At 38.4% G+C, this 128,810-nt stretch overlaps 1 protein-coding gene across 1 annotated transcript; it reads left to right on the top strand.

Moving 5' to 3' along the window:
* Window positions 1-26,860: 26,860 nt before the first annotated feature.
* Window positions 26,861-127,047, top strand: dchs1a (dachsous cadherin-related 1a). The gene is made up of 21 exons (XM_039671121.2): window positions 26,861-27,200; window positions 39,550-41,358; window positions 102,258-102,446; window positions 103,062-103,293; window positions 104,085-104,321; window positions 104,711-105,736; window positions 106,402-106,589; window positions 107,641-107,737; window positions 109,088-109,245; window positions 112,072-112,921; window positions 115,951-116,190; window positions 117,189-117,314; window positions 117,474-117,683; window positions 118,621-119,487; window positions 119,819-119,932; window positions 120,025-120,236; window positions 120,554-120,705; window positions 120,956-121,086; window positions 121,391-121,677; window positions 122,039-122,177; window positions 122,626-127,047. Exons 2-21 carry the CDS (start codon window positions 39,571-39,573, stop codon window positions 125,214-125,216), a joined length of 9,834 nt encoding a protein of 3,277 aa, XP_039527055.2. The 5' UTR covers window positions 26,861-27,200; window positions 39,550-39,570; the 3' UTR covers window positions 125,217-127,047.
* Window positions 127,048-128,810: the final 1,763 nt, after the last annotated feature.

Here is a 128,810-nt window from a genome sequence, read left to right as displayed (position 1 = left end):
CTTTGGCCCACAATGATAAAGATAGCTGACACTCCTGTTGTGTAGCAAAGATGATATCTGTTAGTGGTTGACAGAGAATAGAATTATCGTGGTCACGTTTTTTTTTTTTCCCCCCATGAGTCTGGATCTGAAAATTCTTGTGGTATAATTAAGTATGAAGCCTCAGTTTTTTTTTGTTTTTGTTTTTTATATAGTAGAAAACAGGCCTGATATACAGTATTTTACTTTGTGGTCTGCAAGATATTTTAATGTTTTTGAGAGAAAATGTAAAAATGCAATTCATTCCTGTGATGGTAAAGCTGAATTTTTAGCATCAGTGCTCAAGTCTTAAGTGTCACATGATCCTTCTAGTTATTATCAATTGTTTTTGTGTATATATAAAAAAACAAAAAAGAAAAGAAATATTTTTGTAACATACATATTTTCACTGTCACTTTTGACTTTCATAATTTTTTTGCCACATAAGGTAAGTTAAAATTAAAATATCCAAAAACCACCTGCACAGTGTTACATATTTTTTCAATTGTGTAATTGCATAATCCTAAATGTTTCCAAAAAATTGTAAATTCAGAGATATTCACATTTTTTAAAAGTATTCACCCTGTTCACTTGTCGCCTATCAATGACGTAGTATCCACGTTTTCACTGGATTCCGCTTGTATTACCATAGTAACCATGGCGACAAACGTGGGCATCAGAGCTTTTTTTTACAGTCTATGAGTCAGAGACTATTTGTGTAGTGCATAAGATCAGAGACTATTTGATAATGTCAAGCAGCATGCTGCTGCTGTTTGTTTCAAACATTATGGAGCATGGCAAGCTACGGAGCTCGGAGCCTGGGTATGTTTCTCAATAGGGGATTCACGCTACTTAGTGCTTCCGGATTCTGTGATCTTTGTGCACTGCCACTTCCGTTGAATCACCGATCTCGCTTGCAAACTGATGAAGGACTACACTAAGTTTATTTATAGGCTATGGCATCCCTGGTAATTAGTCTGATTCACTAAAGTGCCTGCTGCAAACAAACGTGCTACCTTGTTTTATTTTAAAGTTTTAATCCACTTCTTCCTTATACTCAATTCAGTCGGGAATCCATGAAAACGTAAGTAGGGTTGGTGGTGTTGGTTAGATTTACAAAGTGGAACAGAGCAGTGACATAAATAACATTCGTCTCAGGCATTGTTGAACTGCGTTGGAAGTGGACATGCACAAAGTTGACAAATCCCGCCCATGAAACCTGGAAGTGTGATAATCCCCTATAAAGCACAGGTGAATTATGTATTTGATATTACGATGTTGAACGCATTCTCATCCCAACGCGTCACATTTGACAATGCGTATACATCCAACGCACATGCCACCCTTTAGCGTCCATATGACACGCTTTGGTTTAGGTCTGGGGTAGGCTTAGACTACTAGGAGGCGCCTTCTGGCCCATATCTGTGTCTCATGACGCTAAAGGGTGCCATATGCGTTGGATGTGTACTCATTGTCAAAAGAGTCAGTATATGACGCCTTGGGATGAAAACGGACTGTAACGAATATGCTATTCTCCGCTGAAGTTGTTCAAAGCAATGATGCTGATTTTTAGAAGGCAAACAGCGATGGCAAACAGGGACATGGTTTGTGTAACATAAACAACACATTATTAGCTGTTTGGTAATGTAAGCAAAAGTTAATCATGTTAATTGTCGTTATGTGTCTGACGTAAAGAGCAATACCATTGTGCCGCTTTTACTAACGTAAAGTTGACCGAGAGGATCAGGAGTTGGTGTGACTGTCCAACGCATTCTCATCCTTTAACGTCATGTAGACCGCTATATGACAAAACGGCGCTATACTACGCACATGGCACCCGTTATCGTTAATATAACACGTGCTGTGAGGGCTAAGTTTAGGTGTGGGGTAGGGTGTGCGTGTCATATTCACGCTAAAGGATTTATAACGTCAAATATTAACGATAAAGGGTGCCATGTGCGTAGTATAGCGCCGTTTTTGCATATAGCGTTCTATATGACGTTAAAGGATGAGAACGAGCTGGACTGTCGAGTGAATGCGGGGCTATTTTGCAATTCATGGGTCCGCATATACTTTTTTTTTTTTTTTTCCTGGAGAATGTTCTTTCATGGGTCACCCAGCCATTTGTCCCACCCAGAATCAAACCTTTTTGTTTGTAGTCTTGATCTTAAACCATTATACTATCAGGGCCCCATGATCTAAGACTATCAGTACATTTGTACTTTCCAAGAGCGCAGATAAAGTATGGTTTAATTACCACTCTTACAACATAAAACCTAAGACCGTCTTCATCCGCTGTGAGCTACCCTAATCCACCCTCTTAGCCTGATTCTGGCTGCCCTCTGCCTTGACTCTGCTGAATGAGACCCGATGGAGAGGTGAATGAAAGATCCTAAAGGGGGTGATGTGGAGTGGACATTTGATAGGCCCATATCCTCTTTGCAATCCCAGCACACTGAACAAATTAAGGGTCCTGTTTAGCCAGATCCCGGAGCTGTGCTTTAGACTAGACTCTTTATCTAATAACTAGTGATTCAGGAACTGTTGTCATGGCAGACATTTAGCAGCAGCTGTAAAACCACATTATAAAAAGCTTTAAGTACTTTAACCCAAGAAGAGTGGCATTCAAATGTAAATTTTAGCAGTGGATTGCCAAATAGCTAGGCTATTGGATTCGTAAGTGAAAATAGTTGAAGAGTTATATTTACATTTATATCGTCAATCTTGGACATGTTTTTTTTTTTTTTTTTTTTGAAAATAGGTGGATTGCTTTATTTTATTTAGTTACAATGTTACAGAATTGTAAAAAACGTACTTAAAAAAATACCATCCATGGTTCTCTTTCACCGTACTTTGCTCTTCCCTAATGTATAAATGAGTTTAAAAAACAAACATTATCATAACATTGCGACGGACATTTAACTTGAAAAATATTTTGTTTTCTACAGCACTTAAAGATCTTCAAAGTAACTTTTAATATTATCACTATGATTATAATAGGAGCAAACTGATGATGCTACCATGAACGCAAAAGGTAAAAAGGAGCTCCTTCTCCTCCTGTCTAGTTGGTTAGTCATGCATGTCTTACGTGATGCTTGAATTTCAGTCAGATTGAGTTATGGGTCATACTTTCATTGTGATTGGTTCAGGGACTAATCAGTGACCAGGCAGAAACATAATATCTTATTGGTTTAAACCAAAAACCATTGCAATGGTCACAGGGTCTGAATGGGGTTAATTTAGACGCTTACTGTGCCTACAAACTGGGAGTTAAAGATGCACATTATGTGTTTTTGTCAGTAGTATTTTATAAATATTAATAAATGAAATAAGTGATGCATATTATTGTTTGCTCGATTATTAGATTATATTTATGCTGCATCTAAAACAACTGAAGAGTCATTTAAAAGTCTGTCAGCAGACCTTTTTCCAGAATTATTTTAAATTCATTATTTTTATTATAATTATCTCACAATTCGGAGAATTACTCGCAATAAAAAAAATGTGTGTGTGTGTATATATATATATATATATTTCCTGGAGGAAATTATCTTCCATGGCTATCTTTTCTTTTCTTCCTTTTCTTTAGTTTTTCTTCCAAAAACTAAAATAATTGATAATGAAACGGTTAAGAAACCAGAATTGCTCAAATCTTTTTTTTTTCTTTTATGAATCCCTGTTATCGTTCTATTAATTCAGATTCTTTTCTTTGTATTGCTTTCATTAGGCCCTGTGATTGGCATTTGGTCAAGCACACGTTGATCTTCCTGTTCCATACCACTGACTCTTTGAACTTTCACTCTTAAGTCATCCTTTCACTCCTCCTCTTTTTATTTAATTTCCATCTCTTCCTCCAAAACCCTCCGTCGCACCTCTTCCAGCAGATTTGCAGTGGAAATGAGCTTCACAGGCTGTTGACCTTGTAGACCCACCACCTAAGGTCCGGACCAGCAGAGCTTGCAGAGTGACCCTCCGCTGTAAATCTTTTTACTCTCATTTTTTTTTTTTTAACATTAATCTCATGAACATGCACAAGGAGAGAAGGATGTGCAATTTTGTCCAGGATTAGGAGTTTGGGATTTTGTGGCTGGTTTAGTTTAACTATCAGTTTATTTTCCATCCTGAACGAAAGTCTCATTTGATTCACTTACAAGGAAGTAGAGTATCGATGGTCCATGCAGCCAGCGGTGAAAAGGATTTGAAGATGCTGGAAGTCATAAAACGTTCAAATTAAACAGAACTGTTAAATTGAGAGTCTCATTCCCTGGGCATCGTTCATTTTTTTTTCCATCAGAACCATTTAGAACAGATTGTCCTTGTAAATAAATACCACTTTAATGAAACTCAATCTTCTCCTGACCTCAATGTGTCCTTTGTTCCCCAAAACCATTTCATCCAGCCAGAACACTGGTGTTTAATTGTTAACTTGGAACAACTACATTTGTAGTCACATTAGCAAATATTACATATGCCTTTTCTGTCGATAAATAGAAAAATATCACTGCATGACCTTCTGGCTCTGTCCTTTTGTCTTATACTTGCTTTCGTTCTGCTGACAATTTCTTTTTTATAATCTTTATGTTTTCTGTTGCTAATTATATAAGCTTGTGATTCTTTTGTGGCCTTGTTACTGTATGTAGAGCTAATGCAGTCATCGAGATCAGAGTTTTATCCGTTTGTGAAAAAAAAAAAAGGTGGCGGAAAGTTCGGGGGATGATGTCTCGGCTTCTTAGAAACAGCATGAGATCTTATGACGTACATCAGCATGACACATTCACTTCAGCAGGGTGGAAGAAAGGTTGAAATATCATACTGGAAGTGAAACTCTGAGACTAGACTAACAGTTCTGGACTCGAGCTGTTTATTCAATCCAGCGCTAATTGTGTTGGCAAGAAAAAAAAGAATCCTTCACGAAATCCTAAACGCCTTCCTATATGAATCTAAATTTTCCCCATTTTAAACTCATTTTCCTCAGTTTATAGTGTCTATGTAACAGATGGTGATTTGCTATTATTGTCTTACCCTCTACAGTCAGTGTCTTGGATGCCCACACACCTTTCTTGCGATGAGTGATCTCATATCTTCCACAGTAAATACTCAAGCTGTGAGTAATTCTGCCAAGCATCATTATGTCTCGCTCCTGGCCGTTGTGCCTCATTAGAACCTGTTACCAGAGCATTCAGGCCTCCCAAAGGGCCCTGGAGGTGTTTTCTTAAGCCCTACACCAGAGGAAACCGTGTGGCCTGCGCAGCCTTTTCCGGCCTGTAAACGCTGCATTTATTTTCGATGCTCTCTTCCAGAAATATCTCCTCTCTAAAACAAGATGCCACGCGCCGAAAGACTGCCAAGCTCGAACCATGATTCTACCATAAGGTGTAGAGAAAGAACGAATAAAAGAAAAGGAAGTTCAAATTAAAAAGAGTTTATGTTTAGGCCAATTCACTCCACATCGACAGACTGTAACGGGTTTTGTTGGATCAGTGTGCGTTACCCCATTTGGCGTCTGTCAGAGCTTGTTTTCGCCGATTGAACATGTTGAATCGGATTTAGAGTCTGAGAACTGACATGTTGTAATCTGGTGAGAGTTTTGGGAGCAGGAACAGAGAACAGGTTTTTATTAGGAACGGCAGAAAGGACTGTTTTACTGAAATATCCTGACTGTTTCCTGCTTTCCTTATTCAGGGATGTCACAACACTTTCATCTGAATCTTCCCAAACTAATGACACTGAGCTGATTCATTTAGTGAATCAAAACGAATGACTCTTATGAACCGGTTCTTTTTAGGGAATCAAAAACTCTAACTCTTAAAATGGGCTGTCTTCGCAGTTTCATCAATTTGGCTCTATTTATTGATTGTAAGTGTTGTTTCTTGTCGGATACCATCCGAAAATAAATCACACCATGCCTAAGATGTATGTGCAAATGGTAGCTCTGGTAAGTCAAAAACACATGAGAAGAAGTGTTAGGATAAACAACATCAGCAATCACAGACATTTGCATTCGGACAGGATTAGATTTCTCAGAGGCCCGGGTGTTTGCCGAAAAACAGTAAGTCATTTGCTCTCTAATTTTTCCAGAGGTTGTGTGAGAAAATCACAGACTTGGCAGATGTGAGCCTATTTTTACAAAAACTGCTTCTACGGGGCCATAACGTAAGATACAAGGTAATGGAGCCTTTTATACATTGTCGTGTTTCTTTAGAAATAAACAATAGACAAATGGAGTCTTTAAACGCCTCGGGTGTAAAGTTATTCGCTGTCAAAGTGATGCCAAAATGAATGGGAGTCAATGGAATGCTAACAGCAGGTGAAGGCTTATTAGCCAATGGCGGCCCCCACGGAGACTTTTCAGGCTGTTGGATTACCCTCTTGCTTTAGACGCAGTCCTGGGTCAACATGTTTTGTTGATCCTGGAACAACAATCCTGTCCGAAAATGTAATCCTAACACTATCCTTAAAGTAGTAGTTCACTTTAAAAAAAAAAAAACTTTTGCTGATAATTTACTCACCCCCATGTCATCCAAGATGTCCATGTCTTTCTTTCTTCATTCGAAAAGAAATTAAGGTTTTTGATGAAAACATTCCAGGATTTTCTCCACATAATGGACATATAATGGAACCAAACAGTTCAAGGTCCAAATGAGAGTTTCAGTGCAGCTTCACAGGGCTTTAAACGACACCAGGCGATAAATAAGGGTCTTATCTAGGACCCTTCGAGTCATATCTCGAAAAAAGATTTGTTCATTTTGATGAATGAGTTTGAACAGGAGAGTCACGAACGCTCATCACAGAACAGAGCAAGGTGAGCATTTGTGCTTAGAAAACGTAAACTTTTTTATTTGTTTTTTAAATGGCCGATCATTTCACTAGATAAAACCCTTATTCATCGTCTGGTGTCGTTTAAAGCCCTGTGAAGCTGCACTGAAACTCTCATTTGGACCTTGAACCGTTTGGTTCCCATTGAAGTCCATTATATGGAGAAAATACTGGAATGTTTTCATCAAAAACCTTCATTTCTTTTTGACTGAAGAAAGAAAGACATGGACATATTGGATGACATGGGGGTGAGTAAATTATCAGCAAAAGTTTTTTTTTAAAGTGAACTTTAATTTATCCCTGACATCAGAGGGAAATAATAGGTGCTTCATTGACGAAGAAGCACCTAACCCTGTTTGTAAACCTAAAATTGACATAAACTGTAAAAAGAAATCTGATTGGTTGATTGGAATGTTGATCCAGGAACATGCTGCACTTGGTGAAATAAGACTCTGCAGTTTTGTTGTTAAACACTTGGTTCTTTTTAGAAGGCAGTGTTCCTTGTAAACGGAAGTGACACCACAGAAGCAGAGTTGTCCCGATCACAGTGTACAGTACCACATGTTTTCCAGTGACGTTGTTTTGCCTCCGCTGTGTGCAGCTGGGGTCCTGTCATGATAACACAGCAGCCAAATCTGCAAAAGGGATCAAAGATGAGTTTCCTCCTAACAAACAGCCCAACACATTGCAATTACAACATCTGGCGTCAGCTTGGTACAGATGTCAGGCCATGCCCACACCGCTAAAACCATCAGGATGCGGTCCAGATGTGAAGAGGTCCATCTCACGTAAGTTACAGATGTTGCTGTTTCTCAGACCACCATAAGGCAAACTGTGCTTTTGTCTGAAGTACTTTTTAAATTTAGATTGTTTTGCTACACCCAGTTTGCATGTGAAGCTGTGGGAGAGGCTACAAACAGCAACAACTGAGAATGTGATTCAATTGGAATCAAGATTGTTTAGCAAAACAACATTGAGAATCTGCAATTTTTACATCAGCTTTGTTTTGCTAGGTCCGCATTTGATCAGGCTGAAGTATGAGTGAGCAACAACATATAATGCTAAATGTTAGCATCAATTAAGTGATTGATGTGATTCAATTCCATTTTCAATCTGATTTGACATTGACTCATTTAAAGCTACACTGTGTAACTCTTTTAGTTTATTCTTAGCTAAAAACACTTAGTTCTTTCAAAAATATATGTGCTCATTAATGTAGTATATTTAATTCGTTCAAGTAATAAAGTATTCTCGTGAGTGTATAATATGCCATTGAAAATACATACGAGTAAGGGGTTCTAATGTCGGTCGCCATGTTGCCCCTCCATCTTGAAAGTACCCTGTACATTAGCCAAAGAGGGACATACCCGTTAATTCAAGCTTCGCCTTTCGCGTTTCTGTTTGAGTTAACACTCATGGACAAGGTCCAACTGGAAGCCATGTTAATCTTGGACTACATTGGCCATCGTAGGAGTTAAAACGAAATCGGAATTGAGAGGAACAGAAACTAATATTCACTGGATGGTCATATCCCAGACAGCAAACTGACATTGACTCAACGTGGAAACGACGTCTCTCATGACATCGAAACAACGTTGATCTGGCATTGATTTGCTCATCGAATTAACGTTGAACCAACGTCAGACGCGGCATTCTTCAAAGCTAAATGAAAATCGAAAATTGGTTTGCTTTCATAACGTTGAAACAACGTTGATTTCAAGTTGATTTTCCGTTAGTTTTGAAAGAATGACGTTGGTTCAACGTTAATTCGATGAGCAAAACATTGTCAGATCAACGTTGTTTCGATGTCATGTTTCCACGTTGATTCAATGTCAGTTTGCTATCTGGGATACCTTTTCACCGCTAGATGGGGGTAAAAATCTCACAGTGTAGCTTTAACAAAATGTAGTAGTAATATCAACAATGATGCTACCATTGAAAGTGTTGTTGTCAAAACTTAGGACAATGGTGTTTGTAGTGCCATTCTCCCCCAGTTGACCTGCGGGAACCAGATTCCCAAATTTCATCTGCCTTCTGTTTCACTTTCACTCTATTCAACTTTGCTAAGCACTTCCCATGCGAGACTAGACATATTTTTAAATTGGATTAATGCAGATGGGAAGTCTCACAGGTGCAAGTGGGAATCTAATGAAGTGCAGGTGCAAATGAAATCATGCCAATATTCTCCTAGGATGTCTCAATCAGTCCACAAGTTACTGTCAATTCCTGAAATTGCTGAGTCTCAAAGGACATAAAAAGTAGCCAAATCAGTGTTCCTTGTGTTGGCTATTACTGAGGTGACTTCCTGTTTCAAATATATCTGATTGTGGTTATGCAACTTTCCTGCTGTACTGTGCTAATTTATCTTTTTCAAATATCATGCATGTTAGATGAGACATGAGTAGACGAACACCTGTGGACTCATTTAAATTCACACTGTCCGATGTGTGGGAAATCTGGTCTTAAGTTCTCAAGATGTTTAAAAAAACACTAAATAAAAGCTCTTATCAAAGAGTCCTGAAAACAATGTATCACTGTTTCCACAAAAATATTAAGTATAGCGCAATTGTTTTCCACCTTAATAATAAGAAAAATAATAAGAAATGTTTCTTGAGCATATTAAGAGTGATTTCTTAAGCATTGTTTTGTGTTATTATTTGTAAAATGTGTACAACCAATTTGTCCTTCAGCATTAGCCTACTATATATTTTTCATTTGTACCAAAATTACCTTCCAACATGTGTAAATAATTCTACAGGCTATAATTAATGTAATAGGATTAGATTGTGTTCATTGAGAACTAAGTGTTGAGATCGGGATGAGTGGAGACATGATGAGATGCGTTACACCTCATTGAAGGGTTTGTACCTTAATGTGCTGTTCATGAGTGATGTTTGCACCAGATCCGGTCCAGGCTGATCCCGCTCTTCCGTTTCTGTAAGATCCCTGTAGGGATTGGAAAAACACTTTGGTGGATATTACACCATGTTATTCTTTCTCTCTGCAGTCCCTCCAACCTCTTTCTGTCTTTGGGCCTTTAGAATAATAACCCAAGTGTCTGGGTCAGGACTGGAGGATGAACAGCACAACTCAATCTCTGAACAATCTCTCATTAGTATTAGTATTAGTATTAGTATTAGTATTAGTATTAGTAGTAGTAGTAGCAGTAGCAGTAGCAGTAGCAGTAGTTTTAATTTGTTTACATTATTCAATATTTAGCTCCACAGCTGTGATGGAGCCGATTTTTTATGCTATAATTAGTTATGTTATGTTATGTTTTATATGCTATGTTATATGCTATGCTAAATGCTGTTATGTTGTTATGTAATGTTGTTATGCAGTGTTATGTTATGTTACATGCTAAGCTATATGTTATGCTATGCTATATGCTAAGCTACAGTATATGTTATGGTATAGCCTAATAATGCCAAAGTAAGTTATATTAATGTGTCAAATGTTTTTGGATGTAAGTGGATCAACTATTAGTGAACTTTTTACAAATCTTGTGTCACATATTATTGTGTAACATATTATTCTAGGCTAAATGCTGAACTGTTTCCTGGTTGATTAATGGCTATGTGAATATTGTGCATCACTATGACTTTCATAATAGACTGTGCATTACTAAATATTTTTGTTTATCATTTATAGTTTTATTAATGTCAAATATTCAAATGCTCCCCATTTATTCAAATAAGAAAAAACTCAGATTACTCAGAATACCATTTTCTTTTTTAGAAGTTATATTTGTATGACCCTAGTATTTTGTTGATGCTTTCTACATTCTGAAATATTATGCAACTTAGAAAAAATAGCACACCTTACTCCAGTCTCCACTAAATATTTTTTTCTCTTCCTCTAGAATTCCTTTCTGAAATGTACGTTGTTTGGAGAAAGGCAGTCATTCCCTCAGTTGTCATCATCATCATCATCATCGATGGTCATTACCTGCGCCTATATTCCCTTCTTCCATGTTCGCCTTCTGTAAGTAATCATTAGGAACATGGTTCATGTGGTGATTGCTCCACGTTTAAGCTTCAGGTATGGCTGAGCTCCAGTCTGGGATTCATTGTCTTGATAGGTCTGGGTCCACAGAGCCTACGCATGACAGATTGCAAGTCCGCGACGAGTTGAAGATGAAGTTAACTTGTAAACGATGCCTTTCTCAGCTGTGTTGATTGATGTTGTTGTGCTGACACGGATGAATTACTTTTAGTGGAGATGTTGCCAAAGATCTCGATTGTAATGCTATTACATTATCTTTTAATTCTTAAGGGGTATTTAGAAATTTTACTTGGTGGAGTGCAGAATTATCCTGCGCATGTTGTATCGATTAGTGTCAACAGGATTTAAGCCATTGAGGATATGTGTAATTTATCCCAACCCATTTGATTTTATCATTAAACCGAACCCCACACTATCAGAAAAGACGATGACATGGGAAAAGTTCGGCGCAAAGTGGAAAATTAGCGTTCGACCTTAGATTACCATCCCAAAAAACCCATCTAATCATTTCAAAATGGATGAAGTTAAAATGTTAAGCTTAAGCAAGAACCAACTCTTCCTTTCAAGTGGCTTTCGCTTGATCTATCCTTCTTATTCATAATAGATAACTATCCAAACCGTGCATGGATAATCTCTTGGTGTGGCAGATAACCAAACGTCCCTCGCAGACCCCTGATACACGTCTGTGATCTTTGGCCCATTTGATCTCCTTCATGAGCGAAACCCTTCATTTGTTTACGGCTTGGCCCGCCAGATATGATGCTTTTCCAAAGCAGTGAGTCATGGCTCCCGTCTCCTCATGTTTTGCAGCACTGTCCAAAACCCTGAAAGACTGTGGAGGGAAAATAGACATCCTGACATCAATGGTCCAAAGATTCTCTGATTCGTGTCCACGTCTACATCGGCATCTCCTTTCAAATCATCCCATGTTTACAGGACCGTAGGTAAACCTCTGATGGATGACACAGGATATGTATTTTTAGGATCGGCCTGGTCAGCAGACCTAATTGACTGCTACTGATTATAGTATTTATGTAAACCAACTCGCCCTCAGCCGTAATGCAGTCTAAGTGCGCCGCTCATAAAAACATCTGTGCATGACTAATGTTGTTACGTGACCTGACTGAGTGGACTTCCCATGGGCTGTCTATTAGATTTACTTCAACCCCACCCTGGATTCAGATCCAACAACTACAACTAACAGGGTTGTTTGGTTCTGAAGGTGCAGCCCAGTGCTTTTCCTCACAAAACCATAATATACATCAATTAAAATGTATGGGAATTCTGACAAATTTGATAAGATTTATGGTTATGTTGAAAGCATTGAAAGGAGCAACCAATGTTATTGTCTTTCTCACATACACTACATACATACTAACAAACCAGCTCGTCTTCCAATCAACATCTTTGAACATGAAGGTATGGTCATCCAAAAAAAAAAAAAAAAAAAAATCCCATTAATATCCATAGACTTTATGGAATGGGATTGTTTGAACACCAGAGATAAAGATTGCATGTACTTGCTAATACTATTGTGCAAGTATTTCCCTTTGCTTACAATGTTTGGCTGGATGTTAAATCCAAAATTGGATTTAAGTAAAAGACATAAAAGCTTTCGCTGTGATTTATTGGGATACTGTATGTGGCTCTGGTTCTACAGGGGGTTAGAAGAACACAATAACAAATATATGATCCATGGACTGCTACAGGAGTGATTTCCTCCGCTCTCCTCCATTGCTGAGGTAATGCTAACGGCATGATGTGGCTAACAGTGAGATCACTGGCACAGCAGATCACAACGCTTTTTGACCAGTTCAAATGAAGCCTTGAATCTGGTATTGTAATCTACTGAGCTACATACTGTTGTCTCTTCTCATTTATTAATCCTAATTATGTGAATGGAGAAAAAAAAATCACAGTTGTCTAAATGGATGTTGAAATAGTAGCACCACTAGGCGAACCACTTCTGGAATATCTGTTCAATCCGTAAATCCATCCATCTTTCCTCAAGCCTCACTATTTACAACAGCTTATATTTAAAGGAGCTGTATGTAAGACATTTATTTCAAATAATCGTAAAATGGCCTTTATATGTCACTAGACATTAAGAAATCATGTTCATTTCAAATACTTGTGTCACTGACAACAGTAGTCCAGTCAGGATATTGTCATTTAAAAAGTGAAGTTGCAGCCCTCAAATGATGTTGATGTTGTCATGTTGTGTTTTGGTCTGATGCGCCACCATCTACCGATCTACCAATCACAAAGTCAGTAGTGTTGCAGCATCTGGGTTGCCAGCTCTGCTCTGCAGCTACAAACATGTCGGACAAAAAATTTTTGGATCCTGCAGCCTATCTGGCAACCTCAAGTCAGGGGGGAGGGCTTACACCACTCTACAGTAATTTGAAAGTGATTGCAGTACCAGTTTTGGCCACAATCTTACATACAGCTCCTTTAAATTATAGTATTATTGTGTAAAAAAAAAAATCATATGGGTATTGTCATTCTAAACAAAGTCACTAGCGTTTACATACCATGAATTAGAGTAAGCAATTACTTGGGCAACCTCTCTTATCGAATTCAATCAAATTGCCTTTATTTTGATTCTATTTCTTTAAACCGCCATTTGGACACTTTTCTCATTTTAATATGTATTAGGCTGTTTTGTTGCTGGTATTTTTTATTTGCCTGCTTCAAATGAAAATGTTCTACCCAATCTCCCTTATTTTGTTGCACATAATTACAATCAAATGTACGTAGTTCCGTACACAAAATTATGCAATATTTTATTCGTCATGGAAACCTGCGGTGTCTTCCGGCATCTAAACAAATGCATTTATACCAAAAAAACAAAACAAAAATAAAGTTGTACACATGGATACCAAACGGTTTATTGTTCCAGATAAGAACGGCACTTTTGGATTAAGGAATAGATTAGGTTTAATTTCAGGAAGTCCTCCAGCCACTCTCAGCACCCCACTCACATCTGTCTCCTCACCTTCCTCTCAGGGAGTCAGCCAAAAACACATCACTCAGTCAGATCCCCGCAGACCTACCAACACATGCAAGTGACCCAGGACAGCCATGAGTGCCGGAGCATCCGTCTGGGATACTGCTACGCAGAGGTCGTTGTCTCGTTTTGTATATTCAAATTTATCTTGTAAGTAGCAAAATGAGGATGTTAGTCATACATGCTGCTGTTTGTTTTTCTTTCGGTTAATTTATGTCTGGATGCCCAAAAAAACAACAAGAAACAGGCCTTGTATGTGTTTATGCCTGGATGCACTTGTGTAGGAGACTCGGAGTGGAAGGTCTGATCATAACTAGTGTAACACTTTATTTTTTTTACATATATTTTGGGAAGCCTAGTTGCCACCCCTCATTCAGCTCTCCTTTGCCACCCCAAATATAAAATCTTGGACGTGGCGTACTGCTGATTACAGAAGCATAATTTGGGGTATCAGGATGATTTGTGCTAAATTTGTAGACTCTTCCATTTTATTTCATATTTCATTGAAGATGACCATTTCCAAGTAGTTAATTAACTCAAATAACTATCCTGTACCCTTTTTGGCCAATTTTAAAATCAATTTGCCGTCATAGCCTAAAGCACTATGACTCGAGTGGAACGATGTTGTTGAGTATGTTAATGTTCTGTAACGTTTGCGCAGGAAAATCGAATCACCCGTTTCAGCAAGAGCAAATGTGTCGTATTAAAATAAATTGCAAAACTTAAAAGCACTGGGGATGCAGACGTTGTTGTGGAACATGTTTAATGCCACATTGTGGTTTGTTGCATTAGTGGAAGGAGGTTTTGTGTTGCAGTTTGCTCTGTCAATCAGAAGACTGTTGGCAATAATGATGGAAAAATGTATTTTGGATAAAGATTGGAAGTTGATTATTCTTCTTTTTGCCAGCTATTCCGAAGAGGCATCGTTGCTCATGAATTCTTACCTTTGAGAGCTGATTTACATTTCCTGCGAGGCTTTTCATACGTTCTCTGAAAAGGTTCAATTCACATGCCAGTCAGTGTATATTACGGCACTCATGCAATAGTACTTACATTGTATTTACTTTGTCTCTTCCTGCTTGCTCTGAGCATGATGTGTTTAGAGAAGTTTTGAGCGTGTTTTCTTTTTCTCCTTTTCACCGTCCTGTTTATTTAACACTGAATTCCCTTTTCATTCATTAATCTTTTCTTTGCTGGAATAATCACACCTTTAAAAGTCTCGAAACATGACGGAAGTCAACATCTGTAATTCTCTGTTAGTCTCTAGTAGAAAAGAAAAACATTTCTAAATGAAGTGGGGTTCAACAGGGTTAAAGTTTTTTGTATGTTTTTCCTCCCAAAACACACACACACACACACACACACACACACACACAGAGAAAAACAGACACCAATATCAAAATGGAGGTTACATTTCATTTACTTATTTATTTATTTGTTTGGTTTGTTGGTTGCGTATTTGTTTGTTTATTTATAATAAAATGTAACATTTAAATACAGTACTATAACTATTATTTAGATTTTTACTTAAAATGTATGTATTTAAATATCATATATTAATAACATGTTATGTTTTTTATTTTCCCCTGAAACTCTAAAAAGAAACAAATATATAATATCAAAATTGTGATAACATTTTAGGTATTTATTTATTCGTTTGTTTGGTTGTGTATTTGTTTCTTTATTTCACAATAAAATATCAAATTATTTCATTTTCTCTTGAAACTCTAAAAAGAAACAGACACCATTTTCAAAATTCTGGTTACATTTTTATTTATTTTTTAACAAAATACTTTATTTAAATAAAGTAAATATTAAATATATTATTTATAATATAGAATTATAAATAATACATTTTATTTTTATAGTATAATATTTTATTTGATCATGATTGAATTTATTTAAAACACTAAAAAAGTGTATATATATATATATATACACACACACAGTATACACATACAGTGTATATACACATATATTATGTATATATATATATATATATATATATATTTTAAATGTTGCAAATATGTGTATATGTAAATCAGATTTAAAAAAAAATGTTTTTCAAGGGGGATGTTTTTAGTCCTGTTGTACCCTACATTCAAAGAAGTGCTCTGTGAGCTTCCAGTTTTATTATCGTCACATGAAAGCATGTCCTCCAAACATTCAAGCTTTAACTCTTATCCCTGTTTATGTTCACACATACATTTTATGCAACACTTTACTAAGTTTCCCCATAAAATCGCTTTGAAACCCGAACTTGTGAATTAAAGGTGTAAAGGTACAAACGAACGTGTTGCTCACACCGAACGCCACGGCCCCATGTGGAGAGCAGTGGCAGTTAGTCAGAATCAATCGACAGATGCTGAGCAGAGCATGGGCTTGTTAATCGTTCCCTTCCGTCCCACCATTCCTCTACTGTTAGTCTCACCCTGAGAAGTGTTGGCATCTGTAGCTCGTATGAAGTAGGCTACTACAAAGAGGCAGAATAAGCTTTCCTCAGTTTAATAGCCTCCCCCTCGAAGGAGTAAAGTGTTTCTGTCCCTCTGTTTATGCTCTATGAATCCGGTGACGATTCTATTGTGGAGGTTGGTGATGATTTATGTTGTGAGTGGGATTATGTTGTCTGTCAGGATGTGGTGGAGGAGGACAGGGGGCATCTGCAGTTTAATGCTTGTACTTTTGTTGTAAGGAACATCAAAGCAGGACGTGATCTTTAAAGTGAGCTATTAACATCATGACCGTTTACCGTCAGTAAATCTATGGAAAAGCTGTGATATTTGGTTTGGTCTGTTTGTCCTGTTGCTGAGTGTCAATAGGAAGAAATAAAAACAGATACTTATACATCTCAAAAACTTTTTTTTTTTTTTTGGATTATGAGCTCTAACAGTTTTCATCTAATTCTTCCATTATTAGATTGTTTGAGCTCTTCAATCCACATTAATATTATAGCTCTACGTTCTGACTGTATATAAACGGTAGTGATTTATTTTCTTAATATTTATATTTAATTCATAACAGCATTGTGATAAGAATGACCAAGAAAATAACTCTCACATGAGCCGGTTCTTTATAGTTAATCAAAAATTAGGCTGGGTCCGAATGCTTAAAAATGCTGCCTTCAGGTGACTCATTGCAAGGTAGGAAGGCATCAAGGAATGTCCGAATCCAAACTTACTTCACTTCCTCTCTCCTAAGATACCTTCATCTGATTGATTTTTGAAGGCAGCATAGATGTATCCTTCACTGTCTTTGGTGTCCCATAATCCTGTTCTTTCCTTTCTGTGACAGTTGAGCTACAAAAATAAAGATGGTGCCTGAAAGTTGCGATTGTTGGTCAGGTTGTGTGTATGTTTTTGACCAACGTTTTCCACTTCTGGTGTCATTTCTAACGAGAAATCACTAGTGTAGTAATTAAATATTTGTTTAGTTCTCGCTAAAGCCCTCTCTATTTTGCTTTAGATCATTAAACCGTTACACTGTCTCAGAAGTCTGTCCGAAATCAGTTTCATGAGCTGCCTTCGTGCGCAAACGCTGCCTTCAGAGTCATAAGGCAGTGAGGCAACAAGTCTAAGTTTCTAGACGCAGCCACTGACATCAAGGCTGTAATTTGATTGGTTATCAAGGCACACATGGTCCCAGTTAGTCGTTAAGCTTTTTCAGCCCGTTCTCATCCCAAGACGTCATCTAACTGACGCTTTTGACCATACGTCAACATTCGCACCTTTAACGTCAGTTAGATGACGCTATCTAACCCTAATCCTACCCCAGACCTAAAGACACTCATAACAATACCAATAATAAGACCATCTCTGCCAGTTTATTCCAATTCCTGAATAAAATGTAAGAACCAGTTAGAAACCAGTTCTTAGTGTTTTGTTTATGGAATTCTGGAAAAGAAAGAAGGCTCATGATCAGATCTGTGATATCAGCCAGTAAGGACTTCTAGATCCTCAATACAAAGCAAAGACATGTGGACAATATTTTCACAGCATTCTCATGGTCGTTGTTTACAATTCAAGAGTAAAATAAAACACAGAACTCTTCACGGTAGGCTATTAACTTGGCCAAGTTAGTTCATCATAATGATGGCATTGTTCATGTGGTAATCAAGAGCATATAGTTGCACCGAATCAACCCAGCCATCTGGATGATGTATCTTGCAGATTCTGAAACACTCCTTTTGCCTTGTCAGATATTGTGAGGTTTGTTTGTCCAGCCAACTGAACACTAGAGAAGACAATGACTGAAATGGTAGGGTGGGATTATATGAGCCAATAGTGGGAAAGATCAGTCGAAGTCCTTCCATGATCATCCAACATGGATAACAGGCATCCATTTGTAATGCCAATTCTGCAATCCATTTAGGCACAAACAGATGGAAGTCTTGTAGAAATCCTAACCCAGAGAGAGAAATGTCTAGAATACAAATTAAGTGAGAGGCACAAAATAGAAACAAATGCACTTTAATCAACATCTTGTCTCCATTTAGTTTCTTAGATTGTTTTAGAACCAGTGTAATTTACCTGACACTCGTAAACTGTTAATGGGGATTTAATTACATTGGTTACTTTATATCATGATATTTCACCATATTACCACAGTTTTTACTGTACTGCTGATCAAGAGGCTTCTTTTAAAAATAATAAATTAAAGTTGGCATGATTTCTTCCCTATTTATTCCAAGTGAAACAGATTCTCGAATATTCAAGGCGGGACTTGATTTGGTCCATGTGGAATTGATTGGATCGTTGGATGGTTGTGGTTTGTTATTGGTCCATCTCATGTGAATAACAGTAATAGGTCATCAGAGAAGAGAAGTTGCAGAGAAAAGGGAGTGGAAGTTATTTTGACTAAATATCACAAAGGCACAAATAAAATCAATCAATAAAGTGTACCCAGATAAATTATAATATTTTAATATTTCATAAAAATAGAGAAAAAGAATGGTCAATTTTGATTTCATGGTGACTTTAATTAATTCATAATAATTCATGCAACTTGAAAAGTTACACATTTATTTGTATAGAGAATGTAGAAATGCTCTTAAGGTTTTTGTTGTTGTTTGTTATACCTTGTGCATTAATCTTAACAAATCAAGCCTTATTGTAAAGTGTTATCAATGTCATATACTTTTTTATGGAAAGAAAAACATACAGGAAAAAGTATTTTTGTAATAAATTGATAACAGCAGGCTACAGTGTTTGTTTATTTGTTCTGCATTAACCTACTGTATATCTTAACAAAATAAGGAAGGGCCATTTGATTCATATACTCGATAAGCCTCACGCTTTGAAGTGATGCAAAGCCCTCGTGGGTTTGTAAAAATGGCGATCTCTACATCTTCATCCAAACGTAACTGAACCCTAGCCTGGCCCTCGCCGAGGAAACAATAATTCTCTCCTGTTTCAACAGCCCAAGATAACTAAGAATAAAATAATGAAGTTAGTTGTTTTTCTGGAATAAGTAGAAGGGGCCGAGATCAGGCCTAAGGACAGTAGGAATATTTTCTTCAGGTCTGAGAAACCAGTGAAGACAAAATATGTCGTATGCCATTTGTTACATGACTTTGATTATCCTTCATGTTTGCTGGAACATTTTTGGTTTGGCAGGCTTTTGGTTCACTCTTCTCATAGGGTTAGCAAAACATTTAGCCCTTGATTAAAGTGGGCAAACTAATCTCATGTTAGGCCAGGACATTTTAAAGCACTTCTGCACCATGTGCATTGAAAACAAGCAGTGTTACCCTGTTCTTTGCTTACTTTAATCCTGCTACAAATCAAATCCATACCTAAATATTACACGCAACACTCGCAAAATGATGTCAAATTATCAGGCCTTCAGGTCAGAATGGAGGATTTGCTTTAATCATGAACTGCATCTGGAAATAACAGTATTCAAGTGCAATATTCAGGCTTTTAAGCCACCCCACCCTTTTTTTATCCCATAGTCTTTGTCTATTCATGATTACTTGTCATTTGTCATTCATTATATGTATTTACCCCGGTAATGGCTTTTAGAAAATACGGCGGCTCAATTTTAGTGCCTCAATTTTTAGAGCCAAAGTAAAGCAACACTAAACAGGGAGTCTGTAAAAGTGTTCTCGTCTAAAGACGGAGAACAAAAAGATGACACGAGGGCTGGTATATGCTTCCCCTTGATTTGAGCCAGCTGTGAACCCATGTGCCGTTTGGGGTCTGGCTAAGGTTTTGTCCCCTGCTTAAATGTACTTTGTCAACACATGCAGACACACACACATACTCCATTACTTGGTAATTTGGTTGTAAATATACATTTGAATGGCTGTTGTTTACACTTAAAAATGGAATCTACCATTTATGTTCAATCAGTGGATGAATGCAGTACACTGTTTAGACCCATTTTAAGACTAATGTAAAGATAAAAGGGCAGGTGTTGCCTTTTTTATCTACCCAGGCCACCATACTGTTGTTTAAATATGTGTTTCCTGGTTTTAGTATGTAGAAATAATGGACCCAAGCTCAAATTTCCTCATCATAAATAATGTTTAGGTAGGCTACAAACTGCAGCTGGCTGTTTTTTTTTTTTTTTTTTTTTGGTCTTTGTTACTAAAATGGTATGCTTTATGTTTCGACAGTAGCATTGGGGCTATATGTCACACTTGGCTATTTCAGTAATGTTTTGAGTTAGATATAATTTGATACTAATTTATATTTCTTAATAATATTAATAATAGTTATATTTCAGTTGTGAGTTAAAAGTCCAGCTACACATGTTTTGTATTGTTTTGCAGTGTTTTGCTTTGCTTTGTTTTGTTCTCCTTTGCATTGTTTTGTTTTTTTGTTTTGATATGATTTGCTTTTTGTTTTGTTGCATTTTGTTTTGCTTTGTGTATTGTTTAGTTTTTTGCTTTCTATTTTGTTTTGTTTTGCTTTGCTTTATTTTGTTTAGTTTAGTTTTGCTTTGTGTTTGTTTTGCATTTTGTTTTGCATTGCAGTTTTTTGTGTTGCATTTTGTTTTGCTCTGCATATAGTTTTGTTTTTTGCTTTCCATTTTGTTTTGTTTTGCTTTACTTTATTTTTGTTTAGTTTTGCTTTGTTTTTGCTTTGCATTTTGTTTTGCTTTGCATGTTGCAGTTTGTTTTGCTTTGCGTATTGTTTAGTTTTTTGCTTTCCATTTTGTTTTGTTTTGCTTTGCTTTATTTTGTTTAGTTTTGCTTTGTTTGTTTTTTGCATTTTGTTTTGCTTTGCAGTTTTTTTTTTGCTCTGCTTTGTTTGACCTAGACTTGTTTTGCTTTGCTTTGCTAAATTTTAGTACATTTTTGTTATAGTAACCGTAATTTTTTTGTTACATTTTTGTACAAACTTCAATTTTATATTTTATATTATAATATTAGTAAAGTTATCACATCTATTTTGAATATAATGATTTACATATATTTTCATTTATTTATTTTATGTGTTACCCACATGTGATGTTTCATAAATTATTTTCTGATTCATATTTGTTTTACCTATTTACATTTAGCTGAAAAGCACATGATGAAATTGTGACAGTATGCCCCGCTATTTAAGGTTTAACATCTATTTGCGGTTGAATGCAATACGTGCTTGGCAGGACTTTGGTGCGTTCCATTATCGCATAGTTAGAAAAGAATGAAATATAAACCAAGATCAAGCCTGTCTGGATCACACTGTATCTATTACATCAATTAAGCTACAGTATTTTGACAGAGTTGTAAATCACTGCAGAGAGACCTGTTGAGATTGCCAGGGATGTGTCTCTCTGATATGACGGGGATTGTGTAAACAGACAGAAGAGCCGTCAAATAAGGGCCTCAAACAGCATGTAAGGACCATTTTCTCTAAGGTAATATTAAAAAGAATAAAACTGAACTGTTTGTTAAAAAGTCTGATATGTTTAAACATTTCTCCATTACCTTTTCTGTACATGTTCACAAGTGACATCTAAATCTACCTCTTGTGTTTTCACAGCAAGATGGGAAGGTTTCAGGCACTCTCTCATGAAAAGTCGCCTCAAACACACCCGCCAGTGCTGTGGACTGCAGGGATACTGGCCAAGAGAAGAGAAAAACAGTCAGTAAAGGGAGCCAGTTTGAATGAGGTAAGTGACAGTTTGGTGTTATGTGAAGGAACTCGACTAGCAGGTGCTTTGGAGGCCTTTTTTAAACAGACATTTGAACTTTTTGTGATTTGTAAAAAAAACAACAAAAAAACATCCCAAGCCAAGAACAGCGAGATAACAAGACTCAAATAATTGACCAAATGTATTAGCGAAATGACTTTTCATGTTGCCTTGTAATAAATCTCTCAGCATATCATCACAAATCAATAGGCCAGACCACCGATCACAACTTACCCTTGCAAAAGCGCACCAGCATAATTCAGACCACTGTCACTGAAATAGCCATGGAGCAATTTCAAATCTGTGATTGTGTGATGTGGCCAAAGGACTGACCACAAAGCACTGCGGCAGATCCTTCAAAACATTACCTGGCTTTTCCACTCGAGTGGTTTATAAGCTAAAACGGGCAATATCCCTCAGTTAACAAACAATTTTGCTTTGCATGTCTCGATGTTTGGGTGATAAAAGCATGAGATGTGAACATTCGAAATAAGCAACAGAGTTTGTTTGGATTCCTTACTGAAAAAAAAAAACAAGATGGCAATGGAAAAATGTTGTTGACAACCAGTAAGAAATGTAAATCAGCCAATATAAACACATTTAAACAGATAGCAAAGAATTCTTGCTGAATATGAATTGGTTTTATACATTTGATAAGGAATTAGCTTATATTTATGTGTTTGTGGAAGGGCATTTAAATGTTTTTTTCCAGGAATGACTGTGACATTGCAATGTGTTCAAAGCATCTTAACTGTGGTTTACACAAAAGCTTCGAGACAGTTGTGCAGATTCACGAGAGCCCGGCCGTCTCCACTACTTCTCTGACATGTTGGCTACATATGCTCCCCTGATAGATCATCCTAATCAGTGTTAGCATTGTGCAGACCGTAAACATTTCCAACGTAAGATTAATCTTTCAGTGTGTGTTTTGTATCTTGCTGTAGTTTGCTGGCGGCAACGTTAGACTGACGAATCTTTTCGGTTTTTCATAGTATCCTGTTTACGACGGTTCAGCTTTGAAATTAAAATTGGTGTGACAATCTATCTAAAAAATCTATATTAAGTCTATATTATTTATTTATTTTTCCTGTCAGCAGAGGGCCTGGATTGAATTCTTCTGATTAAAGCGCTTTGTGCAGTGCTTGTGGGGATTTATTTTGTGATTATTAGGCCAACAACTAAGACTTTTATTACCTCAAATTACTTCAGAGGGACTGTGTTTGCAATTGACTTACAGTAAATTTGCTTAGGATAAATGTCTGCTAAATTATATGTTTTAATTTCCACTTCATTTTATTCGGTCAAATCAAAGACGTTGTACTGAAAGTACTTTTCTCTGCACCCATTACCCTCCCTTCTTTCATGCATCAAACTGACATGTAATAAACATTGTAAACATGACCTCATTGTGCAAAGTGTAGTGTGCGAACTGCCATTAAAGTCATAATCTGAATCATACAGAGTAAAAGAATGACCCCGCCCCGCCTCGGTTTTAACATATTTACCCGCAAACAAATAAATACAACAGAATGACAGTTTTGAACTCAACAGGAAATGACTGTGGTCGCTCAGACATCATGAATCAACTACATGCTGAAAATGAGCGTATATGGGTTTGCTTGGTCTTGTTTGCCTGATGGGTTCCGCACCACCCAGATACAAATGTTCTGGTTTCTCTGCAGATCCCAATAACATTTAGTCATCTTGTAAACATTTAATTGAGAGTTTACCAAATTGTGGGCATAGGTTCGTTAGCTCGGATACATTCGTTCGTAGCTGTTTTGGAGGCCATTTTTAAACTGTGTTGACGTCAATTTGTAGGCTATCTTGGAAAGCTATTTTGTTGCTTTCGGAGTTTAAAATGAGTTTTGAGCTTACCAGTTTTTAATTTATAGGAATAATATGGTCTGTGGTTAACATTACTTGAAGGGATAAATGACACCTATTTATACAGCAAATGTGAATTTTGAAACGGTTTATGGTTTAATAATGTAAATGCTAACAGGGACTACAGGATGCATTTACATGCTTGACCAAGTTAAAAACAATATAGGATCAAAAAGTTGTGACATTATATGTTTTACATGTTTTTTTAATGTTATACAAGACTCAACTCACTTCAGTTTTATGTAATTTAAGTTGATGACTTAAAAATCCAAGTTGATTGTACTTAAAAATTTAATGCAGCAACTTTTTTTTAACAGTATACCAACTTTTTCTATTTTTGAAAAACTACTTTTATTGAGTGAGATTTCATTAATTTGATCAAAAGTGACTGGAAAAACTTTTGTAATGTTACAAAATATTTATATTTCAAATAAATGCTTTTGAACTTTCTATTTAACATGTTATTGTACCATGTTACAACTGTACACTATAAAAAATATTGTTGGTTTAACTTAAAAAAAAAAAACATTTGAAGTTCATTGAAATGGAAAAATTGAGTTAATACAATGAAGGAGATTGATTTAATCACCAGAAACTCAAAATATTATGATATCTGAACCACATAAATAATTTAAGTTGATTTGATAAAAGAAAAAATTATTTTTTTTACAGTGCATGTTTTCACAAAAAATATTAAGCAGCACAACTGTTCTCAACATTGGAATGATTTATGTGACACTGAAGACTTGTCATCAAAGGAATAATGACATTTTCAAATATATTAAATTGTAATAATATTTAACAATTTAACTATTTTTGATCAAATAAATGCAGCCTTGATGAGCATAAGAGTCTGACCCCAAACTGTTGAATGATTGTGTAAGCTGTAGAATAAAACAGTAAAGTTGAAGTAATGTAAACCACAGACTTATTTTATTATCCTAAGCTTTATAAAACTACAAACTGAACAGCTCTATACGATAATAGTTCCATCACCACTAAGTAAACATATTGTTATGGAGTATAAAATGTACAAAAGTTTCTGACCTTGTCTCCTGTCCCCATAATAGTCAGATGTCTCTCAGCCATGTGCTACCGAAAGAAGAGCATCTGTATCTTTATTTTCTTTCCCATCAGCACACATGAAAATTTGCAGGTTTTTTGGACTCGGGGGTGTATGAGACAGATTTTTCTTCATTTTTCAGCCTAACTGACTGCCAAGCCTGTCTTCTCCCTGAACTCCTTTCATATAAATAAACTATATAGTATATTTTTCAGGAAAACTTCATCTCCTGTCTAATGTATTTTTGTATCTAGATTTTGGCATGGCTTTGTGATCCCATGGGCTCTTAAACGTTATCACTTGATATACCATGTAGACTGCAGTACATATCGCTTCTGAGCATTCAAGTCATTGTCAAGGTTTATTTGTACTCTTTTAGTAATGGAGAAATATGAAATATTAATTGATTCCATTCCAAACTATTTATGTAGGCTATACATTCATGGTTTAAATAAAAACATGAAACACTGCACCATTATTTCTTTAAGAGGCTTTGCACAAATTCACAACCAATGTTTGTTGCATGTGCTTTTGTGTTATTTATTCTTGAAGGACTTACAATAGAATGAGTTCACTTACTTAAAAAAAAAAAAAAATTGAGTAAACCCGTTGCCTTAAAATTAAATAAATAAATGTAATGCTTAATTGAAAAAATTATGGTACGTGAACTTTACTTTTTTTCAAACTTTTTTTTACCACATTACATTTTTTTTTAAGTATGACGTTTATTTACTTAACAATTTTAAGCCAACGGATTTCCAATGGAAGTTAAGTCAACTGATCACTTTTTACAGTAATATATGGAGCACAAAATTTGTCAATTTATGGTTTAAATAAGATGAATGTAACTTTCCATGATTTATTTTCTTAGTACATACTGAATGAGAAATCATCCTGCAGTGAGGTTTGCTACAGGAGGCTAAAATATATTTCTGATGGATGTATTGACAAAAATATTTGTAAAGGTGTTTTGCACCAATGAAACTATTGAGTAGGTTCTGTGCAGTGAAAGTGCAAGGTCTTTAGGAGTACTCTGCCAGTATCTCTGTCAAAGGGATTGTACTTTTTGTTGTCTCATAGGATTGATTAAGGTCAGAAAGTGATTCAAGGTCATGGCTCCAGCTCTGCAGCAGATGAAAGTAAACGTCCTCCAGGGCGTTCAGCATGCTTCTCTTAGACAACCACCAGATGGGAGGAAGTTACATGACCTGACTGTTGTCTTGGCCTTTCGCTCGCTCGCTCTCACCCAGACCACATTGCAATTTGCAAACCTGTTTGACAGATATATCAAGATTACTTTTTTACACATTTTTTCTATTTTGAATGTGTGTGTTTATTTTTGTCATGACTGTGTATTATATAATATGGATTGAAGAAGGTCACAGAAGGTGAGCTAAAATATCGTCACTGGTAATATTTCTGAACAAATAAACAGTACTAAAAAGTTAAATTAAAAGTTTGTCAGGTAGGAGATAGATAGATAGATAGATAGATAGATAGATAGATAGATAGATAGATAGATAGATAGATAGATAGATAGATAGATAGATAGATGGATAGATGGATAGATGGATAGATAGATAGATAGATAGATAGATAGATAGATAGATAGATAGATAGATAGATAGATGGATAGATAGATAGATAGATAGATAGATAGATAGATAGATAGATAGATAGATAGATAGATAGATAGATAGATAGATAGATAGATAGATAGATAGATAGATAGATAGATAGATAGATAGATAGATAGATTCAATTCCTTCTGAAAAAGACTGGTGGCACCAAAGTCTGAGCAAATCACGTCACATTGTTTTGGCTCGCTGTCGCCCCCGTTTGGTGAGGTCACGCTATTACCACGCTCTTGCACGTGCTTCATGAATATTCACGCAGGAGTGGGACGGCTGGTGTCGAGTTTCACTCCAGGAGGTTGAGAGCGTGTGTTGGAAGTGTGGATTCTGGAGTTGGATGCTGTTGTCGAGGCTGACGGACTGATTTCATCCTGTTTGCTGCGCTCAGTTCGGAGGACAGAGCCTTTTTGAACTGGTGCAGCGTAGGCTATTCTGAGCTTGACAACAACAGGGGAAATACAAAAAAACTGGAAATATACTAGTGGAAGTTATTGTGGCACGCGAAAGTTAACTTGTGGGAAGATGGATATAATCTAAAACGGATTTTTTTTTTTAAACGACATTTATTTTTTGGGTGGTTTTCCTGCAGTTGAACGTTGAAACAGACTGGATCTCTCTCATTGAAAAGCACGAACAGATGAATGTAAGTGTTTCATCGACATTTAAATTGAATTTAAATCACACAATTAAGCGACAAAACTACAACGCTATCATCTTGGTCAACGCGCGCGCTTATGGCAAGCGGTTTTAACATTTATTCCTGAAAATTGACTACTACCTATAGGCCTATCTTGATGTTACAAATACTTATATTTTGTCTTTTAGTAAATAGCCCAATAAGCCAATAGTTACCCAATCTATCTAATAAGACACTTATTAATTTGGATACTATTTGGACAATACTTGCTACTTATTAACTTTGACAGTTCCATAACTATTCCAGTTGTACTGTCACAAATAGCAGTTTTAAATAAAGCCATTGAAGAAAAAAAAAAACCCTAAAAATTGGAAAAAACCCTAGTGTACGATAGTGTATAAGAATAGGCATAGATAACGAATTGATAGGCTAACTAAAGAACAAGTCCTCATGATTAGTTACTAGAAATAGGAACGGTCCAGTCAACAATTTGAATATATTATCGGTACAAAAATTTCAAGATTTTATGTGCAATTGGACTACTTACTATTTATTAAATTAAAAGTTACCTAAAGATAGGTATTAATGAGTTTTAAGGAATACATGTTAACACAGCCTGCCATAGTCGCTTGCAGTGTATACTTTTTGGACTAGAATGGAAGCATAATGTCAAATTCTGTCGCTGTGCTTGTTGGGTACCGGTCATATTAACAAAGATTTTTGAATTTCTCATTGCAATAGACATTGAAATCAGGCTTATTGAAGTTGTAGTAAGTTTAGTCCATGGCCATGCATTTAGTTTTACTGCAGTGTTTCATGTGCAATCCAAAGCTTTGGGGAGATCTTTGAGATGTCAAGGAAGAAGTTGTAATTCAGACTTTGTTTGTGTACATTGCATTTGTTGTGCTTAATATCTTCAGGTCAGTTGTTTGCATCTAGTTTAGATTTATGATGGTTATGGTGATTGTACATGTTGTATTGTATGGTTATCGTAAATGTGATTGTCATTGTAATCTTTCTGAAGTGGAAGTGCATGCATTGTTTTTGTTTCTTGTAGATGGGGTAAAAAATGGAGGTTAGAAAAAAAAAAATTCTTGGAATGAATCAGACCTTCACCATACTGCTAATTTAATCAATGCATTAAAATGACTGTCTGTCACAATGCAGCTGATATTAATATCAATACTAAGTTAAGAGAGCTATTATATTTCTTAACCATGAATCACAATAGACAGTAGAAGTTGGTTAGTTAAGAGGTTTTCTGTGGTTCACTGCTGCAGTTTGACCACTGAGCTACAGTTATTTGTATATTCTGCACTGCTGTTTTTAATCTAGCCTTGTATTGGTGTAACCCATGTGCAGGCCGCAAAATCCTCCCAAACGTTTATTTTCACTGAGGGGGTGATTTGTGTATTGCATAACTTTAGTTCTTTGCGTTTGAGAATGAATTAGAGAACACAAAAAATGCCAGAGGAGCAGCTGTGGCAGCCTGTGAAAACCTTGAGAGGTGAGCTTTATAAATCTCGCCTCCAGTCTATAGAAAACGGAAGGTTACTTATCAAACTAAAGAATTATCCCTACAAAATGAATGTATCAGATTTCAAATTCAACAAATAAAAGTGTTGCATCCACTATATCACATGCAAAATTTCCAATTAGATTACAGTTTTAATGTATTATTAATGTCATCCACAGCCTGACCTTTCTTGGCCCGTGCATCTCAGATTATTTTTTTGGCAATGTGTTGGACCTCAGAGGAAATCAGTTGAAGAATAACAGGGGCAGATGTCCAGTGGTCATTTATTTAACTTGGTTGACATGGCAGAGCATATAGATTTTCTCTCCTTGCAAGACATTCCTCTTAAATAGGTTGATCAGTGGAATTCTTTTGTTAGCCGTAGAGAAGTGCTGTGCTTTTGTGTTGGCGACTGGCTGGGGTTCATCTAGACCGCATTCCAAATCTCCCTCTGAGGATGAGAATAATTAATATTCATCAAGATAATAAGGTTGTTTTCACTCATTCAGCTCAGTTGACTTCCATTTCTCTGGTTCGTTGGTTGCCAGTGCAATACTGCAGATATAAAGCTACTGTTTCCACCTCTCTCGTTGAATTTTGAGGCTATTAGATTATAACGACCCGCCCATCACCGTCCGTTTGCTAAACTCCACATGTTCGCACTCACGGTTTTGGGATCTATCCATAAGATTAGTCAGTTACACCCCAAGTTAATTCATCACATAAGTTAATCCAAGTCGCACACAAGTTAATTCATGTTTCAGTTTGTTCAGGTGAAGTCATGAGCGTGAAAATGAATCGTGTTCCTCACACAAATAAGCAGACTGCATCAGGTCGTTTATAATGGTGTTTAAATCAGAACAACATGTTTGATTCAACAGCCACAGTGAAACATTGAGAATCTAATAAATCAAAGATACAACTAGAAGGCGACTGCGCTAGACAGGAAGTGTAGTTGAATCTGGAGCAAGCCGGACTGAGGAAAGGTTTAGAGCTTGAACCGTTTTTTATTAGTTTCTAGACTAAGCGAAATGTATAAAGTTTGCTAAGAAAATAGCAGCAGAATTGAAGTCTGACCCTCAGACAGAGCAGAACCAGATCGAATGCTGAAGGGCTTTCAAGGCATTCCAGGGATTATGTCACCAGACTCTCATCCCAATGGACGATCTGTTAATTTCTCAGCTCCGTCCCTGACCTCGGACTGTCTCGGGTGAGCTGAGATCCATGCGGATGTTGTGGGGGAAAAAAGCGGGGTCGTTGTGCAGTCACACACAACTTTACATCACTCTTGATCTCATCCTTTTGGCTCAGGAAAGGATTCTCTGATGATCAGACAGTTCCAGTACCTCTGCTGTGGTGTAGTTAAACTCATCCTTACAGGTCTCTGGTGGAGCTCTAAAACCGTAAGCAGTTGCAGCATCTGGTCTCCAGAGTGGTGTGCAGAGATTGAATGCCAGAGGGCTCTTGCCCCTCGTCTGCATTTCTCATTAGGTTCTGAAGGGTGGTGTGTCTATACACATGTCCTATAAAGCCATGTAGGGTCAGTTTGTGACCTTCTTGTATTTACTGAAAAATGTCTTTGTGCCCTGTTGCTGGTTGTTTTTAAGGGGACTGCCACTGTAGTAAGTGTATAGTTTATGACAACTGTAGTATGATTATGAACAGCTGTGGCTGGGATTTTTCATAGCTATACAGTCCATGTTTGTTGCCCTTAGCATGCCTAATAATTATGGCATGAAGACATTCATTGAAACACAGAGATGGGAGATCATGCTACGCACACACACAAGCATTCAAGAGTACATCAACTTATCAACGCTGCCCTTCAATTTTTATTTAAGTGATAGTTCACCCTAAAATGAAAATTATGTCAGTCATTTACTCATTATTTTAAGTAGGGATGCACCGATATGAACATTTTGGCCGATACCGATAACCGATAATTCTTTGAAAGCCGATAACCGATATATCGGCCGATAAATCAAATTTTTCCAAGTTTTATATAATTTTTGAAAGCCTGATTGCAAAAACAAAAGTCTCACAATTAAAATCTGTTCCCCAACACAATTATAATGTTCTCATTATAATTTCATGTAGCCGATCCGATATTTTGCACTTGACTTTATTTTCCTTTTTGAATTCAATCATATTTCAAGCAATTAAGATCAATCATGTTGAACAGTCCGCACCTTAAGTGTCTCAGGTGTCAAGTGTTGAAGGAAATAATTCATTATTTATCAGCTTTAATATATCAGTCAAATTTTGTTATCGGGCCGATAACAATAACATAAAAATGAGCAAATATCGGCCGATACCGATATAGTGGCCGATATATCGTGCACCCCTAATTTTTAAGTCATCATTTATTCACCCTGGTGTTGTTCTAATGCCTTATTCCTTGACTTTTTCGGACCACAAAAGGTGAATAAAAAAAGATGTCTTGTTCGCTCTGGTCCATAAAATGGCAGTGAATAGTGACCAGCATGAATCAAGCTTTTTAAAAATATGCGAAATGTTTAATCCCATGCGAAATGTGCCATACATTCCAAGTGTTCTGAGGGTATACGAGAGGGTTTGGAGAAAAACAAATGGAAATTGTATGTATTATTTAAAGGTACATTGTGCAAGTATCTGCGTTTTCGCAGAACTACGCCCCCTCTGGCGACAAGCGAAACTGCAACCAGAGGTGTGCACACTCATAGACCACACGCACACGCACCCTTGCACGAGCTGTTCATAACCAAAGGAGCATCAGCCGCACAAATCTTTTGTTACGGTCATAATGTCTTCAGACGTAATAAAGTTATAAATCTGTAACTCATTGTAAATATATGAAACGAAAGGCATTTGAGTAAATTACATACTTATGTGTGTGTGAGGGAGGAAACGGGGGTAGTAGAAAACTTCGGTTTTTGTTGCCATATCTTCATGTTGAACTGTTTTATGTGTTTACTGTATCCACTTATGATTGCAATACAATGGAATCATGTTCATAAACAATATACAATAAGTTATTACTTTGTATAGGATCCTGTTTGAGCCCTAGAGCAGACCGGAGATCTCTCCGTTTGTTGAAAGACGTCCCGATGTTGACTCTCGTCTTATTCCGACGCCTGGCACTAGACATAAGTTGTATTTTCTTTGTCTTACGTGGAGTTTGCTTTGGGGTTTGGAAAGAACTACTAGCCTTTCTCTTTGAATTCTTCTTCTACTTTTGTCGAAAGTTGACTAAAGTTTTGTCGCACGAGTTGTCTTCTCTGATACGGAGAATGGTGGCGAATACACAAACCTGCCAGACATAGCCAGGTGAGCGTGAACTCGCATGACGTCATGCCCATTCTCAAATTCGAGCCCGAATCCCTCTTATTTATTTTACTGTACAGGATTATAGAAGCGATCGCAGTGATCAGAGAAGGCCTCATTCAGCCCATCAGGCAATTGTTTAAGCATGTATAGGTTCGAAAAATGGGTATTTTCAACTTGAAATGTTGCATAATGCACCTTTAACGAAAAATCCTGACCTTGGCCGTTGGTCTTCTGTTCATGGTTATGCAACGTGTGCGTTCGTGAGAATCCACTAGAGCCGCAGTTCACTACTCCTTGCCCAGAAAAAGCACACATGTTGTGAGAAATCAAGACTAATAAATAACCTACATGACATGAAATGCAAGTATCCGTGTACTTTTTTTTTTACTCCATTTGTCTGATGACAGTCTGTTCAGGATAACAGTTGACAGGCAATAACTTTGTTACGACAAACACAAAGAATGTGGGTACATGGACTGTATTTCTTGTCGTGTGTTTGATAATCTTGATTTCTCACAACTTGTGTGCTTTTTTGGGAGCATAGCCGTGCACAAAAGACCAATGGCCAAGATCAGGAATTTCATTAAATAATACATTACATTTCTTTAATATACAAAAAGTGACTTTTTCCATCAAACTATCGTATACCCTCAGAACACTTGGAATATGGCACGTGTCTAAAGGGATCATTCTGCGATACTTTTACGTCTTTTTTTAAAAGCTTGATGCTGGTCGCTCTTCTGCCATTGTATGAATGATGCGTGAGCGATACATTTTTTAAAAAATTTCCATTGTGTGGTCCATAAAGGAAAGAAGGGCATATGCCAATAGAACAACACCAGGATGAATAAATGGTGTTGTACTTTCTAGAGCCAAGTCAAATACATGTTTTCTGTAATGATTCAAAGTCAAATCAACAGAATTACAAAGATATACAACCCAACTTCTAATAGGCTGTCTCTCATTATTTGATATGACTTCATATGATTGTCTAATTAATTCAGCTTTTTTTCTTGTTGAAAATTCACTTCCACCATGAAATATATCAGGTTTCGAAAGTAAAATGGTTTGTGAATGTTGTTTCGTGTTGATTTATGTGGAATTCTGCAGATTAGCCTCAGAAATCAGTGCAAAAAAAATCTGATGACAATGTATTTTGTAGCTGTCTTTCCAAGAGACAAAGACTTAGCTTAAGATGGTACATAAACATAAAATGGATAACTGTCAAAATAGCATTTGTAATAGGCGTAACTTGAATCTCCTGAGGGACAGAGGAAGACAAAATATTGCGGCTATGCCTTGTACGTCTCAACCTGATATGGATTTGTTTGACTGTGGGTACAACAACTCAAATATATATATGGTTCTCCATATGGCAACAGGCATACCGGACACTATACTCTTTGAAATGATCCGCAAATGGGATGGTACAGTCTGTGTTCAGTTAAAACTACACACAGCGAATTTCATAAACTCTGTACTGAACTCATCCGCTTGCTGCAGCCAGATGTTTCCAATTTTGCACCGTAACCGAAGCTGTATCAGCTGGTGTCATGTTCAAAGGACCCAGCAGCACGTGTGGTTCTTTGTTTTCTTCAGCGCACAGACCTCTTCCACAAACATTTCCACAAACACACTCAGCAGGTTGGAGAGTGTGGGAAAAAGATGGTCCCCTGAAGCCAGAACATCCTAAATGCTGGCCAAACCATGGCTGATAGGGCCTTGTTTTTTTTTCCCCATGGCACAAATGTATCTGATATAGATTAACCGTCGCACGTCTCTGAGGCCTGCAGGTGGTTTTCTTCTTTCCCACCAGCTTCTGTGGTGCACATCTACCGTGGCTTATGTTGGACTACTGTACTGAGAACATGGGATCAGCTCAACCATTGAGTAAAGGTAAAGGGATGGTGGAGCAAAATGCAGTTTCCCACATTTTGTGAATCTGTGGTGGGTGGATCCTGGTCCCTCTAGGGTCTGAAAACTTTGTACTTTTGTTTTAAAGGCAAAAATGTTGTACAAATTTAAATTAATCAATCTGGTGCAGTTTGGTACCCATATTCAGTGTGCAAATTGAATTTGTACCTGAACTATAAAGGAGTCTCAAACCTCTTTTTAGTTGTGATATTGTATCAAGCTACATAGGAATAATAAGGAATACCTTATTATCATTATTATGACAGTGATAGCCATATATTGTAAAACAAATGCACTGAAAAACTTTTGTCCAAATTTCAACACTTGAAAGAGTTAAACACGTGAGTTTTTAATTCTGCCGTCAAAAGTCAAGCTTTTATTTTGGCATAAAACAAATTTACAAACGCGTCTTATTACAAATGTGAAAATAATGCGTAACTGGTGCCTGCTGTGTTTCCAAATGCACGCTAAACTCACAGATAGAGTTCACTGCATTCATTCACTGTGAACTGAGATGCTGCCGAGCTGATCACGTGAGGAAAGTGCTCACTTCTTTGTATATATCTAGTTTGTATCTTTTAGAGTCTGGAATAGAGGATTGTGTAATCCTGTACCAGAAATCCTTTCAATAAACTTCTCTTTGCGCAGCACAAACTGACAGTCTTTTGAAAAGGACACAAAGCCTTATCGCACTTTCGATTTTTTTAAGTTTAAACGCAATGGCGGCCGCCACAAATAAATCAATGTATGGGATACACTGAAATGCATTTAATGAATCCCATCCGCATTTTCAAAGTACTTCGATTGTTTGATTTGCCTTAATGATTCTGGTTCCATTACAGCTATATTCACGATTCGAATAGTATTTGCAAGGAATAGATATTTTCACACAAATTTATTAAAAAAGTAAACTTTTTGGGAAAAAAACTACTTTGTTTTAGAATTGGAGTGTACTGGTGCTGCTGTATGATTTTCGCTTCAGCAAAGAATCAACTCAATAGACTTACTAGTTTTTGAATCAGACTACACAGGTTGCACTATTTGTATTTTATTTACTAAAAGATTCATTCATTCAGTAGTCGGTTCCTGCAATGTAAAAAATATTGTTGGTTTAACTTAAAAAATTAAGTAACCCGGTTGCCTTAAAATTTTAAGTTGATTGAACTGGAAAAAGTGAGTTAATACAATGAAGGAGATTGATTTAATCATCAGAAACTTAAAATAATAAGTTATCTGAACCAAATAAGTTGATTTGACAAAAGAAAAAAAATCTTGAAAATATTATTTTTTTTACAGTGTGAATTATTATTATCATTGTTTTATAAGGATCCGGTTCTGAATAAGAATCGGTCTTTGGTTCCCAACCCTTATAGGCGCAGTGTGTGCGTGGGTGGTGTTTGCAGATCTTTAAGATACTCCATTATTGTGGATAAGTGCTTCAACATGAGGCTTCTCTTGCCAAGTTTCACTGGATCTGAGTGATTTGCCCAAACACCCAGAAGTTCTATTGGAATTGATCACGATTGGCCAGGTTGGTTGTTTTCTTTGATTTCTTTTGGTTATCTTGTAAAGCAATAAAATATTAGGAAAATAATCCTAGTGTGACAGCATGTTTGCTTGAGATCAAATGATAGTCAACGTGAAGTTCATTTGGCCCAGCACTAAACATGTTTTAAAATGGAAATATTTGAGTTGCCCAATGTTGAGATTGATGGTGTTTCCTTTTTAGGTCTTTTTGGCTTTCAGGGCCTTTTCTCACTCATCATTTACACCGAAGGGGCCGATCTATTGTCTTTACCTCATTCGCCCTCTCAATCTAACCAAAATGTACTTCAGAAAAAACATAATTCTTTAAAGCCGTGTTTGCAGTTATTACAGTCTTCCAGCGTGAGTGTTGTTTGAGGTGTCGTGAGCAACGTGGACGTCTTCCACTGGTTGGGAAAACGTTTTTGGACATCGAGTGATAGATGATCAGTGTTGGTCTGGCCAGCTGTGGTTGTTTTCATCCCCAGTGTCTTGGCCAAAGTGGTTTCAGCTTTTAACAGAGCAGCTTCTTTAGGGTTGTTTAACTCCAGTTTTCTGCTCTGTCAGATCTTTGGAACTGTTGTGTGGAATGAAAGTTCTGGCTAATGGAGGAAGGCTGCAACACTTGGTCAGAAATATTAGTGGTCTAGATACCCACAAACCTGCTATCTTCTCTTCTTTGGAATGGAAAAAGGACAAAACTGCCCTGAGGAGCTTGGAATCAGCAGGTGTGAACAACTTGAAGACCATTATTAAATGTTATTGTGGGCATTCTGTAAATTAGATTAGGGCACACTTGTTTTCACTTCATCTGTGTCAGATTGTGTCAAGGGATAGACTTTGCCTTTCACACAAAGTGTTTTCATTTTTCTTTAAATGGGCCATTTTCTATAATTAAACCATGAGCCCTTTATTATATAAAGTGGTCTGGGTTAAACATATGACCCAGAGCACTGGAAAGATGCCCAAAGATGGAAAGTCAGAAACAGTGATGTAACACCTCTAACATGCTATTTAAAAAGTAGCAAAATATTAAGATATACTTTATGACCAACATCTTGAATGGTTTTATCTGTATGCACCTTACTATGATTAATGAATAATTTTATTGATAATGTTTTAGTCAACCTTTATATTAAGGAGAGAGAAATGTTATTGAATTGAGAGGCATTAAATGCAAGATTAAGAAACTTATCTTGGACAAAATATCGTTTGCTGTGGTACATGTCCAGCCCTTTGGAGGTCTGCTCCAGCCGTTAGTAAAAGTGGCAGTGCCCGTTAAACACATCTGTGTAACTTGCTTTCAGCCTTTGACAATGTTTTGGACATCGCCTCAATGTCTGGAGAACAAATCATATTTTCGTCCACAGTCAAATTTTTAATTTTGAAAAAGTGAATATGTACAGTGTGTTTAAAATATACTCTGTCATCTAGGCCTAATAAATAAAATTCACATATTAAACAAAATTAAATAGAATTCACATATTATGTATACATAGGCTATACTTTACATACACACATACACACACACACGTTGAGTTTTTATGTAATATGTGCCTGGATATTTCATAGAGATTTTTATACTGTACAAACTGTATATAACCCTAAACCTATCCATCATAGCCAACTTTCTGCATTTTTAGCTTTTCTAAATAAATCACTTGATGATTATAAGCTCTTTTTCTCATGGGGACCAAAAAAATGTCCCCACAAGGACAGGGATTTCGGATATTGCCATCTTTGTGGGGATATTTTGTCCCCATAACGTAGGGTTTACCCAGACCATACACATACACACAAAGACTTAGGGTCGTTGTATTTAGAGGTTTGGTGCACATAATCTACGTTGGAGGTATTGTGTGTATGTGTGTGTGAGTGTGTGTGTGTGTGCTTGCCTGTACTTTCTTAAACATATGAGAGTGTTCCTGCTCGTGTGTGTGTGTGTTTCTCAGTCCCTGTGATGCTGACAGACTGAAATTAGCTTTGGATTCCCATATGCACAGGGCAGGCTTCCAGCAGACCCCAATTACAATGCAGCAAAGCCAGAGAGGGTGCAGGGCAGACTGTGTGGAGCCCTCCTGGTCTGCTCCGTCGCTCAGGCACACACACACACACTGTCACTACCACAGACTTGAGAGACTACCGCAATGAGGCGCACAGCACGCACTGATCTGACTCACACACACTGGCGCTTACACGCACTTTTATGTGGACACCTGCATCATCAGACTCATTCACACACATTTTAGATTAACCACATGTGCAGCTGTGTGCAAGATTCAACACCACCAGTTATTCTGAAGTTAATCAAGTTAAACCTACACACACATTGAGACATACTTGCCTACTTAAAACAAATTCCCTGTGGGGTAGAGAGTGAAAATATAATAAATAATTAGCATTAGAATTTTGCAGAAGGGAAAAAATATATAGCTGGAGTCCACCACCGGAGGGAGCCTCTCTGATTCCTACTGTATGACAGAGCAAACTATTTCCTGTGAATCTGTTTTTATTTACTTTATGAAAATGTGAAATTCTGTGGTTTATAGTAAATAATTTTATTGTGAAGTTAGTTTTCTTTTGCAGTGATTGAGAATGACATGATTATTTCCCTTTGCCTGACATTGAATTTTGTGGCTTTTGGTAGTGCAGATTGTGACAGGCTCATCTTAAAACTGCTCATGTTCTCATTTTGTCATCATGCCTCTCTCTCTCTCTCTCTCTCTCTCTCTCTCTCTCTCTCTCTCTCTCTCTCTCTCTCTCTCTCTCTCAATATATATGTATGTGTGTGTGTGCGTGTGTGTGTGTGTGTGTGTATAAATATATTTGTTTAAATCTAAAAGGCACGGGTAACCTCTGTCTAGCTTGCTTTTGTAAATAAAGCGGGTCAATGTGATCTGTTGATTCAAGAGATTTAGTTAAAGGTAGTCAAATATGGGCTTCAGTTGTACCTTTGGATGTGAATACAAATTTCCTGTAGTACTTTTATTCCACAAATGGAACCAGAAAACCACTCAGTTCATTATTCCTTGGATAATAAGCTCTCTCATAACTTTCTAAATTCCATCTCCTTTTTGCTGTGCAGATCCTTATTACTTGAAAAGCTGGCCTAGATGAGTCAAGTTCCTCTAACAAGCATACATATTTAAGCTGTGTCTTACAGAATTTGTATAATTCATTTGAACCCAGAAAGATTCTACTCCAGGAATCATCTATAAAAGATTTTGTATCATAATTTCATCAATAAGGTCGTCATAGTATGCAGGTCCACAAGCTACAATTTTATGGATGAGGAATTGCTAATTTAAAAAGGAGCTGGAGGAACACTCAGAGGAGACCTTTGTGGTTTTAATATATTAGAATTGGCCCACCAGCATTTTTCTAGCTTCATTTTGTGCATTAGTGTTGGCATTAATACACGACAGGGTTAAAACGGAGTTGGCTTTAAAGGGTACTCTTGGCTCTCTTTTGCATCAATGTGGGTTGCAGTTGTATAGTTTTACTAAAAAAGGGGGGACTCATGTTAGCCACAGTTTCTATTTTAAGCTCCTGTCCATCACTGCACTGATATTTTGCTGTAGGAGAACATTCCTTAAGTTTACACCTCAAAAGAAATGAGAGTTGATGTATTGAGTATTTCAATGAGGGCTTCAAGCTTGGAGCTCTCTAAAATACATGGCAAAATTTACTAAAATAATCAAACAGGATGGAATATTAACAAAATTCAAAGGATCTGTTCATCGAAAGAAACAAACTGACTAAAACAATAAGACTTTGAATTTCTTTTTATTTTAGTACAGGCTAGAGAAGCTTCTCGCATAAGCTGTTGCAATAACGTCTTGACTTATTAGCTGACAGTAAAATGCAGGAACAATGTGTGCGCATGGTGTGCTGCTGTATTATTTAAAGAGAACCCATGCAACATGTGGAAAGCCACTTAAGCATTCTTGTCATTGCTGTAACCGAGCCTGCTTGTGTAATCCATCTTTCTGTAATGCTTGCTTCTTCTTTTTTTTTGATAATGTTGGACTGTTTTCTCTTAGTTCACTTATGTTTGTGTCTCTAACTGATGTCCTTTTCCATTTGTCCTGTCAGGTTTTTTAAGAACAAATTTCAATGAAGAGAGAAGGAAGGACAATTATGGATCCATTGCATCAAAACAGGACTTTGAAGTGGTGGATATTGGTGATTATCTATGTGGCACAACACCTCATGACCATCCAGTCATCTATGGCACCAGGAACATTGCAGCTCCAACTAGATGAGGAACAGCCTGCAGGAACTGTAGTAGGTGACATCAGTGCTGGCCTCCCACCTGACATGATTGCAACCCACTATTTCATCTCAGATCATCAGGGTACAGGTGTCGGCACCGATCTGGATATCGACGAGAGTACAGGGATCATAAAAACAGCAAAGGTCTTGGACCGAGAAGTACGGGACCGTTACAGCTTCATAGCAGTCACCATGACTGGTATAACAGTAGAAGTAACCATCTTAGTCAATGACATCAATGATCACGCACCAGTGTTCCCTAGAAAAAGAGCCACGTTTAAAATCCCAGAGCAGACAACCATAGGCACCAAGTTTCCTCTTGATCCGGCTGTGGATGCAGATGAGGACCAGCTCACTACGCAAGGTTACATCATAACGGATGGAAATGTAGGACAAGCTTTTCTTCTTGAAACCAAACGAGGATCAAACAAAGTCCTTTACTTGGATTTGGTGGTCAATGCGGTTTTGGACAGAGAGACAAGATCTTCGTATACTCTACTCTTGGAAGCATTTGATGGTGGTTCACCCAAGAGGACAGGACAGATGATCCTGGACGTGACTGTGCAGGACATCAACGACAACGCCCCAGTCTTCAACCAGAGTCGTTACCATGCGATGATCTCCGAGAACCTTCAACCTGGGAACAATGTACTGCAGGTGTTTGCTTCAGATGCTGATGAAGGTGACAATGGTTTGGTTCTCTATGACATCAACAGAAGACAGAGTGATCCTGATCGCTACTTTGTCATTGACTCACGAACTGGAGTTATCACTGTAAACAAGCCTTTGGATTTTGAGATGAGAAGAGTTCATGAGCTCGTGATACAGGCTCGGGACAATGCCAGTCAACCGGAGATCACCAACGCCTTTGTGACCATCCAGGTGCGAGACTACAACGACAACCAGCCCACCATGACCATCATCTTCCTCAGTGAGGATGGTTCGCCACACATCTCTGAAGGAGCACAGCCGGGCCAGTATGTGGCTAGGATTTCAGTCACGGACCCTGATTATGGAGAATATGCCAATGTGAATGTATCTTTGGAGGGGGGTGATGGAAAGTTTGCTTTGACCACCAAGGACAGCATAATTTATCTCATCTGCGTGGATAAGATACTTGATCGTGAGGAGCAAGACCACTATGAACTCCGAGTCATGGCCACAGATTCTGGCACCCCTCCGTTACGGGCAGAGTCTTCATTTACCATTCAGGTCTTGGATGTTAATGACAACCCACCCTTGTTTGACCAGCAGGAATACACCCAGGTTATTCCAGAGGTGGCCTTTCCAGGAAGTTTTGTTGTACAGGTTACAGCACGGGACAAAGACCAGGGACCCAACGGGGATGTTCAGTACCGCATCCTACAGACTGAAGGAACTCATTCAGATTGGTTCAGTGTTGACGCAATTACTGGTATTGTCACCACCCTGACCCAGCTAGATTATGAAACTGACCCTATACCGAGTGTAACTGTTGTTGCCACTGACAGGGGTCGACCGCCACTGTCTTCTACAGCTGTGGTCAAAGTGATCCTACAGGATATTAATGATAACGAACCTGTGTTTGGCAGCAAGTTCTACAATGCATCCATCAAGGAGAATGCCGCTGCAGGGACCTGTTTCATGGAGGTAGGACTATAATTTATTTGTCTTCAAATGCTGAATTTGTATTATACTGATTAATATGCAACATTTTGGGGTATTTTAAAGAATGACCTGTGTGAAAACCCCACTGTGGAATGACTTGTGTATATTGAAGACATATTGCTAGATTGCGCTTTTAAAGTGTGTAAAATAAGTTAATGGAAACAGTCGTTTTAGGAAATTGACTTGGAAACCAGCATTATGAATTGTAAGATATTGAAGAGTGAGCTTAAGTAAGCTTTGTTTGGTTTGGACTACTTCAGTAGGGAGTTACTCTCCTTGGCCTTTGGGAGATTGTTTTTTACTAGCTGTTCTTACACTATCTCAGTGGGGTTTCTGTATTGTGTAAGGTGGTTCAGATAAGTGCACATTTAAAGGCAAAAGACTTCTGGTTCTGGTATTTACAAAGAACCGGTCCTAACTTTCCATGTGAAAATGACATTGGATAAAGTGCGAGCCGGGGTCAGTTGAGGTTTGGACTTTGGTCTCTTCTGGCCAAGAATTCTTAGTCCCTGTTGTCTGCTTACTATAAAAGGCACATTCTGCGTTTTATCAATGTCTGTACAGGGACTTCAAAGTGTTTTTCTAATAAGTTTCTCCACAGGCAAATACAAAGCTCGTAATACATTTCCTAGTAAATCAAAACGTGTAATTTCACATGGTCACATATCAAGTGAAGGCACATTAATGCTTTCTCTGTGGTGGATTTGTGCTGGCGGGGGTTGAGACACACTCCAGCGAGCTGACAGAGGGCCCAGCAGACGGGAACTTGGCCCTGGGGTTTCTCCGGAGAGAGGGAGGATCGTGCCTGGGAGAGATTTTGGGACTGACTGACTGCTTTCTGCTACAGAGTTAGAATAGGAGCTGCATAGGGTCAAGTGGGAGGTCCGGGAGTAAAATTAGAAGTTTATAGTGGTATTACTTAAGTTCGGAATTAGGAATCGGATCAGCAGCACTCAGGTCTACAAATCAAGTGCGAATCAAATCTGATTGTGGCTCCTGTCTTGCTGTCAGTTTCCATCCTCATTCAGTGAGTGCTAATGGTTCACAGACAGTTGCGAGTTTTCAATGTAAGAACAATATAAGGAGTTCTATCCTTACAACCATCAAAGCAAACTTGCCAAGTACGAGGTCCAATCCAACTGTCTCTCAGTCTGTGGCACAAACGACTGCTGTAGATGGGAGCTGGCATGCCACTCAAGAGCAGTTGGGAGTTTGATGATGCACAGACTGCAGAAATCACTGCCAAATCCACATCCAAGCATCACAGCACGGCACTTGATGAGTTGCTTTTTTCCCTTCATCAGAGATCCCTGTGCGCAGAGTTCCCACCGCCTCCCTTTTTCTGAATCAAAGCTTCTGTCCAAATGCCATTACAATGGGTCTATTGTGATCATTCATTTACCATCTAAACTGGGCTTGATTTCATTTTTTCCAGTGTATCCCTCTGCAGAGCTTGATTAGTTTAATTTGTACTGGCACTGGCGGTTTACTACATTTAAAATTTTTGTCACTTTGCTTTTGGTTTTGGCTTTGGCTTTTGCTTTTGTCACACTGCCGTTGGGCTGAGGAATAATTAAATTGGTTTTATTTCTCTTTTGGTGGAATTTCCACTCTTTGTAGTGTGAAAAATCTAGCTACTCTCTCCAGTTTTGTTTTAACCGCAAAGATAACATGCAAAAGACTTGTGGCATTGGATTCAAGGGTGTCTAAAATTATGAGACGTTACTGAATTCTTAAAATTACCATAACCCTGCTTTCAATTATTACTCTATTATTTATAAGGCATAAAACTAAGTTGATAAGCAGTGTTGGGTTGGGTTATAATTTTAATAAATGTTTTTTATCAAGTCAGTTTTAGTTAAATTTATTTCATTTTATTTTAAATGAGTCTCCTCAAGTTACGTTTCACCAGTTTTCATGATATCATTGTTAGTTTTGTAGTTGTATACTTTTAGAATGTTTAGTATTTATTTTAGTTTCAGAATTTTATTGTTGCCAAAGTTAATGTGCTAACTGGTATCATTCAAAAATGTTTACATTTTAAATTTCTCAGCACTTTCTATTGTTATTTGTATCTAGTAGCATTTTCATGTTTAATGAAAGGACATTATAATTTTTTTTCCCATAATATATTGTGTATCCAAAACTAAAATTATTTGTGTTGCTTGCCATTTAGAAAATGTTCTTATGTTTTGAGCTGCACTAATTACTACAAACAAAGTTTACAAACTTTTTTCAGCAGTCAGGTTTTTTTATTAATACCTAAATATTGCTTCCAGCTGGTATCCTTCCAAATCCCAAATCTTGGTAACTATCCATCCATCCCTGCTATTGTGTGAAATTGTGAACCCTCTAAAACGTTTGGAAAGTTTGGAGCTGTAATGGAGGACCCAGATGAAAGGCTTCTCTTTGGTACATGCGTAAGAATGGCTTGAACTCAGCTGCTGTTTTGTCTCCTGCAAGGACACTTCACTTTTTAGGCTATTCACAACACACTCCAACTGCGGTCTTGGATATGTTCACCACCGGGATGACGACAGTTTTTCACTCTGTGTGAGGCAGCTGCATAATTGGTACATCTAGTCAAGTCTCCTTTTTCTTTATGATTTGAATTGAGAGAGCTGTGAAAAAGATGGAGTGTGGTTGCTCCGCTGGTCTCCACTGCACAATAAGGCAGGAAAGGCCTTTGTCCCATTCAGATTCATTGAACGGCTTGAACAATCATCTGTTAGCATAGTCTTGTTAGCGCTGCATTCTAAAGCCATTTGTCTCTTTTTTCATTGAAACACTCATCTTGTTGCTCTATTTTTCTTTGATTTATATAATGGGCTCAAGCAAACAGTACTGTTCTCATGCACAAGTAGGGCTAGGAGATATATTGAATATTTATTTAAATTATATAAGCAGTGATTTTGCAGGTGTTATAAAATTAAACAACATTATGATTAGAATTATTTGATTACACTTCTTCTTTGGCCATGCACTTTTTGTAAAAGAGGCTAAAAAAGTATTGATTTGATTTTTGATTTTTTCATTTGATTTGATTTTTATTTTATTTTTTGATTGATTTGATTTTTGATTTCTCAGTCAGATCTAGTCATCTAAAAAGGTGTAATAACAAGGGTTAACTTGACTTTTAAGTCAATACTCTTCCTAGTGATGTTCCGATACCCTTTTTCCCTTCCCAATACCGATTCCGATACCTGGACTCAGGGTATCGGCCGATACCGAGTACTGATCCGATACCTGGGTGTGTACAGTATCTATAGAATTGATCTCCGATTTGCAGCGTTACGCAAAGCTAGCGTGCATATCTAGATATTGAATTTTTATTGGGATCGGCGGCATCCGAAACAACTCTATTTCTTCCTTTATCATGGGGAGCTGTGTGCCTCCACAGCTTCTTATCTGATCTAACTTTACAGTTCATTAAGAGGGTGTCAGTACAACCACACCACCCCAATCCTTCTTAGAGAGATCTGTCAACACTGAAGGCTCTTTAAGAACTTGAGAGTCTGAATATTTGAGCCAAACCAAAATATTTTGGCATTTGCCCGTTTCAGAGCTCTGACGACAACTTGTGCGTCTATCAGTTTTCCCTTTACCCTCAAAGACGTTTCCTGTCTCAGTCGTTTCTTGGCAAGTCTCTGCTGGAAGTGAACTCCAAGTCCTGCAGTGTCCTTGAAAAGACATCACTGATATTGTTCCATTTATCTTCCACAGTCTTTGATTGCCCCCGTGCTTTAAAAAATACACTCGCAGGGCTTTCTTTGTTCAAGGGCAGCGCTATATCTCTCTGCTTCATTGGCAAGGTGTATTCGTGTTCGGGACAGTTTGGGGCAAATTACTCATATCATAGCATCAGACAACTGCACCCCAGCTGTGCCTTTCTTTTTTCCTACATCTTTAGACATTAAATCACCTAACTTGTTGAAATGTCAGAGGCAGAAAGAGGTTTCCGAATACAGACAGCATCTGCCCCAACCCAAACCCCCATACCTGATTATTTTACACAACAATTAGCGGATTAATTTGTCATATTGTCTTTAGTCACTCTAAATGAATACTTATTACTCAATACATGTATTGGAGGAAATATGATTTAAAGTTGTTGAATGCTATAAATATTTTATATATATTTTTAAAACATATTTTTTTAAATGTAATCTATTTTTTGTTGTAGCCTAGAGCAAATTTACATTGACGTTACTGCTGCTTTACTCACTGGCTCGGTTTTTCTTCTTTGAATGCGAGACTCAAAACATCAACAAGCGAAGCTCAGCAGGCCTTTGCATGGACCTGGTTCCTGGTCTGAGGAGGAGTGGATGTCTGCATGCCTCATTAAGCTGCATACACACTACCATATGGCATTTTTCTCTTGATCAGATGTCCAGTTTTTTTGTTTCAGAATATGCCTCAGATGCTGCCTTTTTCCACTAGTCTCCAAAAGCCATTCTCCACTTTTCAAATGACTTGGTCACACTGCTTCAGTGCACACAAAAGGCGATCATTTCTCTTGTCTGGTTTGATGCCAGACAACTTTGCATAGTTTGTGCTCTTTTTTGAAATGGCCTTCAATAAGAGAATCTTAGCAACCGATAAAATTTCTTTGGATTCTGAAGCAGAAACTGAGTAGGAAATGCCAGGGGAGCTCAACACGACCACTTTTGGTTATAGAAGTTTATTATTGATGGAGTCGTTTTGTTAAGAATAAAGAAATTCATGTTGAATTGACACATTTGAATGCCGTTTATTTGCTTAAATGCGATAACGATGAAACACACCGGTCAACTAGTTATGAACTAATATATATATATTTTTTTCTGGAATTAGTTTTTACATTTTTTTTTAATCTAATGTTTTGCTTTCTGTATTATGCTTTTTTGATTTAATATTTGTTGGATTGTTTATATTCTCATGTTTTTTTGTTTTGATATTTATTGTGTGTATATAATGCTGAAAGTTTGCACATAGCTAAAATGCAGGTTACACAAGTCATTTTTTAAACAATTACAAGTAGCCTCCAAATATTTGCAAGTTTTGTAGATGCTTTTTCGTAAACTGAAAAAATGGCCCATCGAACAGTTCCAAGTGCTCTTCTTCATGTTGTTGAATGTCGCTTTGCTAATATTAACTTTTGAGCTCCCTGTTTAGTTGTTTGCATTTGTTTATAGTCATACGTTGCAATCAGTGTAACCAGCTAAGCAAATACAAGAAGAGGGATAGCCAATGTGACAGTTTTGGTGGCAAACTTCTGTCCTCTCCCCTGCAGGAGCTCTATCGCTCTGGGCCAAGCCTCCGCTGTTTTTAGTTCTCCTCCGCGCTTCTCTTTCCTGGCGCTAACTGCCGTGCCCCTGCTACCCCGGCTCTGTGGTTTAGCACTGTATTTACACAGAGCAGCCAAATTGCAGGAAACGAGATGTACTACTTAATGTGTTTGCAAATATAATACTTCCTCGAGCACTTTGTTTGAGGCCAAGCGGGCGCACTGAAGCGAATATAAACATGGACGCACATCTGGACATTTTGTGGGTGTCCAGGTCAGAGTTGCTCCACTTGAGGCAACTGCCTATGTTTTTATAGCACGCAGAGCCCATCAATTCAAATCCAATGCATCTGTCCAACTGTAGCAGGGGGGGAAATGTGTGACTTACTAGAGTGTGAAGGAAAGTGCTCAAGTGCACTGCTTAACAGTGACAAATTTAGGATGTGTGTCTGTGGTAAGACAACAGTAAGAAAGAAGGAGAAGACAGACTTGTGGACTATGTGGTGGTTTTGGTATTAGCGATTTTTAAATAATACGTCTTTCATTGTTTTGTGGTTTGTTCTGTGTTTTCATTATATTTGGATTCATTGTCAAGCTTTAGTAGTCAGGGTAGACGACATATTTTGTTTGACACGAATGAAAATGAGGCTCTGAGGGATAGGAAGTACCATTCAAATCTTGTACTGTCTTATGGTTCTTTTTACCGTCTGTTTTTTTTTTTTTTCAACCTATATGTTTTTAATCCATGGGAATTTTCAATGTTTGTCAATGTTATCAAAATGGACGGTACCCAATATTACAGTTACGGATGCAGAATATATTGGCACCATATTGGTTGGTAGACAGTATTAGTGTATTTTCTTTTTAATCTTCCAGTTTTAGTTGATATTGTTAAATTATCTTTACCATTAATTAACACAAATTTAGTTCATCTCTAAAAATGAATATTTTAAAGAAATTTTAATGTAATATTGAGCAAATATCTAAATAAATACATTTTTTATAAGCTCTGTACAATTGTAATGTTGTGATGCCTAAACTTCTTATTAGTTCTCAGCCATAACATGAAAATAATTATCGGTCTGTTCATAATGGTCCGAATTTTACAGCCAATTGAACGAACTATATTTCTGTCCCAATTAAAGTTAAACATGTTGTCTACCCAGAGACTAAGGTCTACTGAGTACCACTAAACCTGTTGCCAGTGTGATTTACAGTTGTTTTTCCTCTCATATCTGATTTTTCTTGAAGCCTATGGCTGCTTAGGGACAGGATTTTACAAAGGTTTTTGGGGTACAAAGCTCACATCTGGAACCATGGTAGTGCTCTTTGGGTGGTGAGTGTCCATCCTGGTTATATTAGATGGTCTAGTGAGCAGGTGAGCAGCACCTCTAAAGATCACCGCCAAGTTTCTGTGAAAATAGTGATGGATGAGAGACAGAGAGATAGAAAAGAGGGAAAGGGAAATGCAAGCATCATCTCTATAGGGACAGTGGTGTCTGAGCATTTGGAGGGAAGCCTCAAACCAGCAGCTGGAGTTGGAGTTTACCAATAATATCTCTTCCTTTGTTAAACTGTTTGGCATATTTATGTTGTTTTCTCACAAGAACAATCTTTTTTTTTTAATCATTATTTATATGTTCATATTTTTGTCTTGTTTTCCTTCAAAATATCTTGTATTAAACAATGTAAATTTACTCTAAGAAAGAATTGTTAATGATGGATAATACTTTTTTTTTGGAAGCATGTTTCCACCTCTAAATAAAATAAAAAATAAATAAATGAAACCGTTAAATGCTACTCATAATTTTGACTTTTTTTTCTTATTCTATCTCACCAAAAATAGAAAAAAAGATCTTCATTCTGAAGCGGAAACAGGCTTTCTTACATTTTAGGCACATCTTGTTGCACTGTAATTTTATGGAAGTGCCCCCTCGTAATTCATCTTGTCTTTTTATATATATTCCGGCCTAAACATCATAACCGCTGAACAAATTGTCTCCATATTCAGAGCATCGCTGCTTTAAAGAATGCATCCCTTATGTCTGCCAGCAACCTCAGGCCCCTGATTAAACTCTGCCAGTTGCAATAACGAGAATGCAATAATGCTACCAAGCAGGCGGCGCTTGGGAACTGAACCAAAGTCGGATGTTCCTGGTTCTCATCTCATAGGATTACTTGGAGTTTAGTGAGTTGAGTAATTGTTAATGTAAAGGTGAAAGAACATCATTTTGTTAGCTTTTGCTTCATTTATGAGTTAAGGTTGACGTTGTATAACTCTGAGAATAAGTGTTTGTAAATGTGTTGCTTGGGCGAAGCACATCTGTAAATCTCAGCTGCAATGAAAAAGGTTTATTAGGGCCGATATACACACTCAAGATGTCCTGCGTCAGAACAGGAGGAAGGAGACGGGAAATTTGACATTTCAGTATTTTACCCTTGATTTCTTTATGTATTGTACAGGTTTTGCACTCACAGCTCAAATTTCTTTTTGATTATATTAATAAAAATTTGCTGCTCCAGAAACCAAGTGGCTATTGTCCTTGGATTTTTATGGGATAGCAGAAGTAAATCCACAAAGACCACATATAATTGTGCTGTAAATCAAATGCATAATAGTTTCACACTAAATCAGAAGTGAAAAAAAAAATCATAATGTTGTGTTATAAATCATCATTAGAAGATATCTTAAGGGTCTCTTTGTAAGTGATTTGTATAATCGTAAGGGGTATAAAAGTGGGAGGAAGCATCATAATCACTGCCCTAGATTCCTCAGTAGATTGACTCAAATGCACCTGTGGGAGTCCACTAGGAATCCAGGAGAGAACTGGATTTATGCAAGGAAAGAACCACCTCAGATAGTCCGCAAGCTTGCGAATAAACTAGCGTCGAGCTTAGTGATCTTAGCCGCTCAGGTTTTTCTCTCTCGAAAGCGATGATGCATCCGCCCTCCCTCACAGCTCATAAATACAAGGGGAATTAAACCGTCCCCCCTTGTGGTGGAAGGTTCTTTAGGACTTTTCACCGATCGAATGGAAAACCATTGACCTTCTGCTCATGAGATTTTACTAGGTGTTTGAGTAACTGTTTTCCCTCTTCCCTTTCTCGATCAGGGCAGTGTAGTCAGCCTCAGAGGACTTCATGGTGCATTGCCCAGAAATGTGGTCTTCAACGACAGCACCTTCATCTTCCTTGAAGCCTCCTCGGCTCCATTAAAGGAAGCTGGAGTCGGTAGCCAAGAGCGCAGAGGACTTGTCAATGATTCTGTAAAACAGGCGCAGTGTTGCTGAGAGGGTAGCAGGGGTTGGATCGTATGTTTCCAGCTCTGAAACAGGTCAGAGTCCATTGGGGCTTTATGATGGAGTGCTGGAGAGTAGATGAACTGTCTAATGCAGTGCTTTTAAAACTTTTCCGCATGTGATCAAATCAGAACTAGTGTTCAACCAATATGCATTTTTTTGAATAACTCATATCTAGAGAGCAGGGTGGCCAATGGCCAGTACATGAGATGGCAAACTATTTAATTGAATTGAGTGGTTTAGTCCAAAGTTTTGAAGAGACAACATCGCTTTATATGATGAACAGATTTAATTTAGGTTTTTATTCACATAAAACCTAAACATTCATCAACACACATCAGATATGGTAAATGGAAGCTCAATCATGCCTGCTTGACGTGCGAGGACTAATGAGGTTTATTCTTGTGTTATGCAGCACGTTTGAGCTTCAGCAAGAACCAATGATGTTCATTCTCGGGTTACGCAGCACATTTGAGGTTCAGAAGGGACCAATGAGGTTCATTCCTGTTACGTAGCACATTTGACCTTCAGGAAGAACCAATGAGGTTCATTCTCGTGTTACGCAGCACCTTTGAGCTTCAGCAAGAACCAAGGTAGTTGTGTAGATCGTCAGTGGAGCGACAGAAATATCTCAGATTTCATCAAAAATATCTTCATTTGTGTTTCGAAGATGAACAAAAGTTTTACAGGTTTGGAATGACATGAGGCTGAGTAATTGATGTCAATTGTTTAATTTTTGGTTGAACTAACCCTTTAAAATTGCATATCATTTTGAAATGAGAAATGTCATGTGTTACATCAGGTGCCCCACTGGAATCCAAAGACTAAAATCTTCGGTGCACTGTCATATTCTGAAGCTTTTTCTTATTTGTTGATGTTGATTATATGATCAACCCTCAACTCTTTCATTGAAATGTATTTCTCACATCAGAGGTGTGAGGTATCCCACACAAAATGGTTAATGCATAGCTAATGAACTTTGTACATGGCACAGATTTGCAAATGTCTCTAATCAAAAACATTAATGCTGTCAGAATACTGTTGTTGTCTGACTCAGGGATGGAAATGCGGATTTACTGGGTTCTGATGCAACAGCGATTCTTCTTTCTGTTTGAAGTCTGGTTCAAGTGTAAACCTGTCTGCTTTATCAAAGCCTTCCTTTTCTGTTTGAGAAGTGCTTCTGACATTTTTAGCACTATCCTCATGTTTTTAAGTCAAGACATGATCACCTCATCTCCTGGATGACATCCAGAATCTCTCAACATGAAATAAAAACAGACCTTATTTACTTTCTTTATACACATTTCTGGTGTTTTTGCTTGGAATTCTTTATTTAAATGAAAAAAAAAAAATCAAAATTTATAAAAAAAAGCAATAATAACCATTTTTTTTTTCATTGACATTGGTTAAAGTGAAACCAAAGCCAAATAGATTTTTAGACTTTTTTTTAAAGGGATAGTTCACCCCTCATGTTGTTCCAAACCTGTATGAATTTCTTACTTCTGCTAAACACAAAAGAGGATATTTTGATGAATGTCAGTTGACTTCCAGCTATTTTTTGTTCCATATTATTGAAGTCGATGGGGTCTATCAACTGTTTGGTTACCCCTATTCTTCAAAATATCTTCTTTTTTGTTTAGCAGAAGAAAGAAATTCATGCAGGTTTGAAACAACTTGAGGGTGAGTATAAAACAGAATTTTCATTTACTAACTTTTACTAATACAATTTTACATTTTAAAGTTATATCTCAAAGTTAGTTAATGCACAATTAACAAACATGAATGATCAATGTATAAGTATTCATATTTTAATGTTTAATATGAAAGTACAGTATGTTTTCATGGTTACTGTTTTTACATTTTTTTTGTAGAAGCACTATTTTATGTTTGTATGGTGTTGTTTTTTTTCTTCAGTATCCATTTAAAAAAAAAAACTATTGGTTGATTAATGATGAATCCGTTTTGGGGCCATATTAATCCAGCAAGGGCCAGCCTTATTGTTATCAGTAAAATCCAAACTCACTCTACCACTAATTTTTCTTGTTTAATGTCTTGCTTCATTCTGAAATGTCACATTATGAATGGCGTTTCATGTTGACTTTCAATATTTCAGATGCATTCAGTGTTGTGACTGTGCGGTAACATGCGCTGCTTATAACTGTATTACAGTAAACACACCAGTGCAGTATAACTCGAAAGCTTTTGCAGTTCGGCTGTGTTTTCTATAAGTCAGTGTGGCATAAATCTGTACTGGTGTCACTGTCTATCAACTCTAACACTGCTTACCGCAATCTATGCTTACACAAATGTGATTATTTATGACCTCGTTCTCTGGCTTTCTCTCTCCTAGCTTTCCGAGTTCAGTATCCTGGAGGATCCATTACAGAGGCATTTATTTCTCATTTATTCTTTATCCAAGTATCATCCATAAACTCCATGCATGCTTCCTTTCATTGCTGAGAAGGAAAATATGAACCTTAGGTTGCAATTCAAATATCCAGATCATTTGAGTGATATTAGAAAAGGTTTGTTATAGTTGCTGATTTGCACGCACATAAATGGTCAAGTATACAGATTTTAAAAAAATGACGTTTCGACCTTTATTCCACTCTTAATTGAAGCTCTGTCACCACGTCTTCTCAGAGAACCACATTTAGCACGCCTGGAGGAAAAATGACCATTGGCGGCTGTGCTGAAAAGGTTTATGATTGAGTGAGAGGTGCCGCTGCGGGAGGTTTGAATCTGAGCCTAATGACGTGGGTTAAAAGAGAAGCTCATGGGTGTTTTTGCTGGTGTCTCACGATGGATTTTAACACAAGTAAAGGCTTTATATATAACCATTAATCTGTGTTTTCCACCGATGAATGAACTACAGCTATTCATCATGTGAAGAGGCACACGAGCACATGACGTACCTTGGCACCGGTGGTTCATGGAGTGGCCGCTGAAGGCAAAGAGAACAAAGAGAATGGATTTCCGAAAATGTGAGAGAACAGAACAAATAGCAGGAAGAATGGAGATTGACAAACAGTCACAAAAAAAGTCTCCAAAAAGACAAGATCAATACTGATTGATGGAGCCACAGATAGAAAATAAGGTAGAGGTACTTCTCACTGTGATGATTTGGGCTGCAATATTGGTTGCCATGACAATGAGAACAGACTTTTTGTCTGTGTCTTCTGCCAACCAATTTATTCCTATAGAGGTTTTTCTTTTTTATCTTTGCTTTTTTGAGAGTTTTGCCACTTGCTTGCTTCTTTACTGGAACCCGTTCACTGTTTTCTATGCGTTTTTCACGCAGAAATCAGGATTCATCTCTACCATTCAAAAGTTTGTGAAAGAAGATTCTGATTTCTGAAGATTTACGTGACACTGAAGACTGGTGTAATGATGTTGAGAATACAACTTTGCCATCACTTAAATTACATTTAAAAATAGAAAATGGTTATTTTATATCATAATGTTAGTTCACAATATTACTTTTTTTTCCAATATTTTTGATCAAATAAATGCAGACCCACTGAGTGTGAATGATAGGGACTTAATTCTTAGTTTGTGTGTGCCATTTCTTGTTCCCATTCAGGGAACTTCGAGCTGCGTGTAAACGCCGTGGGAACGCCTCTGCGTGACGAGTCATGAAGCACGTATGAAATCTGTCCAATGGCGAGACGGAACGTCATAGGCGGGGTGACGTATCGACCAGGAAACTATAAAGCATCCCCGAAACACAAGCGCAACAGCTTCTGAGTCTTCACAAGCGCTCTATGTATGAATTTTGTCTGTCTGTCTAATATTGTATATTTATATATATTGATATGGCGAGCAAACAACAGCAGAAAGTGTGTTCATCCCTGCCCTCGCTTCATCACGGGTGGGGATACACACGATCTGTGTGTTGTTTGTTTGGGAGTGCAGCATGCTCAGTCGGCTCTCGAGGGGGCCGGCTGTGCACTGCGAGTGTCTGCCCATGAAGACACTTCGCTCCCGCCGGGCACTCTTCGAGGAGAGTGGTTCGGTGCGCGCTCCCCGCGGCTCGGGTCCCGCTGCTGCCGAGGCACAGCGAAGGCTTGCGTCGTGGGGATCGCAGATGGATCTATCAGCGGGGATTGAGACGGGCCCCGCCCTTTCTCTGCCCTTACCTGGTAGATCCAGTGCCTCAGTTCTCGCTGCGGGAGTCCGCGTTGCGGTTTTTCCTGCCCGGGCTGAGGCGCCATCACTTCAATTATCCAGTTCTGAGGAGCTGGATGTTGAAAGTGTGGATGCAGAGTCTATGGACTCAGTGGAGAGCGAGGGAAGCTCGTTTGCCATCCCAGTCTCCCGCGAATGTAGTAAAAATAAGGGAAAAAAAAAAAAAAAATGGAGGTTTTTGACTCGGGCTGTGGAAAAATTAACCATTGAATGGCCAGTTGAGAAACAAGAGTCGAGAGAGTAAAATGGATGAGAGATTTTTAATATCACACTCACTACCTCCATGCCGGTGTTTGCCCTTCTTCCCCGATCTACACACCGAGGTGTGTAGATCGTGGAACAAACCAGTGTCAGCTAGAATTTTTTGACACACCAGACCTATATACTATGTATGCTAATATTGCTGGGTCTAGGAGATATGAGTGAGGGGGAGGTCGTCGGCACTGACGTGATTAATGAGATACTGCGTCAGGCGGCAGATATTTCTCTCCGTGCCACCAAGGAGACGGCCAGATCAGTCGGCCGCTCTATGGCAGCCCTGGTGGCCACGGAGAGGCATCTGTGGCTAAATCTGGCTAATATGAAGGAGAAAGATAAAGCGTTTCTCCTGGATGCGCCGCTGTCGTCCGGAAAAAAACAGGCAGCGGCGCTCCAGAAATGTCTCCCCCTCCGTACTCATCCTTCGGGGGCTGCTGGGCGAGAGCAGCCCCGCCCGTCGAGAGAGCGTCGCGGGCTCCTCCCCAGCAAAACTGGGCTGAGACGCGGCGTTCTCAGGCGAGGTCTTCCCGGGATAGAACCGATCTGAGGACGGTTATTGTCGCCAGGAAGGCTTCGTCGAAGAAGTCCTGACGCCACTGGTGTCAGGCTACTGAGGGTGGTCCCCACCGTGAGACAGAGGTGTTCGCCGCTGAATCCGGCGCCCGCTCTCTCTCGGTGCCCTCAGGGGTTCGTTCTGCCAACCCTGCCTGTAATGGGGGGTGCAGACGGTCCCAGCGAGCGATTTCCCGAGGGACGCTCGTTTGCTCCGAGGAGCGATACAGAACGGTCGTTAAACCCTGCCTGTGCGCGGTCACAGGGCGCTGTTTCTGTTTTTAAAAACTACTCCAGAGGCCAGTCTCGAGAGACTGGTACCCTTAGTAGAATTTCTGGTAGAATGGGGAAGTCTTCCAAATATATCTCGTTGGGTCCTGCAGACTATCGAACGCGGGTACGCGATCCAGTTCAGGTCGCGTCCACCTCGTTTCCGGGGGGTTTTGCCCACAGTGGTGACCCCCGAGCAGGCTCTGGTTATGGAACAAGAAGTGAAAGCTCTGCTACTGAAGGGGGCGATAGAACGAGTTCTTCCTCCCGACAGAGAGCTGGGGTATTACAGCCGGTACTTCATTGTTCCAAAGAAGGATGGGCGGCTGCGTCCGATTTTAGACCTGCGCCTCTTAAATCGGTCAGTAGGGAAGCTCAAGTTCTAAATGCTGACTCTCAAGCAGATCGTGTCACAGATCAGGTCCGAGGACTGGTTTCGTCACGATAGACCTAAAAAAAGACGCGTACTTCCATATCTCCATCCTTCCGCAACATCGGAAGTTCCTGAGGTTCGCTTTTTGGGGCGAAGCGTACCAATATCGGGTCCTTCCATTCGGCCTAGCGTTATCTCCTCGAACCTTCACGAAATGCATGGACGCGGCCTTGGCCCGCTGCGTCTCCAGGGCATTCGCATTTTAAATTACATCGACGATTGGTTGATTCTGGCTCAATCGGAGCATCAGGCGATTTGGCATCGAGATGCCGTCCTCGCCCACATCAGAAGGTTGGGGTTGAGACTCAACGCTAAGAAGAGTGTGCTTTCGCCAGTTCAGCGGACCACTTTTCTAGGCGTGGTATGGGATTCGACGACGATGCAGGCACGTCTGTCGCCGGCTTGTATAGCCTCGATTATCTCGACTGTCAAGCAAGTGAAGCTAGGCCAGTCACTCACTGTAAAGGAATTCCAGAGAATTCTGGGTCTGATGGCAGCAGCATCCAACGTGTTACCGTGCGGCCTGCTGTACATGAGACCACTACAGTGGTGGCTCAAGACCAAGGGGTTCTCCCCGAGGGGAAAGCCGCTCCGCAAGATCAAGGTCACGCGACGTGGTCTCCGTGCCCTGGCTATGTGGAAAGAACCTTGGTTCCTGTCCCTGGGACCTGCGCTGGGAGCCCCGTGTCGCCGGGTAACGGTGACGACGGATGCCTCTCTCACGGGCTGGGGAGCGATCATGAGTGGTCGCTCGGCCCGCGGGTTGTGGCAAGACCATCATCTCCGATGGCATATAAATTGTCTAGAGATGATGGCGGTGTTTCAGGCTCTGAAACACTTTCTCCCAGACCTCAGAGATCATCATGTTCTTGTCCGGTCAGACAACATGTCTGTGGTCTCTTACATAAACCACCAGGGGGGTCTGCAGGGACCCGTTCTGCTGAACCTGCCTGTGAGGGTGGGCGCAGACGGTCCTAGCGAGTGGTTTCCCGAGGGAAGCTCGTTTGCTCCGAGGAGCGATACAGAACAGTCGTTAAACCCTGCCTGTGCGCGGTCACAGGGCACTGTTTCTGTCTCTATAATTACTCCAGAGGCCAGTCTCGAGAGACTGGTACCCTTAGTGGAATTTCTGGCAGAATGAGGAAGTCTTCCAAATATATCTCGATGGGTCCTGCAGACTATCGAACGCGGGTACGCGATCCAGTTCAGGTCACGTCCGCCTCGTTTTCGGGGGATTTTGCCTACAGTGGTATCCCCCGAGCAGGCTCTGGTCATGGAACAAGAGGTGAAAGCTCTGTTACTGAAGGGGGCGATAGAACGAGCTCTTCCCCCCGACAGAGAGTTGGGGTATTACAGCCGTTACTTCATTGTTCCAAAGAAGCTAACGATATACGCCTCCCTCACGGGCTGGGGGCGATCATGAGTGGTCGCTCAGCCCGGGGTCTGTGGACTTTCTCCCAGACCTGAGGGGTCACCATGTTCTTGTCCGGTCAGACAGCACATCGGGGGTCTTTTTATAGACCATCAAGGGGGTCTGCGCTCATGTCCATTATTCAGGCTAGCGCCAGATCCTTCTGTGGGCCCAGGGGAAGCTTCTTCTTTGGCGATTTTATATCCCAGGATATTTAAATCGGGGAGCAGACATCCTGTCGAGGCAGGGGCCGAGGCCCGGGGAGTGGAGACTCCACCCCGAGGTGGTGGAGCTCCTATGGAGTCATTTCGGTCATACCGAGGTAGGCCTATTTGAATCCAGGGACTGAGACACTGCATGCTGTGGTTTCTCTGTATCCACCAGCCCCTTTGGGGTTGGATGCGATGGTACAGGAGTGGCCGAGGTCACCCCTGTACGCATTTCCCCCGATTGCTCTGCTCCCAGGAGTTCTGGAGAGGGTTCACCGAGTCGGGGTCTTTCTACTGTTAGTAGCCCCGCGTTGGCCGGCCCGAGTATGGATGCGGGTCGATACTTCACCCCCGCCCAGATCTATGGAGGTTGTGGCTTGGCCTCTGAGGGGGCCCAGCTCATAGAATCGGGTCTCTCGACTGAGGTCGTGGAGACCATCCTCCAATCCAGAGCTCCGTCCACGAGGAGATTATATGCCTTGAGGTGGCAATGTTTCACCTCTTGGTGGGGAGAACACCAGTTGGACCCAGTTAACTGCCCGGTGTGGCGGTGCTGGAATTCCTTTGGAGCATTTCTCCACAGGGTTATCCCACTCCACACTAAAGGTGTATGTGGTGGCCTATCTGCTTACCACGTCCCTTTGAGTGGAGCTTTTCACGGGAGATACCCATTGGTAATTCTTTTTCTTCGTGGTATTGTGAGGTCAGACCAAGAGAAACTAATCTGCTCTGCCCTCTGAGGGCTCTAGATGCTTATGTCCACAGAGCTGCCCTGTGGAGAAAGCCTGAACAGTTATCTGTTTGTTTTGGACCTCCGAAGAAAGGTTGTCCCGCATCTGAGCAGAGGTTGAGTAAGTGAGTGGTCGAGGCCATCTCATTTGCATATGAGTCCGCCGGTCAGCCTTCTCCTTTGGCTGTCTGGGCTCACTCAACCAGGGGTATGGTAGCTCCGCTCCAGGGGCGCAGGTGCTTTCGTCTAAATATGTGCCTGATTTCATACAACGGACACCTGCTCGCATGGCGGCGTTGGTATTAGCGTTCCCACGGCGTTTACACGCAGCTCGAAGTTCCCTGAATGGGAACGTCTCTGGTTACGTATGTAACCCTAGTTCCCTGAAGGGAACGAGACGCTGCGTGTCTATGCCATACTCCCAGCATGCCCGTGAGCGCTTGCTTCAGTCCTATCAGAAGCTGTTGCGCTTGTGTTTCGGGGATGCTTTATAGTTTCCTGGTCGATACGTCACCCCGCCTATGACGTTCCGTCTCGCCATTGGACAGATTTCATACGTGCTTCATGACTCGTCACGCAGAGGCGTTCCCACGGCGTTTACACGCAGCGTCTCGTTCCCTTCAGGGAACTAGGGTTACATACGTAACCAGAGACGTTTTGTTTCTTAGTTTTGCATCATTGTGGCTACTATCACTTATTAGTTAAAGGAGTAGTTCACTTTAAAAAAAAAAACTTTTGCTGATAATTTACTCACCCCCATATCATCCAAGATGTCGACATCTTTCTTTCTTCAGTCGAAAAGAAATGAAGGTTTTTGATGAAAACATTCCAGGATTTTCTCCATATAATGGACTTCAATGGGAACCAAATGGTTCAAGGTCCAAATAAGAGTTTCAGTGCAGCTGCAAAGGGCTGTAAACAACACCAGACGATGAATAACTTAATAAGACAAAGAAACTTTTTAATTTATTTTTTAAATGACCGATCGTTTCGCTTGATAAGGCCTTTATTCATCGTCTGGTGTCGTTTAAAGCCCTTTGAAGCTGCACTAAAACTCTCATTTGGACCTTGAACCGTTTGGTTCCCATTGAAGTCCATTACGTATATGGAGAAAATCCTGGAATGTTTTAATCAAAAACCTTAATTTGTTTTCGACTGAAGAAAGAATGACATAATAATTTATCAGTAAAAGTTTTTTTTTTTTTGAAGTGAACTACTCCTTTAAGAATCTATAGCATCTCATTTTGTGGAGTGTATCATTGTGTCTAATTCAGTGCACTCATCAAAGGTTGCTTAGCTATTATTGGATTATGTTTTTAAGTGAGTGAGTTTATTCTACAGAAAATCAATGAGCTGTTTAAGAGCACATTCATTTGTTGAGTTTGCTGGAGGTTTGTCTGAAGGAAAGCCTGCTGCGTATGGAGAGCCCCGTGTGTTTATCTAGTATGTGTGATGTATGCCTGGCCGACAGTGGCAGCACCAGGGCATGGGTCACTGAGAGCCAAACTCAAAGGACACACCGGCAGACTCATCCTCCCCCTCTCTTCCTCCTCTGCTTCTTTCTCCTCTTTGTTTCTGGTTTGTGTACATACGAGGCGACTTCCTTGTCTCGGCGGATCTGTCTCCCCGGGGTCCTGATAAGGGATCTGGGTGGTCTGATGAGGTGCCAGGGTGATTAGATTAAATTTATTATCCGTTTTCCGCCAGACATGGAAGAAACGAGACACTATTGGAGCAGACAACACTTGTATGTTTGAAAGAGACTAATCTCACACCTAAATAATGTAGTCTCTCGTATTCGTGTCCACTGATGAGACACTGCCAGCTGTAGAGTTGGGTCAAAGTTTCATATGATTTTTTATTTATTTTGAAATATGTTGATACGTTTTACCTGATGGTTACACCACATTACACTTTGAGTCATTCAATTGCAAAAAAAATTGCTATCTAGAAGATTTTTTTATTTATTTGACATGTCAGTAATATCATATATCATATCACCGTAAAAAAATATTGTTGGTTTAACTTAAAAAATGAAGTAACCTGGTTGTTTACTTCACCTATATATATACATTTTTTTTTTACAGTGTACATGCTTCTTGTTGGAAGATTCAATATACCAAATTCAATATTGACTTTTTAGCTAGACCTTTGTTTTCCACCATAGCTTGCTTTGAGTTATGCTTTTTCCTTGCTGCAAAATCTGCAGGATTTGGCCTGTACTTTGGGTTCATAAATGAACATTGTCAAAAGATTGGCCAAAACACACAACCGGTGAGGACGTTTTGGCATGATAAACACTTGACTAGAGTGTCAATCAAGGTAGCTATAGAGTTGGCGACCATTAGAAACACCTCACAATCCATCCTTTAATTAGCTCTCTGATTTTCTCCCTGGAGAGAAACCAGTGAAGCTTAAGTGATTTGATTTTACGTCACCTTTTGTTAGTCAAGGACTTGAATTCGGGCCTGAGACTCTGACTGTATTCCTTAGTAAAGTTGAGCTCTACGGTCCAATAAAGACAGAGAGAAATCCCCAAAACAATCCATCCGACATCATCTCATGGACATTTCTTTTTGCACTGGACATTTAGAAGTAGAAAAGATACTTGCACAGATCATCAGACAGATCTGTTTTAATATGTTCAGAGAAAGTGTTGTTGAAATCAGAGATGTTCTTATATATGTATAGCACTTGGTAGCATAAATTACAAGCTACCTTTGATGCAGGCAAATCATTGTTGTTTTTTTGGGGTTTTTTTTTTGTTTTTTTTGCCTGACATGCAAGTAAAATGCAGACTTTTGATTAATAACCATTGTATGAGCAGACGTTTTTTTTCTGATAATTTTCTGAAGAGCGTTAAAGTCAAACTTTCCCTCTAACGTCCACTGATTAGCTCATTCTTTCTTACTTTAAGATGCCTTTATTTCATTTACAGAAGTTGCCTCTTTGTTTCTTGCAAGCAGGTGCTTTGAAGTGAATACTATTGGTGAACTAAATGCTATTTGAGACATAATAATAAATGCAGTCCTAGAAGCTTTTAAGAAAATGTCACATTCTTTTTCCACTGTACTGTACGTGTATGCTCCCTGTTGAGTTCATTAGTCTCGGAGGCTTTAGTCGTGAGACTAGCACAGTTTTAATGATCACTTCTTACTCTGCTTTCGCCGTCGGTGCTTTGATATGACTTGCGGTGGTGGTAGCGCCTATCGTTTTTCCATATCACAGTCCATCGCTGGCTCAAATAATAGAGCTCATTAATTTCAACTGGTAGCTTAGATTCTGTAATGCTGGAGACACCAGGGTTTGGTGTGGTCTTTGAGAAAAGCTTGGGTGGTGACGGTATTATCGAAGTTACGTCAGAGGATCAACAATGGAAAGAATTGCGTTCTCTCTGTTGTAAGTATTAGTGGCTACTCTTCATCTTCAAAGGACAAGCATTCGTAAAGGATGTTAGCACTTTTAATGGGGCATGTTAAATAACAGAGTAACTATACTATATCAATAATTTTTAATTATTTTTATGAATCTTATAAATATAGAGGATGTGTCAGATTTGACATAGATTTGCAAAAGATTAAAGTATTGAAATTATGAATCTTTATAATTGCACTAATTTAGTATAACATTTATTTTATACTTATTTTTTTGCTCAATACTTTATTTTTGTTTTGCAAAACTTTATTCTTTAGCAAATCTATGTGGCATGCTTTTGACTCCATGTAGGAAAGACCAAGGCTTGCTGTTACATAGGTTGTCAAGTCTATTAGAGAAAACGTTCAGTGACACTGATGATGTGTTATCTGGTGGGTCCGTGTATTCGGGTTCAAATAAATATGGCTGGGCAAAAAAATGCAAGTCTTCCTCTATCAAAATCCTTAGACATGTTTGCGAAGATTGTTTTGTTTACAGCCTGCGTCTCGGGCGCACTGATAATACGTCAGCAGCGTCTTACGTCATCACTGAACGCAGATTGACAACAGAACTGACAAGAGAATACAATGCTGAAAAAAGTTGTAGTTTTTGTTATTTTTGGACCAAAGTGTATTTTCGATGCTTCAAAACATTCTAACTAACCCACTGATGTCACATGGACTACTTTGATGATGTCCTTATTTCCTTTTTGGACAAGGACGGTATACCGTACATATATTTTCAATGGAGAGACAGAAAACTCTTGGACTAAATCTAAAATATCTTAAACTGTGTTCCGAAGATGAACGGGGTGGGAACGACATGAGGGTGAGTCATTAATGACATAATTTTCATTTTCGGGTGAACTAACCCTTTAACTGGAGTAAAACGTGTGACAACTAGCCCCAGTCTCTTCCTATATGTCTGTTGCATTTATTTTTCACGTGTTTGATTCGAGATGAAGAGAACAATCAGCAAGTGTTTTTTTAAAAACATAATTCATTCATTCAAATGAATTCAGTCAAATCTAAACCCCTTCTCTTTAGCTCCACTTTTAAAGGTTGAGAGTCTGTTTGGGCATGGTATCCATGGATACTATTTTGATGAGGAGCAAACAACTACATTTCAATTGTTTGCATTGGTCTTTCCTCATGTATATAAGCTCAGTGTTAATCTGCTAATTGAATGCAAGTGAGCATCGGAGAAGACTGTTCTTGAATTATTTACCATGGCTGTGTAGATGAATCAGTGGTAAATCCTTATTTAGAGGTTGTCAGATACATTATCAATGGAATCACATACATTTCTTATTTACTACTATTATTATTTTTTTATGTTTATATATGTTAAAGGTACACTACCTTTCAAAAGTTTGGGTTTGATATCAGTGTCACATGATCCTTCAGAAATCATTCTGATATGTTGATATGTGGATCAAGAAACATCTTTAGTGAATAGAAAGTTTAAAGAATTTATTTTAAATATTTTTTTTGTAACCATATAAATGTCTTTTCTTTTTTTAATGCTCTTTGCTAAACAGTTAAAAAATGAAAAATCCAGAACTTTTGAAGGGTAGTGTAAATTGTGTGAATATGTCTCTCGAGCTTAGATTTTAGATTTCTGCCGATTGGACTTTTTTTTTACTTCCAATGCTCCTTGTTGATCCTCTCAAGTATGACCTTTCACCCTGTTGCAAACAATGAGAACTTTAAATCCTGAGCTGTATGTTACGTGTACATGATCCTTTAAACACACAATACTAAATCTAAGACTTCATTGGCACAAAGAGTGTGCTGTGACAAATCCACTTCTCATACAAAAAGTTGATTTGACCTGCAAATGGCTGAAATGTACTACCTCAAATTTTGTCAAAACATATAATTTCACAAACTATGACATGCGCAACTATGAAATCATTTGAAGTGAGGTAAATCTCTTGTTTAGACCTTTATATTTGAAGCGCTAACACCAGGTTGCCTCTGTCTCCCAGGCGAATGGATGTGAGACAGCCATATTGTGATGGTAAACATCCCGTCTGAAAGCAGAGAGACCCCCAACTGGGGTCATACACATAACCGCATTGTACGTGAATTGACTCCTCATGTTGGATTAGCTGGTTAAATACAGTGATCCTTTCCCTCAGACGCACAATCGTGACATTTAACGCATTTGAATGTGCGTCTCAAAAAAGGCCACCACGGTCCTTTCAGTATCCGCCAGCTCAGTTTCTCCGCACCATTCACTGCGACGATCACAACGGCTTGCTTGGCAACCCTGAAAGCTTACACATAAAATGCCACATGCAGAAGTATCGAGACATCCCTCGTTTGGTGAATGCACACCATTGTGGAGCATAGACGTCGAGAAAGACCGACAGAAAAGTCATCAGTGCATGCAGTGCGGCAGAACTCGGTGTAATGTATTTACTCAGCTACAGCTGCCAAGATAGTTTGGCAAGGAAAATAAATACTTGCTAAAATGTACTGGGATCCAGAAACCATTTTTTTTTCATTTTCTAGAGACTGAATCCCAACTCACAAGATCAGGATAAAGAGGAGCGAGAGAGCTTGAAAGTTGCAAAAACTGAAGAAAATGGGGGGGGGGGGGTATGGGGTCTGATAGCAACTGAAATAAAAATAGACTCTGGATGGAGATGGTGTCTTGATGAGGGCCGCCCGCTAACCTCTCAGGCGCCACACTCCCCGACTCAGACGGGCCCCAGGAGCGGGAGGGGACAGACCACAAAACCATCTGGTTGCTGAGGCTGTTGTATTTCTCCACTTGGGGGTCTACAACTACTGAAGAGGGGTATTTTGCTTGCGTTACACCCAATAGATAACACTACACTCCTAAAAATAAAGATTCTATGGTTCCATGAAGATTTGTTTGCATCCATAGAACCCTGCCAGGGTTTTTATAGTGGAAAAAAAAATGGTTATTTTAAAATCTTTTTCATGAAAAGTTCTTTGAGGAACCCAAAATGCTGTTTTTTTGGCAGTGATGCTATAAAAGAACCTTGGGTTCCTAGTTTATTTGTTCTTAGTGTGAAGAACATTTTAATAAATGGTGGAAAAAGATTCTTCCACCCATGGATGTAAAAGCATCTTCATGGAACCATAGGTAGCAATAAAGAAACTTTATGTTTTAGGGCGTAGTGTCATATACTAGTGGCATATACTACTTGTGTAAATGGCTAAGATAGCAGCAGAGCAGAAAGTCTTCCTAACCCAGGGTCAAAGAGACGTCACAGAGAAACGTTCCAACATTTGATTAAAGAGTCTCTACCCAGCAGGCTGTGAATGGATAAAATGAGTCAGACTGATACTCATGGCTCTTTTAAAGCAGGCAAAAAAATAATAATAGCATCAGTTTCCGTACTGAGGGGCCTGTTCCACCTGACACAACCCAGCGGGATGCGGTGACCCTTCAGCTGATGACTTCATCACTTACAACATTGCTTTTTGGTTTTTCTCATAGGAAACAGCTGAAGGAAAGCATCATTTGATTTGCATTAAGGAAAATTTCATATTAGATAAGCTTTCAATCAGAAAAGAAAGGTTTTTGTGTATGAGAAAAGAGTCTTTCACTTCGATTTGAGTGGCTTGAGTCTCTTGTTTACTCCATTAGGGCATGCCAGGTAGCATTAGAGAATGTTAGCAGTAATAACGTCAATGTAGCAGGGAAATGCAACAGAACTGTATATGCTTCCTCATATGGAATGCATTTAAAGGAAAAATATTTTCATAACAGTTGGAAATTTTAGATTTTAAGTGGATTAAGGAGGCTGTTTGCCGTTTTTCTCTCCTCTTTTCCAAGGGACATCTGGATCCCTTTAGCTCTTTATGGACAATATGTCATTTCTCTCCGTATGTCATCTTGACGCTGCTTTTTTGATTGTCTGTATGTGTTTAAAGAAGGACTGCTTTTTTTTCCTGAAAGGAAGAAGTATAAACTGGAGAAATGTTTAATTTTTAAAACACGCTATGCAACAAAATGATTGAACATGGAACTTATATATTTAAATAAAAAATACATAAAGGCCAATTGGCACGTTTCCATTACAAATTTGCGCAAAACTTTTGCGCTTTTTTCTAAATGTCCATAAAAAACTATTGCGAAATGACGGCATTTCCATTAGCCGATGTTATGTGGCTAAAATGGCATTTTTTCCTATTGCGATCAGTCATTCCCAAAATCATGGCAATGGACATTGGTAGGTTTATATATATATCCCAGCTACTGCACTAGACATTATTATTATTATTATTATTAATGAAAGGAGATGAGGTGTGTTATTCACGCATCAATGGCAGGGAAAGACACATATATGGCACATATAGACCTTATATAGCCCCGCCCCTTTTCAAGCGCTTCTCTGGTGAAAAAGGTCTATAGCCTAAGAATTTTCTGGCTGTTTCTCCCTCATTTCTGTTCCGAGGTCTTGGATTGTTGCAATTCTTTGAGGTTTAGAATCCAGTAGCGTATTCCTGTAATTATTGTTTCTTTTTTTATGAATTTAATAAAGAACTGTCTCGTATTCTGTCCAAACGGTCAGTGTACTTTTGTGTCCATTAGATTTCTTCTTAAGTTAAGCATATTTTGTGCAGACCTATGAACAGTTGGATCTCATTACGTAGATAATGGTATAGATTGTCTGCCTTTCTGTGTCTGTGTTCTTTGATTTGCTGTGGTGTTTTTCCTCTGTGGGTCGTTTGATTAATGTGGATAGTTTTGGTTGTTTCAGATACTCCAAAAAGCACTTCATTTTACTTTATAACCCCTGGCCAGTATCCTCTCTTACACTGTTGGTCTAGTTCTGGAATATCTGTCACCATCTTCATTCTTCTGCTACCTCTCTTATTGACTTCTCCAACTCAAACAGTGAACTGTTTTCACCGTCTTTCTGCTTTCTCCTTAACACCTTCCTAAAAATCCTCTCAAGCCGCAGGTTGGTAGTCCGTTTCATCATTGCAAATTTTTGAATGAGCTTTACGAATATTTAGCATGCTATTCCAGTCAAGAATCTGCTGTAAAGGCTGCCACAATGTGATTCCCTGGAAGCCGGTCTGAGTTTGTGGACTAGACGTGGCTCCACCAAAATGGGGGTTTTGTTTGCCTACTGTAAATATTTCATTACTAAAGCGAGCCCTCGATTCTGATTCGGGACACCATTCATTTTGATATTTGAGAGTTGAGGGTACCATCTCTTGAAGGAAATCAGGGGGCCGATGACTTTATCTCCTGGCAGAAGTTAAGACCCTCTCATCTGGTAGCAATCGTTCTATGAGCCCGCTTCAGCCAACCACAGTCCAATTCATCAGAAACTGTCATCTGCCCGTGGAATAGTGAAAAAAGCCAATGGAAGGGGGCAGGACGTTGAGTGTAAGCGTGGGGAGAAATAGATGATCTTTTAAAATGGAAAAACACCAACTCAGCTTTGCCATTTGCATGTAATTGCTTTAGGATGAAGCAGATGCAGGTCTGGATTTGTAAATGCAGTGTGTTTATTTTAAGACGAACTCGACCTCTTTAATGCGACATGCAACCTCTGGTCAGCAGTAACTGTCTGCTCATTATTCTTAAGAAAACAATGGATTGTGAGGGTAATGAGTCTAATTTAGTTCTGCACCGAGCGTTGAGTTGATTGGGTCGGTCTTTTCATGTTGGACAGGCTGTCACCATGCTCTGTTTGCTTAGAGTAGAATTAAATTGCCCACGGATTGCAGCGGCTCCTGAGAAAACAGTGTGAATAGGTGCAAGCCTTGATGAATGGCATACAGAAGATCAAAGATGGGATCCTTATTTAGAGATCCTGGTCAGTATTGCTCTTTAGCACTACTTTGGGATTTTTGTTTTTGATCTACATGTGTCTCTAAGCCATAATCACTAAAATATAGACTATAATTTATAATGCCAAAGCCAATAATGGATGATAATAAACTTTCATATGTTAATTTAATATTATTTTTATATTGTTTAATTCATATATGAATTAATATTAAGAATCAATAAAAAGTAATAGTCCGTTATAATAACAATAATGTATTAAAATTAATTATTAGTGTTTTTTTAATATGATCTTTTAACTAGATTATGGCAAATGTAATATAAATAGAGGGGGAAGGAGTATTTGTATTATTGACCAGCAACTGATATGGCATTAATATCATGTATCCGTGAAATATTACTTTATACTTTAAGTCCCTAAAATTATTATTATTTTTTAAATTTGAATTACCTCTGTGGTCATCTAATGCTCATTTAATCTTCAAAAACACTCATTTATTTTTAAATATTAAGATTATTACCATTATCAGTTAATATTAATCAAAATAAATATAAAACTGAATATCAAATCTCAAAATGAGTATCATTTAAGGAATGATAAATGAATATATGAGATTTTAATTTCATCCATTTATTAGATATTATTATCAGCCTTTTGTTAGCTTCCAGAATGTTTAAATAGAAGCCGATTGTCTGTGAATCTTAAATGTGGATGTTTTAAAAGATATAACGTTTTATAGAACCAATCTTACGCTAGCTTGAAAATAAAACACAATAACTGACATCAAAGCGATGCATTAGCATTGACATTCCAATGGAGCCAAACCGGAGGAAGAAAGTTCACCATCTTATAGTTTGAATTTATCTGGGTCAAAACTAATGCCACAAAGGATTGTGGAAGTTTAAAATGGACTGTATCTATCTAAAAGATATGAGCCAATCATATCCGCTTAGCCCGAAAGACCTAAAGCACCAGGATCCCAAGTAATATTAACGGGTCTTGTGTGAAGATAAAACGCCCATCTCTGAACTTAATATCTGTCTGAGACGCTCACAAATACATCCGATGTGAGCCATTCGAAAGTTTCTCATCAAGGAGAACGGGGGAAGTTTAGTGCAGTCCTGCCCCTGGGGTTTGTGGGATACTGGACGTCTGCTCTTAGTTGTGCACTTGGGAGGAAATTAAGAGTCTCTTCGCAAAGCCGCCCAAAATGAGTTGGGCAAAGCGAGCATGCAAGGGCTCTCCTCGCCGAAGCTCTGAGAGTCAATAGGCCAGAGATGGTCCTCTGAGATTAGTTAGAGAGTATAGAGCCATGTCAGAACTCAGCTGCCTGGCATGGAAACTAGAGATGGTGCACAGATTTCCCCTTCCTTATTAAATATCTCCTGGGAAAAGCCAGGCAGTGCCAGAGGTTAAGATCCTTCGCTAAAGGCCTTGACCTCCAAGTGACAGACATCATGTGAGATGGCACCAATGTGGACCACAAAAATATCCCTCTGGTTTATAATATCTGTGTGCTCCCACAATCCTCCGTGGAGTGAAACTTTGCTTTTCCTATACTAGCCAGGGTGATACTCAACCCTCCAAGAACTTTCCAGAGCGTAGAGCGTCAAGAAGGCCACTTTCACCCAGCTTTGAGCGGTTCTGCTGTCATGAGTAATTAAGGATGAAGGAGGTGCAAAATTCTTCCATGGAAGCAGTGCACTTCCTTTAGACAGGGGTCAGGTTTTTCAGTGGTGAGTGCACATGTCCGTACTTTCTCTAAAGCAAAACAATCAAACGTTTCATGTTACAGTGTAGAGTTATGTGCCATTCAAAATAGAATTGAGAATTCCAATTGAATTGAATTTAGGCTCCTGTGTGTGTGTGTGTTTGATCAAGACAGATCTTATGTCTTTAAGTTATGTCATCTTTTCTTACATATTGTGATGTAAAACAGAGTGTAATGGATTATCCAAAATATGTAGGATGTGGACAATGTTTTTAAAAATTACGAGGTCAAAGAAATTTTTAAAGGAGAACTCCGGCGCAAAATGAACCTTTGGTCTAAATAAAACATCGGTACCTAGTCGACCGTTCTCTGAGATTTGTTTTCATGATAATCTAATGTAAAGAGTTTTATCTCTAAAAACTGTTTAGCGTATTTGCTAGTACTGGGGGAATTTACTAAGTAAAAATAAATCGCTAGTTAATACCACTAACAAGCCTCAAAATATCCCCACACTAACACAGTAACATAATGAGGGTCCCTACATGCAAAAGAAGCATTGAGAACTGTGAGTGTACAGACCATTTAATAAGAAGATATTTTATAAAGACAGTCCACTTTGTGTATACAGGCAGGAGCCATCTTTGGAAATTAGTCTCGACAAGTCGAACCATGAAGCCGTTCATACAGTTCCGAAGTTCGCTGAACTTCGTACAGTTCAGCTCACTTGGCACGTCGTTCGTGGTTTGACTAGTCGAGACTATTTTCCAAATATGGCTCCACGAAGTGGACTGTCTTTATAAAATATCTTCTTATTAAATGGCCTGTACTCTTACAAAGTTCTCAATGCTTCCTTTTGCATGTAGGGACCCTCATTATGTTACTGTGTTAGTGTGGGGCTATTTTGAGGCTTGTTAGTGGTATAAACTAGCGATTTATTTTTACTTATAAAATGCCCCCATTACTAGCGTTATATGCTAAATTGTTTTTAGAGATAAAACTCTTTACATTCGATTATCATGAAAACAAATCTCAGAGAACGGTCGACTAGGAACCAATGTGTTATTAGACCAAAGGTTCATTTTGCGCCGGAGTTTTCCTTTAAAATATGAAACACAAACATGAGTGAATCTTTCACGAGGGAATTTTAATTTCATGCAGACTGTGTGTTTTGGTGATTGCCAGTGCATTGCCAGGATGTTGCTAAGTGGTTTCTTGGGATTTTGTGAGGTTGCTATAGGCATTTATAGTATGTTTTTTTGTGACTAGTAGTTTTTCAAATAAGAAAGAATAAAAGCACTAAGAAATATTCTTTATGATTTGTTGTTATTGTTATTGTTTTTGTCACCCATACAATGTCAGCGGGGTCCGGTGTTGTCTTGTAGCCCTCGGACATTCAGTAAATGGACAAAAAAATACAGTTGGAACATTCTACAAAACATCTTCTTTTGTGTTCCACAGAAGAAAGCAAGATATGGAACGACATGGTCAGTTATAACAGCATGGCCTATCCCTCTAACTAGATAACACCTCAACAACATACTTTACTTGTCAACCTCAAGAGTGTTGACCTCTTTTTCATTTTGTTTGTTCAGGGGAAAGGTTAGCATAACTCTCTGCGATAGCACGGAAACACAGTCTGAGCGTCCGAAGGCTTTTCGAGGCCAGCTGTCCTGACTTTTACTCCCACAGCAGGCATGTGTTTTCCCCTCAGCTCAGATTTTTAATATGAGTCTCATCACGCAGTTCTTGGCCTGCTCATGAAGTTGTGTCTGGTCGTCTGAGCTCAGCCTGGTGTGCTATTATGTAGTTCAGATCATTTGCCACACCCAAACAAAGGCACACACATGCCGTAGCCGATATGACCACACACGGTGACACATTTGGTCGGCTTCACACATCCCGAGACACATACACACACACACACCTCAGTCACACCTTTGCTAAGCCGCTTATAAATGAGTGTGTTAACAAGCGTGCAAACATATCAGTCAACAGCTTGAGTGTATAGATTGAATGGGAATTGTTTGAATTTTCTTTGCATTTCAGGCCTAACAAAGAGAGATTGTTGTTGGGTTTCAAACTCTTGGGTCTCTGGGTCTTGAGAACCGTGGTGCCCTCCCGTTCTTAGTCTTCATTCATCTACGGTGTCATTCACTTCCCAACCCCCACATCCTGAATCACACTTCTTGAGCTTGTTTATGAAATGCTAGGAGAGCACGAATCCCAGAGGATTGAAATGGAGAGGAGGGATGTCTGCGAACCACAACTATCATCCCACAGGTTCAAATTGTGGTCTGGCGGGGGTAGCGGATGAACGGCCATATAAGCGGCGAATGTCAGAGTGAGTTAGTCCAGTTGCCTGTTGTGGTCTGACTAGACCGGGGAACAATATTTTTCTAAGATTGTCCGACAGGTTCAGTTGGTCTGTTAGCTTCCTCACATTCCTATAAATCGTGTCCAAATCCAGCGATATGCTGGAGGCTCTCCGCAGGGCTTGGATTCTGCTGATTTTAATCTTTTCACTTTCACTGCTTGGCAGTCGCGTCCGTCTTCCTCAAACACTTCGGTTGAGAGCCACACACAAGGCTTCCCATGACCCAGACTGAACTTTGGATGACAAAATCGAAATATTATTAAACGTTTGTGTTCAAAATTAAAATCAAGCACATTTTTTGCCATCAAGATACTTTTGCAAATTCTTCAAATTTCTCTCAGCTTGTTTACAAATTATTCAGTTGTAACTGGTATCTTCAGGAGACACCAGTCTGATAAAGTGTGTGTGGGGGAGGTTTTTCAGTGCAGCCATTGCAATAACCTCCAGCGTTATCTAGAAGTCTTTTGACTTTATTCGTTTTAGTTCAATGTAGTTGTCCTCACAAATCTTAATTCACTTTGTCAAGGCGTCACCTTTTTACCCTGCACACCATTATTTGTTGGTACTTGCTACGGTGAGCGCATCACTCTTACTGATACTCGTGTTAAATATAATTATTTAAATATTACATTTACATCTCACAATGAGAAGAATGATAACTCAAATTATGCTGCTTTTAATTTGGTCCGGTTATCAAACTTAACGCTTTTGCAATTGCACAGCAACTTGCAAAAAACATATTTTGCACCCATATAGAAACACCCTTGTAACCACCTGGAATAATTTGCAAAACAATATGATAAAATCCCATTCAGAACACCTTAGTGACTACATAGCAACTTATTCAATCAATCTGGGTGTTTTTAGCAACCACTAATCTTAACTACTTGCATTCCCTTTAGTAAATGTAACAGTCTTTTTGTTATTTGAACTCAAATAAGTTTTGAATGAAATACCTTCTGTAGATGTCTGCAGATACATAAATAAGATCATCAATATTCCCAGTAGCAATAATTAGATTTCCCCAAATAACAGACTGATGCAATTTCTCAGCTCACTGATTTGGGCCTTGTTTGCTCCCAAACAAAATCCTTTGAGTTTCACGTGTTGACTGCCAAACCCTGCTATTCTTTTGCTTTGTTAATAAATCACAGAATCTGATTCATCTACTCGCCCAAGTCAAACCTAATTTTGCGGACTTTGGAAAGAAGCACCTGGCCTTGAATGCCACGACACTTGTTGAGAAACACAAATTATTCAGTTCCTGGAATGAATTGTGCGGTTGTGCCTGCCAGTTAGCATTGTTGTTAGCTTGGCAGTCACGCAATCAGACCCAGCTGCCTGCATATTCTGGTCCAGATTGGCGGATCCGTCGAGCCCTTTGCACGAAGTTGGGAGGGCATCACACCGTAGAGGCAGCTTTAGCGGGGATGCTAAAAACAAGCAAGATTTCCATCAATGCCTTGCATGCCTTGTTTCAGTGCATTGCTCTAATCTGGAGCTGTTATGTGAATCAGTGATCAAATAACTGAAAGTTATTTATTATCCTTGTTCTGTTTGGTGATTTTTAGCCAAATGCTAACATGTTTAAATGTAGAATCTCCTATAAGGTAATTGTGTTGATTGGAAATGTTATTTCTTTTGCAAAAGTGAAGTAATATAGTATTCATCCAGTCTGAGTGATACAACATAGTGACTCAGTGTTTTACCTAACGTCTTCTCCCAAAAAAGTGGGCTGTGCTCCAAAAGTTATCTTCTGTTTCCACAGCCTTTGTAAATAGAGTCGCGTTAGCCAAAAAAAAAAAAAAAAAATTGGGACCTTCATGATGACTGGTTCCTTGTTTCAAAAGTAGTAGACATTGATTGAAGCATCATTTTCATTGGCAGATTTCAGCGTTCCATCATTTTTAATCAATTCATTCAATGTATGATATTGACTGTGCAGATGAGTTATTTCCTAGTAGACAAAATGTCCCGGCTGACCTCTGCACAATCCTCAAATAAAAAATAACAAGAGTGGTTTGTGTGACTAATTCTGGAGCTCTTTTTCTTTCACAACCCAAAAAGTATTTGGACTCTAAAGCCACACTTAAAACTGCATGAATGCCTTTTCAATACAAGTAGTATAATATTAAATATACAAAATATGCATTTTGCGTAATCCAGTGAGATTCGGGCATTGTTAAGTAGAGCTGCACGATTTGTGGGGGGAAAATAAATAGATAATTGTGAAATCCTTGACCTTGTGAAATTCCTTGTGAAATAACAGCTAAATCATACTAAGCAATGTTTCTTTAAAATATAAAAATGCAGAACATTCTCTGAATATACAGTTTAAATTATACATAAAGAATACAGTATAAAAATGATTGTCTATGCAAAGTCCCCATTAAACATGAAAATCCAATGTGTGTTTGCTTTAAATGCTGCAATGTGTTAATTTGTTTTAAAAAAAAAAAATATTACTAGTAAAATATTACAGAAAATAATAAATATTGAATTGATTTTTATTTGGATTAGTCGTGTAGCCCTATTGTTAATTGTGGCTTAAGTGCCCAGCGTGTTTTGTGGCCACTGTATTTCCTCTCCAGTGCTCTCTCATTCTGTCCAAATCTCATTTATTCTCTCATTTTGAAGACTGCATTGTTGTGTGTCTGCATCTCCTGGGCCGCCAGCCCACCGGGCTAATTCAGACAGCCCCCTGTAACCGTGAGAACACTTTTAGCGTGCTATGGGATTAGCCTTTGAGCACTACGTGGGCTAATTGATGAAAATGACCCCGGTGCGGAGAGCAGAGCCATTGTCTCCGCTGTCACAAAGTCTCAAGCCATCAACGGAAAGCCTAACAGGATTTCTGCACACACGCCATCCATCCCTAATTTGTTGGCCCGGGAAACTGTCAAAGTCCACTGGAAGCGAGCTCGGAAGCGGGCTGTTTGTTCTGGTTTTTCTGTGGTAGATTAATCAGCCGCTGCCAACCCCGAAAAGCTAAGTGTAAATGTAATGAAAGGAAAGTTGACTTATGTGATTGAAAACAAATGGGACTTGTGATTTGGACTGGTGCTGTTACTTCTATATGGTCTCTTTGAGCCTTTGATTTAGTAATGTCATGATTATTTAACAACCCCCAAGGTTTCTGATCACACCAATTATTCACACCGATACAATGGCTTCTCTGATGTTGTTTTATTAATTAAAAGAGCTGATTTGCCAGCCAGACTTTTTGACGTATTTGCAATATGGATGATGTTTTTCAGATCTTGCTCTCTCTGTTCTTTCATTTACTCTCTTGCTCTCCCACTCAACACTACCACACACACACTTTCTAGAGCTCTACGTGTGAGAATGGAGCCCTAAAGAGTTCTTCTGACCTGAGAATAATGGCTTGCTTGGTTTCCAGAGTGTTGCATTCATCTCGGTGGAATGCTGTAACCATAGATTACCTGACAATTAAACCCACTCATCTCACCACAAACCCTGCAGTAAGAGCAACTAAATATGCAAGGCTGTCAGGTAAGGCGTTGATAAACAACATTAGTACAGAAATAGCTCGCAATGTTACCCAACACATGCTATTAGATGATTCCAAAACAGTTTACATATATGAGGATGTTTATAGGCTGGATTAGCTTTGTGTGTTGTATTTTATTTTATTAATAGTTCAGCTTGGGTGTGTTAAATTGGTCAAAAGTTACAGTAAAGACAATATTTATGTCACAAAATACTTGTATTTCAAATAAATTCATAAAATTGTCATGGCTTACACAAAAATATTAACTAACATATAATAATAACTAATTTAAACATTAAAATGAGTATATTAAAATAATTTTCTGAAGGATCATGTGACACTGAGGACTGGAGTAATGATCCTGAAAATTCAGCTTCGTTATCACAGGAATAAATTACATTTTATTCAAATAGAAAACATATTGAAGAAATATTGGTGTTTTTACTTTATTTTTTAAAATGATTTTAGTATCATTCAAATTATGTGATTATAAAGCCATGCCTGCACTAAATATAAATGATTTAATGTATATTAAATGCTTTCATTTTTTGTTTTAGATGATCAATTTGGTAATAATGTTGATATAGTTGATACTATTTTATTGTGATTTAATCTCGTCAATTAACTGGTGTACCACATAATTATTATTTTTTTTTAATTGAAAGCCTAAATTTACTTCTATAGGGGCTGTGCAAATATGGGTTTGAATTTTATGGTTATTCTGAAAATATTTCTGAAAATTGTGATAAATGGACTTTGCTGTGGTGATTTATGGGGTTAAATTACTCCGTTTACATGTCCATCAAGATGATATCCTTTCTCTAAGAGGAATTCTGGGAATCTGCGTTGTTCATTGAAGTAATTGCAAAAAAGTTGCTTTTGTGTGTGTGTTCATCATCATGGTTCACTAGTTTGGGCAGACCTGCCTGTTTCCTCTGCATGACAACCCATCGCCCTGGCAACTGTTGACAGATTACCACAGCAACTCGCTGCTGATGTCACAAAACCTGCAGGCATTCACATTTATACCTTTTTACATTTATCTTGTATCACTTTATCATGTTGCGTCTGGTAAGGACACTTTGTTACTCTAGTTCTTTGTTCCTTTTGGACTTATGTTTGAGACACACTTAAGTTTATTTAAAAACACCAGACTGATTGGATTAAATTTCCCCTGCCTCCTCCTACTGGCTGATGTAACACAGTTGTGAGTCGCCTCAAACCGACACTAGGCTACATTACATCCAAAGATTTCCCATGAGTCCCATAAACACACAAGAAACTACCACAGATGGGAGACACTTGAGCAGACTCTTGTTCAACCAGTTGAATGAACTTTTCTAACTTCATATTTAGACATATAGGCGGCATATACTGTAGATACTTGTGACATGAAACCATTTTGTAGTACTTTACCTTCTGAGGGTCAGATTCTGATGTTTATCTTTATTTGACATTTATTTTGACAAGTGTATCCCCATTTTCAGAGCAAGTTGTTCAACAGACCTGTAGTTTGATACTTGGACTTAATCTCCCTTGTTTTTTTTATATTTCTAAATGACTTCAAATCAAGGTCTTTCCTCAGGCATTTTAATTAGTTCTTCTAAGATAATCCTCCCATTTGAGATTATAATTGCATAAAGCGCTTTCACGCTTCCAGAATGTGTTGCGGTTATAGGGTTTCATTGCTGTTTCTCAGAACACAGATTAATGACATTTCAAAATGGTTACTAAACATTTCAGGAATGAATATTGTATTGTTTGGGGTAAGCTTCTCTTTGGCATTGGTAGTGTAAAAATAAAGAGGCCTTACACAGCTAATGTAGGGTTTGATGCATTCAGGATATCAGCATTCGGGAGGTAAAATGAGTTCCTAACCTAATAAAGAGTGTGCATTCTTATATGTAACCATTGAAAGAAAATTTTTTGAAGTTTTTTGTTGCCGTTGTTCTGACAAAAGCTATTATGGCCATTATAAATGATTTTAGGATCAGATACATACTTTGTTGTTGCACATTGTAATGCATTCATTTTCGACAGTTTGTAAAAACAAACAAACCAACGTGTTGACAGAAAGCCATTTACAATGGAAGTCTTTGTGGCGATTGAACATTTGCCTCCTAGACTTCATTTGCAACCACGTAACTGTCAACACATTATTTTGTTAGTTTTTTTTTCCAAACTGAGAGACAGTTTGAAAAATTGGCTGATAGAGCTTAACTCAAATATAACTTTGAGCATTCATAAAGAATCAATCCAAACAAAAGTCATGGGTCGGATTGGTTCAAAATGGGGGTCCAAGTGATATAGTTTGGGCAATTTTCCATAACTTCACAGCGCTCTGCTAAAAGAGTCAACAATAAGCAAATGAGTGGGTCTTGGTTGTCTGTGCGTGTGTGAGGAGGACAGAGAAATGAAGGAAAATACAGACATTGTAGAGTGGATCAAAAGAATTTGGTGTAATGCTACAGTACATATCTGCCTTTTCTGAAGGCCATTTCCCAGGGTTTTGAGAAAGACAGAGGAGTTTCTGTTCTCTTAAACAGTCCCTTGTGTACTTTAGCTTGAGAGTTGGCTTCAAAGGGCCTTGCTTTAACATTCAGTTCAAATGCAAATGTATATGAATTGATGCACGCCAGTGTACTGTAGGTGTAAGTTAGCACCAAAGAGCCAGTGTTTTCTTGGAAAAAAGTTTTTGACTTGCATGTTATTAAAAGCCATCCCTTGGAGAGGTTGCATGAGGTCAATATTTGTATGCCTTTAGATGCTGGTTACTTTAAATTCTGAAGATTTTTGTTCAGGGCCAGCCAGCAAATCCATTCTATATGTAACATCTGGAGAATCAATGAAGCCAAAGACATCTGGAGCCCCTCTTCCTGTACACGGCCATCAAGGATACTGAAGTTCAAAGACTGGTCAGTCAGCTGTAATTATAACCTAATTCGGTCTTTACAGTATAGGAGATCTATGGTGTAATTTTCGGCATCGCCACCAAAGTTTTATGACTGTGGTTTCACGCGTGATCACACTTTGGATTGACCATTCTTAAATTTAACTTCTGAAATTACTTTTTTTCTACTGTTTCCCTTAACTGTTATACTCAGCCTCATGTCATTCCAAACCTGTTGGACATTCTTCTGTAGAACACAAAATATACACTATCTTTCACAAGTTTGGGGTTGGTAAGATTTTTATATATATTTATATATATATATATTTTCGTATCTTATTTTCTATTAAGTCTATTATGCTTCACCAAGGTTGTATTTATTAAGTTGGCTTGAGAAAGTTAGTTAAACTTAGTTATTCTTTGTCTGAGTCAAATATTTCTGACTCCTCCTAGATCTTTAACTCTACAACCTCCAAACTTGGCTTTTGGCATTTTTTCTAACTGATCCGACTTTTTGATCCGGCGGTTTTCCTAAAAATTTAAATCTAATATTTCTTTGTGTGTCTGTCATTCCGTCCGTCCGTTGCAAACTCTACTTCAAACTATTTCAAAGTGAAAACCAAAGCTTTAAACTTTCTGGTCAGGCTTTCTCAAGCCAACTTCAAAGTTTTCTCTCTTTTGTCAGTTTTTTTTAATCTAGTTTGATCTAAAATACAGCAAACACGGTAATATTGTGAAGTATTATTATTACAACTTAAAATAGGTTAATTGTTTGAATTTGAACATATTTTTAAAGGAATTTATTCATGCGATGGCAAAGCTGAATTTTCAGTATCATTACTCCAGTCTTCAGTGTCACATGATCCTTCAGAAATGATTCTAATTTGCTTATTTGCTGCTCCAGACACTTTTGAGAATTCTTTAATGTACTGTACAGAAAGGTCAAAGGAACATTCAGGGTTGTTACTGCTTGTCGTGGATGCATGTGTACCGCAGATGCAACTTTGCTATTTAGTTACTTTAAAGCTGAATCTTTTATTCAGAGTTCATGAAACTGTCCCTTTTACTCCACCAAGCTTCAGTTACCTCCCATTTCACCTACAGGATCTTTGGGAGTACAGACAAACAGTGTCTTAAGTACACTTGGGACCATATTTCCATTCACGTTGACCTTATTTTACATGTGGATTATTTACAATGCAAGACTCCCTGAACCCAGAGTGAACCCAATCTTGGATCACCGTGTTCATGGAGTTGTCCCAAGTCTTTATGAAAGGCATATGCTTGCATAGGCCTTAATACGAAATGTAGCATACATCTTCATTCTGCACGTCACTGATTACAGTTAAGTGAACATTATTCACATTCCTGTTAGAAAGGTTGCAAGAGGTCGTGTTGTCTTCGAAGGGGAAGTTGTTTAGAGAATATACTTGGCTTGATAGTTCAGGAAAGGTTACGCTGGGTTTACCGTGGTTTTGTTTGTGAAGATCACCTCATGCACTTTCAATAGCTTGAGTACATACCATACAGATTTAGAAACGTGTAGGAGCTGATGTAAATACTCATTTATCATTTCTAAGGACTCCTTAATATCTAATTTGTACCACATTCAGGTTATAGGCAGTCATGTTTCAGGTTTAAGGGTTTCCATAAATTGTGGTTAGTTCATATTCCTGAGATGTTATGACGTGTTTTGCATCATACTGTATGTATTAGGTTTGTTTCCCAGTAGATATATCTCACCTGTCAGAATATATCTACACAGGCTTTTATTAGTGTACCTGCAACTCTTTTTCGTTTGTCACCGATACACCCTTGCCAAATCTCTTGTTGGTTTTCACTGACCGCTGTACCCAGTGCTCTCTGCCAATTTTTGATTTCATCTGCTTCTAAAAAGCCCGTTTAATAGGGAGTTTGATCTTGAATAACACCGCGTTGCTTTAGAAAACAAGAAAAAAGCATATCAAGATTGCACGAGACAGATTGCCAAAGCCATGAAGGAATGATGATTATATAAATGTTTACAGGTGAGAGGATTTTTTGTCAAAGGTTAGTTTTAACTGACAAATTCTGTATATATTTTAGATTTCTCAATGCAGCAAAAATATAAATAAAAATGTCTAAAATATTTTCTTCGGCTGTCATTTACTGTTTATTTGAACAATTTTAATCAAATGACGAAGTGCTATTATATTATATTATATTATATTATATTATATTATATTATATTATATTATATTATATTATATTATATTATATTATATTATATTATATTATTATTTTTATTTTGTTTTTAAATAAGCACAATAGTAAATGTAGACAATGGTCAAAGAACTGCAATGAATATAATTCATAGATATTGTGGTAGACTTGAATTTGCATTTTGTTCAACATCATTTTAGGATGTGTCAATTAAAAAATATGAAATGAAAATTTCCCAATATGATGCATATTTTTTAATATTATTATTTTTTACAGTTAAATGTACAATGCACAACAGATTTTAGTGCAGTGTATTGTATGTAAATGGAGTCTAGTCTTACATAAGTGTGTTACCGCTAACTAACAATGTTTTTCTCTGAATATCTGGTATAGGCAGTTTCAAAGACAAGAAAATAGTATTATGTTAGTATTTAAAAAAACAAACAATTATTGAACATGGATCAAAAAAAGTGGATAAACTGTACTGTTTTCTATGGGGAAAGTGGTTAACTCTGCACTTGTGGATATTGTGCAGTCCAAGGAATTATTTTTTTGGCCATTGCGTACAAAAGATTTGTTTGAGGACTGCCTGCACAGTTGCATATGTCCTGCCTCCTTAAATGTGTAGTTAAACGTGAGATATAGGCTGTCAGAAATAGTCTCTGTAAGCAGAAATAAATCAGGACAAGTGCTTTTTTTTCCGTGACTTTGTCAAGAAAAGGCGAAGGAACAGAACTAAAGTGATTTCCCTACCATGGCGGTTTCTATTCACATTATGTTGCGTTCCTCGGATAGACCTCTTTTTGGATGCATCTGTGAATGGACAAAAGTGTGGTGTCAGCTGTGTTCATGATTGATGAGGGGAAAAAAATGTAAGAAACATTCCATCCACACCACCCAGAAAATCTTTTCATGTTTGCATCATGTTGGAAAACCATCTTGAGCAAGAACTGTATATTCAGTTTAAAAAATAAGGCAACTCGGATTTGAGCTGTAAGAAGTCCTGATGTTGTTATTCCGCTTTGAATACATGTTACACACACTGTTAAAAGTACAGCAGATGCATTCAAACAGTACTTTCACACTTCTACTGGCTCTAATTAGGCCTTTATGTCTTCAAAAACAAAGAGCTAGCTCTCGGGCACAGATTATTAATGGGATACAAAGCTTATTGCAATTGCAGATCGTCAAGTGCTGAATTTATTTCAAATTCAAATGTAACTATGTCTTTATGCCATTATGAAAAATAAAACCTCACTGTAGCTTATGAAGCAGCCTAGTTGGATTTTAAATAGTGTGTGCGGTTTTGAAGTTAAGATTAGCAGTGAAGGCTCAAAAGTTTGGACTTATGTCAGCTCAACCCATCTTTAATGCAACCAGACCGCTGAGATGACAGCTGTGGCCCTCCGTTCTGTCTTAATGTATAATAAAAGTTGAGCCTCAACTCTTTAGCTCCTCATAGCCTTTATCTGGTGGTGTCGGGCTGCCTGTGTAGGCCTTCGCCATGTAGGCTACAAGAAATGAGACATAATCCTCTTGGTTAGTCATTGATTGGAGCCTGTTTCCCTCTCCATTCCCTTAACACACTTTCTGATATTTTTTCCACCTAAAGAACTCTGGCTATCATGTGAGACCTGAATCTTCAACCCATCAAATGAGCTTAGGTTTTACTGGTGAGGCAAAGTCCGCTAGATCCCATGATCCATTATAAATTCACCTCTCCTTTCGTTTTCTTCATCTCTCCCCCCTCCCCCTTTTCTCTCTCTCTCTCTTTCACTCAAAAGTACAATTCAGTTCAGCTTTTCTCTTTAACACAACCCCTGTCCTGAGCGCTCCTTCTGTTTTACAGCATGCATGTTCAAATCCCTCATTAGCCCCAATACTGCTTTTCATATGGATAAGGACCTTAATTCCACTTGTTTGTGTTTTAGGAACTTTTTACAATCATTTCTTATAGATGCAGAATAATTGAACATTCTAACACACTTTGCATCTTGTTGAAAGAAAGAATTTAAAAAGACAAAACTTTTTGGAATATGCTTCCAGAGAGCATTTTAGGGATTTTGACATTTCCTTCCTAACCTCTGACCCCCTCCAGTGTCGTTCCAAATAACTGAATTCGGAATAGCACCTCGTGTGGCGACCCCTTCCCTCTGTGATTTGACTCGAATTTACTTATCTCCCGGATATGATGTCAATAGGCTATTGCTTGGAAATATCTTGTAGTTATAAGTCTAGCAGTATGATTTATCATAAACAAAATAATGTTCCTTAGCGCATGCTGCTATACGTCATTCATCTCTAATCATTCTTTTTGCTCCTCTGATGGTTTTCAGATTTCTCTTTCTGCAAATTGTATAGTTGGATGGTATATAGCGACATGAGACGCACCTAAAATACTATCAGAACACTCCATTATTCGCAAAAGATGGATAAAAAAGCGCACCAGAAACAAAAACCTTGAAATATGATATATGACCCCGCAATAATATTATCACAGTATTCGGCGAAATGTGGTGGGTCAGTTTTACTTTACAAATTACAGACATGGCCGATCCCCAGGATTAAGATCGCAGACAATCGCCGCAATTATTACAAATGACTAGAGGTCATCAGGTAATCTCATGTGAATAGGGCTTTTGACATAATTTAAAGGGATAGTTCATCCAGAAATTAATTTTTTTTTTTTTTGTCTAAACATCTTCTTTACTGCTCTACTAGACTGAGAGCGGGTAAATTCAACGCAACTTTTCATATTTGGGTGAACTATCCCTTTAAGGCATCATCAGAAGCAATCAACTTTCTTTTGACATATCTAAAACAGAATTGCATGTTTTTCCTGAGAAAAAAGTCCCAGAATGCACTGTGGCGAGATCAGTCAAGAGAAGTATTGACATTTAAAAAAAAAAAAAAAAAAACGCTTTATATTCAGTTTTAAAACATTTCAACACAAATTAGTTCAATCTAGTTGAAAATGTAGTTTTACCCACTTTGTGTTATTTATTTTAATGTTTATTTTCTCCGCACATGCATGGCTCACAAGGTTTTGGAACTGAATCATACGTTTAATTTAAGAAGCAAGCTATTTATGCTATTGTTATTCGCAACATGTTATTTTAGTAAAAAAATAAATAATTATGCTTCATGTCTTATTAAACACAGACCTGGACCTCCCAGGTTCACTGATCTGCCATGTTTTTATAGGTAGTGGTTAGTGACCTATGATGATTATCGCTGCTAAAGTTGCAATTAAATGCAGCGTAATGCGTACAGTAGTCTTCATAAATGGTTCTTACTCTCGTTTTTGGAAAATGCAATGCTGTAGATTTGCAATTTCTGCTAAATTATTAAAGTGAACCTCAACCTAATATTGGCTCCATGTAATTTAGGGTCACATACTTGCGTTTTAATGTGGTTTAGTGCCTGTAACTAGTGGCTTTTCTCTGCCCCATCAGCAGATTTCCCCAGTAAGCCGGAAAAATAGAAAAAACATAATATTATTTCCCTAAAGTGTGGCAAAGCTTCTGTAGATTTCAGTCCAAAACTTTCATCTTCCCATAAGAACTATAATGTCTGCAATGCCAAGTGGAAGTTACTTGGAACCTTTCTTCCTTTATTGCTTCATATTTTAGAGTTTGTCTACTGTTTGTTGAAATTTTACTGTAAAAAAAAAAGAAATATATATATATATATATATATATTTCATCCTTCATCTTTTTTTTTTCTCATCTGTCTCTGCTTGTTGACGGTTTGGATCAGTAAACCTTTGAATATTGCAATAGCAAGGCTACATCCGGGATGAGGAAGCATATTGACAGTTTTATACTGAGAGGTCTGCTTTGGAAAGAGGCTTGTGAAGCTGCCCCTACAAAGCCAGAGCAAAACACACGCAATTGCGGACGCCTTTCATGTTACAGGTGCTTTAGAAATCTAGCTTGTTTACCGCTACTGATATGAAGACCATATGTGGCCTCACGTGGATGTCCATATAGAGGTGTATTACAGACGGCATAAATCTTCCTGTCTTGAGACCACGTTCTCTGTTATGCACATTCATGCTTGTGCTAGAAGTCTTAAAATGCAATTCACAGTATTGCGTAACCTGAGAACAGATGGATGGATGTCAGGATGAAAGGGAAAGAGGAAGCAAAAAGGATGATCTTGTAGGAATGTGGTCTTAGCTGAACCTACTGACCCCTCTACATTGGAAAAATAAAGCAAATAAATTCATTTGAAAATTGCATTTAATTTATTTTGAAATATATGATTTTTTATGCGAAAAATTCTTTAATAAAAAATGTATTCTTTTTTAAATAAAATGTATTCCATTTTAGAAAAATCCATTTTTACATATTCCTGTGGTTAGAAATAAGATTTAAATAAGTAGAATGGAGATGCGTGTCCTTATCCTTACCCTTAAGGACTGTTCACTGAAAGGTTCTTTGGGGAACAAAATATGGTTCTCTTATGACTTTACTGACCACCCTTTAGATCCTTTGTATGGAAAAGCTGAAGTTAAATCTCTACCGGTTGACACACACACATTTTCAGACCACTCAATCCAGCATACACACATGTTCAAAAGCTCGCTGACAGCCGGCTCGCAGCTCTCCAGGGACTTGACCTGTAACTTGACTCAGTGGCCTATTCCACTTCTGTTTAATTGAGTCGAGATCCAATAATGACAACATGTCCATGAGGTTTATGCTGACTAAGACCACAATAAATACCTTGTGTTTGCTTCAAAGAAGCTTTATAATGCTGAATCACAAGAAATCCTTGTCTCACATCATAAAGACAACAGGAAATGTAATTTAACTTGCATAATGAGACAAATAATCAGTGATGATGAGTAAAGTTATAAAGACTTATTTATTGGGATTTGATTGGATTTGGATATATAGGCTACGACATTGTTGGTGGAAAATGGTTATTCACTCTTAGAAGAAATGGTTCTATTTAGAACCATAAATGGTTCCATCCCCCGCTTCATATATGGAACTCCAAAATGGTTCTATATAGAACCATTTTTTTTTTTGGTAAAAGGTTCTATTGGCCGAGTATGGAACCCCAGGGTTCTATATAGAACCCAGAGGAACCCTTTTTTAAGAGTGTATAGAACCTTTTAGGGGTTCCAGATACGTAGTGCTGATAGAACCTTTTAAGGCTCTATATAGAACCTTTTCTTCTAAGAGTGTTGGTTAATAATATATTTCGGTATATATTTTTTTATTAAGCCTACCCACATTCAAGTGTTGATTAAAAAGAATACATGAAGTTAGAATATTCATACAACAAAATATTTTGAATATGAATACTTTGTGAAAGTAATAAAAAATGCTGGCAGTAACTGGCAACAAAAAAATGTTGGTGGGAAAAGAGTCAATTAATTCAATTGGTTATTGAGGTTGTGTGTACATGCAGGTGTGTGTTGTGCATGTTTATTTTCCTTGTACATGTAGTGCTTGAGTGTTTTGTGACGGATATGGTCATAAAGACAAATTGCTCAGCCTGCCATGGGTCACTACGTGCACACTGTCAACATTGAAAATCAAACACACGCGTCCTGACTTGACTTTTATGGTCATCTCTTTCATATGCCTAATCTGCTGCATTTAATATTTTCCTGGAGATAACAATATATGCCCTGACATTAAAAGGTCCAGATGTCTTAACTCAAAACTGTCACTTGCCTGAAGTCATTTGAGTGACGAATCACTCATAACAATAGAACAGGCTGTGACAGAGACTTTGATTTATGAGAAACACAAGGCTCATTGAAAAAGAAATGCTTTTAGACTGAAAAAAGCCACTTCAGAAAAATGGCACAGCAACAGTTGAATCTCATCCCAGCCTGGAATGGGGTTGTGTGGTTCAGACAATCCTCAAGGATTCTGAATTCGTTCTGATGGTTCCACCATAGGATTAGGCTTTAAACAGCACTGTTTCATATTAAGGCTGAAAAATTGTAATTTTGCTCGCTGAAAACTTTCCTTTGCGGGCATCTCCTTTAATAATGAAGATCATTTGCTTTATTTTTGAGGCATTAGATATAACATACAGCTAATTACAGAGGCAGATGGAAATAACAAGGTTGTGAAAATAGCATTTTAGTTTTAAAAAATTGAAATTTGATCAAATAAATCATTATATTACCATGGTTTTGCTTGCTGTATTTCTTGGAAGAACATTTGATTTGGAAAAAGAAATCATAAAATGGGTAGTGTAACCCAGTACAAATCCTATTATAACTTCTTCCAAATCAAATATATTTTATATTGCATAGTTAATATATATTTATTATTTATGTAATATATATTTATAATATATATATATATATTATATTATTTTAGTAAAAAACTTGTGTTTTAAATTGTAATAATATCTTACAATATTACTGTGTGTGTGTGTGTGTGTGTGTGTGTTTGTGTGTTACCTTAATTAGTTTAAACTGATTTAGACAATGTAGGTATATACGCCCACATGTGGTACATGCTTGGGTCACACATAAAAGACAGAATGGATAGTGTTGAGGTGAAAGGTCACAGGGGGGCAGGTGGCCGTTTAGTTGACCTTTGATCCCAGACCTCACATGGCAGTCACACCCACTGACTGATCAGATTAGAGGGAATATACCCCGCTTATGCATGTGTGAAAATCAGCCACGAGGAGGGAATATAAAACATAACTGTGAGCACTTAGCCTTAGCAGTGTGGCAGCTGAATAGTTTTATATCGTTAAATGGGTTCATTATTCATTTCCCTGACATGCCTTATCTGTTAAAAAGTAATAAATGGTCAAAAACACTGTCACGTAATATGTATGTCTTTTTAAAAGTATTAGATGAGATTGTGGTTTGTGTGGGTTAGGGTTATGTGATAATAGTTATGATTAGCAAATAGCAAAAAACTTCTTAAGCGAACGCGGTCACCTTGATATTCATGAGCCAACCTGATAACTCACAGATCGTTCCTATTCTTCCATCTGCACGTATAACCAGAACATTTTTAGTGACGTATATCTCTCTATCTTGGAAATGCGTGATATCACAATCCCCACTTGTGTCCGACACATTCTCTGGACATGTGCGATCAGATAAATGTTATATCATTCGATCTGTGATTAATTAGGTTTGACTGTGTGGACGCCCTGGTGTGCCTGAGTTTGTTTATCATAGGGAATTTGTTATCGCCCCTTGTATATACCATTAGGCAACCTAATAAATGATGCAGAGAGCACAGACTTCTTATTAAATAAACTTATGCTGAAGGTTTGGTACATCTCTCACTGAGAAAGCAGTGTTAAAGCGTACAGCGTGTGACGTTCCTCGAAAACACACAGCAGAAAACTCTAGGCTGTAGGTAAGCTTATGTTTGTAACATGAATCCATGAAAGTAAGTGTCAAAAGTTTCCTCTGAGAAGGAAATGAATCAAGAAACGGGATATTTAAGCATAACTTGAATTTTTTTTTTACATAAATTTAAAGAAATTGCAAAAGTGTTTATATCAGTAGTGAAACAAACTACTTTTATTAAAGCTGACAGAAAGTATAATAGTATATTCATTCAGTCAGTCATTAATTCGTTCATTTTTGTGAACCTCAAAACAATGAAAAGATTTTTTTTCTCGTTTAATTGTTTTTGCAGGTAAATAAATAATCTTGAGACATCTCCTGGATATTGCAGACACAGACCCATAATAACGGTCATATCCTTTTACAGTTGAACTCAAAAGTATTTATTGCCATCGTGTACTCACGGGTGACCCTCGGGTTAAGTGCATTTGGCTTCGTTTTTGAAAGACTAGCAGGCAGTTTGTATGTACAAATTCTATATCCACCAGAATCATGAATCAGAATCAGATCTGTTTATTTGAGTATAAGTAGGCCTATACATCAGATGTTGGTCGATCCTTAGGATCCTCATCAGTATCAATGGAAGAAAAGCATGCACGTTACTGTATGTCATCTATATACAGACAGAAAACATAAGACTGTGCTACAGAGGAAAAAAAAGTGTAAAAAATATGTTAGTGATACTTTTTCATATTTAGAAAATCCCCCTGGAGTGATAACGTGATGGAATGGGAGGATGCTGAAGATTTAAGGATGTTTTATGTAGATCTGGACCAGGATGGGAGATATGATTATTTTTTAAAATGCCTCAAGATGTGCATCATCTCAGTGTCTCAACTATAACTGTGGGGGTGAATTAAGTGATGTAGAGAATTCGATGGGCTTGTCTAGTTGATTTATGGTGAAGTGCATGCAAAAGCTAATAGCATTTTCCACCAGTTTGCTCTGTGCACAAAATAAGATGTCTGAAAGCAGGGTTCAAATGGTCAAAATCAACAGTATTAGTTTAGTATCAATATTTGTAGCTAACTAAAATAATCCTGATCATCTCGAAACTGGCTGAAAGTGAATGATCAGATAGGGCTTTTGAATTTAAATATATATTTTTTTTAAATATTCTGTTATATCTGTGTATTATGTCTGTGTATTATTAAGTTTTTTGGATCAATGTTTTTTTTTTTTTTGGATCCCAACATTGATGAAAAAATTGATGAAGTCTTTAGTGTTCCTCAGGTGAAAGGTCGTCCAGTTTAAAAGAAGTTATAATTATTATTAGTTAATAAAAATAAATTTTTGCTTTAACTATCTTTATAAGAAAGACCTTTCTTCATACTATGAGTGAAATCCCCCATGACAAAAATCCCCATAACATAGAAAACCATTTCCGGGTTTCAGGGATTTCCTGCATTGCTTTTGTATTTATCTAAGGTAAGATACAGTATATATACCCCCAATATAAACACAAGTGTAAAGCTTGCAGGAAGAGTGAAAGGTTGCGCAAAAGATGTTTAAATATTTCAGATCTGGAGCGCAGTGGCTGGAAATAGCAGGTATATCTGGGCACCAGCTGTTGTTTCGTAAGAAAACACACTGCATTTCTTTTTTGTTTTCTCACCGAGGAGGCTGTTTTTATCTGCCTGAAGGCTTATTAAAGCAAGGTTTATTAATTTCATCACACCACTAAACATTTAGTTTTCCTCACCAGTAATGTAATGTCGACGTCCTCAACCAACAAGTGCACCTCAACATCACATGACACATACTTAACCAAACATAAGATTGTTTGTTTGCTCTGCTGGTCTAGGTGGTCTCCAGGCCTTGCAGACTGGTATTTAGCTGGTTGGTCAGATCGTCTCCCAGCATAACCATCAGCTGGCGATTGTCCTCGACCAGAACTGAACCTGGGCCAGAACTGAGAGAACATCTAAGACCACCAAGTCTGTTTTTTTTTTTTAGTAGAAGATTGAATAATGTGCAGATGAGATGGAGCAAAAACTCTGTTGGAGTTGAGCCTTGGAGCTCTTCATGAGTGTTAAAAATAGCATTTTGTTTACAAATCCAGAAGTTAACACATAGCAGTGGCCATAAACTCTTTTCACTTGTCAATACAGTGAGACTTGGTAAGATGAATGATTAAAACATGATCTTAAATAAGAGACAAGGCATCAAACTGCACAGTTGTTGATGGGCTACATCTGGTTTAATGGATTTATTTGTCAAGAGAATTATTTATTTCTCTCCTCTCGATGCTATACATGATGTATAGCTTATTTTAATAATATCTATATTTTTAGGTAAAAGACTAGTTTACTGAAAGACGTGTACCTGAATTACAGTTTGAGTGACTGTTACATAAATTCCAAACATCATAATAAATGAGGCTTAAGTTAAATATTTCACAATCCATACATACATGCAAAAGTTCATAAATGGGTCCATTGATGCAGACGGCTTAATTATTTTCTATCTGGGAGAAGCGAGGTTTCATTTTTTAAGCTTTCGAACGCATTTGCAGCTGTGCTCGGCTTGTACATACAAATGTGCATTAGTCACCTCATCTATCATAACGTTCACCACCCGGATTCGTGTCACACCTTATAATATGCCAAACATTAATACTTTCCAAGCTCTAAGAAACTGGGAATCTCTGTTACATGTTTTTTATTACAGGATGTCTATACCGACTGTAATCCTTTTGGCCCGAACAGATTCTGTTTTTCTGTTTCGCTTTTAAAAGCAAGTCCACTGTCATTTTTCACAGAGGTGATTATTCTTCTAGCGACAGTGTGTAGGCTGCTAAATGAATAGCCTGTTTACTTGCGCAAACAAGTGCCAGCGAAACCGAAGAAATTGATCTAAACACTCTCTGGCCTGTGCCGTCTCCTTCACTAAACTGTGTGTTTTTCTACACTCGACCCCGGCTTGAACCGGAGGAGGAATGACCTCCGCCGGGACCGTCCCACTGCTCTAAAAACAGACGTCTGAGGGCTGCGGCCCAGAGCGTCGTAGCACGGTTTGGCACACGCCGGTAACCAGCCCCAGCGGGCCTCACAGAAAGCCGTGTTTATCGGCCAGTGGCACGGGCCCATGTGTGTTTATAGGGATGGCTCCAGAGAGCTGATATTAACTGTGTGACCTAAACAGTTATTTTAAAACGATAGCGTCTAGCCACGCCACACACACAATAACGCCCCACTATATTGAATGTTGCTGGTTCAACTCTTAAACTGTTTTGGGGGCGTCCTACACTGTAATCCAACATATATATTATTCTTTAGATAAAAAGATGTGGGAGAAAAATGATAATAAAGGAACTGTAGAATTGGTAATGAGAACTTTTCATAATGAAGGACAAGAAATACCAGACACTATATGAGACTTTAAAGCTTATTTAAAGAATATGGTACTTAATTATATATAATTACTTTTTATGTATGTATTTATTTATTTCCAGTTAACTTTTAGTGCTCGAACTTATTCGCATCTTCAGTTTAATTTTATCTGAGGTGTAATTTGTAAAACGAAAACATTTAAAGGGGTCATGAACTGGCTTTTTAAATTTTATTATATTGTTGTCAATATAATCAAAATGAATAAGTAAAAGGCTATTTTCTACCCTAGTTTTGAGCCTAGCTGAAAAACTCTTCGTTTTTATGGGCGTCTCACACTGAAGACTTGGAAGTAAACGCCCACTGCTGTGAGTGGATAACAGTTTTGCATCTTATAATGAGTTTCAACTCACCTGTCAATGCACTTGGGAGAAACTGTTTTGAAAACATCCAATATTGTAAAATGGCAACCGGAATGATTCGCCCATACATGTTCGACCCAGAGTCCGTGTGTTGCACCATTCCTGTCAGATCCAATATGGACGGAACAACATCGTTCTTTACTCTTAATCGGTCAGCAAATCCAGTCTTGTTTACAAAACAATCCTCAGTGAAATGAAACGAACACACAGACGATGTTTTACCTCATCAGCTGGAATGGGGAACGTCATTAAAAATAAACTTTAACCATTCAGTCCTATTGGATTCCAGAGGAAGCATTTTCAGCGACTGTCTTCTTCCACAACCATGCACTGCACAGTACTTTGTATTTCTCAGTAGCTCGATCCAGTTTGTCATCATGAGGTAGGCCTATGTTACTTTAGCTATGCGTGTAATGCGCAAATTGGTGGGCTGGGCTAAATCGGCAGTGTTGAAGTAGGAGTTGATCTTCTTCTGCGGGGGTGGTGTTTTATCCTCTTTGACGTCATAGTTCCCAACTTTGAAAAATGAGTCGTTTGCTGAGGCTGGTGTCAATAAAAGCTTTTATTGGACTGACAAGGACGTTTTCAGTCCTGAAACTTACAGGATATTCTTAATATGATGACCTCTTAGATGTCAAAATTTCAAGGAAAATTTGACCCCTTTAAGGTTTCGGCTGTTTTTGTCCAAAGTCAGTTATGTCTTAAACAACATTGAACTCTGTAGTATGGACAAAAAAACCCAGACATTTTTCTTCATCAGTCTTTTGGGTTTCACAGAAGACAAAAACCAAACCAAATGGGCTTTTAAACAAATGCTGTGTAAATAGAAGTTTCCATTCCCATACTATGCAGCAAATATGAACTCAGTGTGCCAGCTTGTGATGAGCTTGAGGCAAGCAACTTTGCTCTCTAGCAGAGACTGTGATTAAAGGCTAGTGAAATTAAAGAGCATGTTTGTGAAGTGTCTCCTGGGTCCCTGCGCAACAGTAAAGCACCTTTCCATTGTCATCTGTATCTGGACCATGAAGTGCCTGCAGCCACAAAGAGAGAGAGAGAGAGAAAGTGTTTGATACTGTGTTCCATTTTGGGAGCTTGCTAGACACTGTTTCGAGAGTCATGTACAAACAGTGGAATACGCTGAGATCATTCTGACATTTCGATGAGATCTTGTGGATTTGGATTTAGATCTTGTATTTTGAGCTTAAAGGTTTGTGCATGTGGAATGACACATTGTGAGTTTGAGGTCGTCTTGTAATATTTCTGATCTAGTTCTCCTTGTTTCATGTCTCCCCTCTCACTGTTTATAGCAATAAAGTGGCAAAAAGTTAAATCAACAGGTATTTAAAAAAAAAATTTTTACATTGTCTGTAGAGAATGTGATTTGTGCTTGCCCAAAATTTGCAAACACAATTATAAGACTTTCTGTGAGGTTTTTACTGTGTTGATATGCAGTTTCTTTGGAGTTCTGGGTGGTTGCTAGGTACCAAATCTTAGTTGAGTGCCAACTTTCATCTCACAATGTGGGATGAATTATATTAAATTGGATTAATGGTTGTAGGTTTGTTCAAAAGTAAGAGCAAAAGTGATTCTCACCATAGTGATGCCATGTATTATGTGTTTGATGGCAGCTGTAAAGTCAAAATAACAGATCTTTTACAGAAGATCTTTCTTGATTGAAATGTTTAAATGCATACTTTACTTGGCATGTTTATGGGTTCCTTTAAACTCATAATAGCACTTGTTCAATAAATATAAGATCCATACCACAGAGACATGGGCCTAATTTTAGTAGGCTTTGTTGATTTTGTTTGTTTTCTCATAAATATATACTTTGAACGTTGATTTACAAATTGGAAACAACCATGAACAAATCAAAGACATCTGGCCGCGAAAACAACACAGCATCTACGCTTCTTTAGGAAGGGAACACAATCATGATTGCTATAACTCAAAAACACACTCAAAGCATATGCCTGTGGTAAGTAATATTAAATAATAATAATAGTTTTATTCAGAAATTGATCAAAAGTGACTGTCAAGACAATTATAATGTTCCAAAAGTTTTCTATTTTAAATGAATGCTTTGTTTGTTTGTTAAATAAATAGTTTCTAATGTAACTATTATTAATAATTAAGCACCAATAATAATTGACATTAACAGGGGATTCAAATCAGAATATTAGAATGATTTCTGAAGGATTGTGTGACACTGAAGACTGGAAAATTGATGCTGAAAATTCAGCTTTCCCATCAGGAATAAAATAGATTAAAATAGAAAACAGTTATTTTAGATTTTTTATATGTATGTAATGTTTGTATGTGTGCATGTGTGTGTGCATGTATTATATTGGTCTGTGTATATATATATATATATATATATATATATATATATATATACTGCTCTGTTCAAGGTGTCAACGTTTTTACTGCCAAAAGCAATCACTAACTAAGACATTCAAATATAGAGTCAGAATTTGGCGTACACAGAATGAAAACATGGATCCATCATGCCTTGTTACCACTGTGCAAGCTGGTGGTGGTGCTGTAATGGTGTGGGGGATGATTTCTTGGCACACTTAAGCCCCTTAGTGCCAATTGGGCATCGTTTTAAATGCCACGGCCTTCCTGAGCATTGTTTCTGACCATGTCCATCCCTTTATGGCCACCATGTAGCCATCCTCTGATGGCTACTTCCTGCAGGATAATGCACCATGAATAGAATTAAGGCAGTTCTGAAGGCGAAAGGGGGTCAAACACAATATTACTATGGTGTTCCTCATAATCCTTTAAGTGTGTGTGTATATATGTATATTTATATATTATATGTGTATGCAATATTGAATTGTATTGTCAAAACAAAAAAAGTCATTTCCAATGGGTTTGCTCATTACAAAAATACCATTTGTTTAAATTGCTCAGCGTTTAAGGAGAAGAGGGAAAAGGGAATAGTAAAAACTACCTTCTTTTCCATTAGATGCAATTCCAGTATCTCCAGGCTAGGAATATGCAAATAATAAGCTGTCGATAGCCACTCACAGAAGACTTTGGAACGCCAGTAGAAAGTAGACAACCAGATCTGGCTCCCTCTGCTGAGCTACAGTATGCAGCATTAAAAGACTGAGTGCAGGAGAATGGCTATTAGCTTTTGCCTTGAGGACATTTATGAGTGATGTGGCCACTGACTCCTACTGACCACGTCTAAAATGACATTTAACTGAAAGCAATATATCTAGCAGTCAAATAATGTGGACACACTGTCAATTCCACTTACATTCCATGTATTTTCATGTAAGCCACAGAAACTTTTACCACATTCATACTTTAAAGCAGTGACCATACTACATTTAACCCCTATAAAAGCCGTGCGCTCTGACTTTTTCAAGGAGACCATGCAAAGGGCACGATGCATCGGAAAAACCCTGGTGTTCTCTGCAACTGGCCTTTCAACAACCCATCCGACACTGGTGCCAGGCGGCAGTGCTGCGGGTGGAATTTGCTACCGTGTGCGTGTTGTGTTTGTGCATGCAGTCCTGCGAGGGAGTTATTGACCAGCAGAGCTGTGCCATAAGCCACATCAGTACCGTTAGATCCCATAGCAGGCATGGTTCGCATTATTCCGTCTCTGCTGACGTCCCATCAGCATCCCACTAAACTCTCAATGCAATTCATCTGGGTTCATTCAAGTTTCTGAAAATCGGAGCTGGTTTACAGCTTCAATGGTAATAATGGTTACCAATATGCTGGAAATAAATAAGCTATTTGTTTCAATATTGGCCCATTTTCAAAATGAGTGTGGTTAAAAACCCCCACTTTTTTATGTTTTTATTTTTTATTATTTATTATATTTTATTCTATGCACATATCATAACACCAATGTCCACATCCGCTTTCAAGTTGTCCAAAATAATCACCTTCTAACATTCTCATATGATTTTGCAATTTCCTTTTCTGTATGATAAATAACATTTTTATTTTGGTGTGAACGCATAAAAGAGCCATGTCTCTATGGCCATTGAATTGACAGTGATTGGGACTCCAGCATAGAGCTTCTTCTGTAAGGCGTGATGGGGTCAGTGCAAAGGGTCAGCAGGCTTACATTTCCAGAGGTGCTTTTGGCATGTTTATTGTTCCTGTTAAAATGACCACTGGAAACGCTTGGGCTTTAAATTCTCATGGGTAAAATTTGTCAGAGGTGGCACGAGTCTTAGTTTTGTTAGGTTGGCTTCCTGTTCACTCTGAGATTCAGTAGACCTTAGGGGTCAATGGTAAACACAGTCAGCTCTTAAAAACAACAAGTGGATGACCTGCCTGTAAAAAGATTTTAATCAAAAACAATGATATGTCTGCTATATGCGTACTAAAGCATTGAGCCCAAGATGAGAGATGCAGTGTTTGGTTCTTTTTGCTATATTTGGGTTTTGACTGTTAGGGAATGTAGTACATCACTCATATGGACTTTTTTTATGATCGTAATGGACTTAATGGCTCATTGTAGATTGTCATTGTATAGAAAGAGCTTGATGTTCCACAGAAAAAATAACCGCCTCTGGGTTTGGAACATCCTGAAGGAGAGTAATTACTGACAGATTCTTCATTTTCAAGTCTTTAATTTGATCTCTTGACTAAACTGCTCGGAGATTGTCAACACATCAATGTTTATTCAAATGCATTTTCAAACATTTATTTGACTGTCGAGTTCTCCGAAAGCATATCAAGTTATTATTATTACCCAGAGTCCATTTTGAGCCCATTACTCCTCTTGCAGCCATTAACCCCTATGTCTCTGCTTCTCCTCGCTGAGATCCCCAATCTATCACTTTTCGCTGTACATATTTTGATGCCTTAATCACCTCCAGCTGTGAGGGCCAGATGAAAGACAAGCACTCGCAGTTATGGAGAGATGAGAGAAAAGGGGGAAACCATACTCTATAGTCCCTTCGCACCAGTCCTCCTGGTGTCATTAGTCCTCTTTATGCTGAATTGGCCATCCTGTGATCTCCTGCCAAAAATCTGCACCTTACCCCAGCCGAAAGTACCTGCTGCTACCCCTCCCCGTCACATTCAAGGCCAGAGATGAAAAGCTCAAAGCGGTGTTATTTTAGAAACCAACACCTTTCAAAATCCTTCCAACCCCAATATTTACATCCAAAACTCAGGCCTTTACACCATACCTGACATAAATTGTGGTTGACTACCAGAATACAAGTCTACATCTGATAAAAACGGGAAACAAGACCAGTCGATGTCGATCTTAGACTTTTTGACCCTTTCTGGACATTTCCTGATGACAGTGTCCTGGCGGGCGGCTCATACCGGCACGGCTCCTAGGTTGAAGCCAAGCTTCCTTGCATGAAGAAATAATTAGTGTGCTCAGTGATCTTGACATGTATATGATGTTTTACAGGCATCCCATTATACTGCAGATCCCTTTTAATGGACATCTGGAGAGTGCCGCGTACTTCACAGATCTGGAGGAGCGCTCTGATGATGTCATGCTGACCATCGAAATGAGAAGATGTTTGCTAATACGATACCGCCATATTGCGGCCATTGACAGCTTGTTCTTTGGTGTAAAGTTGCAGTAGATGCAGGTCACAGTGACTTTGGGGTTTCTGCCAGCCACTTGAAAGGGCGTCATAAAAACCATTTAGTACGCAGAGAATGCATCTGGTATGTTTCATAAAACGTGTCTGTGTTATGTTATTAGCTGTTTTTGTCCAAATGGACATCCATTGGTGATTGTTGAGCAATGTGAATGCAGTGAATCTGTTGTTTTATGATTTTGACAGAATATTGGAAGAAAATGATAAACAGAAGTATTTTAAGGGATTGTTCACCTAAAAATTAAATACTGTCATCATTTATTCACCTTCAAGTCATTTTAAACACATGATAAATGAGATAATTCAGAAAACATCTGTGAATTTAATACAATGGACGATCTATCTATCCATCCATCCAGTGGTAATTTTGGGATGGAAAATTATTTGATATTATGATTTTTCACATAAAATAAATTTGCAACTTGGAAGAAAAAATAGCTATTGTTCATGCTCACTAGTAGATTTGTGTTTCTAGTCATGGTCTTGAACAGGCAAGACATGTTACATGTCAAATGCTTCAGCTCTGTAGCTGTAATGAGCCGAAGGGATGTGCGGCTTTTACTCGGCCGCCGGTCAAGAGGGCTAGAAAGAAGTAGGAGGTATCCAGTTTCCCCCTCTTCCTCAGCTCTCTGAAGTGATGCCAAGAAGAGAAAGAAAGAGAGCGATCTCTCAATAAACAGCTGTAATAACTCATAGCATGTCCTTCAAGATATCAGTCCATGTCTTTCTGTCACCTTTCACCGCTGTCTGTCAGTTGCACACACATCTCTTTACACCTCCATCCATCTATATTTTCACTCAGTGCCTGCTTTCATATTTGTATTCATCCATCAGTCAGTGTTTGTGCGTGTCCTCCCATTGGTTTGGGAATCGTCCATTGTCCATGTTTTTGTCTGTCTGAAGTCATGTGATGTGAATGATAGCCTCAATAAAATGCTGTATTGAAATTATTGGGAGCATAGTATGTTTATGGTGTGCTTGGCTTTGTCTGTAAGTATCCTTCTGAGAAAAGAATGTGCTGTTTTCTGTTTGATCTCTTATCTCCCCCGCTATGGAATGAAATGAGATATAGCACCAGATTGAAAATATGAAAGCCATATTGTGGATTATACTGAGAGACTCTAGATTTTAGACAGGACTTGTATCCTGTATTTAAACACTTTTGAACTAGAGGACTTAGTTGTTTAGTTTACTCCCAAATTTGCACCCTGTCATTTCACTCTTATATCTTAGACATGGTTGGTGATGGCACAGTGGATAAAAACACATGCCTTTGGTGTGAGAGACCCGGGTTCGAATCCACTGTGAGACACCAATGTGTCCCTGAGCAAGACACTTAAAGGGTTAGTTCACCCAAAAATGAAAATGAAGTCATTAATTACTCACCCCCATGCTGTACCAACCCCGTAAGACCCTCGTTCATCTTCGGAACACAAATAAAGATATTTTTGATTAAATTTGAGAGCTGTCTCACTACCACATTGGCTGCCTAAGGGACTGGCTCTTGACGGCCCAGAAAGTAAATAAAGAAAATGTTTAAATATCCCATGTGACTACCGTGGCTCAACTATAAGTTTATCAAGCGACGAGAATACTTTTTGTGCGAAAAACAAACAAACAAAAATAATGACTTTATTCGACTATTGATTTTCTTCATTGTTGATTGTTTTTCATTGACAGCTCTCAAATTTAATCAAAAATATCTTCATTTGTGTTCCGAAGATGAACGAAGGTCTTACGGGGTTGGTACAGCATGGGAGTGAGTAATTAATGACTTAATTTTCATTTTTGGGTGAACTAACCCTTTAACCCCTAGTTGCTCCAGAGGCGTGCAACCTCTGACATATATAGCCATTGTAAGTCGCTTTGGATAAAAGTGTCAGCTAAATGAATAAATGTAAATGTAGATGTCTATAACTTTCTTTCTTCCATGAAAAACATATTTAGCATTTTCTCTTTTATTTTTTCCCAACTAATCCATTGCTCCCATATTTGGTACTTGTTGCAAGTTTCTACAACATTGAAATAAAAACTCTGAACATTAGCTGCAAAGAAGATGTTCGAAGCTGAGCTTCTCTTTTGCGTGAGATCATGCTGTTTCAGTTGGATCACTCTGTATGTTTCTTGTTATTTAAGTAAAGTCCCCACTGTACTCTCTCCATGTCATGTTTGTGTTTGAGACGCCGCTCCAGATGACCCCAGTGCCAAGTTACACCAACTTGCTGCCTTGCACTGCTGGTATTTGGGGGGTTTGTCTGTGTTTGGGTGATGTAATTTGTGATATCTTTGGTTTTGTGTTTATTGATGTCTTCACTGAGAAGATCAGTAGTACTGAACGGGTCTTACAAAAGTGTTTGTCAAACAGACTCTGATTGGCTTGTTAGCAAGTTCACAAACTGTTCTGTTGGCTGCGATGTTTAGTTTGGCTGCAAAAGATTCCTGATCAAATGGTTTGGTCTTGAATTCTGTAAGATGGTTTGTTTGACTAGGAACGTGCCACAGATTTAAATCAAGTGGTTCTGAATGCTAAATGAACTACACTTAGCAAATCTACACATCTTGCATTGTTGTTGGATCATAGATCTTAGACATAATTTTCATGGAAATTGTCCCACGGAAGTCCTCTATCAATCACTGTTCCATGCAATACTGTGATCATATGACCAACTTACAGGTAACCTCGAGTCAGTGGTTTGTCGACAGACATTTTACAGACGTCCAAGTATAAGTTTTGCATGCCGTGTTCATTCCAAGGTGGTCGATTAACAAATCAAAACCTTCATTATCATACACAGCCTTTCCTTTTGGAAAAGCATCAGCCAGGTCGCTTACCCACTAAATGATCTGTGTAACCTTGAGGAAACCCAATGCAGTGAAACCAGATCCATTGCATTAGCAAAAACTAACGAGAACTGGACAAGTTATTCTTTCTTATTCTTTCTCCCTATTAATCTTGTATTCGCTTACTTGAATGTTTCTTTTTCTCCCCTAAAAAAAGGAGTCAAGAGGAATGGTGGGTGAACCACAAAACTCCACAAGTTAGCATTGGATTCCTTTGGCTCGTTCTGCAGTTACAGTTCGCCCAGCCAAAGTCTCGCTTGGCTCGTTCAGGGCGGTTCGCATCTTTCGCTCACACATGGAGAGAGAGACAAGGGAACTGTAAGAACTGCAGAGCGTGTTCAATATTCTCACTCCTGTCTCACTTTCACACTCTGAAAATAAATTATGTATGACGACGATTAAATCACACTCGTCATAAACACCAAACCTCTGTTCGTTTGAGCATCCCGACGTTGTTCTCAACCAATCGTGTGAGTTTTGGGGCGACAGTGTCTGTTTGTCCAACCAATTGCAGATGGGGAGAATATGTTTGAATGTTTGTAATTCACTTTGGTGGTTCACATTTGAACTTTTTTAGACAACTGTGATGTAATATATGTAGCTTTTTGAGATGATTTTGAGAAATTTATTAGGTGAAATCCAGCTTTTGAGGTCATCTCGTGCTTTGTGCACAGTTGGCGTGTCTTGGGTCTGCGTGTCTCCATGAGTTACGGTGAGGAAAAGCACAGAGGATTTAGCAGAGATTTTGAGAAAGCAGCTCAAGCACACTTTGACCCACTTATGATTCAGTGAAGATTGAGATTCCACTAAACTTCTTATGAACTGTTATTGTACTGGCAACCAAAGGCGACCCGCTTTTTAAACAGAACATCTCCAAATCCCTCGGCTCCTGTGTTAGTGTGTGTGCGTGAACGTATTTGCAAGTTTTTGTGTATGCATGCACTTTAGGTACCCCCTTTAGGACCCGAAAAGACAATCATTCAGTCAGTCATCATGATTACTGGCATCTCACCACATATTCAAACACACTCTAGAAATTATGAGCTTGGGTTTCTCCCCATTTTTGAGAAGCCACTTTATTTAAATCCTTTTTTGTTGGAGAGATGGAAAAAGAAACTCAATCCCACTTCTGGTTTCAGTCTTCTACCTTTGAAGGGTTTACATGCTTAATACGGATTGTTTTCTGTCGTCTTTTTACATGTACCATGCATATAGTCAACCTGACAGATGTTTGAGTACAAATACATGATTTCTTATTGTGACCAACTTACTTCCTTTTCTCATACATCTTCCATTCAATAGCTGCTACGAACAGCGCAACGACTGTGAGGAAATATTTATCTTACAGTGCTGCTTTGGAGCTCTTTATTTAAACTATATTGAGACCCACAAGTCCCCCAGACATTTCCCTGCTTTCTCTGCTCAAGCCAGGCTTTCATGGAAAATGGCTTTGTCCATGAAGCAGATCCTTGGTCAAACCGCCCTTCCATGGTTTGTTACCTCAAACTCTCGCTGTTCAAGCCTCAGGCGTCCAACTTCTGTCAAGCTATCATGAAGGGAATAAGGATATAGGTGCGGTGTTTATGAATATCATATCCCCCCCTCTGCTCGGTTGTAAAATGTCAGGGTTTGCTTCAGGGCCTTGGATGGTTAAAAGGTGGAACATCTCTCCGCTGTGGGCTGGAACTTCTTGTATTCCTGATGATTATTTTTCCTACACTTGCTCCACAGCCTCTGCCAGGGCCCGATCTCAGACTCGGATGCCCTCATCTTAATGTTATTAGAATCTGTTACAGCCGTCATCCACTCCAGACGGCCCATGGTTGAGGTGTAATGTTATTTGAGAGTAAATTTCAGAAGCTGAAGCAGTATTTCTCCTTTTATTTGATGAATATGAAGCTGGATAGAAAGTCATTTCGCTTTCCGTGTTTGCAATTGAATGGCAATTCATTTCCTCCCAGATAGGCATCACCTCTATACAAGTCTCTTTCTGTCTGTCTCTCTCTCTTCATTTGTTTATCCGTCTGTTGTTCTCTCCTGAGCTGTTCGCTGTGTCTGGGAAAGTCTTTATGTCTGCAAGCTGCCAGTAGCTTCCCTCCTCTTGGCTTGGTTGATCAAACCCAACTGATGTGCTCTCTTGGTCTTCATGTGCTCTCTCATATATGTACCTGCTTCAGAGCACCAGAGCAGTGTTTGAGTGCCAAGGGATGTGAACCAAGTCAGATAAATGTGTTGTGGTATTGCTCGGTGGAGCCTGAGGTTTATTTGTTACAGGAAACTGCTGAGTGGTCTTGGAATATAAACATTAAAACTAGAGCTGGGGAGTACACTAAATAGTCACAATATTATTAATTAATATACATTTTATAATTAAAATATATAATTAAAAATAATTGTTTGTTTCTGTTTTTCATTTAATATGACAGCATTTAAGACTAATGTTTTAATATGTAGTTTTATTTACGTCTCAACTTAAATATATTTAACATAGTCTCTCATTTTAATTTCAGGAGCAATGTTTCATTTCTGCTAATCAGTTCAAGTGGTTTCAATGAACTGATTTTAAATTAATCGGATTCAATTATTTGTTTGCTTTTGTTCTCAAAGTCTCCATCAAAGGGCTGAAAATATTGAGATTTTATTTTTAACCTACCCCAAAACAAGGGATATTGATCCAAATACATTTATTCCTACTGAGTTTAGAAACAATTACTGGTTAACATGAATAAAGATGATCCATGGTCCCAAACACTAAAAGTGTTAGGCCTTAAGCTTTTTTGTTACATTTGGCTGAACTTTAATCTAATGTGTTCTCTCTTCTTCCAGGTTACCGCTACTGATGCTGATGGTGGGTCTTTTGGCTCCATCTCCTACTCTCTGGGATCTGGTCCAGGCTCAGTCACCCCGTCTCAGTTCACCGTTGGCAAGCACAATGGACAGATCTGTACTACCACCAGCCTGGATCGTGACCAGGGTCCAGCCAACTACGACTTCACTGTTACTGCTGTTGATGGGGTGAGTGTTTCAGCAGCCACATCCCTCATCAATACAATTGTGATATCAAATATGACTGGATTGTTTTCAGTGGTGCAGCAAATTATGCCCATTTTGGCAGCAAGTTAAAAAAAATACAGTAATTCTTCAGTAGTGGTTTAGCATCCTGTGTCTAAGTAATAGTTTAAAGCATACTTAAATACTTTAAAGGAAATTTCAGCATACACATTAAAGCACTCAGAGGCAGCTGGGCCCTAAAGAGCACCATCTTGTAATATTTAATAAGTTGGGGCTTTTTCCTGACATGCCATTTGTTCCATATGGGATGCCTGGTGAGCAAGATGTTTAGCGACAAGAACCGTATCCCATGTGTACATTGTACCCTCGGCAGATTGCAGTTCTCAACAGGGAATATAATCAATCTACTTCCTCCCCTTGCAAATGTTAACTCCGTAATTATTTTACTTGTACAGATATTCTAGGGATTGTTTTCTGTTTCTTAAGATTTTTAAGTCTGTTATGTAGCCAGCCTCCATCAGTTGGTTGTATAATTTATTATCTAGTTAGATTTGATTGTATAATCTGCAATCAGACCTTTAATGACCATTAAAGCAAGTGTTAACCGATTTATTCTAGGGTGGACTAAATTCAGTGGCATATGTGCGGGTGGACCTGATAGACATAAATGACAATCGACCAGCGTTCTACCCTTTGAGCTATGCAGTGAGCCTGAGTACGCAGAGCACCCCAGGGACCTCCGTCCTGAAGGTGACTGCTCATGACCCAGATGCTGAGGAGAACGGCAGAGTGACGTACCGTACTGTACCTGGAGGGAGCTCACCTTTCTTCACTCTTAATAAAGATACTGGTGAGAAGATTAGATCTACCCTCATTTAAAATTCAAAGTATTAGTTCAAGGGCCATAATCAGTGCACTTCCACATTAGCCACATTTGCTATCAGATACAAGATTTTAAAACCATATAAATATATTTTGAGGTCAGTAATTTCTTTCTTTCTTGTTTTTTTTTAAAGCTACACTGTGTGATTTTTACCCCCATCTAGCAGTGAAAAGGTATATGACCATCCAGTGAATATTAGTTTCTGTTCCTCTCAATTCCGATTTCGTTTTAACTCCTACGGTGGCCAATGTAGTCCAAGATTAACATGGCTTCCAGTTTGACCTCGTCCATGAGTGTTAACTCAAACGTAAACGCGAAAGGCGAAGCTTGAATTAACCGGTATGTCCCTCTTTGGCTACTTTCAAGATGGAGGTGCAACATGGTGACCGACATTAGAACCCCTTGCCCGTATTTTCAATGGCATATTATACACTCACGAGAATAGTTTATTACTTGAACAAAGTAAATATACATTAATGAGCACATATATTTTTGAAAGAACTAAGTGTTTTTAGCTAAGAATAAACTGAAAGAGTTACACAGTGTAGCTTTAAAGAAATATATTATGCTTACCCATGGTTTGTTTGATAAATTGACTCTTTATTGTGTCCTTGCAGAATAAAAGTATTAATTTCTTTAAAAATAAAATTATCCCAAACGTTTGAATCGTATGGGTTTCAGGGTATTGAGTATGGCTTGACGTATTCTGATACCTTTTAACTTAATAGAAACATTTATTTTGGTTGTGCATTTCCCAGGAGTGATTTCACTGTCACGTGCTCTACATGGAAAGGCAAACTCAGTCATTACCATGGTGGTCTCAGCCCAAGATGGTGGGGGCCTTACCGCTCCAATCAATGCCAGGGTCAACATCAGCATAGTGGCAGGACTGGTTGCACCCCCTGTGTTTGAACAAGCTCAATACTTTTTCTTGGTCTCTGAGGATGCCCTGCGTGGAACACAAGTTGGAGTTGTGCGGGCCAGCACTAAGAATGGTGGGTGAGCTAATCTCAGAGGTTTTTCTGTCCCCGTTTGTCAAAAAATCCCAATTCAACATGTTTAAACACACAAAATAGACTTTAATACATACCCACATTTATCAGTCATGTTGGACTGTGTTCAAGTGCGCTGACAGACGTCTTCTGGCTTTTTTCTTCCTGGTGCACCACTTGTCCAAATAGGCATGGAACCATTGTACATACAATCAACATTAATCATTGATTCTGTTTCACCACTTGTTATTTTTTATTTTTTTTAACAATTTGCTTTGGATATTTGAGGCACTAAATTCTGGTCTCATGTGTTAAAAAATAACTCTTTGTCTTGTTTTCTTGCTACGCATGTGAATTGATGTGTCTCTGGCTATTTGCCTCTTGGTTCTCAGGCGTCTCGAAGGAAATCTCCTACACTATTAGCTCCGGTGACCCAATGGGATACTTCACTGTGGATTCAGAGACTGGAGCCTTGAGAACAAGCTTGCCTCTGGACCATGAATCCCAACCCAGCTTAAATCTGGAAGTCCAGGCGCACTGCGGTAACCCCCCGGCCTTTGGCCAGACTAGGGTTCGAATTACAGTGTCCGACGTCAATGACAATTTGCCCGTCTTCTTGCCCTCGTCCTCCGAGTCATTGATTTTACCTGAAGACACACGGATGGGTACGGTGGTGTACAAGGTCCAAGCAGAAGACCGCGATTCTGGACCCAATGGTCTTCTGAGTTTTGACATTTTTAGCGGCGGTGCCCAGAGAACCTTCAGCATTGATCGTAACAGCGGGCACATCCGCCTTATTGGCGGTTTGTCGTACGAGACCACACCCCGCTATGACCTGCAGGTGATTGCCAAAGATAGCGGCGCACCTCAGCTAAGTTCTACCTTCACCCTGGTCATCCACGTACAAGCCGAGAACGGCCAAGGTCCCATGTTCGATAGCCTCACATACCGAGTAGAGCTGAAGGAAAACACACCTCTCAACACACGCTTCCTGCAGGTTCGTGCAGTAAACCGCGATGGACCATCTTCTACGTCTTCCACCCCATTAGCCTACCACCTGCACCCAGATGGTGATGCTGCAGGGTTTGGCATTGTGTCCGAAAGCGGCTGGCTGTTTGTGAAAAGTGCTTTGGATAGAGAAGCCAAAGAGATGTACCTGCTCACTGTACTGGCCACGTCAGGCAACGGACAACTGAAGAAGACGGGAAGTGCCACAGTGCGTGTGTCAGTGATGGATGAAAACGATAACACCCCACGATTTACCCAAGAGAGAGCATTCTTGGCCTTGCGCGAGAACCTGCCGGTAGGAACTGGTTTCGGCCGTGTGTCTGCCAGCGATCGAGATGCTGGTCTCAACGGTCGGTTGAGCTACCGCCTGCTCCATCTGGATCGCCACTTCCAAATCAACTCCCACACAGGTGAGAATCAAATATGGCAGACAGTCCAACAGACCAAAACGACTTGGCACCTACACAAGTTCTCTAGTGGTTTGTGGTATCATGTTTTTCTGTATTGAGGAAGGATGTCCAAAACTGCATATGTTCAAATTTGACCAGTTGGTGAGTTGTTTATGAATTAATCAGCTATTTGGTGTTGAGGAAGCACTGTATAATTTGGCTGGTTTAGGGTCATGTCAATTGGCATTTCTTAAAAGTGGAGACTTTTAGCATGATGCTGATATTTAGCATGCAGAGTGACAGATATTCAGCTACTAAATAGGTAAAATAATTCGTATAACCTTACATTTCAGAAGGCTATCCTAGATCACAATCCTAAGCATGCTGTCTTAGAACTTTTACAACTGCTAACATAAAGCTAAAATCTAGATGAACTAGCCAACCTCAGTAATCCATTAGTCAGTTGTTGAACGGCTAGTTGACTATTCTGACCCATCCTTAATGTGGAGCTGTAGCATACTGGACATCACACAGCTCCAGACTTCTGGCAGCTTGCTAACTGTGGGGGTTCCTTTTGTTGATGTCAGGATGTGCCATCTGTGCCTTCTGCCACTGACATTTTCCTCTGCAGTGAAATAGTTTCTCACCATTTTTCTGAGTTTTCCATCTGTCCTGCGCTTTTAAAGGTGAGATAAGCACAAAGCTTTCCATGGACCGTGAACTTCAGTCCAGCTACCAGCTCATTGTGGTGGCTCAGGATGGTGGGACCCCTGCACGCAGCGCTACAGGCACTGCTTTCATCACGGTTCTGGATGAGAATGATAATGCGCCCTCCTTCAGCCATGCTCAGACTGGAAGAGAGCTCTTGCTGCAGGTATGAGAGCTAACGTTAGCTTCATAATCCTCAGAGCTACATCTTCTAGAATAGAAAAACTACATGTGTGCAGCATATGTTCTACAGGTTAATTGTGTCAACTTTTAGGAGTTCGCTAGCATGTAATGCCTTAAAGCTAATAAACATGGACTAATAGCAATAAAACTTTTATTTGACTAGATTTTTTCAGATATGCTACATCTTGCTAAGCTGATGAGATTTCTTGAATTCTTGAGGCAAATATTTTCAAAAGAAAATACTTTATTGTTAAAAAGTTTGGCGTCAGTAAGAAAACAAAGGAAAACCTTTATTCAGCAAGGATGCATTAAATTGTTTAAAAGTGACACTAAAGACATTTATAATGTTACAAAAGATTTCTGTTTTAAATAGATGTTGTTGTTTTTTAATTCAATTCATCACAATTTTTTCACAATTTTCAATTCATCAAAGAATCCTGACAAAAAAATAAATAAATAAATAAATAAATCATGGTTTCCACAACAATATTAAACAGTACAACTGTTTCCTTCAAGGCATTACATGCTACCAAACTCCTAAAAGTTGACACAATTAACCTGTATAACATATGCTGTACACATTATAATGTAGTTTTCATTAAATCATGGTTTCCACAACAATATTAAGAAGCACAACTGTCTTCATCATTGGTAATTATAAGAAATATTTCTTGTGCACCAAATCACCATATACATTTTTTTAACGATCATGTGATGCTGAAAACAGGCAGAATGGCTGCTGAAAATTCAGCTGTCTTCACAGGAAAATTACATTTTTAATATGTTAGTGGTTCGTATTCGTAAATGGTTATTAATTGTAGTAGTATTTTTTTATCAACTAAATGCAAACTGGGTGAATATAAGAAAATAATGAAAATAAATTATTTTAACAATCGTACCATCCCTAAAGCTTTGATTGGTAGTGTACTATATGCTCTAAATTTTCTCCACAGACTACTACATTGGGAAAAGTATACAGATTTCATAGTAGTGAGCTGCATTAATTAAGAAAGTTAACTGAAATCTCTGTACAGGCGCTAGAAGGTCAACCATCTGGATTTCTACTGGGAACCATTCATGCAAAAGACCCTGATGAAGGAGAAAATGGAACTATTTTCTACTCTATGTCTGGTAAGACCGATGCATAAGTGAATAAATCAATGAATCAAAAACATCTTGTAACAACATGCAAAATTTACAACGGTAAGCATTTTGTCTTGACTACTGAACATGAAACTGCTATGCAATATGACAGTCCCAGCTAATCTAAGGATATTTAATGGTAAAAATGTGTTGTGAAGAGACATTTCAGACATTTCATTTCAGACCATTGATATTCGGACAGGACTGGCGGGACAACCATTGTGATGCCGCTCAAATAGAAAACAAGCACTTAACAAAATGATAAATTCCGTTGCAGTTCATTAATTAAAAAAAATTACAGTTTTAGTTTGTTGTTAATATTTCACTTCTGATACTTTAAAAGTGTGCCGGTACCAAAAATACATCATACCTGACCCATGCGATAATATTCTGCTATTTATCAGTTTAGGCAGCAATTGTAGAAGGTAATGTGTTGATGCGTTCTTTAAATATATTTTGCAGCAGATTTACTGCATTTGACACACAACTATTTCATTCTGTATTAATCAAATCCAGATGGGATACAACACAGAAGTCATATGTACCCTTTGAACATTAGAGTTATGGTCTATCCAATGATTCTGTATCTGGTTAGGAACAGTATTGGGGTAATGCATTAAAAGTAGGGCTGTCAAACGATTAATCGCGATTAATCGCATCCAAAATAAAAGTTTTTGTTTACATAATATATGTGGGTGCATTGTGTATAATTATTTTGTATATATATAAATACACACACATGCATGTATATTTAAGAAAAAAAGCATTATTTATATATAAAATATTTATATTTATATATAATATAAATTATTTATAAATCTATATGCAGTATATACATTAAAATATTTCTTAAATATATACAAGCATGTGTGTGTATTTATATATATATAAAATAATTATACACAGTGCACCCACAAATATTATGTAAACACAAACTTTTATTTTGGATGCGATTAATCGGTTTGACAGCCCTAATTAAAAGTAATGGGAGTTATGTAATCAGATTACTTTTTTCAAGTAACTAGTAAAGTAACACATCACTTTTAAATTTGCAAAATATATCTGAGTTACTTTTCCAAATAAGTTTTCCCATATATTTTTTATTGCTGATGTAAGTGCGTTTTTTTCTTCAGCTGAGAAAAAGTAACTCAAAAGTAATGTAACGCATTACCTTCTGTAAAAAGTAAGCAAGTAACACATTTAGTTACTTTTTTAGGGAGTAAAGCAGTAATTGCAATGCATTACTTTTAAAAGTCACTTTCCCCACTCTGGTTAGGACATACAGTGATGCACACAAACTTCTATTTCATTGCCCATTCCGTCCTGTCTTTGCCGTAGGTCCTAGAGCTGAACGTTTCACTCTGAACCCAAACACCGGAGAGCTGCGGTCCTCTTCCCCTTTGAGTCATTCGGAGCGGCCTGAGTACAGTTTCATCGTTCTGGCCTCGGACCGAGGTTCACCCCCCCAGAGCTCCACCATAACATTGAAAATACAGGTCAGTCTCCCTCCAGGAATCAGATGGGACATATGAAACAGTGGCCAGATTAAAATACACCTAGAGTCTGTGAACCAATCTAAATCATGCCAATTTAATCCACTGGTTGACGGATGGATTAAACACCCCCTCTGGACCCTCATTCTTTGGCAGGTTTCCTGACAAATTTCCTAACAATGTATATTGTGCTGCCTTGATTAGTTATGGCTATAAACCTTCAAAAATAGAATTAAATACAAGGGTCTTTGGTCATATCAGAGATTGGCTTCATCGTAAATTAAAAAAACACCTTCCGCCACATGGATCTACTCATCACCTTTTCATAACATGCAAAATGATTTATTTAATACTGTTATATGAAAATATGAACTTGGAGATTATTCTCTACAGGAATGGATCCGTTTACATCCACTCTCAAGTTAAACAGCATGTGAAGGAAATATAGAATGGTCGAGTTGGCCTAATCAGGGCTTACATTCTTGCATTGCAAATTTCCATAACTAGCTCATCTCTCCCAGTCCAAGTCTTGTAACCTTCCCCAAGCAATGCCGGGAAAAACACTCTCAGCTGGCTAATTTTAGGTGCTCAAAGATGAATTTCTTAGCCTTGACTTTTTTTCCCTCTCCCTTTAGCCGTTGTTGTCTGCAACATTTTAAGCGTGATATTACAGTGTAAAACATCCAAAGTAGGAGTGACCTTCTCCCAGCTGCACCGATACAAGTGCCAGCTGTGCTTTCTGCTATGTGGTGTCAAAGCCTCGTAATACAGTTCAGTAGCCCTTTGAAGAATAGAAAATCTCCTTGTGAAATACCCCAGTGATCAAATTAATATTTCTCCAACTTATCAACAGAGTGGAAACAGACACAAAGGACATCAACGGTAGTAAATTCCAACATGCAAATGCCTGGAAAACACATTTATGCTGTGTAAATATTTAATATTGTTATGTATGTGCCAAGACAAATAATGAAGTTTATAACTGATATCTAATTAGAAAAAAAGAGCTCTGGCAAGGTTTTGATCATTTTAAAAATCAACAGCTTGATTTAAAAGCATCTGTGCGGGGAAAAAAAAGGGGGGGGAAGTTGATCTTTTGTTGGAACGTGCTTTGACGTGTCATTTACCGCTTAATGTGGGATTAATTGCTCCTCTGTCCTATTATGTTTCATTAGAAGACTTGGCCTCGAGAATCTCTTTATTGCCAATATACTAATCACACTGCTGCGTAATGATGATTTAGTCATAGTAAAATATTAATAGGTTATTCATGAGCACCTGTATGGCAATGCATACTTCTAACACATAGCTTCTAAGGATTAGTAGCTTGCATGTCTCTGAGTTTGAATATGTTTTTCCTTATCTAAATGTTTGTTTCCATCTCTCTGTATCTGTCTGTCTCTTTCGTTCTGTACACATACACACGTACACAGTCTCTAGTAACTATCAAAACAATGTCTCATCTGTGAAAAGAAACTGTGCAGGCTTCCATATTAGGAAGTGAGGTTATTTTGCTTTGAAGTGAGTCATCTATGAGGATTCTGTACTTTTATTAAAAATATTTGCACATTTCAATGTTCTAACAGTTTCCTATTCTGATTATGTTTACTTTAATCCAGTATTGTTTTTCCTGGCAGGCACAGACCCATCAAATTAACTTTGATTAATGCTAGCAGGTTTGTTGTTTGAGCTTGTAACCCCCCACCACCATCACAAAAGTTTTATTTTTCATTCTCTGTAAAAAGAATAGAAAATGTGGCCTGCAATATGTTCCTGTTTTGTTGGATTTGTTGTCAACTGCCAGGACTAATGGGTTGTGCTGGTCTAATCTGATATGTAGTTAACATTTTGTGACATTGACATGTGACATTGAGTGTTATTTTTGTTCACTTTCATTCCTATTTGGCTTGTTTGTCAGTTTTGCAAAGTCAGTCAGACTCAGTCCTGTGTGGTTTTGGCAAGTCAAAAAAAACCCTTTTGTATATATTTGTACTATAAACAGTGTTCGTACTGTTTTAGATCCAGTGTTGTTTCAGTATCATTGATGTACTATTATAGTTGTCAATATTTTTATATTGTCTGTTTTTGAATTTTAGTTATAGATTTAGTAATTTTGTGGTGTGTTTTTGTCATTTTGCTATTTTTTCAAAGATTAGTTAGAATTTTTTTAGTACTTGTAATGCAAAAATGTTGCCTTGTATAGTAAACATTTTTTTAAATGTTTAATTTTATTTCAGTTTATTTTATTTAAAGTAGTGAATTATGTTAATGATGAAGGAAAAAGTACAAATATACATATAGTAAAATATCTACAGAAGGACTAACATGATGCAAAACTAAAGTCAATAAAAAAACACAGGGCCGTATATATATATATGTATATATATATATGAAGAGTTCAGATGCAAAAGCCTCTAAGTGCCATTTGAAATTTTCTTCTAAATTGATCATTTTTATCAAGCTTGTATATTTAAGTTCAGTAATTTCACTTAAATGGCAATGAAGATTACCTATTAATTGTCATTTAAGTGAAATTACTGAACTTAAATATACAAGCTTGATAAAAATGGTCATTTTAGAAGAAAATTTCAATTGGTATTTAGAGGCTTTTGCATCTGAACTCTTCATATATAAACTATATATATATATATAAACTATATATATATATATATATATATATATATATATATATATATTTACAGCTTTATCAATCTAGTTTAATCCAATGAGCTGCATTCCTGTGGTCAAATAAACATGACGAACATTTAGCAATGAGTTGCATTCATCATTTCAGCCTATAATCTAATTCATACATGTCTTTCTTTACAGGTTCTGAGCTCAAGTAAAGGATCGGCCACTGCTAACTCCCAATTGTTAACACTGAATTCTGTGGAGGGAGCTAAACCTGGCTCTATTGTGGGGTCTGTACGTTCACCTGATTCTCAGACCCTTCCTGAAGCAGGCCAGGTCACGTACACCGTGGTGGGAGGAACAGACTTTGACGGCACCTTTGTGGTAGAGCGTCAGACGGGTGACGTTTACCTGGCCCGTGAGCTTGACTTTGAAAAAGCTCCTCGATACACTCTCCAGGTTGAGGTGGATGACTTCTCCATGCCCCTCCCTAAAAGTCACATTGTAACAGTGGTAATTGATGTCCAGGACAGCAACGATCATGCTCCCGAGTTTCCCGAAGACCCCGTTATCATCGTGGTCCCTGAGAGCGCAGATCCTGGGTCGACTATCTACACCTTCCAGGCCATTGATAAAGACGGAAGTGGACCCAACAGTGAAGTACGCTATTTCATCCTTCAACAGTGGCCAAACATCCCAGATCTCCTGTTCCTGGATCCAACTACAGGAGTTCTCTCTCTGGGAATGATGCTGGATCACGAGAGGACCTCTTCACTCCTCTTGGTGGTCCAGGCGACTGATTCGCCCCCCGATGTCAGTCAGCAGCGCCGTGGTACAGTCACGGCCCGTATATTTGTCACTGACGTGAATGATAACGGCCCTGTGTTCATCTCACCGTCTGTGGTGAGTGTGATGGAGGACCAGCCGGTGGGCTTTGTCGTGGTCTATGTCATGGCTGTTGATCCAGACCAGGGAGAGAACGGACGAGTGACATACCGTATCCAGAGCGGCAACGCCGGAGCAAAGTTCAGCCTTAACCCAGATACAGGTAAACTAGAGACTCAGTCTGAATGAAGTGTGTGATGTTCACTATATATTTTTGTCAATTTGAAGATTCTTAAAAATTGCATTTAGTTTATTTATTTAGATTTTTTTAAAAATGTTTCTTGTGCTCAACGAGGCTGTTTATTTGATTAAAATACAGTAAAAGCTGAAATATTACAGTTTTAAATAATTGTTTTCTATTTAAAAATATATAATAATGTAATATATTTCTGTGATTAATACTCCCATGATCCTTCAGAAATCATTCTATCATACTGATTTGATTTTCTAAATTTTATCAATGTTGCTAACAGTTGTGCTGCTTATTATTTCTATAAAAATAAATCAGGACTATTTGATGAATAGAAAGTTCAAAAGAACAGCATTTAAATGAAATACAAATCTTTTGTATCATTATTTCTAGGAATATAAATCTGACAGTTCATCGCGATACGATATCGATTCTCTCAGCCAGCAATACGATATTTGCCGATTCCTCAAAAAATTCTGCGATACGATTACGATTTGATTCGATTCAGGGCTATATCGATTGATCGATCCATATCGATGTATTGTTACACCCCTAACTATTACTGTCACTTTTGATACATTTCAAAAGAGTCCCTGCTGAATACAAGTATAAAAAAATGTACAGGCCCTTTTTTGAACATAGTTTATATATTGAAAAATATTTAACAATACAAAACTATAACTGATTTTAAGCACATTTTAACTCATTCTAATTTATAAAACAATGCTAAACACCACAAAATGCTGTGGTGGGTATGTAAAATGATAAGAAAGGTTAGCACTAATGCAACCATACTTACTGCATAATTGTTTATTTATCTTTTCAAACCTTGTTATTTGAGTTGTCTTGCATTTTGATTGATTTTCAAATGCTGTGGCCAACCTACTGGTAACATTAGTACATGCAGCAGTGATTAAATTGATGAGCGAACAGGACATTAAGGGATTAGTTTTTTGTCATCATTTCCTCACCCTCATGTCATTCCAGACTTCCAGTGAAAATTGCATCGCATGCGAAATGCACCTTCATGTTGACTCTGCATTTCTGCTTGAATCGCATATTTCCTCTCCTCCCAAGTCAGAATTCTCTAAATACCCTTTAGTTCTCTTAATCCTAAAAACTGCCAGCTCAACATTTCATCCATTCTGAGAAATGCTATCCTGTGCTGTGAGTTCTGAACAGTTTCCTTCGTGTGTGTGTGTGCGCATCAGGGCATCATTCATGACATAAAGCAGGAGTGTAAGACAGTACACGCCACTCAGCTCGGCTATTTACAGCATGTTCTGCCACTAACAGAAAGCTCAGACAACAGAAATAATTTAAAAATGATAATATATAAGCTTAAAGTGAGATTGAACCTCTTTTCTATGCAATGAAAATACAGTATATGGTCACCAGAGGCTGTCAAGCTCCACCTCGTTTCACAGAAAAGGCTTAAAATCCCAGACTAAAATGTATGTTTGAGCTGTTTTAACTGTGTTTAAGCAACTTGCACTGGCATATCTTTAAATATGTCACTGCCATTGTTTTGTCTCAAGTAATATAATGTTCACAAGTAATGTTCTAGGTTAGTAATGTTTTTTTTTTTCTAAGGAACTTGCATAAGCTACTTAAATGTCCTAATCGAACTAAGGCCTAATCCTGGTTTAACAAGCCATCTCTTTGAAACCAGGCCAAAAACACCATAAAATTAGTCCATTGTATTTTAAAATATTTTGAAGTCGTATGTTGGTTTGTGTGTGAAACTGAGTGAAATTACAGTCATTATTCTCTTCTGAGAGGTTTGAGATCTTCAGATATGAGAATCAATGGTTCATCTTTGAAGTCAAAACTGAAGTCAAGACAGGTGAATGATATTTGAGAGCTCCAGCAGATGAAAGGATTTTAAATGAATAACTACTGATTATCATATGGCTTCTGAAGACCATTTATGATTGACTAGCTTTATTGTGGTTCTTTATCAATTTTCTTTTAGCATTCACTTTCATTGTAGAAAAGACCTGCATCAACTTTTCATCAAACTTTTGTAATCCATGAAAGCTTGTTTCAGAATGACATAAGGTTGAGTAAATGATGATAGGATCTTCATTTTGGGGAGAGCAGTCTCTTTAAAATAACATTTTGTCTGCTTTGTAAATGACAAACTCTTTTACTAACTTTGGAAGCTCATTATTAATCCTCTCCGCTATTAACATGAGAATAGAAAAGCAAAACATCTCCATTCTTCTTCTCGGTTTCTCCTTACGTTATCGTAGCACAAATGTTGAGGAGTCAAATAGTCTGAAAATATGCAAGCTGGTAATACTAACCAGATTAAAGCCTCAAAGGCATGTTAGCTCAGCGTTATGGAGATAGAAGAGAGGGAAAAATAAATCAAGACAGAACGAAAACACCCTCTAGTGTCCTAGTTCCCATCATGCCTTTACAGCCTGCTTTGAATCACTTTGTCTGGTTCTTTAAAAGCATGAAATTGAGATTGGATCAATAGGAGCACCGCTCGCCTGTGGTAGGCTAACGACAGGGGCGCTGGCACCCCCAAATTTGAGCAGGGCACGGCAGGCTGGGCCGTTGCGTGTCTGGAGTGCTTGTTTATGCACTCTTTGTGTTTGCTGTGGAAAAAACTCATAAACTGCGGCCAGATAGTTGAGCTGTTACAGTGGCTCAGCGAGTGTTCAGGTAGGGAGGGCTTAAAAATCATCATTTAAATACGTCGCATGACTTATTTGTAACGCAGCAGAAAGGCGTCAACTCTTCGTGTTGCGATGTTTCTTATGCGAGATCAAAGTGTGCTACAAGATGGAAAGCATTCGCCCTGCGAGCGTGTGAATGAGGCTTTGCTTAAGCGCGAGTGGTTTTGTTTTAAACAATTTACATCATGGCTTCATTACTGTGTAATTGTTTAAATGCAGTTCAACAGGCGATCACTCACAAGAAATACCAGACACAAAGCTTATCACATTCATCATATGGTAGCCTAACACTTTTGCTTATTTCCTCTTTAGGCTCTTTGTCTATTCTTAGACCAATTGACCGTGAAGAGCAAGACCTCTACAACTTGACCATAGTGGCAGAAGACCACGGTTTACAACAGCACAGCAGCTCCCAGTTACTGTCAATCCAGGTGATTGACGTAAACGACGAGGCGCCGTACTTTGAGGAAAGTGAATATGAAGCTTTTATTGCAGAGAATCAGCCTGCAGGAACCACTGTGCTGCTCGTTTCAGCTTCTGATATGGATCAAGGTAAAATATACTCCTATTATATATACATACATATATATAGTTTTGTATAAGGGCCACTGGTGGATATTCCATATATTATCCATGGATATTTATATAAGGCCCATTGGTATTATATTTAAATATTTTCTTATTTTCATTAATAAATATTTTATTAATTGTAATTAAGATAATTAAACCATGTCTTTGGCCGTCATGTCACATCTCGTGCCACAGTTATAAGACTTACAAAAAGATTAGTTTCATTAAATTCCTTATTACAGAAGATACATGTGAGTCAGGAGCATGATTAATTATGGTAATTTTGAATCCAGTTATGGTCTTTTTTAAACACTAAATTTACGTGTTAAATGAATGATGATAAAAAGAAATTGTGTTTACATTAACCCTGTATCCTTGCCACACAACAACTTGCCTGATATTAAACGGTACTGTCTGTAAATGCATGCATTGAGTGAGAAAAGTTCATTTCCACCTTGTGAGAGTAGTGATGGTCACACCATCCTCTTTAAAAGTGACACGAATGTTTGTTTACAGCTCACATTTCCCTAAAAACACTGGATACCACAGCCAAACCCATCACAAATAAAAGCGTGTGGTTTTAATTGGTGCCAGCCGGGGGAGTGCTGCATTCTCTTGGACTTACTCAGGGGCAAATAAAACAGAAGGATCATAAACTCTCTCTCCATGAACAATTAGCGAGGTAAACAGGTGACACTCTGCCAGATTGTTCGCCTTTTGCACGCGATCTGCCATCCAAGTACCAGAGGGGGGAGGGCGATAGAGACCAACTGCTTAGACAGCGGAATTAACTACAAACAAATAAAAACAGGGTGTGCTGCCGTGTTTATTCATTCCGTGAGAAACATCTATTGTAAAAAGTGAACATAGCCTCTTAAGAATGACGGCTTTTATTTCCTCAGACGTGATCGTTTGAACTTGCATTTGGGGAAACTGTGCAGATTCATCTGTCATGTCTCGTCTTTATGCTTTTTCCATAGGGACTAATGGAATCGTGATGTACGGAAGCATTGCAGGAGATGATTTCAGTATTCATCCGGTGACAGGAGTCATAACCACCTCCAAACCTTTAGACAGGGAGGCCCAAGGGGTCTATGCTGTGACAGGTACATCAAACAGAATGCTACTGCTCAATTTCAACAGAGAATGTATTCTCGGATGTTCTAACTAAAAAAATGTACTTTTAGTTTTGGTTTCTGCCAATGTCATGTCACGGTTGGGCACGCGTTTGTTTAGCCAGTTTATAACTTCTTTCTCATAAACAGTTTATGCCAGAGATGGTGGTTCTCCCCCCAATTTCGCCAAGACCACAGTGCACGTCACAGTGCTGGATGAGAATGACAACAGGCCGGCTTTTGGGAGAGTGTACTACAGTCTGGAGGTGCCTGAGAACCAGGAGCCTGTGACACTCTTCACAATTAGAGCCACAGATCAAGACTCTGGGGACAGTGGGGTGCTACACTACAAAATCACTGGTATTAATGCCACGAGCAATATTATTGTTGTCGTAAATGTTAAAAAGTCGGTAACGCTTTCTTTTACAGTCCAGTTACCCATGTAAATACTATGTACTTATTTTAGTAACAACAATTACTGGGTAATAACTAGTACTAGCCCTGAACCTACCCCCAAACCTACCCCTGTTCCATGTACTTACCTTATATTAGCCAGTACTTTCTAGGTAAGTACACTGTAAGTACTGTACTGTAAAAGCAAGCGTAACCAAAAAGTCTTTCCCAAAGTAATTTCCCATTAATGCTTGTTGCAATAATTGGTACAATCTCATCAGAACTCTGTCTAGACAACAACATTGACTAGGTTAGTATTGCTTAAATGGAAGTGAATGATCCAGGCTGCATTATTTAATCAAAAATATAGAGAAAACCACAGAGCAAATATTATTAAAAATTTAAATAATCATTTTCTATTTGTATATATATGTAAATTTAATTTATTCCTGTGATGGCATCATGGCATCATTTAGCGCTTGAGTAACATTTTTATTATTATTAATGTATTTTTGTGAAAACTTACGATTCTTTGATAAAAGTTTAAAAGAATATTATTTATTTGAAATTGCAGAATAAAAGTATTCTTTCCACAAACAACCCCAAATGTTTAAATGATAATGTACTTTTAGTCACTTGGTAAATATCTTGCGCATCATTTTGAAGAAAAGATTCATTATTCTACAAAAAGGTAGCCAAACATTGTGAACTATCTGAACTATCTGAAATAACTAGAAGTTATTTATTTATTTATCCATTCCATTATTACATTACAGGATATAGTATTTATGAAATAAGATATGAGAATAAGAGATTATGCAATATATATTGAACTCTTCACAGATCAGTGTTAATGAATTGAACAGGCCAGATGAAAACATTTTTTTAATCTTTCTTTTCTCAGAGGGAGACCATTTTGGTGATTTCCACCTGGACAGGAAATCAGGTGTGCTGTCCACCTCTAGGCCTTTGGATCGAGAGTCCAATGCAAAGTACACCCTCACCGTGGAAGCACAAGATCAGGGCATGCCGCCCCTCACCAGCACTGTCACTTTGGACATCAATGTGCTGGACCTGAATGACAACAGCCCAGTGTTTCCCAGCAGCAGCTACTCTGTGGAAGTATCAGAAGATGCTTCAGAAGGGTCTCTTGTTCTGGAGGTTTCAGCCTCAGACAAAGACGAAGGCTCCAACAGCGAGGTAGTCTACTTCTTGAGCCCTGAATCCAGAGGAATGTTCATTGTGGACCAACACACAGGTCGCATTATTACAGCGGCAGCTCTCGACCGAGAAAAAGTGGCCTCCTACAGCTTCCAAATCTACGCCATGGACTCCTCAGCTGCCAATCCCCGAAACACTTCCGCTGAAGTGACCGTCCAGGTCTTAGATGTAAACGACAATGCCCCCTTCTTCATCACAGACCCGCTCATCATCAATGTATCCAGCAGTAGTCTCTCCAACCGTAAAGTGCTTGCCACCATGAGAGCTGAAGATAAGGACTTTGGTGCAAATGGATCTGTATTTTATCGGTTTGCGAATCCTGTCAAAGGCTTCACCATAAACTCCTTGACAGGGGACATCCAGGCAACTGAGAAGCTCCATGCGCTGACCCAGAGCCAGCGGACCCTCTTTGTGGAGGCCATGGATCAGGGTAACCCATCACAGTCCTCTCTGGGAGTGGTGGTCGTGTACATCCGAGAGCAGAGTTACCAGGGCATCCGCTTTGTGCGCAACACTAGGGATGTGAGCCTGCAGGAAAATGCTGCTAAAGGTATGATAATGTCTAAATGCTGTTCATCAGTGATATATGGCTGTAGCTCAAACTGTATAGCATGAGGCTAGCAACACTAAGGTCATGGGTTTGATTCCCAGCTGATAAAATGTATTTTTTGTATGCAAGTCATAATGCCAGTGTAATATAAAAACGAGGGAAATCAGTTGCACGGCTAAATATCCAATGTTGTCCGATATGATAAATAAAAAATTGCAATGTTGGATGACACCCTTTATGATATTTATATTGTGCATCACTACAATCTCTCATACATGCCAAGTTGATGAAAATAATCCTTTAATCATCCATGGTCTTGTCTTTTTCACAGGTACAGCAGTTGTTCAGATACAGGCACACTATCCTGATGGATCTAACAGTGGCATCAACTACAGCATTTTCAGTGGCAACAAGCTGCAGTCCTTTAGCATCAGCCCCCACACAGGTGTGATAGTAAATCTAAGTCTTTGCATCAATATTTTTGTATTGGGAAGGATGTTTCGCAATTTATCATAATAAATAAATTCATTATTTTAGGTGAGATTTGGGTAGAAAGTTCCATGGGTCTGGACTTTGAGGAGACCCCACGACTCCGCCTGGTGGTCAAGGCTGAAACCGCGTCCTCCAGCTCCTTCATGGCAGTCAACCTTCTCCTACAGGATGTCAATGACAACTTACCACGCTTTCAACTTCACAATTACGTTGCTTATGTTCGTGAGGCCCAGGGTTATGATCATCCTATCATTCAGGTGCAGTAATCTCCCATCATTTTTCTGAATGGGCTGAGTGTTCATAAAAGTGTAAAGTTGTGGAGTACAACATCCCTTGGCCTAAATACAGCATATTTTCAGTGCAAGCTAGAAGAGTTTCCTTTGCATTTCCACAGTGTTTTTATTGTCCATGGTGAGAATAAAGGCTTAGCTGTCCAACATAGCCACAACCAATTCCATTTTTTAAAAATAATTTCAGTTCCAAAGCCAACATTGCTTAGGGTTATGTTACGTTCGAGCAGCTGTTGCAAATCTGCCTGTGTTTTTATTGCCAATTTCACTGGTAATTTCCTCAGGTGTTGGCAAATGACCTGGACCAGGGTCAGAATGGGCAGGTGACCTACTCCATAAGGTCATCATCCATGAGTGGCCTCTTCAAGATCGACCCGGTCACAGGCAGTATATCCACCGCTGCCATCATGGACAGAGAAATCTGGACACAGACTAAGTACTAAGTTCTTCCTTACACTTTTTATGTTGTTTCCTTTTAACTATGACCAAAAGAGTCTGTAGATCCTTAAAAAATTGTGATTGAAACGTAGTCTTAAATACACCTTTTTACACCTTGATAAATAGTTTTTATTTTAATTGTTTCTAGAATTTGCATTTAAAACATCTTACATTTCTTTCCCATCAACATGAAAATAGTCCGTGAGAATGCCCAGTCTCTGACACTAATTTTATTGTTGTGTCTCCAGCCTGGTTATTATGGCAACGGACAGAGGCAGCCCTCGGTTAGCAGGTTCTGCCACTCTCACGGTGATCATTGTAGACCTGAATGACAACAGTCCCACCATCCCAGTTCCACATGAAGTCCGGATCCCTGAGAGTAAGTTGACTGCTATTTGAACTCAATATCATTGCTGTAATCAATTAACTAAATTTCCTATTTTTTCTGGCAGACAAACAATGAGGCACACCGTGCTAAAAAAAAAAGACTCAATTACCAGGCGTTTTTCTCGCCAAAGTTCTCAATGGTTATTTCCTGTCACTGATGTTGTACAATGTGTCCAATAATGCTTGCCATTTTCCAGCAAAACTTAATCATTTTGAAAGGTGCAACCACAAATGGAAAAAAAAAAGTGAATTACATATTACATAGGGTTATCAAGATTGTCTATTTCTTTCTCTAGATACTTTGATTGGGACCCTGATCACTCAGGTCACAGGGAATGATGTGGACTCTGGGCCTTCTCTCTCCTATTCCCTTCTTCTGGACTCAGACACTCAAGGGAAGTTTGGAATACACCGCTTTGGAGGAGACGTGTCCTTGACCGCCTCTCTGGACTTTGAAGAGAGGACATGGTACATATTGACCGTCAGATCCTCAGACACCAAGCAACAGAGTTATGCAAATCTGACCGTGCTTGTGGAGGATGTGAATGATAATGCACCAGTCTTCTCCCAGGACCTTTACGAGGTACGTCAGAAGAGATCTCAGGTTTAGGATGAACATTGATTGAAAAAGTGAATTTACTTTGAAATTAAACCCAATACAGTTATTTGACCAATCAGAATTAGGTACACCAGAGTAATAATAATAGCAGATTACATAAGCTTTGATACTCTCTTCCCTGTTTAATGAATCAGTTCCTCTGGTTAACATCCTTAACAGCACTTACAGTTTATTTAAATGTCAATGAGATATATTTGTATTCAGAAAATATTCCCTGTGAGCACCACATTTAAAAAAAAAAATTCTTGAAGTAAAAAGAAATATAAATTGATGCTATGTTCTGCTCAAAGCAGTCAGTGTTAAGGCCGATTTATGTCTTTGGCAGGTGACTCTAGCGGAACACTCGCCAGCAGGAAGCTCAGTTATCACAGTAACTGCTACAGATAAGGACTCCGGAGAGAACGGAAGGATAACATACAGGGTCGTGTCAACAAAGGACATGTTCTACATTGACCCAAGCAATGGTAATTTATCCTTTTGTTCCTGTTGTTATCCTGTTGTTTCTATTATTTTTCATCCAAATCATTGTCAAATGTCTTGTAGAATTTATTTCTAAGGAACAAGGCAGTTGATGCAGTGGTTCTCAGATGTTTTTTTCTTCTGGACCCACATTGTAAGAAGACAAGTGGCAATCCAACACTATATCAATTTTATTAGTCAAACAAAAACACTGAATAGAAAAAAAAATCTTTGGAAATTTAGTGAATTATGAACAACAGAAGTAGTGTGATTACTTGCTATTACCAAGGAAAGATACATTTTTGCCTAAAGACTCTAAACTTAGATGGATGACAGTACCCCTTTGATTAATATTATTGGGTTTTCAACCACCAGTTAAGAACCACTGTTTTAAAGCATATAGTAAAAGCCCTGTTCTCACCTTGAATCTTATCCTGCAATTTCTTTACATAGGTACTCTGTTCATCAAGCAGAAGGTTGAGTTTGACTCGCAGCGCCCTTCCATTTTGGTGGTGATTGAAGCCAGTGATAGTGGAACACCATCGTTGAGCACCCTTAGCACAGTTCAGGTGCATGTGTCTGATGTCAATGACAATGCCCCTGTATTCCACCAGACTGAGTACAGAGCATCTGTATCCGAAGACGAAGTTCCTGGTTCGACCATTCTAACCCTGGAAGCGGTGGATGGGGACTTATCTAGGGACAACTGTGGCTTTGATTTTGCCATCGCCAGTGGGAACATCGGTAATGCCTTCCAAATTGAGAGCAGTGTTCGCTTCCTTGAGGGCCATGGATTTCAGACAGTTGGAACGCTGATATTAGTTGATAAGCTTGACTTTGAGATTGTGAGTGGCTACAATCTTACTATTGTGGTCTCAGATCGTGGCATACCACAACAAAGTTCAAATGTCCCAGTTTTAATCACTGTAGTGGACACCAACGATAACCCACCGTCCTTCAGTAGGGCGGAATACAAAGTTGTTGTCAATGAAAAGGCAGAAACAGGAACAGAAATACTTCAACTTTTTGCTGTGGACCCTGACTCGACACCTAACGGAGAGGTTCAGTATTCAATCAGTTCTGGAGATGAATCTGAGCTCTTTTCTGTAGATCGGTGGACTGGGTCCCTTCGTCTGCGGAGGTCTCTTGATAGTGAGGAACAGTCTTCTTACATGTTCATTATTCAGGCCTCGGATGGTCAGGGCCACTTTGCTCTTGCTCCTGTAACTGTCGAGGTCAAGGACATCAATAATAACCGGCCTTACTTTCCTCTTGAATTACTTACAGCAAGCATTCGTGAAAACCAGCCCCAGAATGCTCTAGTAACCATATTACATGCCATTGATCATGACAAAGGAGCATATGGAGAACTGAGATATTTCCTGATGTATAATTCCGGCAATGGTAAAGATTCCTTTCTAGTGAACCAAACCTCTGGTGAGGTGCGAACCCGCTTTACATTCGACTTTGAGAAGATAAACACTTTCAATTTTATTGCCATTGCAATGGATGCAGGCAACTACTCTTCTACAGTCACAGTGCAAGTTTTTGTGACTGGTGAAGATGAGTATGACCCCATATTCACTAACTCAGATTTCACCTTCCGGATACCTGAGGGTGCCAAGAAAGGGCAAAGCATCGGCCAAGTAAATGCTAATGATGAGGATGGAGGCGTGGACGGCATTGTTCTCTATTCACTCACAAACAGTTCACCTTACTTTGAGGTCAACACATCTACTGGAGTGATATCCCTCAAGATGGATGCCTATCATCGTCATATAAGCCGGTCTAAAAGAGAGACGCGTCAGATGACGTTGGACGTTATTGCCCACAGTCCTTTGGAGAATTCCCGAAAAGCTTCTGCCCAGATCACAATTGATGTCACTCATACATCCTTTGGCTTGAACACCGATATGAATGTGGTACTTGCCAGTGCTATAACAGCTTCCTTGGCAGCCATCGTGTTCCTGATCATAGTTGTTGTGGTGATATTCCTCTTGAGATCCCAAAGGTACAAAAAACAAGAGACTTGCACCAGAATAGTCCACAACGGTACTGTTCTGGAGAGTCTTGAAGATTCGAAAGTTCAAGAGGATGACAAGCTATATCATCAGACCCTTCCTGGGTATGCAACAGACCAGACTGGGAACGGAGGAGGTACCTACACACGAGGTGGCTCTCTTGACCCATCTCACTCTAGTGGACGTGGTTCCGCCGAAGCTGAAGCAGCAGAAGATGATGAGATTCGGATGATTAATGAATATCCACGAGTTTCTAGCATCTCCGCCTCTATGCAGGAGCACATAGCTGCTCGCGGGCCTGACTCCGGCATCCAGCAAGATGCAGATCAGCTGTCTGACATTTCCTGTGAGCCGGGGATGGATGCAAACCAATGGTTTAAAGGGAAGAAGCTGGGAAGTTTAAGTGGGACAATGTTGTCAAGCCAGTTGCCAACTTATCGGGATGAAGGAGGTGGCTATCTTGGGGTTGGAAGGGGGCTTAACATCTCACATCCAAAAGATTACGCTTTCCCGGAGGATGGAAAGCCTCCTGTCGATGGTTCTCTAACAGCAATCGTGGCTAGCGACGAGGAACTGAGGGGCAGCTACAACTGGGACTACCTCCTCGACTGGTGCCCTCAGTTTCAGCCTCTGGCTAATGTCTTCACAGAAATTGCACGATTAAAAGATGAGAATGCTCCACCTAACCCTCGGCGGCCGTTTCATCCCAAAGCAAAGACTGATCCCAAGCCCAGAATTGACCCTCCTCCCCTAATTACCTCTGTAGCTCATCCAGGGGCAAAAACTGTTTTGCCAAAACCTGCTGTAGGCCGAACATTTCCCCACCTTTCCTCATTGCGACGGTCCCCTATTGACCACGATGGCTCTGTTTCCTCAATTGCCATGTCTCCAAGTTTTTCTCCATCGCTTTCACCGCTTTCAGCACATTCCCCTGCCATCGCTCCTTTTGGTGGTCACTCGTCCTCCATTATCAATACAACCGACCACTCCTTTGAACATGAGGAGACAGAACTGAGGATTTAATGCAGTCTAATCAAAGGATTCCCGAAAGGATTCCTACCTGACTCAGGTTCTCTAAAAATGCCTCTCCTCTGGCATGGTCCTCAACATCATGTTGTATGTAATGTCGCCCCACTGGCTGGCCAGAGGTTTCGGTGCTTTGGCACACTTCTTTAAACATACTGACTTGAGTTGTAAAAAAAGGACTTTTTTATAATGCTGTTCTAATGATCCTGAAGATCAACTGACATTTTTATTAGCCCAGCATTTGCACATTTTAAAGGACAGTTATGTTTGATGTCAATGTTTTGTAAGAGAAAACACTTTTGTATTCTATATTTTTGTACTGATGTTTTTTTTGTTTAAAAAGAATGACATATGTCAAGCGGTTGCTATAACCTGTGGTTTTATTGACATTCATTTATATTTGTATATTTGTGGCTGTTATCAGATCTTGTTCTAGTTTATAACGGTTGCCATTCTTTGTTCTAAGTATGTTCAGTATTAAGCTCTTTAATGATTGGGGAACATGTTTTTTTCTGTCAGTATTTATAAAAAAGGTTACAGAATCTGCAAAATGCCACTGTACAGTCTTTGAAGGTTATGCTGCAGACCACAGTGATCATTCATTTCTACATGCTGCTTCCCCTCCCTTAGCTCGACTAATGGGAACATAATTGTAGCTATGAAGCTAAATATATTTAAAAAAAAAAATGAAATCTAAAAACTTCATTAACATACTAAAGGCCTTTTTCATTGTTTTTAAATGTAACGCAAGAACAAAAGCTATCTGTATTTTTTTAACTACAAAGAAAATCAATAACAGAAATGTTAAACATTTTATTAGCACCTTTGAATAGCTGACACTTACAACCACCATAACATAACTGGAAATAACGTGTTGTCCTTTTTTTGTTTTCATGTTTGTTCTCAAGTGTTTTTTTGAAAACAGAATTTAACAAAATCCTCAAGGCCAGTGAAAAGGTTATTCTGTTATTACAATAAATAGGCTTCAAATAGCAATTTGATGTTCACATTTCTTGGCTTATGCTAAACTCATTTTTACTGGATGTTAATGTTTGAATAAATACATCAAGCTAATAACATGCATACATAATTGGACCAAAAAGATCTCTCACAACGTCACTACTCCCTAGTCAAGGTACTGTATAGGTCAATTTTTGTAGCATCTTTCATACATTGCTGTGGGTAAACAATTGGTAAGTTTATTATAGCACAACATGCTGGATTATTTTGTTTTTGTTTATGTAAATTGCATGGCTCCATAATGTAATGAAACTCATTTGTTAAAAAGCACTGGTGATTTGATTTTAGTGACACCTACAATGTACAGTTTGCATTAAAGTTAAAAGATGTATTAAAAGTACACATATTTCAAACTAAATAATGGCAGCATTGTAAATTCTCCTAACAGGATTCATTTGTAGCCTTTTAATTTGCTTAAGTGATTGTGAATCTTTTTTCTTTTCTTTTTTTTTGTAAATTATTTTAGAATACTTTAAAGATGATTGTAAATGTTGCCATATGACCATACTGTGCTAAAAAACAAAACAAAATCAGCATGCTTTTTTTTCCCTGATGCCCATTGTCAGTGCCTATTGAAGAAAAATATTGTGTTTATAAGTGATTGTTAATATTATGCTTTGTTTGATTCGTTTTTTGAGGTTAGGCTGATTTAACAGGATATCTCTACTTGTTTAAGAATCCTATATTTATGGCAGATCCTCCACTTTTGTACACAAACAATTCCTCACTCGTAACTGTGAACATGTTATACTCATGCTGCCTTGAAGGAAAATAAATAATGTTCAGTTGTTCTGTGTTCAATTAAAAAGTTTCTCATTGTTTGAATCACTGTTCATACGTTTTACGTGAATCAATCTGTTTACATTAATTTTGAAGAGCACTGTGGTCCCAAAAATAATGGCATTGGGCATTGATGATACAGTACTTTGTGGTGTTTTTATCGGTTAATGATGACCAGAAACCACTTAATTTTGTTCAGTTTCCTCCTTAAACCTTTTGAAGAGTTTTTTTGTGTGTGTGTATGAATTTGACAAAGTGCCTAATTAAAATGTATTTCCAATAATGAGCCTTAAACATCATCTATTACTTAATTATGAGTTGATAATACAAGTTTACATATTTTTTTAGATCTAAAACAAGACATTATTTGAACTGCATTGGAAATGTTATCTGTTTTTCAGTTGTTAAGCTTTAAGTTATATATTTTCACCATGCTTAGCTAACCTTCAAGGCTGTCCACTTCAAAATTGCTTAGATGCAGAACCAGAGATAGATGAGATCATTTCCACAGTACAAGGACTGGGCAGAGGTAAAGCCGCTGGGGCTGATGCAATGTCAGGTGAGCTTCTCCAAGCTGGAATTGAACCCCTAGCCCGCCATTTCCATCAACTCATTTTAAAGTGCTAGTGCTTTAAGCATGTTCGCCAAAATTTCTAGGAGGCTAAGATCACCACACTCTAGGGACCGTGAAGATTGTGATAACCGTGACATTTGCCTGTTGTGTGTGTCAGAGAGTTAGCCCTGGCCCGCATCTTACTGAGTCGTGAGAAGTGGCTTTCGTTCCCAACCTCTCCAAAACAGACATGATATCTGCTGTGAGGCAATCACAAGAAAAATTAAGAGAACAGAATCAACCGCTCTGCTTTTGTAGACCTGACCAAAGCTTTTGACTCGGTCAACAGAGAAGCTCTTTTTATGGTCCTGCAAAAGGCTGGCTGTCCTCCCACCCTTCTATCACTCATCAAATCTTTTCATAATGAAATGAAAGGCCGAGTTCAATTTGATAATGACCCATCAGATGAATTCCCATACATTGAGGTGTGAAACAACCCTCGCTCCAACCCTCTTTGGCATTTATTTCACCTTTTTGAGAAATTAGATAATCACACTGGTGTCACTCTTTTGACTAGGGATGATGGAAATGTAGTCAGTCTATCCCGTTTTCGGAGCAAGAACTAACCCAAGAGCTCTGTCATAAGAGAACTGCTAGACGGAAATGCTGCTGCATTATGCGCATCTTCACCAGAAAAGCTGCAAACTCTGCTTGACTGTTTGCAGCTCTGAATGGTGCTAGCTTGGTCAACATTAGCGAATGCTATCTGTCAAATTAATTCAAACTATCAAAAAAATGTAATATGAACAAAACGAATACCATAAAACTTCAAATAATAGCCCAAGTTTTTATTTTCCCATATCGTTGAAAAGCACCGGTTGTATTTGAAACAGGCGTCTATGAGTGTTGAGATGTTGTTCATTGAGTCTCTAATCTCTAAAAATCTCTAAATGCTACATGTGAAACAGTGGTCTTCCCAACCCTTTACTATCATGTCAATTGATTTGATTAATATGTGCGAGGTATACTTCCCCCATCTGGTATGGAGTATGATTTGATTTTCTTTTTTTTTTTTTTTGACAGATGGCACCTTTAATCAAATGAATGAATGACTCAATGACTTATTGAATGAACCAACAACAACACAATGGATACATTTATATATATATAAAAAAAGTATATTATTTTATGTTCCACAGAATTAAGTCAGTCATTCAGGTTTGAAATGACATGAGGGA

This window comes from Pimephales promelas, chromosome 16 (assembly GCF_988280905.1).
Source record: "Pimephales promelas chromosome 16, fPimPro1.hap1.1, whole genome shotgun sequence".
NCBI lineage: Eukaryota > Metazoa > Chordata > Actinopteri > Cypriniformes > Leuciscidae > Pimephales > Pimephales promelas.
This window is presented reverse-complemented; position numbering and strand designations above follow the sequence as displayed.

Excerpts from the sequence above, each read along its gene's own strand:
- dchs1a (XM_039671121.2), top strand. The coding sequence starts at position 39,571 with ATGAAGAGAGAAGGAAGGACAATTATGGATCCATTGCATCAAAACAGG. Across the intron at positions 103,294-104,084 it reads CACTCTTAATAAAGATACTG|GAGTGATTTCACTGTCACGT; the intron begins GTGAGAAGATTA and ends TGCATTTCCCAG. Across the intron at positions 107,738-109,087 it reads TATTTTCTACTCTATGTCTG|GTCCTAGAGCTGAACGTTTC; the intron begins GTAAGACCGATG and ends TCTTTGCCGTAG.